The 144,179-nt window shown below is 42.0% G+C and overlaps 4 protein-coding genes and 1 long non-coding RNA gene across 6 annotated transcripts; 3 read left to right on the forward strand and 2 right to left on the reverse strand.

The window, feature by feature from the left end:
- Positions 1 to 739: 739 nt before the first annotated feature.
- Positions 740 to 5,848, forward strand: rps19 (ribosomal protein S19). The gene is made up of 6 exons (XM_061675625.1): positions 740 to 777; positions 1,442 to 1,512; positions 1,985 to 2,085; positions 4,264 to 4,447; positions 4,613 to 4,667; positions 5,796 to 5,848. The coding sequence occupies exons 2-6, from the start codon at positions 1,442 to 1,444 to the stop codon at positions 5,823 to 5,825; spliced, it is 441 nt and encodes a 146-aa protein (XP_061531609.1). The 5' UTR covers positions 740 to 777; the 3' UTR covers positions 5,826 to 5,848.
- An 11,901-nt stretch (positions 5,849 to 17,749) lies between these two features.
- LOC133402056 (uncharacterized) lies at positions 17,750 to 27,431 on the forward strand. The gene is made up of 3 exons (XR_009768490.1): positions 17,750 to 17,805; positions 21,039 to 21,136; positions 24,971 to 27,431. It is a non-coding gene; the product is annotated as an uncharacterized LOC133402056 (long non-coding RNA).
- Positions 27,432 to 43,521: 16,090 nt separating this feature from the next.
- Positions 43,522 to 119,269, forward strand: bcam (basal cell adhesion molecule (Lutheran blood group)). 2 transcript variants are annotated; one of them, XM_061674260.1, is made up of 16 exons: positions 43,522 to 43,771; positions 92,292 to 92,419; positions 92,782 to 92,995; positions 97,820 to 97,893; positions 100,537 to 100,633; positions 100,712 to 100,894; positions 102,595 to 102,716; positions 104,112 to 104,253; positions 105,013 to 105,128; positions 106,732 to 106,873; positions 107,297 to 107,421; positions 109,120 to 109,261; positions 112,319 to 112,342; positions 114,767 to 114,908; positions 115,721 to 115,820; positions 116,618 to 119,269. In XM_061674260.1, the coding sequence occupies exons 1-16, from the start codon at positions 43,708 to 43,710 to the stop codon at positions 116,618 to 116,620; spliced, it is 1,818 nt and encodes a 605-aa protein (XP_061530244.1). In that variant the 5' UTR covers positions 43,522 to 43,707; the 3' UTR covers positions 116,621 to 119,269. The 2 variants fall into 2 exon arrangements, with proteins under 2 accessions (XP_061530244.1, XP_061530245.1); XM_061674261.1 differs by lacking the exon at positions 112,319 to 112,342 and having other exon boundaries at positions 116,618 to 119,268.
- Positions 119,270 to 132,388: 13,119 nt separating this feature from the next.
- Positions 132,389 to 138,833, reverse strand: LOC133401927 (trypsinogen-like protein 3). Its single transcript, XM_061675458.1, has 5 exons — positions 138,794 to 138,833; positions 138,574 to 138,715; positions 137,430 to 137,683; positions 134,281 to 134,417; positions 132,389 to 132,586 (listed from the first exon to the last, which is right to left on the reverse strand). The coding sequence occupies exons 1-5, from the start codon at positions 138,831 to 138,833 to the stop codon at positions 132,389 to 132,391; spliced, it is 771 nt and encodes a 256-aa protein (XP_061531442.1).
- Positions 138,834 to 142,216: 3,383 nt separating this feature from the next.
- Positions 142,217 to 143,828, reverse strand: apoc2 (apolipoprotein C-II). Its single transcript, XM_061675626.1, has 4 exons — positions 143,681 to 143,828; positions 143,465 to 143,523; positions 142,617 to 142,776; positions 142,217 to 142,537 (listed from the first exon to the last, which is right to left on the reverse strand). The coding sequence occupies exons 2-4, from the start codon at positions 143,508 to 143,510 to the stop codon at positions 142,447 to 142,449; spliced, it is 297 nt and encodes a 98-aa protein (XP_061531610.1). The 5' UTR covers positions 143,511 to 143,523; positions 143,681 to 143,828; the 3' UTR covers positions 142,217 to 142,446.
- Positions 143,829 to 144,179: the final 351 nt, after the last annotated feature.

Genomic DNA, 144,179 nt, shown 5'->3' on the forward strand with positions numbered 1-144,179 from the left:
TGAATTATTATTGTCAATACTGAAATGAAAAACAGTAAAATTATAAACATTTTACATACAGTATAGATTTCACACATTTTAGGTTTATTACATAATTATTTAATTTATTTATTGTAAATAATACTAAAATAAATGCTAGTTAAAAATCAACCTTTTATATTAATTACAATTATTTTTATATTTACATTTCATAATTGCTTAATTGATTAATTGTAGATAACAAAACTGTTGGTCAAATAAATTATTTTAGAAACACATTGAGCAATTTGTTTAGTAAAGTCTTTTAAATAATGTATTCATTAATTTTTATTATATTAATTAGTACGATTTAAAGAAAATGAGAATTGATTATTTTACTTTTAAAATAAATGATTTTACTTTTCCTAAATACACATTTTCGATTTTTTCCTTCTGTCTCCCTCTCTTTTTTTTTTAAACTTCAACTATGAATGAGAGCGTGCTACACCATATCAGGTGTAGGTAATTTGTTAATTTTCCCAGGACATATTTTTAAATGCACATTAGTTAATTTACTTTATATTATTTTCTGCTTTATGTGTATTGTATAATACTTGGATGATATTAATCTAATAAAAATTGTTTATGAATGTTGATAGGGGTCGCTGCAGAACTTTTTCTTACTGTATTTGAATCCTCTCCTCTGGTTGTGACGAAAACCCACGCGTGTGTTCTCGCGTTACTCGGCGAGATTTGCCCGTTTTAACACGGGGCGGAAACCCCGTTCCACCCTCTTTTCCTTCGCTGTCCACTAGCACGGTAAAGCGCCGCTTTATTTCCCAGACTACTTTACGTGTATTTCAGTCAAAAATAACGCGCTAAGCTTCTCAGCGTTGATATGGTCATCCGAAGGAAACCAATTTATAAAATTCCAGGGTCTATGTATGATCGCAGGAGTGAATGAGTTTTAAGAGGTTTGTAAGCCTGTGAGCGTCCCGCAGCCAGAAATGGCTGCCCCCATGCCGCCTCGTTATGGCCTGCTCGCGGTTCTCCATTTGACAACAAACTAGTGTCCACGTACTTCTTTCATTTTGTGTGTGTGTGTGTGTGTGTGTGTGTGTGTTTAAGAGCTTGATATTGCCAACTCCTGTGTTGTGGACGAACAAGCAGGCTGTCGTTTTGCGACGCGTAGCTAAATTCGAGGTACATATGAAGCTCACGCCAGCTCATTCTATGAGGTGAAAATATGCACGTGTAGCATGTATGTATATGCATGCACTATGCAAGTAGACCGTGTCATTACCGTAAGTGGGACTACAAATACAACGAATGAAACGTACATCTTGAGCATAAATTAATAGTTAGCCGTGGCTAATAGACTGTCAACCGCCTGAGTCTCACATGCTCGCTATAAGTTGACCGTGTAGACTGTGCCGTTTCCTGTCTAACACTGGAGGTTAAATACAGTGTTTTGTTTTACAAGATGCCAGGTGTCACGGTGAAAGACGTCAACCAGCAGGAGTTCGTCACTGCACTGGCTGCCTTCTTGAAGAAGTAAGCAACTCGTTTACCCCCAAAAACGAAAATGTCAAATAACCTTAAGTAGTAGCTTTGGTCCATGGTTAAGTTTTGCTGCAGATGACCTGTAGGACAGTGGAATCTCGGTTCACAAACAGTCACCACATCCACGTGGAACACTTAGTTGTACTTTCTCTCACACAGCGTAAATGTCATTTGCTCCATGCGTCACGTAATTCGGCTACAGTATGTTTGTGCCGAGTGCCCCATTGGGAATATTTCCTCAATTCGCCAACATTTCAGTTCTCAAGGAATGGTGGAGCAAATTAGACTCGTTGGTGTCACTCAACGGGAAATTAAACTCCTTCAACCCAACTCTGATGTATACTTTAAGTTTACAAGTTTGCGAAAAGAAGGTTGACTGTAGTGCCCCCACCAATGTAGTGCCAGCAAATGGCAGTGTATTGTGTTCAAGCTACATGTGATTTACCTTGGATTTTCTTTTTAGGTCAGGAAAGCTGAAGGTGCCTGACTGGGTGGACCTTGTCAAGCTGGGCAAACACAAGGAGTTGGCTCCCTGTGATGAGAACTGGTTCTACATCAGAGCCGGTAGGTGAAGTGCATCACGAGTATGTTAACTTGCTGTTCCTGGATGTGGAGGTTAAATTATTTAAATGTTTACAATTGGTTGGTGGTTGCATAGTTGGTTCCGAAGTCCACTCATACAGTGAACGCTTGGGTAGAGGAAAAACGGACCTATCATGTACTAGGGTTGACCATCGTTTGAATTTCAGCGATTCCGGTTCTTCATTTAAATTCCGATTCTTTTAGGGGGCGGGGTCAAAAAAATATGCATGGTTGAAATAATGGGTGTCCAAATTATGAACATCCATTTTCTTAGGATCCCACAGCATAGACTAAAATGAACATGTGAATCGGGGTTCTTTGTAACCCGTATCAATATCGCGGTGTAGGATGAGGCTCGGCGCGGGAGGGAGCACGTTAGACTTCTACACAGCATGAAAGCCTCCTTTGCACAGTATAATCTTATTCCAAGTGTTGCACTGAGGCGACTGGTCATGTAGGCATCGAAACTAGGAACTGCAATTTATAAATTTGAACGATTCCGGGGTAACCTGTTTTAATAATTTAAAGCATGAATATACCACAAACTATGGCTTAAAAAAATCTGTAGTGGCATTTCAAATGCAAACTTCTTCAAACCTTGATGTACTGTTAAAAAGTACAGTAAACAGATGACTGCTAAGCATGCACATATACAATGTAAGGTATCTACGTACACATAAACAACTCTGATGTTGATAAAGAATTTTTGTAGCGGAGCAGTCAGTGTAAAACAAGCATCTGACCGCACAGCAAAGCTTTGCAGTAACATCGATATTACTGATGCTCCTGGGGAGGCCGGTCTTGGAGGCACTGTCTGCTGCTTTGCAGGCTGCTGGGCCGACAGAGGCGACCATGTGAGTGGCTGTTAACGCACGCTCCCTCCCACTCCCACAGAGGTTGATGCTACTCCCTCCAAATCTAGTGTTAATAAAAAAATTAAACAAATTCCCACCAAATCCTGTTTGTTTTTTAAAAAAAATACACCTAATCCCAAATTTTGGAAAGGAAAACAAAAACACCACTCCCACAGAGTGATCAGAGTAAAATATTTTACAGAAATCCCCTTTTTTTGTTTTTACTCCCAGTCAGTCCTACTTCGTTTTTCTTCCTCGGCATAAAATATCCAGTATGTTTTAGTTTAACAAATGCCATATTAGTCCCTTAAAGCAGTGTTTAGCTCGATGCCGACGGAAAATGTTCAAATCGACTAATAATTGCATTTGCAACCTGTTGAGTGCTGGTTAGCCAAAGAGAATCCAGAACAGAATTTTTGTTTTTTTTACAATTTTGAGTTTTCCGATGTCCTACTGAAATGTCAGACTTTCTTTGGTCAAGAAATACAATAAAATGTTGACATTGTGCTTTTAAGTCATGGCTTTTGTTACCATGAGAACCAGTGGTGGGCTACAGCATTTTTGCTGTCTTAACAATATTTCTAACCCCTGTGATGATTTGTAAAAAAAAAAATAGTGATGTGGAACAACTCTAGCAATTTTTTGGGGTATTATTGGAGATTCCAAGATTCCGGCCTGGATAGATTTTCACCCCTCTGTGTCCAGACTGTAAATGAATGGTGCACGTGCTAAGCAACCACTGGCTTATTCAACCATATGTTCATATGAAAGCTGAGACATGAAAAGGCACAAGCCAGAAATACTGTTTTCAGCATCCACACACAGTGAAAATGGAGTTTTCCTTAAAATGTTCATGTGAGCAGAAGACCAAAAATAATTAAGAACATATCTTCAAAGTAAGCTGTACCTTAAATTGTGTGACTATGGCCTTATTGTGCTTGCATAGATCTACTTTTACTAGAAATATTCAATTGCTCATGCTGTTCGTTCAAATAGCCTGTCTCGTTGCATTTAAGTCTTCATTATAGATCCAACCGTGATATTCCCATGGCCCTGTCATGACCTTTTTCTTATCTCCCACTGTTGCTCAAATGATTTTTCCGTATCCTATGGGACTGTTTGCTTTGAATGTTAGTTATGCCATTTCAACTAACTCATAAAGCCCAATGCTGTTACATGAGACAAACTGTTCAGTACTTCAGTGTTCAAAAGTATCTCATCTGCGTTCTTTTGGGTCCACACGCTGCCATTGTCTTAAAGGAGAAAAAGATGCTGCTGTTTTCTTACTTTGCCTCTGCCCACATAGCCTCCACAGTTCGCCACCTGTACCTCCGTGGTAAAGCTGGCGTGGGGTCCATGACCAAGATCTATGGAGGCCGCAATAGGAACGGTGTGTCCCCCGCCCACTACAGCGTCGGATCCAAGAACGTGGCACGCAAAGTGCTGCAAGCCCTCGAGCTTCTCAAGATGATTGAGAAGGACCCCAATGGGTAAGTGTGTCAGTCTGTTGTAGCCACTGGATCTTTTTTTTCTGTGTGTGTGGGTGGGGTGGGCATAATTGTCAGCTAATCTGTCTGTAGTTAAATGTCTTTGTTGAGCTTCATGTTTGCAATTGAGGTATGTCATTTTAGGCTTTTTTTTTTCTCCCCCTCCAGTGGTCGCAGACTTACTTCCCAGGGAACCAGAGACCTGGATAGAATTGCCGGCCAGGTGAGCAACCATTTTTTTCTTTGAGCAAAAAAAAAAAAAAAAAAGCATCCCAATGCATTTGCTTTATTCGTTAGTGTCTGAATTGTTTCTCCCTGCTTTTGAGTCACCTTATACTACCAGCACAAATCAAGGAAACTGAACAAAACAACCATTAATCCTTGTTGTAGTTTGATAATGGCACTAAGTGGCTATAAACAGTAAAGGTTGCGACAAGGTTATTTTCTATAAGTGCTTCAAACGTTGTTCTGCAACATCTTCAGTTTGAGTCTTGTTTCTACTGGTGTGTCTGTGCCTCCCTCTTTAAGATACCACAAGTAGGATTGATTACCCATGCAGATATGTGCTATTATTGTGGACCAGAATCTCTTATCAGCCTCCTTGCCTTCTAAATATACCCTCACTTGAGTTTAGAAATGCGTCCTACTCAATGAATCTCATTTTAGATTTGATGTAACTCTTTTATTAGAGCCCTTGTCCTTGGGCAAATGTTACCTGTCAGCCAAGTGAGTTGTCGCGCATCTAGCTTGCATTCCCCGAAACGGCTCACCCTTGGTTCTTGTCAAGAATCGGGAGGGGGAAACAGCAAGTGGCGCTGTAATATTCCAAGGGTAAAAGGGGTAAACATTGGGAGCGAATTTCATGCTTGGCGTGACGTCCGTATGGCGTGTTCTCCTTGTTTACCCATGCTAATGAGCAGTAAGCAGACGAGCACCACACGCCACGCGCACACCCTGCTCGGCGCTCAAATTGGCAGGAAACATGTTGCGGCCCCCCCATGAACCACTCCCCATGTGTATTGTACTCTGCGATGCCTTTTCACTTTTCTGTCAGTACACTAGACGCTGCGTTTGGCAGCAAGTACTCACGCTCCCGTGGCATTGTTTTCCTGACATTCCTTGTTTGTAATGCACTATTGCACTCGGTCATCAAGTGAGATAAATGTGTAAATAGAAAATAAGAGTTGGGAGGCTTAATTTGATCAGTTCAATAAAGCCGTTAAGGCACTTCCCGCAGCAAGTCAATGCATTTTAATTTGCAGGCGAGACATTTAACATGCACAACCACCGCCTCCTGCTGTAGGCGTCATCTTGCAAAGATTTTTGATGCTTTGGTTTCTCTTCCCAACAGGTTGCAGCAGCAAACAAGAAAACTGTTTAAATAAATCTTTTGGAGAAATTAAATGTTGTCGTCTGCCTTTGTTTTTCTCGTGTGAGAATCCAACAAGCACAATGCTATATTTAAACTGTTGTTGCCTCAACATCTTGCTTTATCGGGTTTGTCATTTGCAACTTGACCAGCGGTTCTGCTTAGTTGGTGGTTGTCATGGAACATGATGCAAAGGATCAAAACCAACTTGGATTCTAGTGTTCCCTAATTGAACAAGTTGTGTACACTTTCTAATTAGTTTTGGAGGGTCAAAAGTAGCTGTCAGTGATCAAACTGGCAACGTCTTCCTGAACAAATCCATCTGACTGTTATTTTAACACTATTGATCTGTCTTGTACTTTGCAACATGACTGCCACCTGTAGAACAGAAAACCTACTGCAGCGGTTACCTTTACTGTGGTGGGGGCTTAGAGCATCATTCACCCAAAGTTGTTTTTTTGTTTTTTTATAAATATATAAACTTTACAGTGAATTGCAATCTTGTCATTGGCAAAGTTTCAATTCAGTGAATATTCTGCACTTATCCCAGTAAGGCTTTACCTGAGTGTGATTAAGAATGGAAAAAGCATACATTTCCTATTGCTTATCACAATGATTCTCAGTGTAGTATGAGGGGGAAAAAATTAATTTCAAAGTTAAGGATAGTGGTTTAAGCCTTTTAGCACAGTACATTTCAGTTGTAAGTTCAATACATTTGCGTCAAACTTTCCAGAACTTAAAAGTATTTAGGCATTTCCATTTCACTCGTGCTATTCAGTTTGTCGCTCATTTTTTAAATTTATTTTCCCTAAAATTATTTTTGAGGGCAGCGTTGATGTTCGAACTGCATTGTTAGTGATTTAGAATAGTATTGCATATACTTTTTATGAATAAAACCACTGCCTCGTTTTAAAAAAAAATAAAAAATTATAATCACTTAGGCCTACGATACTAGTGTTTTGTTAGTCACTGTGGTACTTGGAAACCTTTTTTCTTTTTTGGGGTGCTGCTTGGTTTAAAAAGTAACAACCACTGGCCCTTACTGTTAGTCCAGTGGAGTCTCACATGCATGAAAAGCCGGTGCTTCAAAACGCCCTGCAGGGGGCGCCAAATGACCGAATATCGTTCGAAATGACTTGGAATCTTTCCATCCATTGGAAAGCAATTCTAAAACCCTTTATTTAAAGTACAGTTTTATTTTTATCGCAATCTCCTGGCATCCTCCAACACCCCACACTGTGGTTCTATTGTGTGTGTGCTTCGGGGATGTTCCAGAGAAATGAAATGTTCAGCTCTAATTGGCTATAAAAGATATAGATATTGTGCTCATCTTAGATTTAATAATGAATGATTTTCACCCCTCGGTGTGAACAAACAGCAACAGTGATGGTGTAAGCGCGTCTCCATTGACATTATCCAATTTGGTTAGCGTTGCGGGTGTACTTATAGGATAGTTGGCGCACATTTTGACTCGCTCCTGTGGTTTAAATATGAGAGATGATTCTTTTCTCTTTTTTCTTTTAACCATCAAGCACTCAACCATTTTCCACCCATCTTACCTGTAAACAACCTCTCTTGGGCTTTGACCCCTGCCTGTCTGTCCCACCCACTTCCTCTTATTTAGTGGCGACCAGCTGTTTTGTTATATCTGAACCCATCTCCTCAAAGCCATCCTTTTGCCCTCACCCTGTAATTTACCAGCAAGAACGATAAACGTCCTTGAGTGTTGAAGAGAAATGTGTGCCGCCACTCAAGGTGTTAGTTTGGTTGTGCTTGTCTGTGCAGGCTTCACAAGAACAAGTTCCACTTTAAAAAGTACAGAGGCACGTCGGTGTGTTTTGCTTGTGCCTTTTTTATTCTCGGCTTAAACAAGTTGCGAATGGAATGGATGCAGACCTGCTTCGCACCTCCTCCAGGCTGCAAACAGGAGATAGCAAAGAAATGCCTCCACTGCTCAAGTCGCTTGAAAATAGAACTCGTATCAGGGGAGCTCCTACACCTACACACACTTTTCGTTGCCCTGTGGCATATCATCCATTTGGGACGAGGTGTACCTTTCCAAAGTTTTCCCAGCCTTCCCCATTTCAAACTGCTTCCCCTGAATCCAGAAATTGAATAACAGATAGTTTCCCTTGCCAGAGAACACACGCTCTGCATATCAATTGTTTCCCAACCAAACATTTATACAGTTGAAAGGCAAAGGCTTAAATCAGTGGTTAAACTAACAGATGTGTCGCCACTCGCCATCTGTCTCGGTGCCAATGCGCTGATAAAAATAAATAAATGCACATATTAGGGTTAACGTGACTGTGCTATTGCTGAAATGAAAATATCTTCTCCTTTTACAGTTCTGCGTTTTTATGGCAATTTAACAAAGCGGCATCTGCAAAAGTGATTCCGATAAGAGGCCAGTATTGATAAAGATGCGACGATCAAATTTCAGATGAGCTTCATTATGATGAAGGTTATTTTGTAACACTTCGTGTCTGAAACAAGTGGCAGCCATTTTGCTGTTGAAGAAAGGTCGTGAAGTTCCATAATGGTTCTGTGAGAATTTATTGTAATCCATGTCTTGAAATCCTCTTAAATTGATTCAAAGACTTTTTGCCTCTCTGGCAAGTGATAGTTTTACATAGTTATAATGCAGTTGTTAGCATTTTCTCCCCAGTGAGGAGAATGGACCATCGCCAGAGCCATATTGTCTTGAGAAAATGGATATTAGCAGTGGCGGTTTCTGGCATGTGCAGTATGTGGGGCCGCAAAGGCCAGCATTGCTAGGGGGGATGCAAAGCAGCCCTGAAGCAATTCAAAAAAAAATTGCTTCATAGAATGTTTTTCTATTGCATGATGGCCTTTCCCTCGTTGGCATTTGTGTGGGGAATTTGCGCCCCCTGCCGGATTCACTCGAGATGCTGGGTGGGGAGCAGAAATAGATTAATAGCTATCGTACAATCATAGATGACTTTTTATCAAGGCCAGAAGGGCAAATTTTTGTGCAATGCAAGATTTGTGTTATTTCAAATTCACTGTTTCTTTAATTCAAATTATTCCTTCCATGTTTATATTTGTGTATTGGTGGTGGGGTGGGTTTTGCCAATGGGTGAGGGGGGGGTCTCCAACAGGGATTCAAGCTAGGACTGCCTTGGCTATTGGGTATGATACAAAATATATATTATCTGGATTCTTTAGTTGGTTTGCCTACAGTTAATTACAGAGCAACTTTTTGGTATGAACTTTTGATGACATTCATAATTCAGGGAGGAAAAAAATATATAAAAATTGCATACAAAGTATTTAGAGGTACTGTATTTTGTACAGTATCTAGTAGTCTGTGTAATCCTAAATCTAATTTGGCCATAGCACACTTGTAATTGTGTAAATGTTCCCTTTAGATCTTGTTCTCTCTGTTACGACCAACAGCTCGTGACCAAAGGTGAGGGTAGGACCGTAGATCGACCTCTAAATCGAGAACTTCGTCTTTCAGCTTTGCTCCATTTCCACAACGGATCGATACAAAGTCCGCATCACTGCAGACGCTGCAACGATCCGCCTGTCGATCTCCCGTTCCATTCTTCTCTCACTCGTGAACAAGACCCCAAGATACTTGAACTCCTCCACTTGGGTCAGGATCTCATCCCCGACCTGGAGAGGGTACGCCACCCTTTTCAGACTAAGGACCATGGTCTCAGATTTGGAGGTGCTGATTCTCATCCCAGCCGCTTCACGCTCGGCTGCGAACTGCTCCAGTGCGAGTTGGAGGTCACATCTTGATGAAGCCAACAGAACCACATCATCTGCAAAAAGCAGAGATGCAATACTAATTTATATTACAATATTTCAATTATTGCACAATTTCTGTGTCGGATACTATTGTTATCAAAATCTTGGTTCCGGATGGAATGGTATCGTAAATTACTCGGACAAAATTACCTTTGTATGTTACCATTTGTTAAAAACTACCTGCAGGATATTCCTGAAATACTTTTGAGGGGCGTGGCATGTACCAAAGGAGCAAGCATTACAATTTGGTGAAAATCTTCTCTGTTGCAAAAGCTGCTTTTCTTTTAGTTGGTCACCACCCACTGGGTTTAAATACATTTTACTGCAATCGAGAGGTCTGGAGTGGAAAACCTGACTGTAATTCCAATTCACAACTGTTTCGTTAACAGCACATCTACAGTTTTACATTGGCAACTCAACTAAAGTACTGAATCTAATGCTATCTGGCTTTATCTTTTGACCTTGGTGGAGGTCCATCAAGCTTGTTTTTGATTATGTTAAAAGAAACATATTGTTCTTGAAGAACTGCGGGATATGTAGAAGAATGTACACTATTTACGGTGTCTGTTGCCTCTCTTCTGTCCGTTTTCTCTAATCCTTCATCCTGCGTTTGGCCTGGAAGCAGGTGGTGTCGACATGCAACATGCGGCTTGCGTTGGCCTGGCACCACAGTGTGCTGCAGAACTGCCACACAGCGGGTGTGTGTGTGTGTGGGGGGGGGGGGGGCAATATTAACCATGTGTCAGTGACTTTAAGGCTTTATGTGCGTGTGTCTCCCTTGATTCCAAATCCCCTCCACCTGTCAAGAGGAGGAGGGTGACAGGGCACAAAACAGATGCTGCCCTCAACCATACTGCACATTGTGTATATGTGTGTGTATTTACGCACAAACGGCATTATTTCTACGGCGTGGCACGCACATGCACACTCAGATCAGGGCTTTCAAGTCGTTCCGACTTTGATGCGGCGGCCTGAACCTTTTTTTGAACGCATAACAAAAGGGGTGACAAAGACGTTTGTTCATCATTGTGGTGGTGGAGGTGGTTGACAGAAAGTGATTTCATATTCAATTTCCAGCATTGTTCCTTGATACTTTTTCCGTGCGTAATGATGGACATCTCCACCGAATTTTGTTTCGATAAGTGAAACAAGTGTCAAGAATAACTCGTCGCCACAAGTCAGTGGATGAGGTGCAAATTTTGACTAATTTTCCAGGGGGGCCTACTGAATTTTCGAATTGAAGTTTTACGGGGTTGTGTTCAGGTCAAATAAATCACCATTTGAGAACTTTTCCCATACTCAAAATAGATACATATGCCTGGGTCGCAGGTGTGACTTGCAAAACGAGTAAAATAGAAAATGGAATTGAGCAAAAAATTAAACACCTCACAGAAGAATATGCAATTAATCCCACAGATACGCTGAGAAACCAACTTCAAAAGGCTAAACATCAATTATTATCAAAAAGAACCAATTTTCTACAACAGTTAAGATACACTTACTTTGACTACTGTAATAAATCGGGAAATTTTCTTGCGAACCAACTTCAGTGCAATAAAGAAAAGTAATTAATTACAGCCATTCAAGATTCAAATGGCAACTGTACACAGTCACCGCTAGAAATAAATGAAATATTTTACAATTATTATTGCAGTTTATACGCATCTTCGAATAAGCCAGACCAAAAAGAAATTTAAACTTTTATTGACGATCTAAACATTCCTCAATTAAATACACAAATTAAATACAGCCTTGATGTTCCTTTAACCATCACAGAATTACATAATGCATTAAAAAAATATGCAATCGGGATGAGTGCCTGGCCCGGACGGAATCTGTGTTGAATTCATTAAACATTTCTGGCCAATGCTCGCGCCTCTATTCTTCAGAACAGTCAAGGAGATAAACAATAAAGGTCAAATAAGTAGCCATATGAACACAGCTTCAATTTAATTATTAATAAAGTCAGGCAAAGACCCCACTCTCCTGGAAAATTATCGGCCCTTATCACTGATTAATGTAGATATCAAGATTATCTCTCGTCGATAATCCACTATGACCAGACAGGCTTCATTAAAGGTAGAAGTTCCACAAATAATGTCAGACGTCTGTTAAATTTAATAAGCAGGTCACAGCGGAAGACCAGCGGCTCTACTCCGAGCCCCTCCCGGATGACCAAGCTTCTCACCCTATCTCTAAGGGAGAGCCCTGACACCCTGCAGAGGAAACTCATTTCGGCCACTTGTATCCGGGATCTTGTTCATTCGGTCATGCACCTCAGCTCGTGACCATAGGTGAGGGTCGGAACGTATATCGACCGGTAAATCGAGAGCTTCGCCTTTCGGCTTAGCTACTGCTTCACCACATAGGACTGATACAAAGTCTGCATCACTGCAGACGCTGCACCGATCTGCCTGTCGAGCTCCCATTCCATTCTTCCCTCACTCGTGAACAAGACCCCAAGATATTTGAACTCCTCCACTTGGGGCAGGATCTCATCCCCGACCTGGAGAGGGCACTCCACCCTTTTCTGACTGAGGACCATGGTCTCAGATTTGGAGGTGCTAATTTTCATCCATTTTCATCATCCCAGCCGCCGAACCTGCACCAGTGAGAGTTGATGAAGCCAACAGAACCACATCATCTGTAAAAAGCAGAGATGCGATGCTGAGGTCATCAAACCGGACCTCTTCTACGCCTCGGCTGCCCCTAGAAATTCTGCCCATAGAAGTTATAAACAGAATTGGTGACAAAGGGCAGCCTTGGCGGAGTCCAACTCTCACCGGAAACGAGTCCGACTTACACCGGTCGTACAGGGACCGAACAGACCGTACCAGGGGGTTCGGTACCCCATACTCCCGAAGCACCCCCCAGAGGACTCCCCGAGGGACACGGTCGAACGCCTTCTCCAAGTCCACAAAACACATGTAGACTGGTTGGGCGAACTCCCATGCACCCTCGAGGACCCTGCCGAGGGTGAAGAGCTGGTCCACGGCCAGGACGAAAAGCACACTGCTCCTCCTGAATCTGTGATTCGACTTCCCGACGGACCCTCCTCTCTAGCACCCCTGAATAGACCGTACCAGGGAGGCTGAGGAGTGTGATCCCCCTGTAGTTGCAACACACCCTCCGGTCCCCCTTCTTAAAAAGGTGGACCACCACCCCACTCTGCCAATCCGGAGGCACTGTCCCCAATGTCCACGCGATGTTGCATAGGCATGTCAACCAGGACAGCCCACAACATTCAGAGCCTTTAGGAACTCTAGGCGTATTTCATCCACCCCCGGGGCCTTGCCACCAAGGAGCTTTTTAACCACCTCGGTGACCTCAACCCCAGAGACTCAGCAGTGCCCCATCCCCACTGTACAGAGTGTTGATGGTGCACTGCTTCCCCCTCCTGAGACGCCGGCTGGTGGACCACAATTTCCTCAAAGCCGTCCGGAAGTAGTCTCCATGGCCTCACCAAACTCCTCCCACGCCCGAGTTTCTGCCTCAGCGACCACCAAAGCTGCATTCCGCTTGGGGAGCCAGTAACCACCAGCTGCCTCAGGACTCCCACCGGCCAAAAAGGCCTGATAGGACTCCTTCTTCAGCTTGATGGCATCCCTCACCGTTGGTGTTCACTAACAGGTTCGGGGATTGCTACCACCACCTTACGGCCACAGCACTGGTCGGCTGCTTCAGCAATGGTGGGACGGAACATGGTCCACTTGGACTCAATGTCCCCTGCCTCCCCCGGGAGGTGGGTGAACTTCTGCCGGAGGTGGGAGTTGAAACTACTTCTGACAGGAGATTCTGCCAGACATTCCCAACAGACCCTCACAATACATTTGGGCCTGCTCGGTCGGACCGGTATCTTCCCCCACCATTGGAGCCAACTCACACCAGGTGGTGATCAGTTGACAGCTCCACCCCTCTCTTCACCAAGTGTCGAAGACATGCGGCCGCAAGTTCGATGACGCGACCACAAAGTCGAACTGCGACCTAGGGTGTCCTGGTGCCAAGTGCATGTATGGACACCTTTACCCTTGAACATGGTGTTTGTTATGGACAATCCGTGATGAGCACACAAGTCCAATAACAAAACACCACTCTGGTTCCTCCCAGTCACGCACTTCTAGGTCTCGCTGTCATTGCCCATGTGAGCATTGAAGTCCCCCAGCAGAACGATGAAGTCCCCAGCTGGAGCGCTCTCCCGCACCCTCTCCAAGGACTCCAAAAAGGGTGGGTACTCTGAACTGCTGTTTGGTGCATATGCACAAACAACAGCCAGGACCCATCCCCCCACCCAAAGGCGGAGGGAGGCTACCCTCTCGTCCTCCGGGGTGAACCCCAACGTACAGGCGCCAAGCAGGGGGGCAATAAGAATACCCACACCTGCTCGGAGCATCTCACCGTGGGCAACTCCAGAGTGGAAGAGAGTCCAACTCCTCTCAAGAGGACTGGTACTAGAGCCCAAGCCATGCGTGGAGGCAAGCCCGACTATCGCTAGTCTGAACTTCTCGACCTCACACACCAGCTCGGGCTCCTTCCCTGCCAGAGAGGTGACATTCCACGTCCCTAGAGCCAGCTTTCGTAGCTGGGGATCGGCTCTCCAAGGTCCCCGCCTCCGTCCACTGCCCAGCTCACATTGCACCTGACCCCTATGGCCCCTCCCACAGGTGGTGAGCCCATGGAAAGGGGGACCCACGTCACCCTTTCGGGCTGTGCCCACCCGAGCCCCATGGGTGCAGGCCCGCCCACCAGGCGCTAGACTTCGAGCCCCACCTCCAGGCCTGGCTCCAGAGGGGGGCTCCGGTGACCCGCGTCCAGACAAGGGAAAACGTCTTCCTGAATTATTTTCTCTTCATAGGGGTTTTTGGAGCTGTACTTTGTCTGGTCCCTCACCTAGGACCTGTTTGCCATGGGTGACCCTGCCAGAGGCATAAAGCCCCAGACAACTTAGCTCCTAGGATCATTGGGACACACAAACCCCTCCACCACGATAAGGTGACAGCTCAAGGAGGGGATAATCCATATTTTTAAATGAATTATATACCCCTTCTTTTTAGCACATGGGAACAACATGGAATTGACCACCTCCAACAACTATTTAACAATGTTTTTAGGACACGTGATGAACTGTTCCAAAAATTCCAAATAACAGGTGGATATTCTTCAATACAATTATTCTACCAACACTCCGGAGTACCCTCGAACTGCTGCAGTTTGTCAAACAAATAGTGAAGCTTCTTCCGCAAAGTAAAAGAAATCTCTCAAAAGTTTATAAACTAATTTCATGCACTAAATCAATGCACTTACCAATCACTAAATGGGAAGAATACCTTTCCATGTCCGCTGACCGTAACTACTGGATACAGATATGTAACAATACGTTTAGAATGACAAAAAGCACAAATTTACTGCTTGTACAATATAAAGTGCTCCATTGAGCACACTTTACGCAGTACACTATGCATAAAGCAGGCTTCTGTCCATCTGATATATGCGTGCAATGCACCAAAATTACCCCAGACACCTATTTTCATGCTATATGGGAATGCACACCAGTTCAATGCGTTTGGTCTTCGGTTAAACTCTTATATTTTAAATTTCAGGATTCCACTTTCCCCAATATTGTGCATACTTGGCAATTTAAGCATAATCAACCTCCCTAATAAATATCACAATCATTACTTGTCGCGTTAGCTACCGCTAAGAAAACAATTCTATTAAACTGGAAAAAAAAAAAAACTATTAACATCAATCACTGGCTAAATATCCTCATAGAATATATTGCGTTCGAAAAAATATCAGCAGAACGAAAAAATCAATTACATAAATGCGTAGATAGCTGGTCACCCTTCCTCAACATGTTAAATCTAGGCTCTTGATTGCTTTGCCTGGGTAGTGTGCCATCTGACAATAACGACTATTTTGTAAGTGTAAAAGTAAACTTCAGACTTCTGTATTCTTTGTTGTCGAGGTTGTTGTTGTTTTATTATTATATTTTTCATTCTCTTTCTGGGTCCACCTCCCACACTCCTGCATGCTTCTTCTCCTATCCTTGTCCTGTCCTATCTTGTCCTGTCCTTCCCTCACAAGTTGTAGCACTACTGCCCCATACAACATATCTAATGTTTCATTGTTCTAGATATGTAATGATTTACTTTTCTCATCTTGTTTACAATTAGTGCTTTGTCTTCTGTCTTCGTCTCACACTCCCCTCTAGAAACTTTGTTCTGTTCGACTGATCGACTCTGATTCTCAATAAATATCAATAACAATTCTAAGAGACCACAGCGACAGCTTAAAAACTCCACTGTGACACAGTAAAACTGTTCCGGCATAAAAGGGAAACAGATCCTCCATTCTGCTTGACCTAACAGCCGAACAGGACAAAATAAAACCCCAAAAACCTGGTCAAAGAAAAAACAATTCAGCTCCCGATGGCAGAGTAACTAACTGTAAGTTTGTTAGTTATTTGTATCATGAGTTGACCCTTAAAAAAAATCTCAAGAACCCATGCATGAAAAGACAGGAAGTCTGCCATTTTGGTTTGAAGAGGCCATTTTAGGTCCATTTTGACAATTTCCAGGTTTCCTTCGAAAACCAACCTTTGTCCAATAGGCAGTGTATCTAATATAGCGCATATCATCAGTCATTACCCGAGCATCCCCGGCCATACAGTAGAAATTAGATGGGCTTCATGCATGAATTAGCGAGTTAAGTTGTGAAGCGATTCTGTGCTCGACTATTGGCACTCACAAATGATGATGGACTTTTGCAAGATCCTCACACTTTCCACTCTTTATCCAGCAAATCAACTTAAATCTTTCCACCTTTGCATTGTACTCTGTGTGCCCACTTTTCTGCGTCTTCGTACAAGTATTACCCTTGTTCGTTCTTCAGCCTTTGCAACCATTACACTCTTTATCCCATCTGCAAGACTGTGCAGCTCATCAAAACTAAAAGCCCTCGGCTCTCTTTTCCTCTGCTGCAAAGCTTCCATGTCATCAATAAAACATCATAGACAAGTTCAGTTGTTTTATCCTGACTGCCGTTTTTTTTTTTTTTCGTGTTATCAAGAGATTCACATCAATGTAGCATGACACTTTGGCTGAATTTGTTGAAAATGACCATGATCAGCAAAATGTGCTTCAATGAATGTGGAGATTTAGAGCGGTCTTTTGATGACTGACCACAAGCCCCACATTGAGATCTGGGAATACTGTGACATCGTTTACATGAACTGACAGGTTGCAAAGAGTTTAAAATGTAAGACTACAAGTAAAGAACCTTTAATTTATTACGATTTTGATGATTATATATTTTTTCTGAAAGCAAGGTTTTCAAAATCAAACAATCTTTGAGCCATTTGACTATGCAGCAGAGCACAATCCATTCATGGTTGCTCGTCAACCTCCATTTTGTCTGCTTTCCCATAGAAAATAATAAACAGAAATACTGGTACTCTGTCAGCTCAAACACTCATCACTATTATAAAACATTTATTAACTGTACAGGCCATGTTTAAGTAAATAAGAAGTTACCGCTGTAAAATGTAACAAAACACTTGAAAATTGATGTGGCAGCATTGGGTTCTTACGTAACTGTTACGAAAAAGTGAACTGAAGTCTTGTGATGTATGAATGCTGAGGTCTATCATGATATTTTGCAGAACAACTTTCATATTTTGTCGAGCTTGTGAACGACTGCCCATTGCTAGAGCTCTACAAGATTTCATATCCTTTTGAGGAATCCATTATTTTAATGTTCAAAAATGAAGTTTCACCCGGGCTTGTTTTAAATGTACCCTTATTGCTTAAAGTGAACATGGCAGCTCTATTGATTGAATCAAAGGCCTTCTGGATGTCAACAACAGATAGTACACTCCTTATTCATCCTATTAATTTCCTCTATGATGCAGTGAAGAGATACCAGTTGTATTTGCTGATTAAGCACTCCTGAAGCCATTTTGGTTGTGAGCAATTGGGGGTCCACTGCTGGCAAAAGGTTGTAAATTTGAGCAGAAATTGGCATGAGAGAGATTCCTCCATAATTTTGAGGGAGAGTCTAATTTCTTGGTGTGATACCAGATTGCTGCCACATTAATGGCAGCAATAAAATTTGAAAGAAAAAAAACAAACTCAAATGTCTTTTCTTTCCAGGTTTCGAGACACTTCAAGCTCTTCTGGCCTGGGTTGGGAGTCTCCATTCACAGCATCAGCCTGTGAGTGTACAGTTAAGCTTCAGTGTGATTATCTTGTGACCTCCTAACATGCTTCTTAATTGCGTTTAGCTACCGTTGGTAAGGGGGGAGGGGTGCACTAGATTCAACGTTTTTCCTCCCTTGCAATGTATTCTATTTGCTGCAGGGAACGTGTGGGTACCTGACCCAGTTGTGGTGCTCATTGACTCACTCACTGCAGCTCACTATTGTGTCTTATTCAAACAACCATCTCGCACAAAACTTGCCTTTTTTTGCAAGTGCTTGTATCTTGGTGAAAATTTACATTTGTACATATCTGGGTTCTTTAGACCTCTTGCTGTACTCATGATAGACATTCATACCACATTTAGTGTCACCAGTGGGGGTTTCTGGGACGTGCAATATGTGCGGCCACACGGGGCGGCATTTCCGGGGGCAGCAACACCCCCCAACAACAACAAAAAAAAGGTACCTGAAATGGTTTTCCATGGGCATCATGACATGTAAATCATTGGCGTCTGTATGGGGAGTTTGCACCGCCTCACCTGGACATTGTCAGGGATTTTCAAGGATTTTGCTTATAAATCATTAAATGGGAGGTTATCGATGGCAAGGAAGTATGACATCTTCTCTGAATGCCAAAGGGAGGGTCTCGCACAGGGTGCCATTCAGGCGAGGGTGGATATTTTTTTTTACAATTCAGGGTAATACTACCAAGACAATTTTTTTTTGTAAGTCACGTCTACAACGCTATCAAATGTAAATTTTAACCATTATCGTGCCTACATAGTTGGATGACTTTTCACTATGGGAAAGCCCTCAAAATGATTTATTTGGCCTAAACATGGCCGCCCTTATTCAGTAGCACCCCAGGGTCAGCAATAAACATGAAATACGGTGGCCATGTCCATCATAGCAGGACTTACCAAAAAGTCTCGTCTACCTGTCAGTTTTCAACAGCCCATTCAAATTTTGAGGGACTTGTACTCTGCCAAAATGAGAACCCGGTTGATTTTTAGCTGTAGTAGTAGACTATAGGTGGCCAAGCGAGCTGGAGGAAAAATGCATTTGGGATAAGCAGGAACCCGGTGTTATTGTCATGCAGGACTGTACCACACATAATTTCATACCGATCTTGAAAACAGGTACAGTATTTCAGGTACCGTATTTTCACGACCATAGGGTGCACCGCATTAAAAGGCGCAGTGTCAGTTACCGGGTCTATTTCTGTATTTAACACATACATAAGGCGCACCGTATTATTGGGCGCAGGCATGGTAAAACATACGCTAGCTTAAAACATACGGTAGCATGCATGCACGTGAAAACAATGTTTTTAAAAAGGCAGCGGGAGCAAAACTGAGTTCGGTTGTACTTTATTGAAGTATTTAACAACGCACTCACGTTATTTTTTTGATCAATCCTCATCCAACAAACACGCCGGGTTCCCTCTCGTCATTATCTGAGTCAGTCTCGTTGCCGGGGGGCTGTACAGCAATGATGCCGGCTTTCGCGAAAGCTCGGACAACAGTCAAAGCAGATACATTTAGCCCAAGCATCCACAATCAAAAACAAAAAAAACCAACATCCGGTCTCTTTACGTACACCTCACCCAGCCACTCTACAACATAAGGCGCGCTGCATTATAAGGCGCCCCGTCCATTTTGGAGAAAATGTAAGACTTTTAAGTGCGACTTATGGTCGTGAAAATACCGTATTTAAACGTTTGCCCCTTCAAGAACCCAATGAGTTCCTCAATGTCTTAAGTTTTCACACTTCTAGTCTCGTATTTTTCCCTTTGATATTCATTCAACCAGGTGACCTTGGACTTTTTCAATGGGCTTTTGTATGTATAGAGATATGCTATCTGTTATCGTTCACTGTTTCAATGGGTTACTGTTTGTGCGTGTGTCAAAGAGAAAGCAAAGCTGGACAGCAGCCGTGTTTCTGTGGGGGTTAAAACGGTGGACATTTCCTGTTGGCGCCTATCTGCAAGCACAATGAGACAGAGGTGAGGCTGTGTTGGGGAAATCTAATTAAGGACCACTGTTTTCAAAGCTTCCTGCTTCAAAACAGACATCAACGTCACGTCTCTCCTCTGTCGGCTCATTTAAAGAATAAACAGGATGTGGTTTCAAATGCACGTCTCTCAGATGTTGGGTTTTACTGTCTATTTTGATGTTGTCAAGACCACCATATGATGGGAAAACGACGACTACTGATTCCATAAAGGTGTCTTTGGGTGCTCGCACATAAAAGCACCTCACCTGAGGAAAAAAAACAAGCACAGAAGGTGTAAATTACGAGGTGTCAATTGTTTTTCGCACACTCGCAGGCACACCCCTGCGGCCGTCCATAAGATTAAACCTCAAACTGATAACATTTCGTGTTATAGTAACACTCCATTACGAACAAGGTGCTTTTCTGGGTTAAGAAGGTAACGGGGTCAGCGCGGGGAAGCGACCTCAGAGTGTGCGACAAATGATTGACACGTTGCAAGACACGACTTCTGTCTCTGATTGGTTGTTTTTTTTCCTCGGGCGAGGTGATTTCTTGTATATCAAATTAAAGGCCAGAGATGGCTGATTTAAAAAAAAAAAAAAAAAGAAATTCCCACAGATCATCTTTTCCATGTTCTACTGTAAAGTCATGATGATTATTTTAACAAATATGACCAAAAAGTGTTGTTGTTGTTTTAAATTGCAACCCTCCCCTTTAATGACTAGACTTCCAACTTTTGGCAAGCAAGAGCAAGAACACTAGTGATATTGAATCTTTTGTATCATTCACCAAACTGGAAAAGTCACGTTGGTGCACATATTTTTAGAGCTCTTATAATTGCAACTTTGAAGGCTTTCAGCACAAGCAGACGATAGCGTGGTTTCAACAACATAGTTTTCGAGTTGATGCCGTTTCTGTTTATTGCCTGCATGGGACATGTTTGATCAACCACTTTGGAGTGGGTAGACCAATTGTCTTGAAGAAAATGTTCTGTCCCTTCACAGGAATAATTCTCGTGAGGCCTGTTTTAGCAAGCTGCGGCTGAGGTTTGGTTCGCTCCATCAGATAGCGTTACACTCTGGCCTCAGGGCCCGGTAGATGCACATGGATGCGCTTGTGTGGTTTCCAGATAGAGAAATTGGTCCCCCTGTCTCTCTCTGTCTCCTTTTCTCTTCTCATTATTATCTCATATTTCTCATTTTCCGTTGTACAGATTTTGTTCAACCTCTGCCTCCCGCCCTTGTCGTTCGCAGCTGTCTGCCGCAGCTGAAGGGTCAACAGCCACCCATCTCCACGCGCACATCTCATGAATAGAAATGTCTCATACTGCCAGACAAAATGGACTGCAAAAGTGAAGTTCATTTCAATATTTTGATTGCCTTGTATTCAGATCTGACCTAGAGTATATGTTTCCCCCCCCCCCCCATCTTTGCAGTGGCAACTATGCAGGGTATCCATTTTGAATTAGATTTCCCATCATTATTTTCCTAAATATACTTAAGTTCACTGTTCAAGAGGTCTTTAATCAAATGACACACAGCTTAAAGTGGATATAAAGTCTACAAACCCCTGTTCAAATGCCAGGTTTTTGTGGTATAAAAATGAGAGCTATACAACTCAATTGAATCTTTAAAAAACAAAAATGAAATCAATTTAAATAAAATGTATGTCTTTTTAAAAAAATCTTTTTCGAGAGGGAAAGTTAAAGAAAACTGAAATACTGTGGTTGAACAAGTATATACACCTCTCTTACAAATGGAATGTGGCTAGCTTCAGAATTAACTAATCACATTCAAACTTGTTAAATGGGATTTAGCAACTGCCTGCCACAACTTAAAGTGCCTCCGATTAAGTTCAGATGTTCCAGTAGGCTTTTCCTGCCATGAGTTTTGCTTTCTAGCAGAAGCCTGAAAGTTTTGCGCTGACGCTGACTGTTATTTAGACTATATACATAATTCCTTGCCCCTTGTCTAAAACTCCATTTCCAACTGAAGAACAGCCCCAAAGCATGATTCTGCCACCACCATGCTTCACTGTGGGTATGGTGTTCTTTTGGTGATGAGCGGTATTGCTAGCACCATGCATACCTTTTAGAATGAGGACCAAAAGGTTCAGCTTTGGCTTCATTGGACTATCACGCATTTTCTGGCGTGTGTGGGAAATGATCTTCTCAAATTGTTATATTTTTGCATAGTTTCCCCCACTTTAATGTTTAAGATGATCAAATTTTTTTTATATCAGACAAAATAACCCAAGTTAACTTAAAATGCTGTTTTTAAATGGTGATTTCATTTATTAAGGGAAAAACAATTCAAAGTTACCTGGCCCTGTGTGAAAAGTAATGGCCCCCAAAACCTAATAACTTGTTGGGCCGTCCTCTGCAGCAACAGCATTTTCTATACCTGCCAATGAGTCTTTCACATATCTGTCGAGATATTTTGGCCCACTCATCCTTGCAGAATTGTTTGAATTATGCAAAAATTCAGGTTTTCTTTGTTCAGCCATCAGTCACAAACTGATGGCTGAACATTCTCCTTCAGGATTTTCTAGTTGATACCATTTCTGTTTCTGTTTCTAACATTCTCCTTCAGGATTTTCTGTTAAAGAGGAGAATTCATGGTTTATCAATTACAGCCAGTTGTCCAGGTCCTGAAGGAGAAAAGCAGCCCAGTACATCACACTGGCGCCACCATGTTTGACTGTTGGTGTGATGTTCTTTTTCTGAAATGCTGTGCTACATTTACACCAAATGTAACGAGACGCACACCTTCCAAAAACCTCAACGTTCGTCTTGTCAGTCCATATAATATTCTCCCAAAAATATTGTGAATCATTCAATGTTTTTTGAAAAAGTAAGACAAGCCTTTATGTTGTTTTTGGCCAGCCGTGGTTTTCGCCTTTGAACTCTGCCATTTTTGCCCAGTCTTTTTCTTATTGTCGCGTCATGAACCCTGACCTCAACTGAGGCAAGGGAAACCTGCAGCTCTTTAGAAGTTGAGTTTCTTTGTGGCCTCCTGGATGAGTCAATGCTGTTCTCTTGGGATAATCTTTGTATGCCTGCCACTCCTGTGAAGTCGCCACTGTTCCATGTTTTCTCCATGTGAGGATAATGGCTCTCCCTATGGTTTGCTGGAATCCTAAAGCTTTAGAAATGAAAAATGTTTTCTTGACTGTTCGGGTATTTCTTTGGATCGTGTCATTTTGTTGCAGCTTTTTTAGATCTTTTGTCCGATTTTGTCTGGACAGATTCTGTTTAAGTGATTTCTTGATTGAACAGGTTTGGAGGTAATCAAGCCTGGGTGTGATCAGTGAAAATTAACCAAATGTTGTGATTAAGCACAATTAGTTCATGATTTAACAAGGGAGGTAATTACTTTTTCACACAGGGCCAGGTAACTGAAAAGTTGTTTCCTTAATCTATGAAATCACCATTTAAAAACAGCATTTTCAGTTCCCTTCAGTTATATTTGTTTGATGATCTTGAGCATTAAAGTGGGGAAAAATCGAAGAATTTGAGAAGGGGGCCAATACCTTTTCACGGCACTGTACTGTATGTACCGTATATTGGCCACATTCAAGGTGGGAAAAGTGTTGAAATGATTTATCTTGAGCTCATTTTACTATATTGCAAAAAAAAAAAAACTGACAGTTGATCAGGGGTGTGAAGAGTTTTTCCATTCACTGTATGTTTCATTGTGTTGAGTGTGGAGTGTAAGGTAGATTTAGGTAGTTTGCATTAATACATGCTGCTAGCTTGGAGCTGCAATCATTCTAAAAATATCAAAATAGTTATTTTTGTGATATAATTTTAAGGCCTCATAGACCACTGCTTAATTTTGATATTGATCCAAAAAAGAGTTACCTTATACAAAGTGAAATTAAAGTCTTGCATTTCCCTTCCTTGAAGATGCAGATTCCGTATCTATAATAAATTTATGCTTTCACATTCCCATTAAATAGAATTAATGTATCTGCCTTTTTCCATGTCATCATCTTGAATATCACTGTAGCTACAATGCAGTCAGTGTCCCTTAACCTTGCTGTTCTCGCGCCCTAGAGCCTTGTGTGTTATCATGTGTGGCAGTCTCCACTTGTTTGTCGCACACTGTAAAATCTTACACAGTTAATCATCTCTGTCGCTGTCTGTCAACCTGACAGCCTGTCTGACTTTTTCCCAAAACAGTCAACCAATTTCGAGGTTGCACTATCAAGCGGGTAGGTCACATGGATGGATGTGTGTATGTGTTTTTGCGTCTTCCCTATTAAGAATTTAATTCACACTAGATCTTACATAATTTGTGCGAAATTCGAGTAAATAAAATAACTAGAATGTATGCAAACTTTGAAGGAAAAATCTAAAATTGTGCCAAATTTATAATATACCTGAGCATAACATTTTATTCTTACTACCTTGATAAGTGAAAGATGAATGGAAGGCTACATTTGAGTAAAATAACTAAAGTTATGAAAAATGGTTAATTCATACTAAATCCATGCATAAAACGATTTATACTAGATTTGGAGAGAAAAAAACAAAAATTGGAAAAAATAATTAGTCCTTTTAAAGTGAAAACAAATACAGAATGTTGTCTAAATTTGACACACTAGAGAACAGTGTTGTTAATGACCTGCCAAATTTGAACGACTTCAAAAAAAAAAAAAAAAAAAAAATCACCAAGTGTATAAAATGATGAGACTGAATTTGAGCAAAAATACTGTAAATTAAATTTGAAGAGGGCTACTATCCTTCGCTCCTGTACTCGCTGTGCATAGTTTTGGGAGACTGTTTTTGACGTGCTCTCAACAAACAATTGTCTATTCCGTTGTTCTCTTTTTGGGTGATGTTCCTATTTGATTGTTCAATCTGCAGAAAAAAACATAACTTGAATACATGAAAAACTTAAATTGTGATGCTTATAGATGCTGTAGCTTCACTGCCAGCCCTCCCAGTTAAAATGGATATTGCACTTCTATAGCCGCCAATGGAGGTGAAGAAGTTTTAACGTTGATTGCGAGTCATTTTCATTTCCTCTAAAAGATGACAGAGAAATTAAGCCTGACTATAAAGGGTAGACTTAAATAGATGACTTCCCTTCTTTCTCCTCCTCATTCTTCCCCACTTTGAGTCTCCCTCTCCTCACTTTGTTGCTTTCTAATTCTGCTTTCTGCTTTCTCCCCCTTTTAGCGCCCATCAACCATCAGCCATTTTGCTTTTCACCCGCCTCTCTGTCTCTCCTTGGCTGGTGGGCCAGCCAGGAGGCCGTGCACGATTCAGGCGCGTAATCTGTTCTTCCTCCCCTTTTTGGATTTCCATTTCAATCACACGTTCACAGCTGGAACCGAGGCTGCTGCGCATGCAGATGAGCACGGGCCACTTTTTTCTCCCCGAAAGCGACAGGCAGGAGAAGACCGGGAGGCTGGGGAGTGACAGATTATGCTGTGATGCAAAGCAACTGTTGCTAACGGGTGCAAATCGTTCGATTCCACTTCATTATCCTTCAGCCTCACACGGAGTCCACAGAGAACGACTGAAAATGTTGTTTTGGGTCAGCGCATTTGACACGAGAAGCAAATCAGACTGACAATATGAGGAAAAAGCAGTAGCTCAAACAAAAAAAAGTCTAGATAGCAAGAAGTAGCAATGGAATGCTGGAATGCTGAGGTTTTGTGGGACTCACTTTGATTTCCACTGTAAATGGCAGCTTTACAGATGTCATGTCCACCCTGCTGGAAGTGTGTGTTGCGGTAAAGACTGAATTCTTTCAAGCTGGCTGAAATGAGGTCTCACACGATGGTGGTTCCAACTTGGAAGTTCCACACAACTTTCCTTTAAACTGCAATGGAAACATGGGCTTTACAGATGCCATGTCTGCGCTGCACGGTGGCGGTTTAAACTCTGACTTTAATGTGACCTGCTCTTTAAACTCTACCGTAAGTTGACAACTTTACAGATGCCGCATCTTCACCAAAAACGGATAAATGATAGTGTCAAAGTGGCATCACCCAGAAAAAAATCGCTAGATTAGAAAATTCTGAAAATCGTAGTCAGTTTAATCGTACAAACTCTGAGCTATTTCCACGTTAGAGGGATGATTAGCGTATTTATCGAGACAATTAAACAGCCACAATTTTGCAAGTAACTGAAATCCATCAGAGGATAGAAAGCATCACTAATGACCTGAAGATTCCTTGTGCAATTTGGTTCCAAATCCTTGCCTTATGCTCCATGACTCAGGCGGAGCATAGGTGGTCTCTGTTCTTCTTTGGCTGCAGTCCAACACTTTCCCACATTTTCTCAAGTTCACTCTGATGACAAAGCTGGAGTTCTTCAGAGAGCGCGTGACTTTAGCGGCCTGACTCGTATTTGTGGTGTCAGAGTTCTGCGAAGCGGTCGCGACTGAGTCACGTTCTGCCAGTGAATACTAAGGATTGTTTTTCGGGGCTTCGGGAAGTTGTATACTCGAGCTTCAGCCCGCTGCCTCCATTATACGCAGCGTAGATACAAACACACTCACACTAATTGATGTTATTGTGGTGGGAGGCCCTTAATGCACTTCGCCATGCAGCCAGGCACTCATGTTGCAAGCGCATCCCATTTATGGCAAAAAAAAAAAAAAAGAAAAATCTGTTGCCAATTGATTATAATAACAGATATTGATTTAAATGGACGAGCGCAGCAGCAGAAGTAATTTGCTCACAGTGAAGCAATGAGGTGGGATCAAATGTGTTGGCCATTTAATCTGCTTATTAAATCTTTAATGCCATTGTCACCAGACACTCCGGGGGCTCCTTTTGTTTGGGGGTTTTCAACATTTTACAGTAATACAGAATGTGATTTACCAACAAGTACAGTAGCTGATACAAGATGTACCTCTAGAAGCGAAGTATGCTTTTATTCACATTTAATAGGCTCGCATAATAATTTATTAATGCTTAAATCACTCTGTTTACCAATATTTGGATTACAAACAAGTCTAATTTGGAGCCGCATCATCAAATTACATTACAGTGAACCACTGCATATTTGCATATCTCCCTAAAAAGAGCATTAAACGGCTCCAGCTCATTGAGAATGCTGCAGCTCGGGTTCTGACCAGAACAAAGAGGTCAGAGCATATTACTCCAATTCTAAAGTCTTTACACTGGCTTCCAGTCCGCTTTAGAATAGATTTTAAAGTTCTTCTACTGGTCTATAAATGACTAAACGGTTTAGATCCTGAATACATGAATGAAATGCTAATGGAATAGAAACCCAGTGGGGCTCTGAGATCAACAGACTCCGGTCAAATAGTGGAGCACGGAGTCCAGAGCAAACATGGTGAAGCAGCATTTAGCTATTTGTGCTGCACACAAATGGAATAAGTTGCCAACAGAAGTGACGTCGGCCTCAAGTGTGTATGTTTTTAAGTCCAAGTTAAAAACTCTTCTTTCCCCTCCCATGCTTATTAGAGCATTTCCACTTTTAAATTATATTTCTTGCACCGCACGCTGTTTTACTTGTATTTTCCCCCCTCTCTTTGTTTTAAATGTTTATAAGCTGTTTTTTTTCTTTGTTTTTAAATGATCTTAATCATGTAAAGCACATTGAGTCATCTTGTGTATAAAATGCGCTATATAAATAAATTTGCTTTGTGCAAGCTGCTTGATTGACTCTCCACAACGCATCTCTCATTTCATTTTTTTTTTTTATATCCTTACTCTATGTTTCTATCCTTTCTACCTCCAGCTCTGCCCCCTGCAAAGTCACAGAGGAGGGTATTGATGGCAGCACTTGAACGTGGCCGCATAAGCGTGTGTCACGCTTCCCTGGACTCCCTGCTGCACTGCCAATGTGGCTCTGATGCTGTAATTACCCTACCCCATTATGGCTCCAAAGACCATAGAGAAAGAGATGTGTGGGAGGAGAGGTGAAGGTCCAGCTTGTTGGCCAAGAGAGGCAAGCCAGGAGGACAACGTAACAGAATGAGGGCTAACTTCTGCAGATAACTTTATGGCCGAGTCAACGTGGGGCAGGTGGGGGGAGGGAGAAAGTAAAAGCAGAATAAGAATGAATAAACGCTCCGTTCTGGTTTGGTTAACCAGATGCCAGGCTATCGCTGGTGCTGATTCAGTAGCATGGAGCTGTCATTAGTGTTAACATTTCCACCTGTGCTTTGACAAGTGAAAAGGGCCTATTAGCATATTGCAGCAAGTGTGTGTCTGTGTGTGAGGGGCAGACTGGGAGTGGGTGTCCCAGGGGATGCCCTTCGCCTGGCTCCTGTCATGTGGGCCCCTGCATTAGTAAAGAGGTAATGGTTCAGGCTTCATCAGCCACACACAGATGGGTCCCTCAATTTATGTACTGTACAGTGGACACGCACACACACAGGTGGGGAGAACAGATATGGCAGCAGTGAAGAGAAAGACAGTCAAATGCAGGCAGCGCTACTACATCCATTGTGTAGTTGTCACAAGGCGGAATAGATTGTTACAGTTTGTTTTTGCATTCAGCATCACTTTCTCTTCCGCGGTAAACATGAGCTTAAAGATGCGACATCTGCTGTTCAGGCAGTGCTAGACGTCTACTGCAATACTTTGTGGTATTGGTACTACTATTACTACTACTTATAATCTTAGGTGGCTTGGTTGCTTATTTTAAATGAAGTAACATTAGTGTAATAACTAGTGAGTAGCAAAAACAGTACCAGTAATTTTAGTAATAGCTTGTTCTTTCAGTTGAGTCTCTAACAAATTGTACTAGTCATTATTTCATCTTATACATATAAACTGTTATGCCAATTGGATGGACGAAATAAAACAATAATGAAGAGAGAAATAATATAATAAAAAACCTATTGTTAGAGGAATAACTTTCTGACAGTGTTTCTGGAAGCACGGTGCACGACCGGTTAGCACATCTGCCTCACAGTACTGAGGATCCGGGTTCGAATCCGGCCTCGCCTGTGTGGAGTTTGCATGTTCTTCCCGTACCTGCGTGGGTTTTCTCCGGGTACTCCGGTTTCCTCCCACATCCCAAAAACAGGCATGGTACGTTAATTGAAGACTCTAAATTGCCCGTAGGTGTGACTGTGAGTGTGAATGATAAGCGGTACGGAAAATGGATGGATGGATGTTTTCTTTATACTCGTGCGGGCGGCGACCGTGCTGACGTCACTGCGGCTATCCCGCGCGCAGTTTGCCTTTATACTTGAGCGCAACCCACGCACACCGTTTTGAAAATGCTGATTTGAAAGTGCTGCAGTTCACCTCCAAGTCGGGGGTGTCGCTACGGTTGGTAGGGTTAGGACACCACAGGGTGGAGTTTCCTCTGCATTTTATGGCCAATTCCGTTAGCCGTTTTTACTTTCCGGAACAAGGAACAAAGCAACAACAATGGCGACCGTGGAACAGTGCCCGCTAGAACAAATGCACCTAGATGATCCAATGATGTTGAATTATATTGCAAAATCGATCAAGAAGGTGGCGGCGTGGGTTGTACGTGCGGCTGAGTAGCTAAGTACATCATCACAGCACGTGACTAAAACGGACCAATCACGAGATTAGGTCTTGGCATTCTGTGTGCAGCGACAATTTGTGCCCCCTATGCCACACTTGATGCGCACGCGGCCCAATGCGTTGTTCACGTCATGCAACGCGGCCAGTCTCGCTCGCGGGAGTGTAAAGAGGCCTTGAGTCAACATTGACCATAATCAACAAAGGCTCGATTGAGATACCGCCTTCCGAGTTTTTCGAGATACGGGCTGTTGTTCTGTAAGTTTTTTTTTTTTGCTTTCACTTGCGAGCAAAAATGTGAGTTAAGAGCGCTACATGGTGTCTGTGAATGCAACTCAACACGTGTAGACAGATAATATAACAATACTCACAGGTATATATTCTTTATCTTCTGTGAGGAATGACTAATATCACTGCGGCTTCGCAATTGTGACCATGACCTTCATGTACAGTGGGTACGGAAAATATTCAGACCACCTTAACTTTTTCACTCTTTGTTATGTAGCAGCCATTTTCTAAGATCATTAAGTTATTTTTTTCCTCATTAATGTACACACATCACCCCATATTGACAGATAAAAAACGGAATTGTTGAAATTTTTGCTGATTTATTAAAAAAGAAAAACTGAAAAATCACACAGCCATAAGTATTCAGACCCTTTGCTGAGTATTTAGTAGAAGCACCCTTTTGAGCTAATACAGCTATGAGTCTTTTGGGGAAAACAAGTTTTTCACACATGGATTTGGGGATCCTCTGCCATTCCTTTTTGCAGATCCTCTCCAGTTCTGTCAGGTTGGATGGTGAACAGCAACTTTCAGGTCTCTCCAGAGATGCTCAACTGGGTTTAAGTCAGGGCTCTGGCTGGGCCATTCAAGAACAGTCACGGAGTTGTTCTGAAGCCACTCCTTCGTTATTTTAGCTGTGTGCTTCGGGTCATTGTCTTGTTGGAAGGTGAACCTTCGGCCCAGTCTGTGGTCCTGAGCACTCTGGAGCAGGTTTTCATCCAGGATATTCCTGTACTTGGCCGCATTCATCTTTCCTTTGATTGCAACCAGTCGTCCTGTCCCTGCAGCTGAAAAACACATCCACAGCATGATGCTGCCACCATGCTTCATTGTTGGGACTGTATTGGACAGGTGATGAGCAGTGCCGGTTTTCTCCACACATACCGCTTAGAATTAAGGCCAAAAAGTTCTATCTTGGTCTCATCAGACCAGAGAATCTTATTTCTCACCATCTTGGATTCCTTCAGGTGTTTTTTTTTTTTTTTTTTTTAGCAAATTCCATGCGGGCTTTCATGTGTTCCGTTAGGCCAGTCTGCCATAAAAGCCCTGACAGGTGGAGGGCTGCAGTGATGGTTGACCTTCTAGAACTTTCTCCCATCTCCCGACTGCATCTCAGGAGCTCAGCCACAGTGATCTTTGGGTTCTTCTTTACCTTTCTCACCAAGGCTCTTCTCCCCCAATTGCTCAGCTTGGCCGGACGGCCAGCTCTGGGAAGGGTTCTGGTCGTCCCAAACGTCTTCCATTGAAGGATTATGGAGGCCACTGTGCTCTTAGGAACCTTAAGTGCAGCAGAAATGCTTTTGCAAACTTGGCAAGATCTGTGCCTTGCCACAATTCTGTTTCTGAGCTCTTCAGGCAGTTCCTTTGACCTCATGATTCTCATTTGCTCTGACATGCACTGTGAGCTGTAAGGTCTTACATATCGACAGGTGTGTGGCTTTCCTAATCAAGTCCAATTAGTATAATCAAACACACCTGGACTCCAATGAAAGTGTAGAACCATCTCAAGGATGATCAGAGGAAATGGACAGCACCTGAGTTAAAAATATGTGTCACAGCAAAGGGTCTGAATACTTATGGCTGTGTGATATTTCAGTTTTTCTTTTTCAATAAATCTACAAAAATTTCAACAATTCATTTTTTTTCTGTCAATATGGGGTGCTGTGTTTAGATTAATGAGGGGGAAAAAATGAACTTAAATGATCTTAGCAAATTGCTGAAATATAACAGAGTGAAAAATTTCAGGGGGTCTGAATACTTTCCGTACCCACTGTTTGTCTGTATTACACTCCCCCCAAGTCGCCAAAGTGCGCACAACAGAAGGAGTAGCACAATGTCCACTGACATTAATTAATTAAATAGTGAAAAACTTCATTTACATTCTTTTTAATGATGTCAATAATGTATGTTCTTAGGGCGGCACAGTGGGCGACTGGTTAGCACATCTGCCTCGCATTTCTGAGAACTGGGGTTCAAATCCCGGCCCCGCCTGTGTGGAGTTTGCATGTTCTCCCCGTCCCTGCGTGTGTTTTCTTCGGGAACTCCGGTTCAAAAAAACATGCATGGTAGGTTAATTGACAATTCTAAGTTGCCCGTAGGTGTGAATGTGAGTGCGAATGCTTGTTTGTTTATATGTGCCCTGCGATTGGCAGGGGACCAGTTCAGAGTGTACCCCGCCTCTCGCCCGAAGATAGCTGGGATAGGCGCCAGCAGGCCCGTGACCCAAGTGAGGATAAGCAGTACAGAAAATGGATGGATGGATGTTCTTATAAAGTACAATATTAATAATGACCATTTTTGCAACAAAAACATATCATTTTTTTAAATTTGTTTCTGGGGATCAGTCTGAAATGGATAAATGGCATTTTCATTCAAAGATTAAATGCCAGTTATGATGGAAGATGATTTGAGATATGAACATTTTTGAGTTACCAACATGGTCACGTAAGGAATTAAACTCGTATCGTAAATGTGTGCTGAACGAAAGAAGGAGCGCACCATTTGCTTTTCCGCGGTGGTGATGTTTCAATCTCTCGCGTGGACACAGAAAAAAACTTTAAAAGGCTTGCCGAAAGTTGATTAATATTCTACAAAACTGTTTATGTATTCTCATTCCAAGCCTGGTGTGTGTATGTGTGTATGTGCGTGTGTGTTGATGCATGAGTGCAGAGACAACGCTAACCTTGAGTTGCGTAGGCATGATGGAGTCCACGCACGCACACGGACATGCGCACGCACACAAATGCACACAACCACACACACGTTTACACCCGGCAGGCAACAGGAGGCAGCGAGCGGGTTTGTTTGCGAGAAAGTGCTGAGCGCAGGCGTTAAGACTTTGAAGGCAAAGAGCTGACTCCTAATTAATTAGTCTTCGAATCCTGCATTTACATGCATTGCACAAGACATCGTTTCTGAACGGGAGCCAAGCGGGGTTCAAGAGGAGTAAAGACGGCGACTGACTGAAATGAATAACAGTAAAATAAATTGTATTTGTATCTTTTCACACCCTCATTAAATAGCTTATTATTACAACCTGACCTCTTGACTATAGTTACATTTCCATTTGCATCCTTGTATGAAATGATTACATCCATTGTCTTACTTTGCATTACAGGAGGCTCATTTTGTTCCACTGTGTCACACACACACACAACCACCACACACCACGCTCATAACCGCTGGTTATAAGCGGTTGACTTCAGTAGGTGTCTGTTTACTATGATAGGGGGCTTAACAGTATTAAGATATTTAAGAAGACTTAAAGACTTTAAGAAAACATGCATTAATTGGAGACTCTAAATTGCCCATAGGTGTGAATGTGAGTGCGAATGGTTGTTTGTTTGTATGTGCCCTGCGATTTGCTGGCAACCAATCCAGGGTGGACCCCGCCTCCTGCCCGATGACAGCTGGGATAGGCCCCAGCGCGCCCGCGACCCTCGGGAGGAGACGCGGCTCAGAAAATGGATGAATGGATGTCTCATGTCCAAAAAACTACCTCAAAAAATAGTTCTTGCCCCTGAAAATGGACAGATGGCAGCCACTGAAATTGAACTGATTTTAACATTAGACCTGAGCTACTTGAGCGATTTTGTCTCATATTCAAAATCAGTGAAATTCTTGCTTTGAGAATGCAACCACAGACAGTTTACATATATTATGCAGAGAATTGCAAGCTCAACAGCAAAGTAACTAACGCCGATTCATCGGTTATCGACTGTCATGTCACCGATAAAATCAACGTTGGTCATTATGCAACTAATGTATTAACTTTTTTGCTGCATGTAAATGTTTTCGCGCTCCTGTGTGTCTTTGCTGCACTCTGCCCGAGTGCCTGGCCCTTCCCCCCCACACACAAACACACAGACCAGCGAAATGCAGCACATTTCTGCCCCCACTCACACTCACTCGGCTGATTAAGCGATTAAGAGAAAGTTTTTTTTTTTTTTTTTTTTTTTTTTTTACTTTAAGGTAAGCTGTGATGTTGTAAAACAATATACGTAACACCCCACGTTAGTGCCCCATGACAATAACATCCTTGAGGAATCATACTGTTTGGTCACGTCAAGGAAAGCATTTTTTTCATCCAGGTTTTGGAGTGAGTATCGTGTTTTAACGTCAAGTAAGTTGCATCTTAGTGAACTCAACAACACAACAATACAACCATAAGCAACTGTTAGTTCGCATGGCCACCATTATCTACTGTAATTAATGTCTACCCGTCCATCCAGTTTCCGTACCGCTTATCCTCACTAGGGTCGCGGGCGTGGTGGAGCCTATCCCAGCTATCTTCGGGCAGCCAATCGCAGGGCACATACAAACAAACAACCCTTCGCACTCACATTCACACCTATGGGCAATTTAAAGTCTTCAATCCAACCTACCCCGCATGTTTTTGGGATGTGGGAGGAAACCGGAGTGCCCGGAGAAAACCCACGCAGGCACGGGAGAACATGCAAACTCCACACAGGCGGGGCCGGGGATTGAACCCCGGCCCTCAGAGCTGTGAGGCAGATGTGCGAACCAGTCTTTCACCGTGCCGCCCATGATCTAATATGAGACTATTTATTTAACTTACAATTTACAGTTTAGGGTTAGCACCTGGCTTTAGATCAGCCTTTATCCATCTTCGAGTTGGGACTAAACCAGTGTCCTTTATTAATTGTGGTACTTATTTAATAAAGTAAATAGCAATAAGTTATTGAATGTTTAGCAGACTGCCATCTCTTGACAAAGGGCTTTTTGGTTCATATTAATCAATACTGTCAATGTTGTGGCAGTCCTCCTGGCAAGGAACCAATGTTGAGCTCAACGTTTGGGTTATCTTCCAAAAAAAAAAAAAAAAAGCAACAGCTCAGTTTGCTCTCTCATAACCGACATCCCGAATTATTTGTAAACATCTATCATCCGAGCACGTGATGCTGTCGTGGTTCCATGAAGCAGTGAGAATGGAAAGAGATCCACAAGAAAAATGTCATATTGAGATGAATCACAATGACTGAATCATTTTACCGACACAGTTGTTTGCTCTATTGATCATCTGCCCATGATAAGCGAGGCATTCCTCGAGATTTCACTGCGAGCTGACTCATAATAGGCTGGCACAACAGCTGCATAATTATGATGGAGAACAGAGCTGGAGAGGAGTTGATAAAGCGTTAGAGCCCAGTCACAGAGAAATGATGACCATACACATACAGTGGGTGTTATAAGTCTACACACCCCAGTTCTAATGCCAGGCTTTTGTGATTAAAAAAAAAAAACGAGACCGAGATGAATCGTAAAAAAAAGAAATCCATCATTAATGTGATCTGTGACCTGTAGAACTGAATTAGTGTTTTCTTTTAGAGAGAGGAAGTAAAACTAAGCAACTGAGAAGACTGTGTTCAGAATTAATCAATAACCTTCCTAGTCATGTTAAATGGGAGTCAGTCAGCACTGACCTGCCACCATTTAAAGTGGCTCTGATCAACCCAAAAATAAAGTTGAATTATTCTAGAAGGAATTAAAACAGCTTTCAAAGTCATGTTAAATGATAGTCAGCACACACCTGCCACCATGTTCTAGTAGGCTTTTCCTGAGATTTAATTTGCTGTGTACACTATTTCGAACCGTTCATAATTCCCTCCACCTTGTCTAAGGCCCCAGTTCCAGCTGGAGAAAAAGAAAGCATGATGCTCCTACCATCATGGTTCACTGCAGGTATGGTGCTCTTTTGGTGATAAGCAGTGCTGTGTTTAAAGATAAACTACCTTTTGGAATTATGGCCAAAAAGTTCAACCTTGATTTCATATGACCAGATCAAAATCTCCCAAACATGTGGGAAAATGTGTTATGGTCTTCGTGTCTGTCTTTCATCCTTCTCTGCAATGTGACATCCTATCAGATTATTTCTACCTTTAGTTGAAATCTTCCCCTTCTTTTTACCCCCTATTCCCTTGTAGTTGTTCCTTAGGGCTACATATTACTCATCCCCTTACTTTTGGAATTAAAGTTCTCCCACCTCCTTTCTCCACGTTTAATCTGCTCTCTTCATTATTCTTTCATCACACGTCTACTGCCTTTGTAGTGCCTCTGCGTCTGTTTGACTGTAACTCTGTGTTGCAGGCTGATGTGTTAAATATTCTCTCTACGGTTTGTGACATCGAGGATAGGAGGTTGATGCGGGGGTGTAGCATAAAATAGTGATTTTTAACGTGACGCCAGATCGTTCGTTTTTTTGCAAGGTCTGCCAGTTTTACTTTTGTGTACCTTTTATCAAGTGACACATCGCTGGATGCTTGTGTCACTTTTGAAATGTAAAAAATGCTGACGAGTCTCTTGCTTGGTTTGCTCATTTCATGCATGCGTTTTTTTTTGTTTTATGTTATAATTTTACAAGAGTAGATTGATCATAATCGCAATGTGTTCATTCGAGATGGCGCCTAACTGTGTGGCCGTTTCGGTTATGTGCTCTCTAGTGCTGACTATGTTTGTGTTTTTCGTTCGTCTTTAGAAACATTTCGCGACTCACTTACACAAGGGAAGAATTGCTAAACATTGGGGGGTCTACCCCGGACTTTCTTCCACCAACTTTCACAAATACGCTCAGTTTTTTTCTCGGAGTTACTCACTGGAGCGCCGGCCGCAGTCTACGAAGCATAGAGATGAAGGCGACGCCAGAGAGGGAAGCGAGTCGGAGTGCAGGTCACGCTCCATAAAAGAAGATTCCGAATGCCGCTCCCATCGATTCACTTCGCAAACCTACGCTCCCTACCCAACAAAATGGATGAGCTTCTTCTCACAAAGACCAGTAAAGACTTTGGACGTTCCGCCGCCCTGTGCTTCACAGAGACATGGCTTTGTGAACGCAACCCTGATGGCGCCATAATGCTTCCGGGCTTCCAACTACACCGGGCAGACCGGGTCACGGAGTTATCAGGGAAAACAAAAGGCGGGGGATATGCTTTTATATAAATGAAAAATGGTGTATCGAGGTCACAGAGCTCAGCACACAATGCAGCCCGGACTTGGAGTCGCTGTTTTTGAACTGTAAGCCATTCTACTCGCCGCGCGAGTTCGCCTCTTTCATCCTCGTCAATGTCTACATCTCTCATCATAGTAATTCACTTCATACCGACATACAGGCAAAAACTTAATTGTGCGAAGCCTCTCTTGAAAACAGTGAAGAAGTGGACCTATGGAGCAAAGTTAGAACTTCAAGACTGCACAGATTGGAGTGTCTTTGAAACTTCAACTGGCAGCCTGGATGAATATGGGGACACTGTTACATCCTATATCAGATTCTGTGAAGATGTGTGTGTCTACCAACTGACATTTCGAACGTTCAATAACAACAAGCTGTGGTTCACTACCAAACTAAGCAACTTCGGCAGGTTAAAGAGGGCGCCTGGCGAAGTGGGGATAGATCCCTGTATAATTGCGCTAGAAACCAGCTGACTAAAGAAATTAACATCACAAAGAGAAATTATGCAGGATAGCTAGAAAAATAGTTTACCGCTAACGACTCTAAATCAGTCTGGTGTGGATTACAATCGCTTATCAAGTACAAGCGACCATCCCACCAAGCAGAGAACAATAAAGGATTAGCTGACAACTTGAATACCTTGTACTGCAGATTTGAAAAGGACGCTTTCACACCCCACACCCACCCAGCCGCACCATCGACCACCATTACACCTCTGACTCCCCCTCCTGCGTTGACCATCTAAGAACAGGATGTGAGATGCATCTTCAAACAACAAAAGTTCAACAAAGCGGTCGGCCCAGACCTCCTGTCCTCATCCTGCCTCAAAGTTTGCGCGGACCAGCTTGCTCCAGTCTTCACACAGATCTTCAATAGAGCTCTGGAACTGTGTGAAGTACCGCCCTGTTTCAAACGCTCCACTATGAACCCAGGCCACAAGAAACCTGCAATCTCTGGTCTGAATGACTACTGACCTGTTGCCCTGACATCTGTGGTCATGAAGTCCTTTGAACGCCTCGTGCTGGACCACCTCAAGAGCGTCACAGGTCCTCTGTTGAACCCCCTGCAATTTGGTCTGTGGATGACGCAGTCAACATGGAACTGTACTTCATCCTAGAACACCTCGACAATTGTGTGGTAATGAAAATTTCATAAATAACACAGCAATCCCCAAGATCAAACATTTTTTGTTCGGGTGTGTGTGTGGAAATATTTTCCCAAAAATATGAGTCGTAGCACAGTCACTTGCAAAATATGCCAGTCTATCTTTAAATAAAATCAAAGAAAAAGTTAAATAAAATCAGTGAAACAGAGAAATGCTTAATTATTTGAGACTGGCTAATATGTCCTGCTTTACAACACGTGGAACACAAGGTGAGACCGGCCAGCTTGTTTCAGACAAAAATGCGCAAAACTCCTACTATACAACCGCTACATTCAGCCTAATGGTGAGTTGTATTTTCAGTCATTTGTTTTTATGTTTCCATGCCAGTCCCACGAAGTATGTCTACGTGAAACCGATCTGTGGCTCAGATAACGTTGGGGACCGCTGTACTGTGTTTCAGTCCGATTCTACCTTTGAAGGCGGAACATTTCAGGTTTGAATTTGTCCCCTCATTTCATGTTGGTGGGAACAAAACAGGGAAAATGTTGGCTTTTACAGAGTGTGAAAGGCATTAATAGGAAATCGGAATAGGTAGGCCTCCTGACAGATGGAAGTTCATCGTCCTTAAAAAATCAGGGGGGACCAGATTGTGAGCACCTATTACTGGGGTATCCCATTTGCTCATCAGGAATTCTGATTAGAGGGATGCGCCTCAGTGTCAAAAAATTGTTCAATGGCAGCAGAAGCAGTCAGTTTACATGTATTTTGTAGACGTGAACATGTCTGGCTAGACCATGTAGGAATTGTAATCCATGTTCCAGTGTTTTTTGGACATTGTACTCTGGCTGAGACATATTATATGCGGCAGCTGATTTGGGGGATGGTGTTCAAGAGTTGAAACATCTGGATGGTTCATTTTTAAAGCAGTCTATGGCAATGATTAGTCCACTCGACCTGTCAAGGTATTCTAAGCGCATCCATCTCAGTGGCGAAGCCGAGGCACAGGGGATCAAATTTCTGACCTAAACTGCAGGCATTCCCAGGTGAGAGCGGATATTTAAGCTTAGCTCAGCCAGGCTTCCTGGCTAAGGTGGGATCCTAAAGGCAAGGTTTGGGTCATACAATGTTGAGACAATGGAACACAATCCAGGAATGTCATTTTGGACGAACAGATCTACAGTCAGTGTTCGGGCGCATGGGGTTGCCTCTGGAACATTAACGTTTTTGCTGCACATTAAAAGTAGGCCATGAGACTGTAATCACTCTCCTCTGTCGTGCCGGGAATCCATGTTAATCCAAATCAGCCACATCTACAGTAGAAACAGTCGCCTTTTTCACTTAGAGATCCCGCCAAATAGAGCCATAACAGAAGATTTGGCAATAAGCTGCCATTGTCTTTTACACAGCACCCAGCAAAGGTGGCATATTTCCGTAAACACATGCTTTTACTGGGCATACCGCACTCAGATAATTCATCACGTGACAACTTCAGCGCTATCATTTGGTATGACATACGGTATGTCGGACAGGGGCAACTGTTTTCAACAAAAGAGGGCGAGAGAAGTGCGTGTCGTGTGAAACCTCACACCCCTGTCCTGGCATTTTGAGCATTCCCTGTTTCTGTTCTGTTGTGAAAAAAATATTACTAGCCTAATAGCATAATTGCCCACGTAATTTTTATTGTACTATCACAATATTAATAAAAAATACCAATGCGCTTGCTCAACTAAAAATGTTTTTTCTTTGTCTGTGTAGACCAGAGATATTCAACCTCTATTGGGCCAAGGCACATATTTCATATTTGAAAAATCTCACGGCACACCTACAAATTAAAACGCTACAAAAAATGGATACACCTGTCAATTATGTACTTTCTACGATCTTTTTTTTTTCTCGTTTCCAAAAAGTACACAGGCAATTATGCTATGAGGCTGACGAAATTTGTAGTGGTACACTCGCCTGACTTTGGTGCAGGCAGCGTGGGTTCAGTTCCCACTCAGTGACGGTGTGAAAGTGAGTGCGAATGGTTGTCCGTGTCTATATGTGCCCTGCGACTGACTAGCGACCAGTTCAGGGTGTAGTCCGCCTTTCGCCCAAAGTCAGCTGGGATAGGCTCCAGCGCCCCGCGACCCTAACCGGGATAAGTGGTGTTGGAAATGGATGGATGGGTGACGAAATAAAAATTTAAATACTGCAGTTGATAATGTTCTACTCCAGTCCAGTTGATGGTGGTAATACACATGGCTTTTTACACAGAACTCTGCCAATCAAGATACAAGATACGGATGTCAGCGCAAGTGTATGGTGCTGCATGTAAAAATATCATGTAAGACAGAAGCATTGCTTTCAATACAACAGGGCAGTAGAAGTATGTGTTGTTCAATTTCACACGCCCCATCAAAACTGTCATTTTTTAAACACTTTTTCCTTTATCGTTCTGTGTGAAAAATACCAATATATAATGCGGGGTTGAAGTCGACTCAAATGTCCAGGGTTCTGACGAAGTATCAGATGTGTAACATTAGTGGGACAGCTTTCACTGATATGTGAATCTTGTGGAAACTGTGTGAAAGGGGCTACAGGCACGCACGATCAACGATGATTCTGCCTCCATCCATATTCTCCGTCTACTCTGCTTTTCTCATTACCGGTCACCTCTGTTATTCATCCTCTTCCATCCTCCCCTTTACTGCTCTCTTCTGCAGCTCCATTAGGTAATGAACCAATACGGTAAATCACACTTTGTATGACTACAGTCCTTACGTAAGAACGCCCTTGCTCGGCCACATCAGCATATACTGTAAAACGAGGCTATGCGGTAAGACGCTGGGCTTATGTAAGGAAATACCAAGGTTACACCAAACCGAGTAAGGACTTAGATCATCTGTCTCAACAAAAAATCCATGACTTTTACAGAGTCAATACTAGGGATGAGTGGACATATTGATGTTAGCTCAGTGGAACCCAACTCCATTCTCCTGCTGAAAAGTTCTCGAATAGAAAGCGCCAAAAGAGACATTTGGAAAGTTCAAGAGTAAACTGGTGCCCTCAGTAGCATGAATACACTGCTGCCAGTGTTCTTATAGCAGACAGGCTATGTATAGAACAGCTGTGGGTTGATATCAGAGTTCTACACAAAATGGGTGGGGGGGTGCAGAAGAGCAGGTTTCAAGTGTCGCCTCACCTCTTCCAACGGGCCTGAAAAAATATTTGCCAGCTGTTTTGGGAGGCAAGCACGCTTGGAATGTGTGTCAACTGCTGCGGCAAGACGCGCCCATTCCTCGGCCGCCATCTACACCAACGTTTCCCAAACTTGGCTGAACCAAGGTCAAGGAAAAATCTCATGGCACGTCACCAAACAAAAATGTCACAAAAAGTGTAAACAGCGCTACCTTGACTTAAGAGTGACCAGGCTCACCGCTTGGCCATTTTCGTTGCTTGAGTTGCTAGCAAAATGTGGGAAATGAGTGCTAAATGCTAAATTTGCATCTTGTATCTGAAGGCAATTAGAAACCATTCGGGCAAGGCTGGGTCACTATCACCACGAATAGCAAGGGAACACTGTATTTTTACACTTTTATGACATTACAAAATGGCCAGTACTGTTAGTAAAAAAATTTGCGATGGCAACGGTTTAACCTTGCAATGGACTGTTCATATTTCCACTCTACTACGCCAACATTTATTCAAAATACGAACAAATTGTGGACCACCTCGTTCCAATGCGTTTGTGTTTCCAACAGTGTCTTAAAGGTGATCAACACTCAACAACTCTAGAGGAGGGGGGGGGGGGGGGGGGGGGTACAAGAGCAAAATAATCCTCATTGTTTATCCGATTCCTCCTGATTTTAAGTGATTTTCCCAAGTCAAATTCGTAGATTAACATTAGACCAACTAAACTCACAGACCACTTTAGTCAAAAGACACTTTACCCCGCTCCACAACAACAGTATGCCTGCAGCATGGCCTGTAAATACCCAAACAGATTGTGAGGAGATTTCGTGTCTCGGAATGAATGGTATGTCTGGTAGTAACAGACAGCTTAACCCACTCCCAACAAATTGGTACCTTTTGGTTTGAAAATGAAAAGCATGTTAGCATGCTGGATGACTGTGAGGGTCTACGACGCAAGGCGGGAACCTCTGCATACGTCACGAGGCAGCTGGAGGATGTATGTGTTCACACCAAAATGTACATTTCCTACATAGAGACTGATGCTTGCTTTGATTCTTCCTCCAAATTCATATGTTCCATTCCACCGAATCAGTGTAAATACACAATAAAATTAACTGTGAAATAAAAAAATTTTAATGAGCAAAGAGTCCTGCACAATGATCTGATTGCATATTAAAAAAAATACAATTCAAAAGATTAATTTACAGTACGCTACCATGAACATTTGTACACAACTTCCTAAAATTTGAATTTACCATGAAATGTAATAATATACTGTAAAGCCTTTAGAAATGTTATACCAGTATTTTTTTTAGATATTTGTGTTACTCCTTATCCTAACTATACTTAAGTTTATTTTCTTCCTCTTTTTTTTTTTAAATTGTCAATTTGAATACACTCTTTAGTCATGTCCCAGAGTTTACACTCAGTCCCGTTACCCTAACATATTACCCCCTCTGAAAAAAAGGTCACATGAGCCACAGGAGGTTGCATCATTCCAATGTGCCAAGTCAGAATACCAGGAAAAAGTCACTTTATCTCATGAAAAATAATTTTCCATCGTCTTACAATAATGTTTTACATTGGGACTCTTTTGTTCCCCCCATAAATATAACTTTTTCCATGCAATGTTATTGTTTTTTCTTTTTCAATGTTGCCCTAATGCCTCTTTGCAGTTCACCAAGTACATTTCTGGCTCTATTGTTATCATCAGGACGGCACAGTGATGACTGGTTAGCACATCTGCCTCACAGTTCTGAGGACGCGGGTTCAAATCCGCCCTCGCCTGTGTTGAGTTTGCATGTTCTCGCCTCGCCTGCCTCTGCTTTCCTCCGAGTACTCCGATTTCCTCCCACATTCCAAAAAGCATGTTTGGTAGGTTAATTGACGTCTCCAAATTGCCCATTGGTGTGAGTGATTGTTTGTCTGTGTTCCCTGCGATTGGCTTGCGACCAGTTCAGGGTGTACCCTGCCTTTACCCAGAGTCAACTGAGCTGGGCACCAGCATGCCTGCGACCCCAGTGAGTCTAAGTGGTACGGAAAACGGATGGCTGGATGGATGGTTATCATCACACTTTGCTTCTTTGCCATCACTGGCACCCTTGCTGTAGATCACCAATATATATATATATATTTTTTTTTTTTAAACCCCACAATTGTGGAGTCAACCCTTTAGATGAGGGGTAGGTAATCTGTTTATTTGTGAGTGAGCAGGACCGTACCTGGCTATGTACTGAAAAAAGTCATTTGAATTGACTTAATTCAAACATGCACATCAGTTGCACATGATTACAATGTGTTAAACTCACATATTTTACTTTTGAGTAAAAGAGGGGGAAATTACATCAGTTCAAGGCATTTTAATCATGTGCAACCGATTGTTTTCATTGTTTTTCAATTTCCTGCCCTCCGTGGCTCTTGGTGCACTTTTTCTTCTTCTTCCATTTCGCCATTAAGTGCTAACGAAAAGCATAAACAGGGTTGTCCATACTTTTTAGTTTTGTTTTCACATTCATGTGATTCTTGATAAAAATCACTCTTATTTACTTCCGTTTCCGGAAAGTTCAGTCAAGCAGATATTTTTTCTTCTTCTTTACTCTGCCAGTGAGTGAAGTGTGGGGTGAGTTGAGAGAGAGAGAGAGAGAGAGAGAGAGAGAGAGAGAGAGAGAGAGAGATAGATAGAGAGAGGGCGGGGAGATGAGGGTGTCGGGCACCTTTTGTGCAAATATATCAAGAGTACCACCCGCGTCAGATTACTGCGTGCGCATGAGAGCGAGAGATTTAGAGTTCCCAAAAGGAGACCCAAGGCTCATAGAAGCTTCTCGCTTGCTTGAAAGAACACAACCCGAAAGGCGCACAGTTTTGAAGTGAAGGACTAGAAAAGAAAAAGGCTGTCATCATGGACGGGATCAAGTTCGGACACGCGTGGCTTGTGTGCACCTTGCTGCTCTGCGCATTGCAACGTAAGTCCTCTCTTTATTTCTGCAGCCTTTTTCGCTGTGCGTAATTACGCCTCGCACTCCCTCAACCTGTGTGTGTGTGTTGTTATTTTTGATTTATTATTTTTGGAAGTTTGAAGCGAACTTTTTGGTGGCGTGTCACACTTTCCCCGATCATCTTGTGGTGGTTTGGCGAAAGAAACCGTGATGGGTCGATTCCGACATGTGTCCAACAAGTGCAAACTTGCATGTGAGGTTGTGGCGGTCCGGTCCTGCCGCCGACTTTAAGCTAGGTGGCGGTGCTTTGAAGTCGTGTGGGGAAGCCCCCTCCCCTTGTCCACACTTGATTGCACTTGTTGGCGCGCACCAGCACCACCTAGAGACCCCCTTTCACCCACATTGGGACACCGGTGCAGGTTCATTCTATCTCAACACAGTGCTTTGATGCCAAAGGGTAATCATAATTGTATAGTTGTAAAAAAAAATACCATCAAGAAACAGTGAGAGCGACGAGCCATTTTGCTAATAACTCATTCGGACGAGCTCATGTTTAGATTGCCTCCGTAATGAGCCAAAACAAACAGCAACCAAATGACTCGCCCTCAATGGGGATGTCCAAAGTCAATCCCATGATGCTCTTAATACAGTCACAGTCGTATTTTTTAAATGCCCAAAGCTTCATTTAAACGTGTTTCGGTTAAGTATTATTCAGAAGTTATTCTCATAATTATTGGCTTGAAGTGGTCCAAAATGGTGGGCGGGGCCCACTCCTCCAGTAGAATACTGTGTGTGTGAGTGCGGAGGGGTGGGGGGTGGATTTTGAGCAGCTTCTATTCAAAAGAAGAGCATGATGTCGTCCTGGTCATCTTGAAAATAAATCAGGAAATGAATAGATGCCAAATTTGTCATAGGCTACGCTACCTGGTAAGAGTCCCTGTCCATTAAACCAGTTTTCTGTTGTTTCCAATGTCGTATGGGGGAAGGATCGAGGAGGGCGTGAAATTTAGGTAGCGTAGCTTCTCAAAAGAAGAAAATAAAAAGTTCTCATTCCAGGCACCCATCCTGACCTGTTTAGAGAGTATCTCTCCGTCATGACCGCACCCATCTATGTGGTCTCTGAAATAGCATAGAGGGTGGCGGGAGGGACGGGGGGTGGGGGTCGCGGGGTCTGCCTCGCTCCGGGGGTTCAAAGTTTTCGGGAGTGTAACATTTCAAAGGAAAGAAAAATTCAGTAGCAGTAGACGTCGTCGTCATTGGGGGGAAAAAAAAAAAAAAAAAAAGAGATTTACAACGGTCACCTCGCTCCACCTGTAAAGTAGCCTCGCTTCTCCTTCCAGTACCCGTAAAAGAGTCCCAGTCTGTCAAGCAAAGTGGTGTCTGGCATAGCGTGTGGTAGTGTGAAGGGATTGTGGTTTCCCTGGGGTGCCAAATTTTGGGGCCTTTTAAAGGTCCCGTATTTTGGCTATTAAGACCTCAAAGAGTGACATGGACTTAGTATAAAAGTGTCAATTTCATTTTAACAAAAACAAACCACCTTGGTTTTGTCATACGAGTGTCCAGTAAAGGCCCCTCTGACATCTACTTCTGTTTGTCCCAGTTTTGTATCCGCTTTGTCCAGATTTAGCTAAGAGCTTATTTCCTCTGATTGGCGGCCTCCATATCGAAGACCCACTTGTGAGAGCACACGTGTTATGTTGACAGCGCTGGCTCAGGAGTGGAAAGGGAAGGCGGAGTTCTTCGCTAGTGATGTAGATAAGCTTGAGAAATTCGAAAGACCTGATTTCAGGCCTCTCGGAAGAAACACGTCTGGAACTCAGGAATGCGTGAACGATTTGAATTCAGATTTCACGTTTACTGAGGCACCATCGATACAATATTACATCCCAAATACTAAAAAAAAGGTTGGTTTGGCTACATGTTTGGCAAAACACAGCTTGAGGGAATGCAAAGGTCCTTAGAGTCTCTCAATCTGGATTCTCATGTCATTATGTCGAATGAATGATTGAATATTGCAATCTATTGTTAATGCATTTCCTGAGTACCTGCTTTTAGCAGCTCCTCTTGTCCCACCCTTTTTTGGTGTTTACTTTACTGTCTGCTTCCCATCCGTAGAGCATTTTAACAGGTGCCTTAAACTAAAACTTGGTGCCGTCTAATTGAAGGATGCAGTGCAGATCACACATCTCGCTGCTCTGTGTCAACAGTGCTGCATTGATTTAAAGGCTACGCAGAACCCTGCCCCTTCCCTCCCTGAAGTTGTGTTCTGCATGTCTCAGTTGTGGGAAAGAGCGTCATCTTTTCACCTTTTCCATAAAAGATTGTTTACCAAATCTCTCTCGTTTTTTTCCCCATCTGCATCTAACATGATTCTGTGCTAATAATAGCAACACTTGTAGGGTCTATGTGGGACCCACATTCTCAGTTACTGCTCTCTCTCACACACACACACACACACACACACACACACACACACACACACACACACACACACACACAATCACTGTCAATGCACTAAACACCATCATGGGACTCATAACACGGCTGCGCGGCATACTTGCTATCTCATGGGCATTTATTGCATGTTCCCATGCTTTTGCCCTGTGACCCGCTCCACTCATGTTGGTGAAGGGTTCCCCATTCCATCCGTGACAGGGATGCTCTTGCACGAAAACATCACAGATGGAAGGGCCTTGCTGTCTTCAATGGGTTAAGACCAAAGTGTGGTTCAGGGAAACAGTCACAGAAGTGATAGTCAAACTGTAGTTGATTCCAAAATAGTCGTAAGAAGTGGAGAGAATCGCAGTGACAAGCATCGACAAGTTAAAAGTGTCACTTCTTTGTCTGTGGCCGCTTTCAAACCCGCAGTCATTTCCTCACCTTAATTTCTACACCCCCTGCCTTACCCTGGCAGGAACAACCCCCTGCAGCCATTTGTAATTATTATGGTATTAGGCCAGAAAAAGGGTCATTTAACCTTAAGGCGATAAAAGCCAGCAGGAACCCCCACTTTAAAAATGTCTTGGCTTTGACGTTGAGCAGGAATCTTTGGCTTGTATAGCGCTGAGTGACAGATACTTTGAGAAGAGCAAGTCCATGTTTGCCCCCCTTGTCACGGAGGCATCTGTAGGCCTTGGAACATTGGGGCTGTAATTATTGAGGTGATTCATACCCCTCAGTGGGCTGACGGGTGGGTGAGTGTATGTTTTCCTGACAGTCACAGAGTCCTGAGATGGAATTAGTGGCATTCCCCAGGACGTGTCGTAGCGTGCTCTGTAAAGTTTGTGTTTGCTGGTTGTTTCTTTGCATTCTGCAGAAAAAGGACTTCATTTCTTTCTCTTAAGCCCCCCCTCTCACCGTCAATAATCCGTTTACAAACAAAGAGGCTAACAATGCATTGGCAGAGGTGCGAAGTTAGCTCACAACCAGGGTGCATTTATTGTTTTGTAACTGGGTTCTGCTCCGCCGAGCATCCAGGAGCTACTCAAAATCTATTAGACGTTTGTGAAGAACGGGTTTGGGTTTCTCTTGCAAGGAAGTCCTTGGAGCTCGGAAATGGAATTCCAGTTACCCACCCTTTCAAAAACCCACTTGTGCTGTTTACGTTTGTGACAAACGACACGTGAAACTCAATTACTGCACCGGGATTCAGGCCTTGATGAGCTGGCAGTCGGCACAGCCGGGGCATCTGGGCTCTCAATCCTAGTTTGGCAAGAATGATGCGAATTATTGGTGGGACTTTATTCCTCTTGCATTCTCTTCGTGCATCCCTTTAACACTCTTATGTTCAATTTTGTTTTTTTTAACTTGACTGGATTTGATTGACAACAATGAAATATAATAAGTGGTCCCCCCCACACCCCCTCCCTGACCTGAAGGCCGTCTGATTGGCAAGCATCTTCTTGGCAGTTCAGAATTACCCTAAAGCAAAGTGTAAACTAACAGCTTCGTCCCATTGTTCCCAAAAAGGACTCTGGTTTAGTAATTTGTGTCCATCCTTTGTAGGTTAGACCTTTCCTTTTTTGGGAGTTGTATAGTGGAAACAACCCAAAAACAGACTATACAAATGCACTTTTTATGACATTTTTATTTCATATACTATGTCCCCCTGGGACCGGGGTTCAAATCCCGGCCTCGCCTGTGTGGAGTTTGCATGTTCTCCCCGTGCCTGCGTGGGTTTTCTCCAGGCTCTCCGGTTTCCTCCCACATCCCAAAAACATGCATGGTAGGTTGATTGAAGACTCTAAATTGCCCGTAGGTGTGAATTTGAGTGCGAATGGTTGTTTGTGTCTATGTGCCCTACGATTGGCTGGCGACCAGTGTAGGGTGAAGATAGCTGGGATAGGCTCCAGCACGCCCGCGACCCTAGTGAGGGGAAGCGGTACAGAAAATTATCAGATGGATATGTCCCCCTTATTCTCTCCAATCTTCCCTTATCGTCTACCTTATCCATCCCAATCTTCTGTTTGAAACTCCTGCCCCCTCGTGTGCATTTGCTAGCCGTGATTTACCACGCTTTCCTGGCTTCTGTGCTTTTGTGTACGATTTTCAGTTAAAATGACCCCGCCTAGCATCAGGAAGATTGGCCTGTGTTTTAGTGCAGCGCTATGTTTGCTTTTTAAGTCCATCCTTGTAACCTGACTGCTGAAGATTTATGGCAGCTACTGACAATTTTTAAAACCTCCCCACTTGGCATCGATATCAACTATCCAAAGCACTAATGGCGTCTTATCTCCTCCACTGTCTGTGTTACCCATCCAAGGCACTTCACTGGCAGCAAAGTTCCTTATCAGCAAAATCATAATAGCCTACCATATAGTCTAATCGTGTAGGAAGACTAAGGGGAAGAGAGAAGGAGCTGGTTAAATCTTTTGATTTGGTTAACCTGCTGTTCCCTTATGGATGAGCTTCCTTGTCATCAGTGGGCGTTGAAATGAGGAAGGAAGGGAGGAAAGAAGGAAGGAAGGATAGGCCAGATGAAGGCACAGAGTGAGAGATGATTAAAGCTGACTATTGTGTTGCCACTATGGAGTCTTGTTATTTCTGTCCCACGGGAGGAAGATGATGGCGATGAGAAATCTCAAATGTGGCCTTGAAATGAAAAGAGGCTCCGTCGGTCTGCATGTGTGTCCTTGTGTCTCTACATTTGATGCCGGTAGCCGTGGCGATGGAGAGGGGGTTTTCAATTCACAAGATGGAGCAATATTGAAAATTCACAAAGCTCGCTCATGCAGGGAACGGAGGTTAAAGTGCAGCCAATCTTTTAGCTGGAGAGTGCTGCAGCAAGATACGAAGAATAGACTTTATTTGAAAATGTATTTGGTATTGTCATGAGTTTGAAAAACAAAATTTGTTTTGGCTCTTACAACTGCAGAATATACCCAACTGAACAGTCCGTCTGAGAACCAAGAAGGGCTACTCGTGTCTAGTCAAGTTGTGTTTTTAATAGTTCGGGTTCAGATGAAGCGAGCACACGAGATGGTGGCAGTAAAGAAAAGACAGACCGAGTATGTGTCAGCAGTTAAGCATACCAATTAAAATGGGGAATGTCATAAAAAAGCGTGAAACTGTGGACGAGGAGATCATCTTCTTGGCAGCACAGAGGAAATCCTAACCTCTCCAAGCCCCAAAACCACCATCTGACTGTTGGCTGGCAGCGCATCCTCTGGGAGCCCCGCAAGCTGTTGCTTTTTCAGACATCAACAGTTGCCTCAGCAGCAGTTGTCTAATGCACCCCTTCCAAGAAGACCCCCCATCCCCCTTTCCCTCACCTCACACCCTGGGTTCAATTACCACCTCGTGGTGATCCACCCCGCTAGTTTGGTGGCACAGTTGTGCAGCTTGCATGATATCCACGTCTCTGTGTGGTTCTTCCCTAAGAATAATAGCATGATATAAGCCCCAGAATAAGAGAAACCAAGTGGTCCAGTTAAGTTGATCTGCAGCATAGCGATAGCTGCGTAATTAGTGCATCATAGCAAGAGACAGCATGCAACTTGCCAACGTTCATTAGTACAGTGCTATTTGGTGACTTTAGCCATAAGCAAGCACCCAAACACCATAAATTCCTTCCTCCATCATAATCCACGGTTCTGATTTACTTCCCATTCCATTCTTACATTCCATAGCAGCACCGACGGTTTTCTGTTGGACAGCAGCATGTATAACTACACCCTCAACAAGCATATTGAAAGTTACTGCTGCATGCCTAGATTACGCATCAAGCGTTACAGGTTGGATATTTTGGGTTCAATTACAGTGTTATGCTGGAAAATGCATACCCAACTCAACCAAACTGTTTTTTTTGTTTTTTTTTGTGGAAACGAGGTTTACTGTATGTGTCAACTATGTCACCTTCTCAAGATGAGCGTCACCCCTAAGCAGTTTGCTCTAGGCGTCACATGACCTCACAAAGGTGAGCTGGATTGCTAATGTTGAACCTGGTATAAAGACAGCAGCAGACTGTCAACTTGCTTGTACATTCTTAGCCCAGTCTCCATTTAAGAAGGAAAAATTAAAGGACTTCGACTCACTCATTCATTGGTCAAGCGTGATAGAGAACGACACTGCCATATCTTTAGAAAATATTTGGGTAATGTATTGGGTGATCAGATAAGAAAACTTGTTTGCCGCTTCACTTGCTTACATTTTTGGTCTCTGACTCTGCTTTGCTAGAGCTAATCGGACAATCAAACTTATTCCATGTTTGGTTGAAAAACCTCCAATTAAGGGTAAACTACTCTTGGCTGTTGACACAGAGTATACATATTTGAAGGAGTGGTCAAAGAATTATGACAATGGGTCTCAGAGGAATTCTCGTTTCCGCTTATCTCTGTGGTATATTGATAACCACAAGGGTGACTGAAAGTTCACTGTGCTTCATAAGGTTTTGGATTAGCGAGGAGCATACTGTGTGTGTGCATATACATGTGTGCGAAATTACTAAGCCGCCGTGACAAAAGCCAAGGCCAAGACCGCAGAGATCACACTATTGCTTGAGCCACTTCTCATGTCCTATCTCTGTCTCGCATCGCCACGACGACATTCCTGCGGTCCTGTGAATTTAATCTAGTTAATGGTTAAGCAGCTGTGTTTAACCTCTCCAGTGAGGCTGGTCACTGTTTGACAATGAGATCTTATTGCTTTAACTGGGCCGCGGGGACCTGCGAGACAGGAGTGCAGACATGAATCGTTGGAGGAGCGCAAGATTCAGAAGCGGTGGAGTGTCCATGGAGGTTGTTGGTGAGAAACAGCCAGTGTTGGTGTTTAGGGTCTTTTGCACGCTTCCGCCACTGGTTTTGCTGTGGTGTTGTTACGTGTGCCAAAAAAATTTTATCGCCATGTGTTGGCTCAAAACTGATTTCCATGAATATTTGTGGAAAGGCGGGGCAAGGGCCAAGAAAGGGGAAAAAAAAAAGTTCCTTCTTTTCCCAGGCATGTAAGCCAGATACAAGGGTGGGTATACAAGACAGGGCTGTCTGGCCTCGGTGGAGGGTAGACCAAGGGTTTAGGGCATACTGACAAAATTCAGGCAGATTCACGTCCAATGTGATCCAAATTAGTATTGCTAGGGCTTGGCGGAAGTCAGAAATTCTAGTTGCCAACCGTGACTTCATGTCTCCATGTATGGGAAAGGGGGATGTCACCTGAGTACTGAGTAGCAAACAGGTGTCGGTTTTCATGGTGTTGCAGTCATACAGTCAGGCAGCTGCCTCAAGGACATAGCTTGTCTTTTTATTGAGGTTTCTGCTTACAGGGAGTCCCTGTGAAGAAACTACCATGGGACTACTGAAGTTCTCTTTGCTGCTTTCTGCTTGTGTGAACTTGACTTTGTGAGGAAAGAGTACATTTAGCATGCGCTGATTGCTAATGCTGCGCAAGTCTCATCCTGTCCTTTACCTAAATTATTCCCTGCCGGTTCCGTTTTTCCTTTTAATTTTCAGATTTTTCTGACTCATCTATTGGCTGAAAACTTCTCCAACCCAATGTTTCAATTTTATTATCAAGATGCGTATCACGAGGAGCTAACAAGAGAGCTTCCTCTTGCAGATCTTGTTTACGGCTTGCCTGCATATGTTGCGGTAAACAGGCGCTCTCAAGTTTCATTGTTTTGATTTATCACCAGCAGCAAAAGGCAACGAGGCCGCCCCTGCTTTTGTCAGAATATTTGATCGCAAATCAATAGCGTCCAATTGGGTTATAGCTCTATCAGGCAAAATGATTCCCAATTCTGCATCTGTACATTGTGCAGAGCCGCAACAGTGAGGGATCGTTATTATCGGGGTAATGTCAGACTCACAGAGTGGTTAACCAATTTAGCCTGTTGTTGTTAAAGGGGCTAAAGTAATTACGACCCCGCCGTCTTGCCTTGAGAGTCTGTCTCTTGTGTTTTCAAATTAGTTGACAATGATTTAAACTGAATGATGTCGGTGGTCCCCGCTGTCGTCCGGCGAGCACAGACGTCCGAGACAAGCAGTGTGGAGGACGCACACCCCCACATTCATGCACCCCACCCATGCCCAGCCCCTTTTGATCCCATTCCCCACTCCCATCACACAATTCAAGATTTGTCTCCGTGGACAATGATGAAAGATGTGCCGGCTCCCCACATGTCAATTAGCGGTCAAGGAGTGTGCACTTCACATGGTGTGCGTGTGTGCGTCGGTGTGTGTGTCCGTGTGTCTATTGAAAGCAGTGTGTAACGGTGGTGTATGAGTTTGGTTAATGGCCGGGGCAGAGAGGACACATGTTCAATAATAAGGCCTGACAAAGGAGAACAGGCGGAGCGTGGCATACAGGGAGGATGATGGGCTATTTAAGTGTGTTACTCCTTTTCATCCCTGTATGGCCTTTAAATCCAGAACCAAAAAATACCTTATTATTCCTCTTCTAGTGGCCGTGGCCATTTATAAACTGCAGAGAGGACCAGGCATCTATTAGGGGGAATTATTATGTTTTTTTCTGGAAGGCTTTTTTTTTTTTTTTCATAATAACGATAATGTGTTTTAATTAATGGCACCTTTCAGAGCACACAAAGATAACCTGCAATCAAACAGTAAAATCAAGGTTAAAAATGTATTTAAAAAAATTAAATTAAATTAAAAAATCAGAATTTGTAATATAGTTTTTATAAAATCTGAAATACATACGTTGAATATTCCTTACATCAAATCGGGCGCTTAAAACATCAACTGATAGGTGCTGTTGTTTTGGTTAGCGAAGGCATTCGTTTGTCTACGAACTGACGTACTGAACTCGAAGTGTAATTGTATGTAAAGGTAATTGCAGTTAGCTCCTGGGAGGGGGAAGGCGGTGACTCTTTCGGGTGAGGATCTGATTTATTTCAAGCAAGTAATGCTTCTAGCAATTGAGGTAGGGCGTCTATTAGAGTGGAGGCCACTATTACGGTGTGAGTTTGACTGTTCTGAGTATTTTTATTATCTATATAGATGATTTTTGACCTATGGTGACTTAAACCTTGCTTTTTCAATGTCCTGCTGAATGTATCCATCCAATCGAACTGAAGAAGTTTGTTTACGTCCTCCAGAGTTGACCCACCAACAGAGGGCGGGGGGGAGACTTGAGCTTGAAAAACAAAATCCTTGTGCACAAGCTCAGAACCCACAGTATGTGTTACATTACCAGTTATACTAGCTCTTCTTTTTCATAAGTAATCAAGTTCTAGCCAGAGTTACATGGGATTTAAAAACAGGTGAAGCAGTGTGCACTGTGTTTTCATGCCTTTTTTTTAGTGGGGTACCTGAACAAGGCCACATTGTTAAGACATTCCTTCAGGCTGTTGGAATTCAGGTATTAATAGAGAGCACACACACACACACACACACACACACACAGAGACAAAGGAATGAGAAGGAGGCAGAGGGCGACAATGCATCTGTACTCTCCCGTAGGAAACATTTTCACCTGAAGTCTGAGCCTGTCATGTGCGACGAGTGTTTCCCTTCAACTGCACTCACGCCACCGTGCGTGTCAGCGATGTGGGGGACATGACTTTACCATGTGTGTGGGCTTCCGTCACTTGGAGCTAATCAGTGCATGTGAAAGTTACTAAGATTTAAGTGAGGTTATGAATAGGCGTGTGTGTGTGCGCGTGTGCGTGCGTCCACATGGATAGCAGTACCAGCTGGCGATTGGACCCTAAGCTCTGCATTGGCCCCACATTTCTTCGACCATTTTTTTCTCCGTTTTCCACCATCATGATCCTCAATGCATCGATTAGTTCTCGCCCTCTTTGCATTGTGCGGTATATGTCTTGCTAGTTGGGGGAAGTGTTCCATCCAAGCTGTCACAGTTAGACCTTGTGTCTCCTTGGCAGAGAACTCGGACTCCTGTGTCCTCTTCTGAAAAGCCCCTCACCCACACAATACCGAACTAGGCCCATCTGTTTGTTTATGTGTCCGAGGGCGGTTCAGGGCACTTGGCATGACGATGCGCTGGTGAGCTTCAAATAGTGTAGATCTGGCAAAACAAGTCCAATTCACTGGAACTAGTTTGAGGACTCTAATGCAGGGGTGGGAAACCTTTTTCCTGTAAGGGGGCATTTTGCATTTTTCTAGGGCCATACCAAATTTATTTACATATACGATGCAATATGATTGTATATATAACGGTTCCTCTCAGGTTTTTTAGGGCCTGAGCTTGCTGTGCAAAGGCACTCTTGAAGTTGTTTACTTTCTTCCTTGTTATTATTCCTAAGCAAGATAAATTGCCATTTGAGGGCTTTTCTATACTAAAAGAGTCAACATATTTTGCAGGTGTGTTCAGCCTGGTAATCATGTACATTTGATTGGGGTCATGGATGTGTTTGAGTGCTGGGCGATATGGCCTGAAATCATATCACGGTATAATTTCTTCACGGTAATGGATAATGTTATCATTTTGTTGATCATATCATCTATTGTGATATAAACTTAAGTGTAAAAAAATATAATGGAAGTATTTCTGAATGGGTTGTATAGTCCTTCAGCAAATCTTGATCGATTAAAAAAAGAGGACATCAACAACAAAAAATTAAGATATAATTTTGAGAACATTTATTTTACAGATGAAAAAACTCAAAATTGAAAATGGATGGATGGACTATATAGTGCAAACTAACAAATACAATTGCTGATATTCTTCTGCGATTGGCTGGCAACCAGTTCAGGGTGTACCCCGCCTCCTGCCCGATGACAGCTGGGATAGGCTCCATCACGCCCGCGACCCTAGTGAGGAGAAGCGGCTCAGAAAATGGATGGATGGACTATATAGTGCAAACTAACAAATACAATTTCTGATATTGTTAATATTCAATATGCTAAATCAATACTGTAGGCCAAATTTATACTATCTACCTCATATACCGTAGATACTGCCTTCCCATAGTGGGACCTCCCAAAAGTGGCCATGTAGCATCCTTAGACTATTTGTTTAAAAATTCAGCCCCGAAGCCAGTTTAATTTTGCAACATGACATTTGGTAGGCATGTCTGTAATAGATAGACCCACATAAGTCTAAAAAAATCCATGCTCTAAAAGACACAGAAAGTCTGCCAATTTGTTTTAAAGTGGATATTTTCAGCTCATTATGGCCATTTCCAGGGGTCCTTCAACAGGGATATGTTATAGGCATTTTCTTCGAATATTGGCAAATATGACAACCGTCTATATCACTTTTGGTAGGTCTGTCGTCTATGACTGGGGCCACAAAAAAGTCTGAAGAACCCATCCCCCAAAAGACACAGGAAGTCTCCCATGTTGGTTTGAAGCAACCGATTTAGGGTCCCTTTGTTGATTACCAGGGATCCTTCCATAGGGGACTTTTGTCCGTTTACTATCAAATTTAAAGAACGCTATGAATGTTGAATGTTGGTAGGTATGGCGGTCATGAGCAGACCTACAAAAAAGTCTCTAGAACCCATAGCCCAAAAAGACAGAGGTAGTCTGCCATGCTGGTTTGAAGCGGTTAGTTCGGGGTGATTTCTAGGGGTACCTAAATCTGGGACTTGTCCTAGAAATTGTGATTCATTTTGCCATATTGCTACCAAATTTGAACCACGTATTCCAGACTGATAGGTAACGCTGAGTTACGAACAACCTTAGTTTTCATCACGGCGTGAGAGCCGAGCATAGCGGCGAAGTTTGACAACTCGCTGTAAAACATGAAACTCGAAAAACTCCACTCCACAAGGTCAAAGCATGAGCTTTTGGTGTTTTGTGTTATGAAAGTTCTGCCCTTGATTCATAGGCAACCCCTTTTGGCAGAATGCCTCTGTGTTCACCAAACATGCTCTAATGTTGTATGGCGAAGCAAGCTGTAGGTTTAGTTGAAGAACACTAAAGTGATCAGAGCCCACGTGGTCAGTGGATTGCCAAGCTGTTGAACCTAAAGAGGGGGCGGCCAGAGCCTCCTGTACAAATATTAGACGCTTTCCAAATGATTGGCACATTGTAGAAACAAGCGCACATATCAGACTAAGCCAGGTCGGTCATAAACACGCCGAGGAAGCTTGTGTTTGTGCGCAAACTGAATTATCAGATAAATACAGAAGTTGCGCTGTCACACGATATTGCAGTTTTGTTTGTTTGCAGAGCATGCCGGTCGTCTGAGTTGATTACAATTCGTTACAGTGGAACCTCTAAAGTCAAATGTCGCTCCGCACATGCAGTTTGAAATTTGACAAAAGAAAGTCTGGGAAAAAAACAGTATTCTCGAGACATTTGTGGTCTCAAAAGACCTCAAAAGATTTAATTGCACTTTTTTTTCCTTTTCTTTGACTTTGCTTTTTTTCTGCCTTCGTCATTTGTGCCTCACATGAGGTGCATTTTTATATCATAATATTAAATGTGGTCAACTTAATTTTACACTTGCATGACAGTTAAGAATGTTAAAATGTTTCTTGTGCAGTTTTTGTGCTCTTTATGAAACACCCTAAAATGCCAAAAGATATTCCCAAAGCCCTGTCTAAATAAGAATTGGTGTGAAGGAATTATGTTAATGTGATAAATCCCGACTGAGACTCAAGCTTTGAATGTTTAGGAATAAGTTTAGGCCTGGGCTGTAGTCACAGACTCTTTGTTGCGTTTGCATGTACATGCGCTCTTTTGGTGCCTTTTTTTTCTAAATTAAATCATCTGTAAGTCATTTTATTCTTCAGGGGTTATGCTGTTAGACGAGTTCAAAATGATATTAAAATGTGTGAGATAATAATTGGTTATGTATTTACAATTTAAACTATTAGTATAGGCAATTATAAACATTTTAGAGAGGTATTACTGTATTCCAATTTCCACAAAACCTGATTAAACCCGAGTTCCCACTGTATTACACCAAACTCAATCAAACAAGAAATACATTTTATTGTATCCAGTGAGTGACAAATTCACAGTGTCACCAACAACAAAAACATTGTTGGAAACCCCTAAAGGAAGACGAATCGGTTTGCCAGACGCGTGGCAGTTGGCAAAGGCGGCGAGGCAACAGGAATGGGAAGCTGATATCACTCTTTGCTCAGCTGCTGCTCCTATCATCATATGGTGGAGGGGTTCAGAAAATACACCGTGTAAATCAATCATACCTAAGGGAGAAATGAATGAAATTGAAATTTGAACTTCTAAAACAGCAAAAAAAAAAAAAAAAAAGTATTAATATGATTGTATGGTTTTGTCATGTACTTTTTGTCAAGACTACGAATCGTAAACGTTATAAACAGACAATAACAATGTCCTAGCCAACACAATTATGTTTAGTGTTTTGTTTTGGTTGTCTATGCTGCAAGTGAGGTTTTCCTTCCAATAGAAAATGTGTGGGTCCATATGTGACAGAGTGTTATGAATGGAGCAAACAGCTGGTGGGATATATGCCTCTGTGTGTGTTTGTGTGCGTGGTGAAGGGTGAGCATCCATCTGGGTGCGAGTTTGCTAATTAAAGATTCTTTTGTCTCAATCTACCCTCTCTCGTGCGTGACTCAGAACTCAAACTGTAGTGACCTCATTGATTTTTAATCAATCAGGAGTTGTGCTAGACCTCTCAGTTGTCACTGGATCAAAGTTAATCTTTTCAAGATCCATCCATCCATTTTCTGAGCCGCTTCTCCTCACTAGGGTCGCGGGCGTGCTGGAGCCTATCCCAGCTGTCATCGGGCAGGAGGCGAGGTACACCCTGAACTGGTTGCCAGCCAATCGCAGGGCACATAGAAACAAACAACCATTCGCACTCACAGTCATGCCGACGGGCAATTTAGAGTCTCCAATTAATGCATGTTTTTGGGATGTGGGAGGAAACCGGAGTGCCCGGAGAAAACCCACGCAGGCACGGAGAGATCATGCAAACTCCATACAGGTGTGACCGGGGATTGAACCCCGCTCCTCAGAACTGTGAGGCTGACGCTCTAACCAGTCGGCAACCGTGCCGCCATCTTTTCAAGATATTTTGGACAATTGTTTAGGGAAAGCCAATTTCTGTTAAAAGTGCACAAAGCAAGGTCCATATAGGCATACTCGTATAGGAGTTTGCACATGTGGAAGAACTCGTCCGACACGTTCCAGCATCTTGTCAAAAGTCTTTCCAGAAGAGTGCACTATAGTATAGTCTCTGTCCATATTGTGTGTGCGTGGGCGTGTGCGTGGAGTTCCTCAGGGAAATGTATAAAGCATAAACCCTCTATGTCCTAATACAAACTTCATATGTTCTTCTATTTCCACGTAATGTAAGTTCCCAAATAGTTTTGCCCATATATTGGCTGTGTGGAGGTTGTGTCAAGGATGAACCCTATATATTCTTATAGTAACTCCATATTTTCTTCCATTTCCAATATAGTGTTGCATTGAGATACAATTTGTGTTCGTTTCATGACCATGCTCATAATTAAAAAAAAATCTCATACCTTAATCATCTTTCCCCATTGAAATGAATGGAAATGTTCCAACCCCCCCTAATGTGGATGGGGGTCGCCCGATATGGCGTGCTGTTGTATTGTCTATCTACATGTGTTGATACACCATTTCTGTTCAAATATCCTTTGCGTAAAGGGATCTAAAACCACAACTATCAATGCTAACTATTAGCACGTCAACGGCATTAAGCGAAGAGGACTTCAAGCAAAGCTATGTGGTTGTTTCAAGTACACAAAGTGTAATCATCTTTCTTTTATGTTTAGTTCCAGTGTAAACGTCAACTGGGAGTGACAATAGACAGCTTGAAGCCTCTTTTATGAACAATTGTTTCTTATCTGCCAAACTGCTGCTTGTTGTGAAGTGAGTTAAGTTGAGTTCATTGACACCAGACAGCGCTTGTACCTCTAATTATTTCTTGCAAGTCGAAGAAAAAAATCCTTGGAATGATGGCTCGTCCTCTGAAAAGCTCAAAAGTTAGGTTGCTCTTATCTAAAGGCACCACTGTACTTTTGTCTATATTCTGTATATTGTAAGTGTGTCCCTTAGGGAAACGTCCTTTTATTTTTGTAAAGCCTGAATACTCTAATAGCAACTTTCTATTTCATCCATTTCCATTTCCAATAGGTGTCCCAATACGTTTGCCTATATATTGTGTATCTGGAGTTCCTCAGGAAATTGGCCTAAGTCCCTTTACGTTCAATGACTAAATTCACCCTCTATATCCATGTCGCAACCCCATATTTTCTTCCATTTCTCCTTTCTGTAGGTGACCCCATACTTAGTAGTTGAATCATCTCCCTCCCATTGTCGCTCCATAACAGACGACTACAGTCATGGAACATTTCAGAGCAGCACTGATGACTGACAGCCTCCACATCTCCTGTCCGAGAACCCCTCGCACCCCTAAACCCCCTTAACATTCTTTTGTTCACAGTAGTTCTCAACTCATCCTGCATTCGACAGCTTCCCCCTTCCCCAGGGGTGTTGGGGGGGGGGATGCCCCACCTCACCAAACAAAGCGTCCCTCGCTTTTTCTTCGCAGGCCACTTCCACCTGCAACGACAAGCTTTCGCGCCTGCATCTCACCATAAATGTCAAAATGTGCCCTGGGGCATCCAATCTAAAAGTGGAATGTGTGTAATTCAAACCTCTACATTTTCAAATGCGGAGTGTTCTCTGATGACATTTCCCAACTTATGCTTTTGCGACATTCATGGGGTGTTGGGGGGGGATGGGTCAAACATAGGTGACACATCGAAGCAATGACAGCAATGTATTAATAGAAAAGAATAGCCCTCTCGCTGTGACTTGTGCTTAAACAAACCGTCAATGATTGATCAAGGAGGATGTTATTGCGAATGAATGGCACTCAGTTAAGCACAGATTCAAGCGTTATTCCCTGAGAAATTAAGGAAAACGTTCAGAGAATGACTCAAAAAAATTGGTGAAAGGAAAATATCCCAGAACCATACTTTTTTTCCCCCTACGTATCACTAAATTTAGAGATTTCAGAACATTGAGAACACGATTCTTCCATCCCATTAAGGGTCCCGTATTTTGACAAAGTATCTCTAGTATTTGGGATGTAATATTGTCTCTATGGTGCCTCAGTAAACATGTAAAATATGAATTAAAATCTTCCACGCATTCCTGAATTCCAGACATTTTTCTGCCGAGAGCCCTGAAATCAGGTTTTTCAATGTGCTCAAGCTTATTTACGTCACTAGCGAAGATCTCCGTCTACTTCTCCGCTCCTGAGCCAGCCCTGCCAACATAACAAACACTTGTACTTGTGTTATTCCTGGTCCAGTCCTCCACCCCTCCAAGTTTCTTCTCACTGCTTTTGTACTTTCTGCTTAATCCTGCTAACATAAAATGCTGATGAAAACATAGCGTAACTGTGGCGGAGATAGTGAAGGATGCAGATTTGGAGCTTTTGAGGTTCTCCCCTCATTGAAATGAGTTCAAAAGAGTCACAACAGCTTTCATCTCCGTCTCCTATTCCTTTTCGGTCTCCCACACTCACTTTCTGAATTAACATCACATGTTTTATAACACATGATGTGTTCTATTGCGCCTCTCCTTTTTTTGTATTCATGGTTTTCAAGTTGTCAAGCTCAAATAAAGCTTTTGGTTTGAGCCATTGCCCTAAAAAGCAGATGTCTCTTTTTGTGGTTAAAATGATATCTACTATGCCAGATAACTTCTTTTGAACCCCACCAATCTTTCTTCACCTTCATACCAAAGCCTTCCTCCTTCACCTCCCTGCTTTCATTTGCTCAAGATGCCTGGCAATGGTGAAGGAGGAGGAAGAAGCGGAGGAGGGGGTGATGGTGCCAGGTCAGTCAAGGCGCTCATGATTCAGCGTCAACACCCCTTACATACGTTTTCAAAGTAGCCTCCCTGCTCTTACCTCTAACCTTTTATATAAAAAATATATATATTTTCTACCATTAAAACAACAACCCATACCCAAATATTTTACATTAAAAAGAGATAAAATTCAGAACTAATTACATAGCTTAGTAACAGCATACATAGCTTTGATTTTTATTTTCTAAATATCTCAATTATTATTTTTTTAATCTTTCTGCAAATGTTTCTGTTTTTTCCAAGCCACTGTTCTATTTAGCCGAATAATGCTGCTCAAGTCTGTTTGGAACTTCCCAAAGTAAAGGCATCACGTTCTGCTTCTTTAGACAGCCAACTAGTTGAGAAGGAATCAACAGCACCCCTGCCAGCCTTTGACATGTAGTGCACTCCATTTTGTCTCCGTTGCTTCAAAATGCGCCTAATCAGCAATCAATGTTTCAATAATAATGAATAATCAATGAAAGTCCAGCTTAACTCCAAAAGGTGACAGGTGCGCAGCTTGAGGAAGGTGCTGGAAAGAGAGAGGGGAGGGGAGCGAAAGGGCGAGAGGGCGCAAAGCGCGACCCAGGCTCCAACAATAGTACTGCAGGGCAGTTCATGACGCATACTTTACCTCCACCAAGGCACCACATTTGTGTTTTTTAGTCAGCAGCATACTTTCAGGTTCAGAGATGATGTACAAATATCACCAATGAACAAACTCAAATGCAAAAAATCTGTCTGCCTGTATACTGCTGTAAAAAAAAAAGGTCATCAAACCAACTTTTATTGGGCACTGTACACATGGGGAATTTCTTTCCATTCTTTTCCTGACCTGTGTCAAATATCCAAGTGCTCTTTCAAAAATAAAAAATACTGAATTTGGCAAACCTGCAAAGAAGACGCAACGGTTGGAGGATCAAAAGAGGACCAAAGCATACGAAGGGAGCGTGTCCTTATATCACTTGAATGACGGCATGCGAAAAGGGCTTACAAGGGCTAGAGATTTAGTTGCCCTTCTTTATTAATAGATTTTATCTTGAAGAAAAAATACCTTCTGTAAAGACTTATTTTTGTCACTTTCCGGCAAGAGGAATGTTCTTCCCTGAGAACTTTGCACAGTAAAATGCCGTATAGTGAAAGTGGATGCATTATTCTGCTCAGTACAAAAACTGGCTTGGAAACAGGAGTTTAGTACATTCAGAGCAAGATTCTCCAGTTCTATTAAAAGTATTAAAATCGTTTCTAAAAAATATTTTTCAATTAAATATAATTTTAAGGTTTTAAATTGTATTATTTTATTACAATGTAATTAACTAGAATAATAAAAAAAAATTCAAAAAAAGCTGAAGTTATTCTGATTAATGCAACAGTGGTATGGAGACAGGAATTAAAACCATTCGTCCATCCAACTAAAAGTGTGAAAGTGTTTTTTTTTTTCTAAAAAGGATGCATTCTATTTGAATGTGTAATTATTTTATTTTATTTAAATTGAATTTATTTAATTGAGATTTTATTTAAAAGGTGACAGACAGGAGGAGAGAAGAGTTCAAAACATTCAGAGGGAGATTCTCATTTTACTGAAAAAAAGATTTGATTTGATGTACAGTCATTATAATATTATTTTTATTACAGGTTTATTTCCTCTTTCATGTTTGATTTGGATTTTCTTTAAAGGTGAACACACAATTATGCCTAATTACAAATATTTTTTAAAAAATTAAATAAATATATATATAACAATGCAAATAAATATTATTTTATAATCCAAATAATGGTTAGCACATCTGCCTCACAGTTCTGAGCACCGGGGTTCAAATCCTGGCCCCGCCTGTGTGGAGTTTGCATGTTCTCCCCGTGCCTGCGTGGGTTTTCTCCGGGCACTCCGGTTTCCTCCCACGTCCCAAAAACATGCATGGTAGGTTAATTGAAGACTCTGAATTGCCCGTAAGTATGAATGTGAGTGCGACTGGTTGTTTGTTTATATATGCCCTGTGATTTGGCTGGCGACCGGTTCAGGGTGTACCCCACCTCTCGTCCAAAGATAGCTTTGATAGGCTCCAGCATACCCGCGACCCTAGTGAGGAGAACCGGAAAGGGAAATGAATGAATGAGTCCAACTAATGTAATTATTAATTTTTTAAAGTTTTATTTACATTTTAAAATCCAAATTAAAATATTTAATTCTTCCATCCCATTAAAAATAATAATAATACATTTTCCGCATTGTCGAAGTGAATTTAGCCTAACCTTATTCTGTATAATAATTGTGTTCATGTTTTGGGCCTTTTTCAAAAGCTAATTATTAGCTTTGCTGTTCATTATTTCGCACCGAAATGAACAGATCTTCACACTGGACCCAATTTGTTTATTGAACAGCTCATGACAATGCATTGCCTTTTGTTTACAGTTACTGACAAATCGAGAGCTCAGAATAGCGTACATGTCATTCAATATGGGTCACATCTTGCTCTCAGATCTCGTGGGAAGCGGATGCAAATGGGGGAAGTCGTGACACCAGTTGATTTCGCTGCTGCTTCTTCTGTTTCCGACGCAGCCGCCATTTATCTGCGCGATCTGTATCAGCCATCAACCTCAAGGCGCGGCCGCGTGCAGGTCGAGACAAGTCATTGTTTTGTCTCGCTCAGCTTCTACACATTCCGCAATGTTATCAGCTGGCACCGGCTCGCTTTAGCTGACAGCCATCTGGGAGTTATATCAGAATCAGAATCATCTTTATTTGCCAAGTATGTCCAAAACACACAAGGAATTTGTCTCCGGTAGTTGGAGCCGCTCTAGTACAACAGACAGTCAATTTACAGAACACTTTGGGGACATAAAGACATTGACAAAAAACAATTGTGCAAAAAGATGCAGAGTCCTCTAGCACTTAGAGCAGTTCGAACGACTAATATTGCAATAGTCCGGTGCAATGACCATTGTGCAGAGGGCGCTGAGACTTCAAGGAGTGTATGCGGTTTAAAGTGACGAGTAGTGCGATCATCTGGGACAATGTTGGTTGTGCAAATGTTACAGATACTCCTCAATCAGTGTGCAAATGGAACTGATGCTACTCTGGCATGAGTGGCCAGTATATGCAAATAGTGCAGCATGGCGAGACAACTACAGTGAGTGCACGAGTAATACATAATTGGCCCCACAGAAATGTGACAACGAACTCAAGTCAAAAAATTGCCAGCTGTTGTAATGGAATTATAGGTTAGGTGTTTAAGAAGTTGATCGCAAGAGGGAAGAAGCTGTTGGAATGTCTACTAGTTCTAGTTTGCGTTGATCGATAGCACCTACCTGAGGGAAGGAGCTGGAAGAGCTGGTGACCGGGGTGCAGACGGTCCGAGAGGATTTTGCACGCCCTTGTCTTAGTTCTGGCAGCGTGCAAGTCCTCAATGGTGGGTAGGGGGGTACCGACAATCCTTTCAGCAGTTTTGATTGTCCGTTGCAGTCGGAGTTTGTCCTTTTTTGTAGCAGCACCAAACCAGACTGTGATGGAAGAACACAGGACTGATTCGATGACCGCTGTGTAGAACTGTCTCAGCAGCTCCGGTGGCAGGCCGTGCTTTCTCAGAAGCCGCAGGAAGTACATCCTCTGCTGGGCCTTTTTGAGAGCGGAGTTGATGTTGTTCGCCCACTTCAGGTCCTGAGAGATTGTAATTCCCAGGAACTTGAAGGTCTCGACGGTTGACACAAGGGAGCTGGACAACGTGAGGGGCAGCTGTGGCGAAGGATTCCTCCTGAAGTCCACGATCATCTCTACCGTCTTGAGCGTGTTCAGCTCCAGGTTGTGTCGGCCGCACCACAGCTCCAGCCGCTCCGCTTCCTGTCGATATGCAGACTCGTCACCGTCCTTGATGAGGCCGATGACAGTGGTGTCATCTGCAAACTTCAGGAGCTTGACAGTCGGGTTCGCTGAGGTGCAGTCGTTCGTGTAAAGAGAGAAGAGCAGCGGAGAGAGGACACAACCTTGGGGCGCCCCAGTGCTGATGCTGCGTGTGGATGAGGTGGCCTCCCCCAGCCTGACCTGCTGTGTCCTGCCCGTCAGAAAGCTGTAAATCCACTGGCAGATGGCAGGTGAGACGGTGAGCTGGAGAAGCTTGGTTGAAAGGAGTTCAGGGATGATGGTGTTGAACGCTGAGCTGAAGTCCACGAACAGGATCCTCGCGTAGGTCCCTGCACTGTCGAGGTGTTCTAGGATGAAGTGCAGTCCCATGTTGACTGCATCATCCGCAGACCTGTTCGCTTGGTAGGCAAACTGCAGGGGGTCCAGCAGGGGACCTGTGACACTCTTGAGGTGGTCCAGCACGAGATGTTCAAAGGACTTCATGACCACAGATGTCAAAGCGACAGGCCTGTAGTCATTCAGACCAGAGATTGCAGGTTTCTTGGGGACTGGAATGATGGTGGAGCGTTTGAAACAGGATGGAACTTCGCACATTTCCAAAGATCTGTTAAAGATCTGAGTGAAGACTGGAGCGAGCTGGTCCGCGCAGACTTTGAGGCAGAATGGGGACACATGGTCCGGTCCTGTCGCTTTGTTAATCTTCTGTTGTTTGAAGATGCGTCTCACATCCTGTTCATGGATGGTTAACGCAGAAGTCAGAGGTGTGGTTGTGGTCGCGGGTGCGGCCGGGTGGGTGTGTGGAGTGAAACTGTCCTTTTCAAATCTGCAATAGAAGGTATTCAAGTCGTTGGCTAGTGTGCTATTGTTCTCAGCTTGGGGGGATCGTCGCTTGTAATTAGTCAGCGATTGGAATGCACGCCAGACTGATTTTGAGTCGTTCGCGCTAAACTGTTTTTCCAACTTTGCTGCATAGATCCTCTTTGCAATGTTAATTTCTTTAGTAAGCTGGTTTCTAGCTCGATTATACAGGGCCCTGTCCCCGCTCTGATATGCATCTTCCTTAGCTTGGCGAAGCTGCTTAAGTTTAGCAGTGAACCACGGCTTGTTGTTGTTGAATGTCCAAAATGATTTTGTTGGTACACAAACCTCTTCACAGAAACTGATATAGGATGTGACAGTGTCCGTATATTCATCCAGGCTGCCAGCTGAATTTTCAAAGACACTCCAGTCTGTGCAGTCTAAACAGCTTTGAAGTTCCATCTTTGCTTCATTGGTCCACTTTTTTACTGTTTTCACTGTAGGCTTCGCACATTTAAGTTCTTGCTTGTACGTCGGTATTAAGTGAATTAAGCAGTGATCAGACGAGCCCAGGGCTGCACGAGGTATAGCACGGTATGCGTTTTTTACCGTAGTGTAGCAGTGGTCTAAAGTATTATTTTCCCTGGTAGGACAGTCGATGTGCTGCTTGTATTTAGGGAGTTCGTGGTTGAGTTTAGCTTTGTTAAAGTCCCCGAGAATAATGAGGGGTGAGTCCGGGTGTTTTTTTTCAATTTCGTTGACTTGTTCGGCGAGCGTTAGCAATGCGGCGTTCGTGTTAGCTTGCGGTGTAATATAGACTCCAGCCAGTATAAACGATGCAAACTCACGTGGCGAGTAGAATGGTTTACAGTTCAAAAACAGCGACTCCAAATGCGGGCTGCAGTGTGTGCTGAGCACCGTGACGTCCGTACACCATTTTTCGTTTATATGGAGGCATATCCCGCCGCCCTTCGTTTTCCCCGATGATTCCATGTCGCGGTCTGCTCGATGAATGTTGAAGCCGGGAAGCGTGACGGCGCCATCGGGTACAGCGTCGCAAAGCCAGGTCTCCGTGAAGCACATGGCCGCGGAACGTCCGAAGTCTTTACTGGTCTTTAACAGAAGATGAAGCTCGTCCATTTTGTTGGGTAGGGAGCGTACATTCGCGAGGTGGATCGACGGGAACGCCAATCTGTGTCCTCTCTTGCGGAGTTTCACCTGAATGCCGGCTCGTTTTCCTCTGTGGCGCCGCTTCCGCATCCATGCGCCGAAAACCGCGGACGCCGCTCCGGTGAGTAACTCGAGGAAAAAACTGAGCGGATTTTCGAAAGTTGGTGACAGAAAGTCCGGAGTAGCCTCCTTGATGGTTAGCAGGTCTCCCCTTGTGTAAGTGAGTCGTGTAAGGTCTCCAAAGACGGACGAAAAACACAAAACAAAGACAATACTAGAGAGCGCGTTACCGAGGCGACCACACTGGTAGGCGCCATCTTGGATTGATTTGGCGTGACTTTGACCGATGGCGTTCAATACATCAGGCTCGTCAATTTGTCTTTATTTTTTTATAATTTTGATTTGCAGATGTATGGAATCCTACACAATGTTAATGGATATTGAAATCGTAATTCCGTTATGGAATCTCGTGTCCAATTTCATAGCTAATCACTTAATCATCCAAGATATGAATATTGATTTAAAAACTCAATCTAGCTTGGTATTTTTTTTATGAATTGGATTTTTGCTCTTCGAACTCCCTAAAAATTATGTTGGTTTAAAATATATATATATATTTTTTACATAATTGTACAGTGGTGCATAAAGATAAGAGTTTAATCCTTTCCATGACCATGGTTGTAACTCATAATCCTTGTATCTCAAATCATCTTTCCGCATTAACATGAATGGTAATGTTATTTAATCTGTTCTAGCTTCACGCCCCCCCCCCCACCCACCCCCCACTTCCAAAATAAATAAATTAATACATTTAAATGTGTTTTTCAATGGGGAAAATGGCACTTACTTTATCTATACATCCATTCATTTTCTGTACCGCTTATCCTCGCTAGGGTCGTGGGCGTGCTGGAGCCTATCCCAGCTATCATCGCGTGAGAGGCGAGGGTACACCCCAAACTGGTCGCCAGCCAATCGCAGGCACATATAAACAAACAACCATTCACACTCGGATTCACACCTACGGGCAATTTAAACCCTTCAATTAACCTGCCATGCATGGTTTTGGGAAGTGGGAGGAAACCGGAGTACCCGGAGAAAACCCACGCAGGGACGGGGAGAACAGGCAAACTCCACACAGGGGAAGCTAGATTTGAACCCAGGTCCTCAAAACTGTGAGGCCGATGTGCTAACCACTCGGTAGATGTGCTAAGCAGTTGGTCACCGTGCCGCATAGCACTTTATAATATTGTAATTTATAAACATATAAGAATAACGTAATTAAATAGAAGTTAAGACAAACAGTTTGTGCTTCATGATTAATTTGTTGCGACTCCCTCTGGTGTGTGTGACTTGGCCACCAGAGGACAGTTTAATACAGTCATGAAGGCACAAATGAAGAAAACTTTTGTAACTACTGTAAGTGACTCAGTAACTGCAATAATGCAAGTTGTTTTTCGCAGAGAATAAAGAATTCATGCCTGTTAACATGAACATCGTGTTGATGGCCCGCTTGTGTTCAAATATCCATTGCTTAAAGAGTTATAAGGCCACAACTAACAATGCTATTCGTCAGCCAGTCTATTGCGTTTTGCCTTTAGTGTTTGATTTAGGGTAGTGAAAGGCGAAGATATGTGGTTGTTGTAAATACACAACTTGTAATTGTCTTTGTTTGATGTTTAGTTTGAAAGTATAGTTCATCTGAGTGGCAATAAACAGCTTGAAGCCTCATTTTTGAAGAATTATTCACTAGCCGGCAAACTAACAAACTGCCGTGATGGGAAGAGAGTTAAGTTCACTGCCACCATACAGCGCTCGTATCTCAAATATTTGCTCTCAAGTCGAAGCAAAAAATAAAAGAAAAGGCTGAGCAACAATTTGTGTATCGAATTGAAAGTCAGGTCACTTGTATCTCAAGGCACCACTGTATTTTATTACATACACACACAAATAAGTTAAAAGACTGAAACACTGATTTGAAACCCTAACTTGAAACTCTAACCTTTTATTTAAACAATAACTTGAAATCCTAACTTTTGTTTGAAACAATAACCCAATCTTGAAACCTTACTTTTTAATGCTAACCTCTGTTTTGAACCTTATTATGAAAGCCCTAACTAGTTTGAAACCTTATTTTCAAACCATAATCCTTGCTTCAAACCCTAATTTGAAAGCCATAAACCTTGATTGAAACACGAACCCTGACTTGAAACGATCACTTTAAACTCTAACCTTTGCTTTAAACCATCATTTGAAACGATCTTTTGTTTGAAACCTTACTTTTAAACCAAAATCCTTGTTTTAAACCCTATTTTGGAACTTTAATCCTGGCTTTAAACTCAGATTTTTTTACGTCAGACCCTAATTTGAAACCCTCACCCTTGTTTGAAACCCCACGCAGCATACGTACCCGTGCAACTGAGCAGCTCTCAATTTGAGCCAAGAAAACCCGTTCCCTTATCGCTGACGTCATTTTGACCTTTTTGAGTGTTCCTTTAGTTTTATTGTGTTTTCACACTACATCATCACTTAATGGAGGTCAGTGTGTTTGTTTGGGCTCTCTATCCACGCCCGCTCTGTAATCCAGCCTTCAGCGTCTCGTGTCCCCCGCAGGCTCCATGTCAGTAGCCTCACTTTGATGTGTTGCTACAAAGTATTCGTCCCGTCTCTGTTTACTCCAACCCCCGCCACCGTCCACATAATGTCTGCCAATCAATAATCATATGACCTCCCCATCCACTCGGGCCCTGCCTGCTGCGTTTCCCTATTCACCCCCCAGACTGCGTTGCTCCGGTGTGTGACCCCTTGTCTGCTTCTTACCAATAACGGCTGTCTTTCTGTGATAAAACAGCCCGTATGCCTGTTACCGCGGCAACATATAGCCCCCCCCAAAAGCAAATCTCTTGCTTGAGGAAAATATGCATTTATGGTAGAAGATAGAAGAAGAGAGGAATATTAAATGAAAAGGGAGTGAATTAAAAAGCGAGGATGGATCAGCTGTTTGTTCATGATTATGGTGTGTGAAGGTCCTCCCCCTCTTTTGTCCGACCCAGTGTATCCCTGTGGAGATGATGGGAGAGGACAGGTGGGCTACTATTCTGCAGACAAGCTGGCATTTCAGGAAGGTTAATATGCGCACAATCAAGCTAACTTTGTTTATGTGGCCAAAGGTATTGGGACGCCTGGTTGGTACACCTACAGGAAGTGAAAACATGGAATTCAGGAAGACCTTCTTTGAGATTTGGGTGGTGTGAATGTGGGAATTTGTGTCCCGTCCATCCATTCATTCTCAACACCGCTTAACCTGGTTAGGGTCGCAGGGCGCTGGAGCGTATCCCAGCTGACTTTGGGCGAAAGGTGGACTACACCCTGAACTGGTCACCAGTCAGTCGCAGGACACCATTCATCCACTGGAGCATTTATATGAGAGGAGAGTAAGACATGCTGCAACAAAGTGGAGACTGTGGCATATAATACAGTAGAAAATAGTTGGATGTGTGGAGACTAAGGGCCCACGGGAAGCAAAAAAACGTGGTTCAGGAAGACCTTATTCAATTATTGGTAGTGTGATGGTGGAATTTGTATCCATTCATCTAATAGAACCTTTATCCGAAAGGAGAGTAAGAGCCGCTGTGTTTAATTTGTATACATTTGTGAGACCTGCTGGCCACGTTAAGGAGACTGTTTTTATCTGAGAAGAGACTAAGGGCCTGCGATTGGCTGGCCACCAGTCCAGGGTGTACCCCACCTCTCGCCCAAAGTCAGCTGGGATAGGCTCCAGCTCACTCGAGACCCTTACGAGGACAAGTGCTGTAGAAAAGTGAAATTAAAATAGCTGAAGACTAAGGAGCAATGAGAATACGGAGTTCAGGAAAGTTTATGGGAAAGATTTTGGAAGAGATTTGTGTCTATTCATCCAGTAGAACATTTATCCAAGGGGAGACTAAGACCTACTGCAGCTAAGTAGAGACTGTGGAGTATAATAATGCAGTGTTCAGTTTGTGTTCATTTGTGTTACTTCTAGCTGTGTGTACATTTGTGAGGCCAGTTGGCCACATTAAGGAGATTTTACCCGAGAGGGCACTAAGGGCCTGCAATCGGCCGGCAAACAGTCCAGGGTGTTTCCTGCCTCTCACCCAAAGTCAGCTCCAGCCAGCTGCCCCGAGACCCTTAAGAGGACAAGCACAAAAAAAGGCAGACACAAATCCATCCATCCAGTAGAACATTTATTCAAGAGGAGACTAAGGGTCACTGCAGCTATGTGGAGACTGTGGTGTATTATCTTGCAGTCTTTCTTTTGTGTGTTCGTTTTTATCATATGTGAGACTTGCTGGCCACGTTAGGGAGACTCATTTTATTCTTGAGGAGACTAAGGGAAGCTGCACCAATGTGGACTGTGTTATTTTTGTCATTTCTAGCTGTGTATAATCAAATGTTACAGTACTCCAGGGCACATGCCACAACTCAAAATCCACTTTTCCCCTACACAGTTCTGGCTTGGGTCTGTCTACCCTACAGGGAAGCCCTTTTTCATATAAATGTTTATTTTAATGATGACTTAACTATTCCAATAGCGTGGATTAGTGAACCAAGGACCCGCTGTAGTCCATTATATTTGTAGTGCACCTGTCTCTTACATTCTCATCTTCCTCGTGGCCGATAGCCGCATACTGTATGGTCCATGTATATATGCATGAGCAGACACTCGCTATCTCCTTGTCTGCCGGCTTATCTTGCAGCCTGTCTTGAAGTGTTGCTGCAAAAATAGAACTTTGTGCCAATGCCTTGTGTCAAATATGCACTTGAGCAACGCAGGCACACAAGATATGGCGGTGCCACGTAAGGCGCGACGAAGGACGCGTTTCAGCAAAGGCCTGCTTTTATCTCCTTTTAATGAGTCTATCTGCGTGAGAGCTGGCATCAGTTTGGAGACTGGAAGGAGATAGTCAAGGCGTCGACGTGCATGCTACTGTACCGACACGGTTGTTAGTGAGCCTCTCGCACTGTCGTCGCACAACAGCCAGCCAGTCAGTCAGCCATGCGGCCTCGCTCTCTCCCCACTCTTATTACGCTCACCCCGCTCCCTAAACTTTGACGGCAGACTGCGCCGTGTCTGCGACTGCCGTTGTATGCAGACACTCATAACCATGTTTGCCTCTCCTTTAACGCCGAATCTCTGGAGCGTATGTGGAGAAGCAGACAAAGAAGTGCAACATATTCCACTGGGTGCATGGCAACGCTTTCACGGATTTACAAATCACCTGGAAGAAAGTGAAGAATGCCGGAGAATAGTAATTAAATCTGAATTATTATATCTCAGTGGGATTAATAAGGGGATTTCCCACTTTGTGGGAAACTGCGAAAAGCATGCCGCATCGAACATATTAGTAGCAGACACTCTGACAAAAAACAATAGAGGAGAACGAGGGTCTTCTGCATTTATGGTCAAGAGCCTAATTTCATCTGAGAGGAGACTAAGGGCTGCGGCAGCAAAGTGGAGACTGTGGAGTGTAATACCTCAGTTTGGTTTGTGTGTTTGTTTTTTGTCACTTCTCGGTGGGTATACATTTGTGAGACTTGTTGGCCATGTTAGGGAGACTCATTATCCGAGGGGAGACAAAGCGGAAACTGTGGAGTGTAATACTGCAGTGTTTAGTTTGTGTGTTTAGGTTTGTCCTTTCCATCTGGGTTTTCTAGACTATATTGTGAGACATTTTGGCCTTGTAAAGGAGACTTCATTTTATCCAAGAGGAGACTAAGGGCCGCTGCAGCAAAGTGGAGACTGGAGTAATATACCGCCGTGTTTAGTTGTGTAATTATTTTGTCACTTCTTGCTGGGTATGCATTTCTGGGACTCGTTGGCCAGGTTAAGGCAAGGCAAGGCAAATTTATTGATATAGTCCATTTCATACTCAAGGCAACTCAATGTGCTTCTAAGTATTTTAAAACAAATTGAGCAAAAGACATTTCAAAACAAAGTACAGAAAAATAAAAGACAGTTTACTAGGAAAGATTCATTTTATCTGAGAGGAGAGTAAGGAACCCTGAAGCAAAGTAGGGATTGTTTGTTTTTTAAGCTGTTTATTTTTGTTGAACAAAAACAATGGAGGAGCTTGAGTGTGGGGCAAAGCAGGACTTTAGCAGATTTACAAATCAACGGAAAGAATGCAGGAGAAGAGTAATTAACTGAATGATTCAATCTCGCAGGGATAAAGTGGGATTAATAGGGGGCCTTTGGTCAGGATTCCGCGCCCCTTGCTCAGATGCATCATGGGGGTCTGCCTCATGGATCTCGCTTCATGTGTCTGCGCCAGCGGGCTTGTGACCATATCTCCCTGCCAGCCAGCCAGCCAGAGATTGCCAGTGTACTGATGTGTGACTCTGTACCCCCCACTTACTGGAGTTCATCCAAGCATTAGAAAGTTAATCCACCATAATAGGCAAAAAAGGCCCAAAAGTGAGCGAAAGTGGTGGGAGTAGAGGTAGGCCGGGGGGGTGGGCTTAGAGGGTAGGCGGGGCATGAATGTGTGTGTGTTAGGTATGACACGCAAAAGGCTTATTATATGGGGTGAGATGAAATCAAAGGCTTATGCTGTGTTTGGGGACAGCAGGTGTTGATAAAATCACAGCCCATGTGACTATTATTCCACACAAATACAATCATACGAAATTCAGACATGCAGTACAGTAGTTAAGAGGATCACTGAGGAACTGGCTTGCTAATTGGCTTTTCTGTTACTCAGAATACTGGTACAGACATTTATTTTCCTCAGCCAAAGGTTCCGTTGGATTTAGTTTTTTAAGGAAATAAAAAAAAAAATTCACATGATTTTCTGACATTATCTGCAGTAGTTTTACCAATCGCGTTGGTTCTGACGTTTGCACCTCCACTAGACTAGGGATTGAAGCGATTAGTCGAATATTCGACTTTACTGCTCTGCATCAACATTTAAAGCTTAATTTAAAGTCGACTAATCGCGTGTTTTTGGCATCCCGTCCTTCAATCAGCAACTTTACACAGGACTTTCAATTCACCTGTCCTTGGCGAAAAGTAATCCGCCGTACGGTTAGCCTCGCACGCTTGAGTTACAGTCGTCCCTCAAAATGTCGTGGTTCACTTTTTGTGATATCATCGATTAAACGACTTCGACCTAACTTTCATTACGTTATAGTCGAATACGAAAAGATCTTCAGTCGCTCAACCCCCGTACGAGACTAGACAGTCTCACAGTATTCTCTCTGCTGTTACATGGCAAGGTGTGAAAGACAAGTCGGCATGCGGAGGACAATCGGAGGTCATTTAGAGGTCGTGCGTCAGCAAGAGTTTTCCCGGTACAATGCTGGACGTCACGCTTCAGCGGGGCTTCCCTGCATCTCCTTGCCTACCTTCTAAGCGTTGCCTTTGTTGCGACTGTATAACGCTGTTTGTCCGACTCGGAGGAGGTGGACAGGAGAGCGGGGGCGCGGGGGTCAGGTGCGGGGCTAATTTGAGCGATGTATGAGGGAGTGTGGAGGTAAGCCAGTGAACCGTATTGTGCTCTACACCCTCTCTCTCTCCTGCCTTTCATTATACCAGGCCCTCCCTGTCTCTTTCTTTTCCCTTTCTCCTTCGCCCTATCAGGCGTGCAGCATGTTTACGCCTCAGTCTCTATCACTGCTGCACACTCTGGGGGGAGAGCTTAGCCACTCTATTGAGCATGCTGGATGTATCGTGGGTGGAAGAGTGATGAGGAGAACGGAAAGAAAGGACGAGTAATCCAAAAACGTGCACTCCAATGGCCTGTTATCTCATTACAGCAAGGCTGGCTTGTCACGACCCCCCTTCTCCGTCCATATTTCTGTATTTGAAATCCTTTCCTGCCATAATTCTGTCATTTGATATTACAGTGAAGCTCATTTATCGTGGAGGAAATGTTTCAGACCCACCCGCAATAGGTGAAATTTCACAATATAAAGAAACCATTGAGAACCTTTTTTTAAAATATATTTTTACACCTCCCACCCGCTTTAAACATGTTTAAGTGTTAAAACACACTTAAACATATTAAACATACTTTTAAAACACACTGTAAACATATTTGAACAAAAAAGAACCCAAATTACAAGCATAAAATGGATTGAAAATACTGTATGTATCATATTGTCTGTACATGCATGTGCCTTTAAGAGGTGGGGCCTGGTGGGGTGGCTTGTGACATCAGATTGTTTGCGTGTGAGTGTCTGGGTGAGAGCAGTCATCGACAACTTCTGCATGAACGTGTTTGTGGTTTACAACCGATTCACACCATTACAACTCCAACATTTTCACAAAATTCAGAATATGCGGGCTATTATTTTTCACATTGCAAAACTTTCCACTTTCCCAAGAATTCCACATTTTCCGCCCAAATAAAACCTATTCATTTCTAATGACAAATATTTCCTAATCTAAATCCAACATGTCCAGGCCCTTCAAATCACAGAAGGAACTATTTTCAACATTCCAAGAATACTGTCATTCCCAAACTTCCACCCTTTTTATGCTAAAATTCTAGATTTTTCAAAATAAAAGCAGAAAATTAAGACATTTTTATACATTTACCTCCAATTTCCATATATACTGACCGATTCAACCCATTCCAACTTCACAATGTTCAGGTCATTCCCATTTAACAAAAAAAAAATAAATAAAATTTCAAAATGAAAGCTCCAAATGAAGGCCTTCAGCCATCTTTACCTCTGTTTTCCACATGGACCCATTCAAACCATTCCTAGTAATTAAGTACAGTATACTGTCAAAACCCATTTAAAAAATGATCACATGACATTGGCGCTATCAGTGACCCCTGTGCCAGAAGGTATAACTGAAACACAATTTGCAGTACAGTGGAATAATCCATGCTGACTGAGATAGTGAAATCCTTCAATTTGTAATTTAAAAAGAATATTTCAGTATGGAAAAAAAAACAGGGATTATAAAACCTATCGTGATGCAATTTTGCTTGCTATAATCACATCCGCTACAGATTAGGTAGAGGTGCAGATTAGGTTGCTACGATATTAATGAGCGTTAACCCCACATTACAGCCAATCGGTAGTGCTGCTATAATGATTCACCCCCTGCGAGAAGGACACAGGAGTCACAGTGCAGTGGAAGGATACGTATATTCTTGTTACTAATAGCGAGAGAGGCTATCCATTTGTTCCACCATTTCCCACTGCCCCTTATTCGCGTCCCGCGTGGGCATTAGAGGAGGGTTTTTGGAGAGGGTGAAGCTGAAGGCTGAAGTGGCGGAGATGTACACGCTACTCATGCCAAAATGAAGGCTCATTAAAGAGTGAAGGCATGGGTCTTTGTAATGAAGAGTGCTACTCGGTGCTCCCTCAGAGAGACAATGAAGGAGGCTGGAGGCACTTGGAAAAATAGACTGTTTGCGTTAGTGCCAGGCCCGAATCAATGCTACATATTTCTTATCAAAGACATTTGACTTCTAAGTTCAAAGTGATTTTTTTTTCACATTCATATCAATTGGATTGTTTTTTAGGCCATATGCACCCATACCACTGTACAGTACAAAATTGTTTTTCAGGTTTTTTCGTGGCCTAAAACACCCAGTACAATACAAAGTTATTGTAAATAAATATTAAAAAAAAAAAAAAAAGCTTGAAAATATTTGAAAGTTTAAAATTGTATCCAAACTTACCACGCCGGTGTGCTTGTTCATGGTGACATTGTTGACGTACAGTACTCATCATAGGCGAGTCGCTTTCATGAGCCATGAAGAATTAGTGTGCTTCCTAGTTCTTGGAAGCACAAAGGGGAACGGCTTTACAAAACATTTTTTACTGTACCAAAAGTAGCATGTTACAGACTCCAGAGACTTGTATTTTGTATTCCTCAGAGTTAACACTGCCGCCATGCTGCTTTCTCTCTCTCTCTCTCTCTCTCTCTCTCTCTCTCTCTCTCTCTCTCTCTCTCTCTCTCTCTCTCTCTCTCTCTCTCTCTCTCTCTCTCTCTCTCTCTCTCTCCCAGCTATAAGTCTATGTACAATAGATAATAGATATATCCATCATGACACGTTAATGCCCACATTCAACAGGGCCGCCACGTAGGCACGGGAGGCACGTCTTTTGGAATTGGATCTGTGAGCCGGAAATACGTCAGTCCCATTCTCTGCCTGCCTTGCGCCACAGCGCCAGTAAACAACAGTGGCGATTCTGAAACTAACAGACTTTGTCTACAGACTTTGTCTACAGCAGTTTAAGTGACAAATGGAAACATTTGTCACTTAAACTGCTGTAGCCCATAGCAGAAATTTCTTTCTGCCATGGGCGAGAAATAAAAAAACTAAATAACAGGAAATGTTTGAAGAATGTAGTTGTTGACTAATGAAGAGCAGGCAGGTGTGTTTGTAAACAACGTACTGTAAATTGTTTTACAATGTTACCATATACAGTTTTTGTGTGTACTTACTTTAAATCTCACTTCCCCTTTGGCTGGGCTAAACCTGTGTGTCTTCCTAACGCCACACGCATACATACGCAGAATTGCTTTACAGTAAATGGGCCGAGTATTTGCACGATGCTTGGAAATGACTTTGAGGATGAATTGATTCAAGGGGAAGTGACAGACAGCAAGAGACGAAACAGCACAGGCGGCAGCACTTTATGCCGATCCTTTTAGTGAGATTAGCTGCTGCCTTAATGTCTTTCCTTTTTTATTTATACCGAGTCAGCCTCCCTCGTCCCTCCTGTCTCACTTTGACAGAATACAAATTGTTTTCTTTTGCTTCTGAAAAGATACATACAGTGACCAAAAGTCACTTTATTCTCAGAAGGAAAACTAAACCTAGGAGTGAGTGAAGGGCCCACCAATGTGAAAAAGTAATATTAGTTTGTGATGTGACAAACAATTGACACATGAAACCGAGCAATGGTTTCATGAACAGCGACTACACCTGTGGATAAAATTGTGTTGTGTCCTGTTTCTTTGCTCGTTAGCAGGCTACCTCCAGACAAAGGCCTGTACCATTATAATTGTTGGGGAGGGCGATTCCAGAGTTTATCATAGTTCTGTATATTAAATATATACAGTATGATGTATATAATGACACACTCACCATGCACATGAGACAGGAACATGAATCGCAGCACAGTGGAAGAATACATGCAGACTGAGATCATTAAATGCTTGAATGTGTTATTGAAAATTATTTATAAGAGGAAATAAACATTTTAAAAAGTTCTCTTCATCCCCCAAAATGTTATATTTTATTCATTGAAAAATTCATATTCTTATATTCCTTTAGAAAAGTGATTATTTATTTATTTCTTCTTGTATACTGTATTTCCGAATGTTTTTCATATTTTAGAAAAAAGTGTATATTTTTGAAAATAAGTTGTATATTTATCCCCAAAGTAGTTTATTTTATATGTAACAAAAAGTATTTTTTCCCCAAAAATGTCATATAGTTCCTAAAAATGTATATATTTTTTCTCAGCTTTGACATAATTTTCTGTGGCTTTTGACCGTGTCTGAACTTGTACATTATAACCGCATGTCCCTTATGTATTTACAGTGATGAAACTGTAGTGAAACAAAACCATTATTCCTTACTGCTGCTTTAAGAAAGCCTGACTACGAGAAATGCATCACTCTCGCCTGGCACATTGCTCTCTTCACTGAATGAGCCTCATTAGGAGAAGCCATTACGAACGGTGGCATATGCAGGCAGATTGCCTCTCCCAACCACGTTCTGCATATCATTCCTATCCATTAAGTAATTTACTCTCATAAATAGGTGGAAAAGACAGGGGACTCCATTATCCTGTCACTTCATCTTACTTCATGTGCTCACATTTTAACTCCTGCTTGTTCGTTTTTGCCACCTCTTCCCCATTTTCATATTTGGCCAGCGGCTGTAGAGAAGGGAATAGCGAGGCTGCAAGGAGAAGAAAAGGACAGCATTGTGTTAATTGGAGGCCCTGCAAGGCAAGAGGAGGTCAATATATATATATATATATATATATATATATATATATATATATATATATATATATATATATATATATAATTATTTTTCTTTTTATGGGGTGGCGCCCCAAAACATTAAATATTAACATCCTCTCTCATCTCTGGCACCTCGGTGACACCCCACTGATTGCCTATTCTTTCTCTCTCTCAGTCCATCTCTGGCTTCATTTTAAATTGAGTTTCAAATGAAAAGAGCCCACGCAGGGTAAGGGGGGTGAGATCTAGCCTAGCGCGCGAACTAGCCGCTGTGCTCTTCATTATGTGTGATTTGATTTGAAAAGTCATGAGATTCTACTTCCTATTTTCATGCATCAGTATTCAATATTGAAACATTTCCTACGACACGAGCAAGAGGTTAAGCTATTGTAATGCTAACCAATCTTAGCAGAAGAATTAGCCCACAGTGCTGTGAACCCCCACCTATTCACAGTTCATGATTCAAGAAATTGGGTATTCCTTTCCCATACACGGCCATTTGCTGAAAAACTCTATTCTAGTTCTATTAAAACTTTGCAGTTTTTGTGCTCTTTCTGAAATCTCCTCAGTTGCCACAAAATGGCACCTAAGTTCTGGCTAATAAGAAAACAGTGATTTACTTACATATGTATTATTTAGACGGCACGGTGGACGACTGGTTAGAGCATCTGCCTCAAAGTTCTGAGGTCGGGGTTCAATCCCCGGCCCCGCCTGTGTGGAGTTTGCATGTTCTCCCCGTGCCTGCGTGGGTTTTCTCCGGGCACTCCGGTTTCCTCCCACATCTCAAAAACATGCATGGTAGGTTGATTGACGACTCTAAATTCCCCATAGGTGTGAATGTGAGTGCGAATGGTTGTTTGTTTCTATGCGGCCTGCGATTGGCTGGCAACCAGTTCAGGGTGTACCCCGCCACCTGCCCGATGATAGCTGGGATAAGCTCCAGCGCTCCCGCGACCCTTGTGAGGAGAAGCGGCTCAGATAATGAATGGATGTTTTTAAAAAATTAATTTTACATTGCAAATGAACAAAATTAAAGGCTATGAAACAAAGTTATTGTTGACATGTATTTCTCGATACTGTAACAATTCATTCATTCATTCATTCATCATCCGTCCCGCTTCTCCCCACTAGGGTCGCGGGCGTGCTGGAGCCTATCCCAGCTATCTCAGGATATACCCTGAACTGGTTGCCAGCCAATCGCATGCCGCATATAAACAAACAACCATTCTTTTTTTTCCACACTCACATTCATACCTACGGGCAATTTAGAGTCTTCATTTAACCTACACTGCATGTTTTTGGGATGTGGGAGGTAACCGGAGTGCCCGGAGAAAACCCACGCAGGCACGGGGAGAACATGCAAACTCCACACAGGCGGGGGCGGGATTTGAACCACGGTCCTCAGAACTGGGAGGCAGATGTGCTAACCAGTCTTTCACCGTGCCACAATCAATTCATCCATTTAATTTGTTTTATTGGATGGGAACGTCTCTCTCTGGCTGTTCTAAACTGCTGTTTCTTTTATTTTAACTGAATAATTCTACCATAGAAGAGATTTGCATAGATATATCTCAACTTCCCAAAGCTGACGTCATGTCATCTTCAGCAACCGAGTTGAGAGTAACTCAGCAGAGCCTCTGCTGGTTTCAAGTCAACTACCGGTAGTAAACTTTGCATTGTCGTGTCTGTTTTTCTCTTCTTGTATCGCTTTCTAAATTTATCCTCATTGTCCTCTTGTCAGACAAAAATCACTTGTTGACCGCCCGCCTTAATATCCGGCCTTTGAATGGACTCGACTTTTATCACCCACGACGTTGCCAGGACAACAGGCCCAGCGAGGGTGAATCTCGCATCGGACAAAAGAGTGCGTGAGAGATGGACCTTGTTGCCCACTTCAACGCTGTTTGTCCTCCCTAAAAAAGGGTCACGCGGGATGACACAACGAACACACACACACACAGACAAGGAAGAGTGTGATTTATTCATTACAACTGCGCTTGCTGCTACTTTAACGCCATGTGTGCGCCACTGAGGAATTTGCACATGCAGCTCGGCAGGCAGACAACACCTGCTGAGTTGCTGCAGTGATGATTTGTGTGTCGAATGCTTGTGTACCGTGGTGTGCAAAAGTATGATACACTTTAAAGGAGTGATATTATTCATTTTTTTTTCACAATTTAAAACAATTGATAAATGCTTCAGTAATGTCTGCAACATGCTTTCATCAAAATACTACAAGGAATTATAGCTAATTTTACTCAACAACTTGAAACCTCTTTTTTGGTCAAATGTTTACCATTAGTCAAACTGCTGCTTTGTTCCTTGTGAATTGAGTTGAATTGAGTTTACTGCCACTATAAAGTGCTCGTATCTCAAATTTACACTCGCAAAAAATAGGCCAAATGGCAGCTCGTATCTCATTTGTGTCTTAATCTCCACTTGTGTAGAAAACGAAAATGTGTACTAGAGCGGCTCCAATTACCGAAGACAAATTCCTTGTATGTTTTTTGGACATACTTGGCAAATAAAGATGATTCTGAACAAGAACCACATTTGTTGATTCACTTTTCAGCCTTTTGCTGAATGCTGCTAGAACAGTAAAACACAATGAGCACACTCAAGCAGAAGCTGCTGTCGGCCACAGCTCACGCCCAGACACTCAAAAGCAGGCAGTCAAAGTTGTAGAAAACAAAAGTCTGCACTCTTTAACCTCACCGCACTGCTCTTTCATTGGTTAAATCCATGTCTCACTGTTTATGGATGACATGTTATCGCCATTCCCGGCATTGCTTTGCGGTAGCATTGGTCAGTTTTTGCCGTTTTGTATGTAGATTTTTTTTTTTTTAGCATTTTTTGGCGAAATGGTTTGTTGGCTGTAAGCTGTTCCACTTATCCCGGAGAAGGTGTGTGGACTCATTGTTTGCTGTAATAACCCAAAAAGACGTCGCCTGTGAGAGATCCACCGTGCACTCCTCTGTGTGAAAAGCAATTGTCACTGTCGCGGACGCTTAGGTTGACATTGCCTCACATCTAATTATCTGAATGCGTGAAACTGCAATGGCCCAGCACTGTCCTCTTATGTCACACTAAACATACACATATACAATAGTCACAAAAAGTTAGGGTGAAATTTCAGGATGAACCTAAAATGCGCTATAACCTTTTACAGATTAACTTAATTTGACCTTCTCAACTTTTAAATGCACATATACAACTATTTGCTCTTAAGTACTTCTTGCACAACTTGCCGTTCTCTAACAAGGAGCTGAATGGCAGTGGTTGTGTATTACATGACAAAACGTCAACCAGATCAGACGATAAATTGCATCCCCCTCACATCACTGTGTACTTATAGACGATGCCAATCAACTGTAATATCTTAGTGGTAAAGCAATCAAACCATGCATGTAAATGTACCAATATTGTTATATTTATGGACCTGCGAGGCGCGGATGACATTTCGGAAGCATAAAGTCCGTGGGAACATCAGACAAACTCGTCCTTCATCGCGTCCTCCTGATGTCCTCTGCTTCTCCTTCTTGAGTGCTGCTGAATCTCAGTGAAGGCATGTCTCAAGTGCAAAAAATGTGCTTTGCAGAGCAGACAAATAATAGAGATGAAGTAAAATGATAAGGAATCAAACGGTGCAGAATATCGGATGAAAACAAAGCTTGCAGATCTTTTTGCCGTATCTGTTTAAAGCCAGTAAACAAACAGAAGAATGAAGATTTTGACCACCAGCTGTGACTCCAGCATGTGTTTGAGTGTGTTTATGTGTAGCCACAGGGGATCCAGGTGTGACTTTTGCTTGCCGAGGTGGACGGCCTTTACAAGCCCAGACACAGTGGACTAAAGGCTCCTATGTCGAGTAAATTCGGCGCAGTGACTCAGTAATATTGGCGTATCCGCTTTGAGCCCAATCTTGCCTTTAATCAGAAGCCTGCTCTGCTAGATGCACAGGAAATCATGTCACACAACAATAGCGGAAATCTCATAAAATGGTGGGTGTCTGCGTGTTCTAATCAAGATGTGAAGGATGTGCCAATTAAAGGCTCAGATCATCTTCACACATTGGAGCTGTTCCTCTTAGAAGTTACATTAAAATTGAACTTTTGCTGACGTGTCCTGGCTGCTCAGTAGTCGTGATGAACCACGGAAGGGTACCAGTGATGGGAAAGAAGAAAACATTTATGATGACAATATTGTGACCTGTCCTGGCTAATCAATACATTACAGGATTGCACAATTTTTCTATTTTGTTTCTGGTATCGTTCAGACAGACGTGAAGCTATCAGGATTCAACAACTTAGTTTCTGTCAGCGTATCATTCTCTTTTCCTAACTCTCTTCCCCTGGGAAAACCACTTAATTTTGGGCATCATCACAACCATATGATTGACATACATTTGAAAATGATTGCATAAGTGTGCCACCACTGTATAAAAGTATTATTTATGATTATTGACACTATTTTGCAAATTATTTAATCGAAAAACAAACCACTTTACCTATTTAAAATCATAGTCCCAAAGAGAACGTGGATAAATCATTACTACTGCAGTTATTGCACTTTATTGTCATGATAGTTTGTTTTCCTATACAATCCTCTTTAAAAGAGTCTGGCCTTTTCAACGTTGCACATACAGTAGCTTCATATGTCTATGGTAAAAACAGGGTTTAGATAGATATGTCTATGGTTTAAACAGGGTTTAGAGAGAGATAGATAGATAGATAGATAAATTTGTTAGCTTGGCTAGATTCATAACAAAGTTATTAAAAACCTTTGCTCGACTGTGTTTGTAATAATGATTGAAATGAAAGCGAGAGACAAATTAAGCCGGTAATCTTTGCAGTTAGCGGTATAGGCCGCCCCATACACACACACGCGCACACAGTTCAGTATGTGGTGGGCACTGGCCAGACACAACCGCGTACCAGTCTGTCTGTGGCGCGCATATGTGGTGCCCATGTATGCAACGTGTCCTATCTGGAAGAAGCAGTCAATTATGTTGCAGCAGGCCACTAATCTTCTTAATATTGCAGCGAGTCACTTTTAACTCAAATGGAATTCGTAACAATGACTGACACAGCGTGCTGACGAGGAGGTGATTGTAGTGGAAAAAAAGGCAACTTTCAACCATAGCAACATACGCAAAAGCTGAAAAAGAGGACGCAAATGCACCAATTTGGTTGCAGTCTCAAGCCCTGATAGAGTAAAGTGTACGTGTCGGAGTAGTTTGATAAACCTCCATAAACTTCTCAAACTAGCGCTGTGACAATCTGAGATTCACCCCATAATCTTTATCTTTTGTGCTGATCTCAAATCCAAAGCGATGCAACACTGGCATTTACAACAATCTGTTAGTCATTACAGTGGTTTTCAAACCCAAATTTCACAGGCTCGGTGGGCGAAACCCCCTTTTATGCCTACCCGTTAAAAAACACATTTGACAAAAATAACAGTCAATGACATCATTGATCGGATCGGCGAATTATGACATTAAACCCGATCAGCATAAAATGCTAAATACCGGCCGATACCGATCAGGCTGATCAGATCGGTGTCGTTACTTTACTTGCCCTATTTCTTGTATTGCTGAAATTAGCCTACAAGTGAGCTAACCCTCATCCTTCTTAATATACTGTTGGGCCAATGGCGAATTCATCTTTTGTTTCCATGTTGGCCACGATTGCGACGAGAGAGGTTTCTTCAACTGCCTCTCGTAGCCGGCAAGTGTGCGCAGCTGCTACGTGCTTTTAATTGAGCAAGTAAAAAACTGTGTTTTGTAAGTTTAAATGTATTTCAAGCGTGTGAGAGGGGTAAAACTACATTTAAAAAACAACAACCTTTTTTATATGTTTTCTCTGTATCGTGGATTTTTACCGACTGCAGGTGAGTCTGTAATAAGGGTAGTCATAGGGTGGAAGTGCAGAATGGCTTGCTCACATACAGTCCCCTCCAAAAGTATTGGAATGGCAAGGTCAATTCCTTTGTTTTTGTTGTATACTGAAGACATTTGGGTTTCAGATCAAAAGATGAATATGTGACAAAAGTTCAGAATTCCACCTTTTATTTCATGGTATTTGCATCGAGATGTGTTAAACCACTCAGGACACAGCACCTTTTGTTTGTTTGTATGTTTTTTGAAAGGGTCCCTCTATATTGTGGATTTTCACCTGTCTTGGGTGTGTCTGGACTGTAATTAAAAAGTCACTTTTCCATGTCTCCTTTCATGTCAACATTAGAACTATCCAGAGCACCACTTTTTTGTTTCCTTTTTTGCAGTAGCTCCTCCACAGTCAACTTCCTCTCCCCCAGCCCAATCCCAGCTGTGTGACACCACGCTCGCCTTTCACACTCACTTTTTGACCACCATTGTTGGCCTCTGACTGCATGAGTGTGTGTGTGCGTGCGTGCATGTGTGTGTGTCTGTCTCTGTGTGTGTGTGTGTGTGTGTGTGTGTGTGTGTGGCTGCAGCTAGCCTGCACCTGTTCTGCTTTCATCAAACCACCGTTGATAGACTCCTGGGCTTTACATGAGGTCCCCCCTCCTCTTCCCCCCGAGACTGATCCCACCCCCTCTCCCACACATACACATTTATTCTACCGCACAATAGAGAACTGTACAGCAGGCGAATAAGCTCCACTATTTCATTAATTGGGCTAACCAGAGGGCAACACAGTCTTAGTGGTTAGCACACCTGCCTTACAGTTCTGAAGATCTGGGTTTGAACCTCGACACCTTCCTGAGGGGGCGGGGGGGTTGCATGTTCTTCCTATGCCTGCATGGGTTTTTCTCCTGGTACTCTGGCTTTCTCATCCTAAAACATGCACGTTACGTTCATTGAAGACTCCAAATTGTCCAAAGGTGTGAATGTGAGCGTGAATGGTCATTCGTCTATATGTGCCATGCAACTGATTGGTGACGAGTTCAGGGTGTACGTAGCCTCTTAGTTAACTGGCGTAGACTCCAGCCCACCTTCTACACTAATGAGGACAAGGTCTATGGAAAGCTGAAGGATGAGCCACCCAGTCGACACATGAATTTCCCCAGCCATGCAAAAAGCAGGTCTTTGGCTCAAAGTGACAATTGCGAAAAACAACAACATGATTCTTTTTTCTCCTCTCAGGATGACTTTTGGCGATGGGACTTAGTTTTGAAAATTCAAACCCGTTTATCACAGATTTCCTGCAGCTTTGTCATATCTTTGAGTGACTATAAAAAAGGGGCGCCCGATATGTGATTTTTAAATTAGTGATCCATTATGCTGTATTATCACAACGTTAAAAGTGGCTCATCCTGTGCGTGTGTATGTGTGTATACTTGCACACAAAGATTTTGTGATGCTAATACAGTAAAGCAGACATCAGATGAACCCAAATGCACTCTCTCTACGTGAAAGGTTGTGAAGAGAATAGACTAGAATACAGCTTTATTAGTCCCACGATGGGGAAATTCAAGTTTTAAAGTAGCAAAGTGAATCTCTGTGTGCATAATATTTCCAGCATCAGGCAATGAGACGGAGTAGAATGAGAGCAGAAGTGTCTGCGTCAACTGTACATGAATAATAAATATATTTGCAGATATGAGTGGCAAACTGTACAAACTGTACATGAATAATGAAATACTATTTGTAGAGAAGTAAATGTGAACAGCAGCAACAATAGTCAGAAGCATTATGCAAAATATAGCAAAACACCTCTTCCAGGCCAACTAAAAGCTATGTAATGTCCAATATTTGTATTATTTATAGGGTAGGCACTGGGTCATGAAACCTCTTAGCCAATGCGGCTAAACAATAGAAAAATCTCCGAGCCACAACATCACGCGTGTTTATGTGGCAAAACCTTTAGCCTCACTTAGCCAGTCCTCGTCATTGTGAAGCCAATAAGCTTTAACAATGTGTGCCCAATTAAAACGATCTAGTCAGCAATCCGGAGTCTGGCTGAACAATATGGGAAAATACTTTTAATTGCGAGGGCGTTTTTTTCATTTGTTTCTTTCTTTCTTTCTTTTAAACAAATATTGCAATTGCGATTTAGCATGCAATTTTTTAAGGAGGAAGTTTATCTTCAGCATTTTTCACTTGACACAACAAATAAATTATTTTATAGTATGACCAACACAATCGTGGATATAGCCAACAAATAAGCTACACTTTCCTGTACGCCAGGTCTAAATGTTATGGTGAATTGATATGAAGAACAAATCTTTATTTTCTAGTGAATTGTAAAAAGAAAAACCATCAAGCACAGTAGAATATACGTTTATTGATTTAACTTCATGTCTTGGAAAAATTGAATACTGTATAATGATGCTCTTGTCAGTAGCAATAGCACCGCTGTCAGTGTCAGCCAAGTACAGAGATAAAGTGGAGTGACACGAGTGACGTTTTTCAACACCAAGATGTGCGTATAAAAGCAGTTGAAATGGTAAACTATAAATGTTGAATAATGCTCTTATCAATTAAAGTAAAAGTTTTAAATTGTTTCACTTATTTGATAATCCTCAAGAAGGATCTTAAGGATACTTAATTTGATCAAATTCAAACTTTTTAGTGGAAGATAAACAGTCATTCATTCATTCATTCTTCCGTTCCGCTTATCCTCATTTGGGTCACGGGCGTGCTGGAGCCTATCCCAGCGCTCTCCGGGCGAGAGGCGGGGTACACCCTGAACTGGTCACCAGCCAATCGCAGGGCACATATAAACAAACAACCATTTGCACTCACAAGATAAACATGAATATTCAAAATCATTGGTGGTAAATATTAGTAGACTAATTTTATCTGTCAGATTGTAACAGATTTCAAAAGCATGACAAAGTGGTCTAAATTACATAAGGGATATGGGGCTTGTGACTATGCTTGCTTCAATTCGGCGCCAAACAGCATCAGGTCTTTCCTGATGCGTCGCTCCCAACAGCTGGGAAAGCCTGTGAGGCTGACTGCTTAGCCAGCAGCGACCGGACGGTGGATTGAAGGATTTTACGAAGTGGGTAAAAACTAAACCGTTATCCCGTTCACACACGCGAGAATGTGCGCGCCCACTTGAACTTTTATCAGGAAAGGATTTTGAGTTTTGACGCAAGCAATCTTGATATGCCAGCATGGCGAATGTGGGCAATATTTGCTTCGCCGCATCCTGTTTCAGTTAGCCATTAGCGATGTGGCGAACAGGCAGCGCAACCCCTGGTTTATGACTTATTGTTAACTTCTGGGGCAGCTGTGGATCAGTTGGTAGAGTGGGTCGCCCATTGAACGAAGCATTGTCAATTTAAATCCCGGTCTGCAGGCGAAGTGTCCTTGGGCAAGACACTGAAGCCTAAATTGCTCCCATTGGGCCTGGCAGAACCTTGCTTGGCAGCAGCTGCTTTTTGGTGTATGAATGTGTACGTGAATGGGCTAATTGTCAAGCGATTTGGTTACCGTGATTAGATATGTCTACTCCATTTACCATTTTTCTGTTATCACTGGCTGGTGTTGATGCCTGTGGAGGTATTCCTGTGCTATTTGGGCATTGTTTTTGTGTGTGTTCTGATAGTATAAACGCAGCCACATTGGATGTGTTAAATGAAATGTACATAGAAATTAGAATAGAAAAAAATCAGATAGCCCATAGGCATTAAATTGGGAATTAAATCTGCATTGTAATCCAGTCTTGAGTGACCTTCTGCTCTAGGTGACTCAGTCCTTATGTCTCGCTCCTGCACCAGACCTCTGTTTGCTTTGCCAACAGTCCAACACAAAATAATCCACTTAGTCACCAAGGTTGTTTTGGACCACACACACTGATACAGGTACACGCACAGAGGGGGACAATGATGCATGCAACAGCTCCTTTTTGTAGCCATACAGTCAGCCGCCCTCATGAGCAATGTTTGGGTTAGTCAGAAGACAAACGGGTGCTGTCTCTCTCTTTTTGTCTTACTTTTTTGGTACTCTTCTAGCCGGTGGCTGTGTACACTCTGTATTAAACAATGCTCTTTGAGAGGGGCGCATGAAACAAGTCCTGGTTTTGATGTCCGGAATACAGCAAGAGGTGAAAGAGAAAAGAGAGGATCCAGTTGGCTTCTTTTGCTAATGAGCAGCGCGTGTACGTGTGTGTGTGTGTGTGTGTGTGTGTGTGTGTGTGCGTGTTTGTGTGCGTGTGCGTGCGTGTGCTTCTGCAAAGAGGAGTTGAAGCAAAGTGCATAACAGACGAGAGCGAGAGCATTGAAGACGGCTCTGCATTAACTTTTCAAGAGACGCAGGACGCTTCACTCTGCCGCCATGCTTTCACTCTTTTGACAGTGTCTCACACACACGAAAACATATGCACCCACACACACGTCTGCACGCGTACTGTACTTAACTGTAGCTTTTTGCCATTTTTCGGCTGCTCATAAATATAAACCTTAATAATAGATCAAATGTTAGTGTGTGTGTGCGCGTGTGTGTGTGTGTGTGTGGGTGGGTGTCCGCATTACAGTCTGATCGTCTCATTCCCATCTGTCTCACTACACGGTCATGCACCTCATCACACGTACACACAACCACACGCGCGCGCACACAAACACACACGCACACACACTTTCCCTCTCTTTGGGTAAATCGGATTATCTGGTCTGTATCAGCTAATGAGACCCCCATGTACCAGGTGCCCCCATCTCCCCCCAAGCCCCACAACCACACCCATTCTGCACTCACGCTGTCCACTCCACACACACACACACACACACACACACACACACACACACTCGCAAACACTTGGCTCCAGTCTCACACTGGACTGAGGACTCCCTAATTATGCTCTAATTGCCCAGCTCTGTCTGTCCAGCTGCCTGATGTAATGTATAAAGCAGATTGATCACTCCAGGACTAAACATTGGGAATTAATTTGTGTGTGTGTGTGTGCGTGTTATGAGACACTAACAAGAAGTTCAGCGGGATGACAGCCTGTTTAGAAAATGTCTACAGCAAGTTTCAAACCAGCTACAGTGGTGCCTTAAGATAGGAGTTAGCTGACTTACGATTTTTTGTAGATACTGTATGAGCCATCGTTCAACCGATTTTTGGCTTTGGCTTGTGAGCATACACTTGAGATACGAGCGCTATATGGTGGCAGTGAATTCAACTCAACTTGCTTCACAACAAGCAGCAGTTTGGCAGATAGTTACCCATTCTTCAAAAAAGAGGCTTCAACCTGTTTGTCACTCCCAGTTGAAGTTTACTGTCAAACTAAACATAAGACAAAGAATTGCATGTTGTATTTAAAATCAACCCAAAAACTTTGATGTAAGAATGCCCCTGCTAGGTTAATGCTAAGATATAATGGAAAACGCCAATTGTTCCCCAATTTTCATGGTCTCCAAAGCCGTACATGGCAAAAGAACACAGGCGTGTTTCAGGCTTGAAAAACGTATACTCGAATTCTTATTCCTTGACGTATTTTGACAAAGGAATGTGGAAAACATATTTAGATGTCTCCTTTAGCCTTGTTAGTCATACAAATGTAAAAAAAGTAGAGTTTTTGTATATTTTTCCACATTTTAATTTTTCTTAAAACTATATGACATTGGGTGCATTCATTTTTCGAGGTTCTTTAAGTGCAAAAAAAGACATTAGCATTCATAAATAATTAGTTTTTTCTCCATCTATTAGTTTTAACATCAAACATCCGCACATGCTGCGAGATCCCACAGACTCTCAACTAGCAGAAAATTGAGTTTGCATGTTTTCCAAAAGATCAAATATGTAGACTAAGTGTGTTAAATCTAAACTCTTTCTACATGTGCCAGTGAGTCAATTGATCTAATATGCTAAGTGTCAGTGTGTGTGTATATTTGTGTGTTTCCCAAGCACCACTTACTGTATAGCAAGTGGCTCTCAAATCCTGATGAATGTGCAGCGTTTCATTCATTCTTGGATGCTTTGCTGCTTTTTGGCTGGCCATTTGCGTTGGCAACCGGATCACATGAGGATCCTCCTTGCAAACTGAGAACATGAGACTTAAGTTGTTGTAATCGGATGGGTAGAGTGAGTCAATTGGTGGGGTGGGGGGGGGGGGGGGGGGGGGAGTAAATGATTGATGCATACAAAAGTGATTTGCACTAAGGTACATCGAGATACAGTAAATGTGAGCACTGGACTGACCTTCGACTCCTTCCCGCTTTTAGGGTCATGGTGAATTGTTAAGTCTGACCCATGTGGAATGTCTCACATTTTTCCCATCACACTTTGGTGTGTTTGGGGCGTTTCTTATTGCATCCCAACAAGGGGATCTTTGGATTCATCGCAAGAATTCTTACAATGCTAATCTGTAGCATGCTAACAACAACTTCGGTTAACCTATAATGATAATTTGGATCCATCTGACAGATAAGATAGAAGTAGTAATGCCTAATGAAACTGGATAAAATGCTAACATGCTAACAATCAATATGGGAATGCTTAGCAGGATAGCATTCTGAGTACCAAAAGATTGATGAGGATTTTATATCAGCCCCGTAGTAGGTACTATTTCAAAAGGCTAATAAGACTGTATAAAATACAAACATGCTAATAGTTGATAGGATGTACATATGCAGAACGTGCCACAACAAATAAATACGTTTTTTACATCATGTCATGTAGTCAGGTAAATGAGACTGGATAAAATATTACCATGCTAAGAGATGGCTTGTTAACATATAGATAGCATTGTTACTAAAGAATTTGCCACAGCAGATCAACAAGAATTTTACATCATGTGCTGCAGTCGGGTAAATGAGACTGGATAAAATGCTAACATGCTAGCAATTAGTATGCTAACATACAGTATAGCAAGATAGCATTTTGACTACAGAATTTGCCACAGCAGATTGATAAGAATTGTTCATCATTTCATATCGTCAGGCACTATTTCAAAAGGCTAATGTGACCAGATAAGATACTAACATGCTAACACATAGTAAGCTTGCAACCTGAGTAAATGGTCAGTGCCACATTATATTGATAAGGATTTTACATCCTGTCCTGTTGTCAGGTACTATTTCAACTGTATGCAGTAATGAGAAAATGCTAACAATATACTAAGAGACTATGGTACAGGGTCCTACATAAAGTACATACAGAAGACTTTTAGATAAATTGATGCTGATTTTTACATCACGTTCTGTTTACCTCCTCCTGGTGACCCCTATGTTACCTTCCCTCCTTGTTTCCTTGTGCCCTTCCTTCCAGGTTGTCCACTCATCTCTTATCCCACTGCAGACAGAAAACACTCTTTCATCTGTCTTCGCCCCGTTATTAGGACGAGACCCAAACCCAGACATGGTCCTCGCCCTTTCCTTCTCTTCCCACTCTCTCTAGCTTTCTCACAATTCATCAATTATTCACATGTGGATTTTGTAGCGAAGAAATTGACGACATGGTTCATTTATTATTCACGCGCTGTGCTGCTCGGTTAGGGGGATACTTGTGTAAACTTACTTGCGCTAAGTATGCTCAGCTCTGTGTCTTTGTCTCTGCAGTGTGCCTAGCCTCAGTGATGGTCAACGTTGCTCCAAAAGTGGAAGTGTTGAAGGACGAGACTGCCAAGCTGCCCTGCAAGTACACCGTGTCGCCATCATCCAGCAACACCATTGTAGAGTGGCACATTGTAAGTAACTACTTGACCTTCGACTTAAGTGTTGTCCTATAAATTAACATAACAACTTGTTATCATTTCATCCCATCTCATTGGTCTTTTGCCATACTACCTGACCACAGGGCATGACATTAAATCCTTATCGATTGACTATGGCGCTTTCTGTACACTAGTTCCGATTTGCTATATGTTGGCATATCAACTTTTAGCATGTTAGCATTTGATCTTCTCTCATTAGGCTTTTGAAATAGCACCTGACCACAGGTCATGACACTAAATCCTTATTGATCGACTGTGGCGCTTTCAGTACTGAAGTTGCTATCTTGCTATATGTTGGCAAAGCATCATTTTCACCCTTTTCTTCGCCTGTTCAGGAGGCGCTGGGAAACAGGAAGCGCGTGGCTTACCGCACGCAGGACGGCGAGGCTACAAGTGACAAGGGCACCCCCCTGACCGGCCGCGTCAGCATCGGCGAGGACTTCACCTTGACCATCACGTCGGTCCAACCCTCTGATGGCCTCGTCTTCATCTGCTCGGTCACCGGATCTGCTGGCAACGGAGAAGCAGCCACTATGCTCAAAGTTTTCTGTGAGTCCACCTTAGACGCTTCAATTCTAAAGTGATAAGTTGAATGCGAACTTTATAATGGTTGGTGTTCTAACATTACGTTACAGAAAGTGCTTCAGCAGATTGATGAGGATTTTTCATCATTCTCTGTAGTTGGGTAAATGGATATTTGACTTCTAAAGCCGTCAATGGCAGTGAATGTGTTAAGAGGTGTCATAATTAATTGATTATTGATAAATAATCAATCATTAAATTAATCAACAACTATTTTGATAATTGATCAATTGTTTTGGGCCTTTGTTTAACTTAAAATTTTCCAGTACATTTGATTTCAGCATCTCAACAGTAAATATTCTCTGATTTCTGAAGTTCTTCATGAAAGCAGATTGATTAACTTTTGTGTTTAATCAGTATGGGACATTTACAAACATCTGCATTTCATTTGGAAAACAATGATCAACATTTTCCCCTATTTTCTGACATGTTACCAAACCAGTAACTGAATCATAATCAATTTATGGGACAAATAAGAGTCCGTTTAATCTATTACGGCACTGGGGTCAAACAGGTGGCCCGGGGGCCAGATCCGGCCTGCCATGTCATTTTATGTGGCCCGCGAGAGTTTGCATCGACATTGTGTTTCTGGCTAAAATACAAAAATTGCAAATTGGCTTCACTTTTAAAAATATTGAGATATTTGCAAGCATTTTTTTGTTACCAACCCCCCTTTTTAAAATAAAATGGATTCATAATGTAGTTGAACAAACAGTTTTTACTGGCTTCTGATTTAAAAAAAATAATTACCCATTAATTTGTGTATATGTAATAATATGAGGCAATCATATGGGTTTGCAGCCATAACGGCCCTCCGAGTGGAACCATAACTGCAATGTGGCCCGTGACAAAAATGAGTTTGACACCCCTGTATTACGGGAAAAAAATGGTTGGTGAACACATCACTCCCTCTCATGTGATATTGCTTAATTGTTTTTTTAACACGATAATAATATGTTAATAAACAGTAATCAGGGAAAAAAATATGATGCAATAAACTTTAATGGAATTCTTTTTCATCTCATTATTCGATTAATCCATGGAATAATTGATAGAATAATTGATTCGACAAATATTCAATAGTGACCGTCCTAGTACTATTTAAAAATGTCTAATGAGACTGGATAAAATGCTAACGATGCTCACATATGATATGACAGCACACAGCAAGATTAGCATGACACTCTTACAATGCAAGTATGCTGACAATGTCGATCAACTTTGATACAAAATACACTTTGGTAGATTGATAGGGATTTTCCATCATGCTCTGTAGTAAGGTTAATGTGACTAGTTTAATGCTAACATGATGTGCCTGAAAACTCAAGCAAGCATGTGTATGACTTCTACTTATTCTGGGGCGATGCATGTAAAAGTATTAAGGGTGTCTCATCAGCGGTGGCTGTGGGTGGTCCAAGGACACACATGGAGTTGGGGGGAGAGGGCGGGGGAGTCAGCCCTATGAGTGTTTTTTAGGTGAGATGTATGAGACATGACAGGTGTGATTGAACTTTTTATCAATTGTGTCAAGAACGATTAGCTTGAGTTTAATTGACCCTCGTTGAACTTATTAAAGGAAATTGCTGTGCGTGTACAGGGGGACGATGTTTGTCACGAGGAGATATCTGTGGAACTTTGACAAATAAAAGCTCCTGCCATATTTTATTTAAAAAAAAAAAAAAAAAAAACAGCCTGCATCATTATTCAACATAATACTTGACTACAGGGCATTATGTAAAATCCTTATCAGTCTGCCTAGGCATGTTTTGTATAAGTCGCTATCTGACTGTGTTAGCATACCATATTTTAGCATTTTATCCAATATCATTAGCCTTTTACAATAGTACCCCACTACAGGGCATAATAATAATACCACTTATATCGTACTTTTCAAGGCACGCAAAGACACTTTACAATTGCACACGATATTCATTCACTCCACATTCACACCCTGACCACCACCCAGGGTATGACTGTGGAGTGAATGAATATTGTTCATTGGGTAGCCACAGGGCGGCACGGTGGCCGACTGGTTAGAGCGTCAGCCTCACAGTTCTGAGGACCCGGGTTCAATCCCCGGCCCCGCCTGTGTGGAGTTTGCATGTTCTCCCTGTGCCTGCGTGGGTTTTCTCCGGGCACTCCGGTTTCCTCCCACATCCCAAAAACATGCATTATTTGGAGACTCTAAATTGCCCGTCGGCATGACTGTGAGTGCGAATGGTTGTTTGTTCCTATGTGCCCTGCGATTGGCTGGCAACCAGTTCAGGGTGTACCCCGCCTCCTGCCCGATGACAGCTGGGATAGGCTCCAGCACCCCCGCGACCCTTGTGAGGAGAAGCGGCTCAGAAAATGGATGGATGGATGGGTAGCCACAGCTGACCTGAGGCAGTCTGGCGGAAGCATGGCTGCCATTCTGTGCCTATTGCCCCTCCAACTACTAACAACCATCCAACCAATGACGTACCTTATCCTTATCAAACTGCCTATGCTCATTCTGTATCATAGTAGCGTTCTTTATAATACTATATGATGGCATAGCAATGTTAGCATTTTAGCTAGTCTCATGTTTGACAACTAAAACTGCTGTTAAAGATAGAAAGAATAACAAAATAAAGGATTTAGTAATCCAGCTTGTACTCAAAAACTGTGCTACCATGTTATCCATTAACTGTGATTAAAAAAAAAAAAAAAGAAGTTGGGTGAGTGGGCGAATTTATTAACAGTGTTGGACAATACCGCAATGAAGCGCTGTTTGACCATTTAGATTCAAGCACTTAGTGGAAGAAACCAGTTATTCATTGGTCACATTTGGCTGCTGGAATCTACAAGAGGGGAGAATGAATTATGTCTGTCGTGTTTTTATGGTCTCGTGAAAGCTGAGCTGTGCTAGTTTATGAGTTTTGCAATAGGGAGTAAACGACTGCTAAGAGAAAAACATCATTAAAGACCCTGTTAAGTGAATTCAGAGATTTGTTTCTACATGTATGAAGATAATTGCTGAAAGCCACTGTATGTCATCCTCATATAGCATTAAACAGTAATCTTCCATTGCAGTTTTCTTGAGGTTTGGGGCGTGGCTAAAACAGGGCCAAGTGACGTGCCCCGGCATGAGTCGCCCCTCACCAACTAACTATATAAGAACTTTATTTGCATGTGCGGTCATCCAGTGTAGCTACGCTGTGTAATCAGGAAGCTAGCTATGCCAAAAGTGCATCTACCTTTCGAATAGTGCACTGACGTGGCCACTTTAGAGAGCCTCGCTGTCAGCCGTGAGTGCTCGCTTGTCATGCAAAGAAAGGCGCAAAAAATAAATTAAAAAAAGTCTGACAGCCAGCTTGTGGACAGGCGATTCACGCTGGCATGGCTACTTTAGAGTGCCTTGTTGCTGTGGTGTGGAAAAGCCCCACAATGACATGGTGGGATATATTCCATCAACCGGAGGCTTTAAGTGGATACTGTATATTTTCACGGCTCAAACATGTAGGAATACGAAAGATGCTAGCTGAAGTAACAACAATTTTTCCAGGTCATTGTGCTGGTTTTTGATTGACAGTTGAGCAGGGCGTGGTTTCAGCGCATTCAGCGGAGACGCCCAAATGTTTTGAGAGCGGAGAGAAGATCTTTTTTCGCGATTTTGAAGTATGATTTTATATACATTACTTTGCAATTATTTCATTCATTCATCTTCCGTACCGCTTATCCTCACACGGGTCGCGTGCGTGCCGGAGCCTATCCCCGCTGTCCCTGGACGAGAGGCGGGTACACCCTGAACTGATCGCCAGCCAATCGCAATGCACATATAAACAAACAACCATTCGCACTCACATTCACGCCTATGGGCAATTTAGAGTCTTCAATTAACCTACCATGCATGTTTTTGGGATGTGGAAGGAAACCAGAGTACCTGGAGAAAACCCACGCAGGCACGGGGAGAAAATGCAAACTCCGCACAGGCGAGACGGGATTTGAACCCGGTCCTCAGAATTGTGAGGCAGACATGCTAACCAGTCGTCCACCATTCCGCCGGCAATGATTTTAAGCATTCAAATTTGGCAAGGTTGGTAACAACACTCTTCCTGGTGTGTCAAATTTGGAAGGCATTTGTTTTCACTTTACGGGGAATTTAAAGAAGAAGAATGGATGCTGCAGATTTACAGTCCATATTCTCCACTTTGCAGCAACGGCCCTTAGTCTCCTCTTGGATATAATGTCTACTACCATGGCCCAAAACTGTATCTGAGTTGACCCTGTTGCTGTGCCTTACTGTAGCTCTGGATTGTGGAGTTTTATCTGCCATTTCTACTCTGATGCTTCTGACACTTTTTCACTTCATATAGTATATATAGATATTAGTTGTTTTTTTAAGAGAGAGGTTTTTTTTTCTAAACATTGGAATGATGCTGATGATAAATTGACCTTGCATGTCCACAGAAGAAAGAACTGGGGAAATACAGGAGGATCCTGCACCTGTGCTATTGTTTTTACAAGCTCGGGAGAGTGCTTTTTTTCTCTGTGTGTGTGTGTGTGTGTGTGTGTTTGTGTGTGTGTGTGCGTGCGTGCGTGATTTGACCCTTATCAGCTCATGTGAAGCGGGTCATGGTTAGAATAACGCTGAGCAGAATATTTACTACTCAACTGAATTAACAAGGTCAGGAGCCAGCGTGGGATGGTCGTGCTGTTTAATGTTTGTGTCTCGAGGTTAAAGGTGCGGGTGTTGCTTCCTCTGAATCATAATGATATGATCATTTATCGTCACACTCATCTTCCTCCCTCTTTTTTTCCCTCCCTCAGTTGCTCCAGAGAAGCCCACCCTCACACAGGCATCAACGCAAGCTATTTCTGTTGGACAGCCCGCCAGCTCGGAGGTGTGTTTATAATGTAATGTCGTGTGTATGCTGTGTATGTTTGTGTGTCTGTGGGTTTACAGACAAAAACTGGAGACTTCATTAGGTACACCTGCACAATCTAATTATATACAGTCCCCTAAAAATACCATTAAAAAGATAATGCACATAAGTGGCAAGGTTGCGTGCCAAAGTATGGGTGCAAAAGAAATGTTTTTTTTTCATTCAGCCCCCAAAGCCAGTTTCACTTAGTAACTTGACCAGTTCAGGCTGTACCCTGCCTCAGTTGGGTTCAATATGGGGAAGATTGCAGACTTGACAACTGGCCAGAAGACCATCATTGATACCCTCCATAGGATGGGTAAGCCACAAATATTCATAGCTAAGGAGGCTGGCTGTTCACAGAGTGCTGTGTCCAAGCATATCAATGGAGGGACAAAGTGTGGCTGGAGAAGGTGCAACAGCAAAAGAGATGACTGTGGGCTTCAGTCGATTATCAAACAGAGAAGAGTCAAGAATCTAGCAGACATCCAGAAAGAGTGGAATTCGGCGGGAGTCACAGCTTCAAAAACCACCACATTCAGATGCATCCGGGAGATGGGCTACAACTGTCGGGTTCCTCGGGTCAAGCCGCTTCTGAGCCTGTGCCAACGTAGGAGGCGTCTCAACTGAGCCAAGGAGACTGGACTGTTGGCCAGTTGTCCAAGGTCCTCTTTTCTGATGAAAGTAAAGTGTGCCTTTCATTCGGGAATCAAGGTCCAAGGATTTTGAGGAACACGGGTGGAGAACTGTCATGGTCTGTGTTTTGGTTTGGGTTGTGTTTAGTTTTGTTCCATGTTTTCCTGTGTTCCATGTTTGTCGTGTGCTCATTAGGTTGTTGTGTCCACCTGTTCTTGTCTACTTTGTGTCGAACAATCAGCTCTCTCCAGCCACTCGTGTCTTGTCCAGGTGTTCCTCGTTGTCTCGTCAATCTGTTTGTATTTAGTTCCCTGGTTTCTTTCAGTTCTTGTCGGTTCATTGTCGTTGTCACATGTCTTTGCCATGTCATAGTCGCCAGTTGTCTTTATCATTGTGGTATGTCATTGTCAGGTGTCATTTTTCCTTTCTATTCCACGTCTTACTCACAGGTCATAGTTTGTTTCCAGTTTTAGATATTCGAGTGTTTCTTTGTTACTTTGATTTGATTGGTATCTTTTGTGGGACTTTGTTCAGTTTTCCCTTTTTGAAGATTAAATATTATTATTTTGAGACTCCAGCACTCCTGCCTTGCCTCCCTGCTTCCCTGCAATTGGGTCCACCATGTTCTTGCCTTGCGTTACTCGCCCTCGCCCTAACCACGTACGTGACAAGAACAAAATCACAGCTGCTTGAGGTCCAGTGGGAAATATCCACAGTCAATAATGATTTTGGGTGCAATGTCCAGTGCAGGTGTTGGTAAACTGCTTTCTTAAATCCAAGGTCACCGCAACAGTCTACCAGAATGTTTTAGAGGGCTTCATGATTCCTTCTGCTGAGGATCTGTATGGAGATCCAGATTTCATCTTCCAGCAGGACCTGGCCCCTGCCCATACCATGCCAGAAGCACCAAAACCTGGTTTGATGCCCATGCTAACACAGTGCTTGACTGGCCAGCCAACTCGCCGGATCTAAACCCCATTGAGAATCTATGGGGTATTATCAAGAGGAAAATGAGGGGCACCAGACCCAAAAACAAAGAACAACTGACAGCAAGCATCAAGGAAATCTGGGCTTCCATAACTCCCAGGCAATGCCACAGGCTGATGGCCTCAATGCCACGACGGATCAAGGCAGTGACTAAAGCAAAGGGATTCCCAACCAAGTACTGAAGATTAACATATCATTTTGAAAGTACCATATTTTGATTGATTTAATGTGACCCTAATTATTATTTTTTTTCCTACAAAAACTGAGAGGTAAATGGTGATTTGGTGACTATAAGGTAAATGGTGACTATAAGCTCACTAGCACTAGTCATTAAACAACTTTTGGCATTTACACACAATAATGAAGGTTTGTTAATGCAGGCCAATTGTAATGGCAAAGTAGCCTACATGGGCTATAAGTAGGTTTTTACTTTTGACTGTGCAAGCGGTGAATTCAAGGACCGCAAACAAAGCAGTACATTGCAAATGCAGATGTAAAAACACTCAATGAATGAAACCTAACAATAACACCAAGATTCCACCAGATGGTACCAAATTAGAACATGTATCGCTTTGGGTTGAGCATAAAATAGTGAATAAACTAGATTTTCAGTGAATAATGTAGGACAGGCTCCCCCGAAAGAATCTGTGAATTTGCGAATGCTGAACCACAAATATACTGGGGTTTACTGTTCTATGTACAGTAATTGCACTTTAAAATTCCTGTTTCTCTTTTATTATGTTTTTATAGAATGCAGGACTATTTTTCTTTATCAAATACACAACAAAAAATGTAGTGTGTTTTTTGGTTAGCTGAATGGATGAATGAAATTTCAATTCATTTCAATAAGGAAAATGTATTGGATATACAGTATGAGTAACGTGAGTAGCGAGCATGGTCCTGGAACATATTAATCTCATAAATCAAGGTCCCGCTTTATTGTGTAAGTGTACCAAGAAGTTTATAACAAAATGGTCATTCTTTGGTCCTGTCAATCAGATCGGTACCTGCGTGACAATGAATGGACACCCGCAGCCAAGGATCATTTGGTTTAAAGATGGCCAGCCCCTTGCCGAGGTCAAGGACAGGAAAGAAAGTATGTTGATATATATAATTTTATCATTTTTAAAGTCACTTTGCACATCAACTGACATTGTCACTCTTGTTCGCAAAGAGACCTACATGGTTCCATCTCAGGTGAAGGAGGCATCGGGCCTGTTCACCATCAAGAGCACACTGTACATGCAGCCAAGCAAGACCGACAAGGATTCGGTGTTCCACTGCATGGTAGAGTACAGCATGCCGGGAGACCAGATCAAGCAGAAGAAGTCCGACACCATCAACCTCAACCTCAACTGTGAGCGCACGAATTGACAGGCCTTCCTTCTAAAATGTCTGTGATTAGCTCAACTCTTGTTTTGTTGTTTATCTTGCTATCTTACGTTCTTTACTATACACGACTCGTGTTATCTAATCAACTATATGTGTCCCCATCTCCCACCACCGAGAGTGAAGGTGAGCCACGCCAGAACAAAGTAGAATGGAAAACAAAAATAGTTAATTATAGCAGCAAGATAGTAATGTGCTAGCATGCTAGGTCCAGATGCTATGTAGGTTGCATCGTCTTCTGTACTACCGTGTAAATTTATCTGTACACTTTCATACTTTCAAATGATTAAAAATGAGTTCATCTTTTACATTTTGACCCACTTATTAATGTGTTGTCAAGTTAGCTTGAGCTCCTATGCTTAGCATGCATGTGGAATGCTACATAGCGGCTTGTGGTTCTTTTAGTGGAGTCAAATAAAATGAACACAAATAAAATAACTAAAATATAAATAAAATAATTACAATTATTAACATTTTGACCCTATCATTAAAGTAGTTTTGTCACATTAGCTCGAGATGGTTATTAGGATTTCCACATAGTTTCCAGGCAGGGCATGCCCCGCTGCAAAATGATTAGCTCCTGCGTCACGGAAGTGCACGTAGATGTAACAAGATGACCATCCCAAACAGGCATAATATTTGTATGAAATAAAAACAAATAAGTTTGTTATGGTTAGGTTTAGGGCTAGGTTTGGGGCTGAAGGCGGTTTAGGATAGGTTAGGATTAGGATGGGTTAGGGTTAGTGGGAAACATATTAACGCCGCCAAACTTAGAGTAAATCACATATTTCTTTACCTGTCTAGAAGCAGTAGGGCGTGTTCTACTGGGATACAACAGCCAATCATAGTGCAAGCGCGCATGTCCAAGAGCCAGTAATATTCGAGTAGGGCGTGTCCTGCCTGGAAACTATGTGGGAATCCTAAAAACACCTTTTAAAATGCTACATAACGGCTTGTAGCTCTTTTAGTGGAATTAAATAAAACATAACACAAATTAAAATAACTAAAATGGGAATAAAAACTAATCAAATTAACATTTTTATCCTACAACTAAAATAGTCTCATCAAGTTAGTTCAAGAGGGTATGTTTAGCATGTTTCTGGATTGCAGGCTAGCAGCTTGTGACTATTTTTGTGGAATCAAATAAAAGTAACACAAATCAATGGGTAAAATGTGAATAAAATGAATACAATTATTTTCATCCTGTTCTTAAAGTAGTCTCATTATGTTAGCTCAAGATGCTATGCGTAGCATGTTTGAGGAATACTACCTAACAGCTTGTGGCTCTTTTTGGGAATCAAATGGAAATATAGAATAGAATAAAGAATAACTCTTTAACCTGTACTATATAGTTTTATATAGTTTTTTTCCCAATGTCAGTACTAGCTATTTTAAGCCACATGTTGTTATTAGGGTTTTGGTTTTAAGTAAATTTTCTTCCAGCTCCTAAATGTCATTTAGCCGATTCTTTGGTGGCGTCACGGTCAGTACTCCACCACAGAAGACGAAAAATGCTGAGCATTAGATGAGGAAAGAGGAGTCACTGGGAAAGTGCTTGTGGAATGCTTTGTACGTCTCCCATTGATGACATACAGTCTGGCAGTGGAAACTCACCCAATATAGGAATTCTCACCTGTTCCCTCCCAATGTCTGTCCTTGTCCATCTAGACCCTTCGGAGTCGGCGACATTTACCCTTCTCAATGCCGGAGCTGTCAAAGAGGGCGACAACGTCACCATGAAGTGCGAGACGGACGGAAACCCTCAGCCAGAGTTTGACTTCTTCAAAGACGTATGTTGAAAAAAGTTGTGTTGAATAAACATCAAACGGGAACACGTTTTTGTTGTTATTGCTCAAAACAATTTGTAAATTCATGCTTTTTGTTATGATAGCAACGCATCAACTCGTGTTCCCTTGGTGCTATACAGAATTTATGCACAATTATGCCAGCCCCAATGAAGAAAATTCACATATTGTTGCTTTTCAACAAAAAATACATCTTCAAATTTTGAGTTTGTTTTATTTTGAGTTTATTTGTTTGTTTATTTATTTATTTATTTTAGTAATCTATTTAAAAAAAACAAAGACAAGTATTTTTGTTTTTTTTATTTGGATCCAATACACCCAGAAAATGTGTCTTTGGTGTGTTTTTAGGTAAAATGACTCCTAAGAGTGTGAAGAGGCATGCTTTTTTTGTTAGATGTGTCGTGTAGCAGGAATGGCAACACAGGAACTTTTTGTTCGAGAGAATTTGTGGGGCACAATTACAGCTGCCAAATGTCCTATGAAAAAAATTCACATATGGTTGCTGTCCAACAAAAGGCTCATCTTCAGATTTTGAGACTTTGTTTTTCAAATTTTATCTGGGAAAAAAAAGTATTTGTTTTTTAAAATACAAAAAAAAAGTTTTTTTTTTTTCAGATACAAAATAACCTCCCTAGAATTTAAAGATAGAGTACATGATTTTTGTTTACCGGCAATGTGTCATGTAGCAGGCATAGCAATGTATCAACTTGTGTATGTACTTGTTGCAAGGCAGAATTACAAGTGCACCTGCCCCAGTGCCCTATAAAGTCAAATCAGATCTGGTTGCTGTCCAACAAAAAAATATTATTCTTTTTTTTTTTTCCTGTGTGTTGCAAGCCAATTTTTTTGTTACAAGCAAGCTTCAGATACACTGATGCTAAAGTGAAGTGAATACCCTGGCCTGTGGGGAAGGTAGAGCCACAGTCGCAATGATTAATACAAAATGAGAACACTTGTTAGGAGCTGCTGTGGGCCACAACTCACGCTCGGACGCACACACGCAGACTAACTCACCACCAACCCAACTCCAGCTCCTGACATCACTCACTACACTAGGTACTAAGCCACACCCCTTAAGCCACACAAATACTCTATGTACATAATTGCACTGTTTATTTCTTTACATTTAATTTTATTATATTCTATACAATACAGTCCTTTTTTCTTAATTAAAAACTGAAAAAAATTAAAATGTTAAAATGTTGGTGAGCTGGAACGGATTAATGGCATTTCACTTCATTTTAATGGGTTAAATTGATTTGGTACACAAGTAAATTGATTTATAAGCTTGGTCGTGGAGCAAATTAAACTTGTAAGTCAAGGTACACCTGTATAATTAGATTTGTCATCCACACAAATGTATAATTTCTCCCTCTCCAGGGCAAGGCCATCGCTGGCCAGGGCGGCCTCCTGATGTTGAAATCCACCAAGCGCACCGACGCCGGTATGTACAAATGCAGGGCCATCGACTTCGACAACCTCGACGCCGACCTGACAGGCGAGATCAACCTCAGCGTACACTGTGAGTGAACCGCTAAAGCAGGGTAGACACAGGGGAAAAACACTCTTAACACAACTCCCACCACAGGATAATCTTCCAGAGGCATTCGATGATAGGGCCTTTGCTGACTTTGCTTGGAAGTCATAGAAAATGCTAAAATTTGGTACAATAATCTGCTTGTGTGTACTCCACTTGATTGGCTATCTTTCTGTTTCGTGTCACCATAACAGAGTCTGACTTGGCCCAATTCAGTTTTGATCACACTAACGAGGATTTGCAATTGTAAATATTGAACTACAAGTAGATTAACATTTGTGATTATCTACCTCGACTATTTACTGAGAAGATCAGGGAGGAAAATTCTTTATTAACATACCCCACACTGAAGGATAATCGCTCAGGATAATCTTACAGACACATCTGATAATCGAGCCTTTGCTGACTTTGATAGGGAGGAAAAAGGCTCAAATTCGGCCAAATTATTGGTATGTGTGTACCGCGCTTTATGCATGGAAAGGACTAAAGAGTCTGACCGTCCGGTCGGATTGTTCACGGTTCAGGCGTCACTTTAAAGTCATCCTAATTTGTGCCTATCAAACACATTAAGGGGAGATAACCTCCAAATTGTGCGGAACGGCCTCAGCACAAAATGGTCTAAACTTCAGAGAAAGGGCATTAGCTTTGTACTTCGAAATATTCCTCTTTGTGTAACCCTCTTAAGAGCTTTATTACTTGCTCGCCAAAGTTCTTAATTGATTTTTTTCTCTCTCTCCATGTCAGACATTGATCCAATGAGTGTGACTCCAGCGAAGCCTCAGGTTGTCATGCTTGGAGACAGTGTGGAGTGGCAGTGTAAGACCAAAGCCTCTGCACCACATACGGTGCAATGGAAAAAGGTGAGATGAGTGTTTTTTCCTTGCATTGTCCCTTTACCAGGACTTGTTATTTGAGGACTCTCACCCCCTATTACCAGGGAAGTCATAATTTGACATTTGGAGTAGTATTTTATGTGAAATTTCATTTTGGGAACCCAGCACCAGGTGCAAAGCAGGAGTGACCCTTGCGCTTTGGAAATTTAGCCCCCGAAGCCAGTAATATATAGCAACATTAAATTTGGTGAACATGTCTATCACAACTAAGACTCGCAAAAAAGTCTCAAGAGCCCAAGCCTGAAAAGACACAGAAAGACATTTTGGTTTGAAGAGACAATTTAGAAAAAGAGGTTTTATCCTAAAAATATAAGACTATTCTCATGGACTGTGATTTCCTTTCTTGCTGAAAAGGTTTTTCCATTTGAAAAACATTTGAATCACTTCATTCTCATCCTATCAGTCCCATTTTAGCACTCACTCACAGTTGCAGTTTTGTTGCAGTAATAAAGACAAGCGCTATAAAAACGGACAGACATTCCTTTAAGATTTAAGAGATTTATTTTCTTGAGAAATTATCAAACAATTCTTAAAATATATGTTTTTGCTTTAATCTGAGAAAATAAAACTATTTTCCTATATGACGATTTTTTTTCTCAAAAAATAGATACAAAATGTTTTCTTTTAAACAAGATTCTTTATTTTTTTTAATTCTGAAAAAATATCAAATATGTATTTTCTTGAAATAAAATGTTTAAGAAAAATTAATCATGATCCAAAAAAGACATTCCACTTAAAATAATCATAGCAACTTTATTCTTATCCTGTCAATCTCATCTCAGCGCTTATTGCGATTTGCTGACACAAAGCTGCGCTTGTGTCGTTTGATACCTTCCACTTGTCATGCAAAGAATGTTTCTCCGTTGTTGTCGAGCCTTTTGAATATTCTGTTGTGTCTTCCTGGCATGAGCGACTGCTTTATAGGAAGAAAACCCTCCTATTGTTGTTTCTTATGCGGCGCAATTTCCATGAGAAAATTGTGCGTTCGCAACGGCCAAGTGACTGTCATTTGTTATCACTGTTTGTGTGTGTGAAAGCTGCACTTTTGCTTTCTCATATCCTGACGGCCTACGACATTAGGTACACGTGCACAGTCAACTGAGATTCAATATAGGGGGCGTGTGATGAATAACCAAAATATTACAAAGAACTTTATATGATGCAGTGCAAACTACAACCACAATATTAAACATATTGCTAATACCTCAATCAAACTTTTATTTTAGTTGTACCTAATCAGGGGAACACGATGGACTAGTGGTTACCATGGCAGTTCTCGAATTTGAGTTTCAAATATTGGCGAAGGCGCTCGCCTAGCATCTGGAATAGGCTCCAGCTCCCCCATGCCCTAAATAGGAAAAGCTCTACAGAAAACAAAAGGATGTTTTTCCCCTTTAATTATTTAATTTTTTTTAAATATGATTTGTTTTCCTGGGGAAAATATCATTTTATTCAGCTGTCCCTATACTGAGGACAAATGCTATAGAAACTGGATGGATGGATGTACCTCATGAAGTGTCCTCCTGAATGCAATGTACGGCTTACATTATCGGTGTTATCATCTCCGCAGGGTTCCGAGGTTCTCTCTCAGGATGGGACGCTCTCAATAAAAGCCGACTCCTACGAGAAAGGCGGCGAGTACATGTGCGTTGGAGCCGTGCCGTCAGTCCCGGGACTGACAGACCAGGCTAGCACAGCCCTCACCATCAAAGGTACAACAGTACACTGACACTGGCATGACTTCATAACATAAAGATACCAAAAGACCTATTGGACACACTGTATACACATGCAAGTTAGGTTCATTGAAGTCTGTAATTGTCCATAGGTGTGAATGTGTGTGTGTGTGTGTGTGTGTGGTTGTTTGTCTGTACATGCACCCTACTATTGACTGGTGCATCTGCCTCTCACCCACAATCAGCTATCTTTAAAAAGCTATTTTTCCCCAATTTTTCCCGGCTTCTGCACGGCAACAGGATGCTAACAATGCATGTTAGCTGGCTCTGACTTTGTTCAGGAAGGACACAGCACAGTTGGAGGAAACGGCAAAGCGAGGGTGTTGCTTTCCACCTTGTTGGTTTACGCCCAACGCGGGATGGAATCATTTTGTTTATGCCCTCTTCCTTCCTCCACAGGAAAGCCAATGATCGATACGCCAGTCGGCGGGGAGGTGTCCAAGGAAGGAGATGTGGTATCCCTGAGGTGCTCCGCCTATGGCTCCCCTGCCCCTCAGTTCACCTGGAAGCCCTCAGGAAAAGAGGTAAAAGTGTCAGACATTGGTACTTAGCCAGCTCGTTCGTGAATGATAATTGTAGCAGTCTACATCTTTACTCAGTGTTCCTTCAAGTCAAATTGCATAAACAGATGGAACCAAATTCACGACAGCAGTCACTGAAGCTCCAAATTGAAGTCCTTTGTTCACACAAAGTTGGTCAATGGCCCATGAGAGCGACACTCTGCTCCTTTGATAGCTTTCTTCACTTCCCTGTATACAATTATGACTTTATTCTCAAATCACAGGTTATTTTTTCTGAAAAATATGAGTTGAAAAAGAAATTTTTCTCCCCTGAGATTGAATGCTGAGCAGTCAGGGTGTACTCCACCTCTTGCCCAAAGTCAGTTGGGCTAGGCTCCAGCTCATCAGCGACCTCATTTACCGCCAGCCTTTCCAGTTAACATGGATATTTGACTTCTAAATTCGTCAATGGCAGTGATTGTAATTAATGAGAACAAGCGCTAAAGAAAGTGTTATCCTCCTGAGATTGCAAATTTTCTTCTCAAACAATATTTATTTTATTGACAAATATGTAGGGGGTGGGGGATTGGTTGAAAAATATAAAAAGTAAAAAATTACCACAAATAAAACTTTTATCTTAAAATAAAATTAAGAATATATTATTTTTAAAAAATATACTTCTTTATCAAAAATATGACTTTGTTGTAAAAATAAATACTTTTTGTTCTTAAAAATATATTTTATTTTTAAAAATAAATTTTTATTCTTGTAAGGATCCGATTTCTTTTCTTGAAAAAATACTTTTAAAATCTGTTTTTTTGTCTTCGTTTTTTTAAATCTGGGGATTTTCTTGGAAAATAAATCTATAAAATATATATACTTTTTTTCCCTCAAAGAAATATATGTCTGTGTAAATTCTCAGTCATCTAGGTCATAATCATCTGCAAAGTTTGAATCAAGGTAAATGGACTGTTCTTCCTACACTATAAAACAAGTCAGTTTATTGCCATTCTTTTTTAATGTTTTATTATGTTACATTATGATATTGTATTATACAATACAATTTTATTTGTATTCATTAAAAACAAAAAAGTGTTTTTTTGGGGGGTGGGGGTGGGGGGAGAGAAATGGCGTTTCAGTTAATTTCAAAGGGGAAGATGGATTTGGTTAAATTAAATTATGAGCTTGGTCATGGAACAGATTAAACCAAAAAGTTAAGGCACCTCTGTATTGGTAGAACTAAAAAATGTACAAGGTTCGAATTTCAAGCAAGCACTGTAAAATTGTGATGATAACAATAACAAAATTATTATTAGCCATTGCAGAAGTAAACCTATTAAAACAGATCCATAGAACATCAGAGAGGTTCGGTGTGCTCGCACAGGGAAGGAAATTTGTGTTTTACTTGCACTATTTAGCTATTAATGCACTGCAGTTAAAAACAAAAGCCCCCGTAGGCGGGAGGCAGCTTGGCGTGACATCAAGTGAAATAATAAAACTATAATGAAACCTCCTTTATGCTCCACCGTTTCATCTGCAAATGCTGATGGCTGCACTATTAAAACATGAAAAGAGTTTTTGGATTTGAGTTTTCAATTAAAAAAGAAATGGAAAAACTAATAATTACTTTCACTAGTGCAACAACATAGTGTGTCAAAACGTTTGTCATTTCGAGGCGACGTTTGCTTGTATGTGACATAGTTGTGTATGTCCATCCCTCAGTCGGTGATGGTGGAGGGTAACAAGGTGGTGAACACCGTCACCCTGCCGGCCACCGCCGCTGTCATGAAGGACGGCGTGACCTGTGAGGTGGCCAACGAGCACGGCACCGACAGCAAGACCTTCGCTGTATCTCTCAAAAGAGGTCGGTCACAATTTTTAAAAAATCTCTATTTCAAAAGTGACCACGCCTTCTGTCTTGCAGAAAGAATGTCTTCATCACACATTTTTTTGTTGTTGTTTTTTTTTTTTTTCAATGTGGACTGGTTTCACACAATTCCGTTTTATTAAATTAACACAAAAGTATGATGTTGGTCCAGCATTAATGTGCATTTTGCCCATTTCATTAGTTCAGCACAAAATACTGGACTGATGCAGCTTTTTTTTTTCTTTTTTTTTTTCGCTCCGCTAATACAATGCAATATGAAGTAGCTGACATTAAAATTGAGCAAAGTCAACTTTTGGGGGGGGGGGTAACACAACTTACAAACGTTTTACTCTCCTCATAAGTTGTGGGTCAAATTCAGCAAATTTAAAGTTTAAAACGTAGGAAATATGTGTTCAAAAAGTTGTAATTGTAAATGTTATTTTTATTCTATATTTGTAATTGTTTTTGAATTTGCAAACACCTCTCCTTAGCAAGTGTATTAAATATACAGTAATAACACCGCAGCGACATAACAGGCAAATACTATACAGCGGATAGGGACCAGGACCGACCGCAAATAGCGAAAATCCTCCAATAATTGACGAAAATTAAAATTGCATTGAGAAAAAAATCTCACTAGTTATTTTCTTTTTAACCAAAAAAAATATTGAATGAGCGGGAATATACTGCCAATAAGCGTTTTGCACGAAAAACGGGGGTTGGTTCCCTGCCATCGGGGGAAGAAAAAAATAGGTAAATCTGTGAGTGCCGAACCATGACTATAGGGGTCCGCTGTACACTCGTTTCCACTTTTTATATACAGTATGTCATACTCACCCACACATCTTATTTCAACTAATTTTAGCACACAAACATGAAGTATGGTTAAGTGATGACTTTCATCTCTAGTTTACATAACGCAACATTTGCAATATTTTTTTATGGACAACACAAAAAATCAATAGGAAATAGTTTATATTCATAAGTAATAAAATGACTTGAACTATTTTATGTAAGGCCAAAATGTGTCACAATGCATAAGTTTAAGAGCAAAACCTCCCTGAAGTCTCGCGGGGGAAAACAACAACTTTAGACCTAATTACGGTTGGGCATCGTTTGAAATTGGAGCGAATCTGGTCCCGATTCCGGATCCTTAGTTCGATTCCGGTTCCAAACGATTCTCGGTTCCGGTTCTTTCAGAGGGACAGGTCAAAAAATATTACATGGTTTAAATAAAGGGTGTACAAATTATGAACATCTATTTTCTTAACAGCCCGCTGCATAGACTAAAATGAACATTTGACTCGGGGTTCTTTATTACCATTATCAATATCAAACCTGTGAACTAAAAGGCAATGTGTGTGGAACTAACCCTCTTGACTTAATATTTATTAATTAATGTTTCAGCTAATAGTTAAATATAGCATTGTTAAAATTGTTATTTGGGACTGTTTTATTACCTCAAATGGTTTATATGTGCAAGTTTTAACTTGACTTCGTGTTTTAAGCTTGTAGCCTTTTATTTTGAAGGGTACGCACCGGAACTCAGCATTTTGGCACAAAAAGTAACTTTATACGGCATGGGAGATTTTGACAGAGTTGACTTCACTGATGCTGCGCGCGGTGTAGGCTGAGACTTGGAGTCCGTCAGACGCTACACATCGTGAAACCCTCCTTGCACAATATGATCTTATTCCAAGTGTTACACTGAGGAGACTGGTCAATCATTTTAACAAAGACACACTTTTGTTCGCCGCCGTTGGGCACAAGCATGACTTTGTGCATGTTCTTGTTCATTGGTTTTCGCCGGTTCTTCGCTGGTTTTCGCCATCAAAACTGGGAACCGCAAATTTTAAATTTAAAGGATTCCGAGAGAACTGGAACGTTAGTCCCGGTTCCAATCGGTTCTTGACTCTCGATGCCCAACCCTAGACCTAATACATCCTTGTTGATTTGCTACTCATTTCAGTGCATTAACTTTCATACAAAATCCGGATTAGAGTTTCCACCTTTTCTAGAACTAAAATAAAATAAATGGTGCAACACATGCTACAAACATGGCAGAAGCACTGCACAATAAATAGCTGAAAGGTTTTTTCAGAAAGGCCCACTATTTTTCATGTTTCTACTAATTAAAGTACATTATCTTTGGTCAAAATCAGAATGAATTCTTGTGAGGATTTCCACTTTTTCAAAATAAATTGTGAAAAATTAAACAGTCCAACGGATTTTTTCAGAATGATATATAATGCGCTTGAACTGCTTTTAATTATTATATCATGATAACAAACCCGCCTGTAGTTCACTTTCCACAAATTTCACTTAATTACTTTTCATACAGAATGTCAAAAAAAATAAATCAGGCATGTTATTTTCATTAATAGGATTTTCATTCATTCATTCATTTAATTTTTTGTTTGTCAAAATTGCTGACTTTCTATTAAGTTCAGCGCATTACTTTTTTTTATAAAAAAGAAAAAGAAATAATCCTATTTGTGATGAAAACACAATCCTGACCTTTTTGCAGTTGTTTATAAAAACAAGCTTTTTCAGCAAAAAACAATTGACTAAATTCAGTGCATTAGTTTTAATATAAAATCCACCTTACTTAAAAAAAATAATGCAATTCTCATGCAATTTATTTTTGAATGAATTAAGAAAATTAAGATTCTTCCTCCTAATTTCAGCATATTGCGTTACATTTTTCACCACTAAATTCTAAGGAAAGCACACGATCCTGTTTTTGTTTTTTCCTGCACCACCATCACTCATTTTTTTTCTCCTTTTTGCATTTACAATTAAAAGAAATATGCAAAGGAAGGAATGAGTTAACATTGTACTTTTCATGCAAAATTTGCCTTTTTGAAAGCAGACCATGCAGTTTATTTTCAGAAATATGAATGTAAAAACAAATGCTGACCTTCTATTAATTTCAGCGCATTACATTTATGGGTAAAAAAACAAAAATCAACTAAATCCAGATGGAGCCACACAATCCTGATGATTTTTTCATTTTTTTTTCACTAGTCTCTTCTTCTTTTCCTGCTTTTGCAGCTATTGACAACTCCGCCAACAGAGGTAGAGCCTTCTCCCTCCTCCTCCTCTTGTCCCTCCTGCTCTCAGGACTCTTTGTTGTACAGACCATGTCATTTTAGTACACCCTCCCAAACGCCTTCCTTCTTCACCCACCTGTCCCCTTCCCTTCATCATACACACACACAGACACACACACACACACCACTGCACTGCAATCTTGTACATTAGCCCTCTTGCTACCAAACACTGTGGATATTGTATATTGTTCTTCTTCTTTTCTTGTCACCTTTGTAATGTCTGTCAGATATTTTGTTGATGCTGCGACACGTTTTTTGTGGCCCTCAGGGGACAATAAAGGATTCTATTCTATTCTATCCCTTCCTTTCCACTCTCTGTGTGTCTCCTTTCGGCCTGTATTTGCACGCTCGTTCTCTTTTTTTCTCGCCGTTTGTGTGTGCGTTGCGGTGCTTGCTTTGCTAAGCTACTGGACTGAGCAACTTTCTTTCTCTCAAAGTGCTGCTCTCTGGAAACCCTGTGCTTAAGTCAGGTCTGTAACCGCTAACTTCACTCACGGGCTGTTTGTCCACGTGTGTGTGTGCGTGTGTGTGTGTTTGTGTGTGTGTTTTAACCGTGTCTCTGTGCACATACGATTTAGTGTAGTCGTGTTTTGACAAAAGCTGTTTGTGTACGCATGCTTGTATTACTGCTGCTGTGGGGACAGACGTCTTGCGTAGAGATCCATAACATCATCTGACTTTTACGTCTTTTAGATTTCCATCTTTAAGTTTGTGCGACATAATTTTTTTTTTTAGATGGTAGTTCCTGGAATGAGCATAAAGTCACTGTCCAATAAAAAGCATGAGTAAATCCATGCTGTGCAATGGTGATATGGACCGAGACCTGCCACAAGTAATTGACACCCCGACTAAATAATTTCCCATACTAATAGTTTAAACCATTAATATACCAAAAACTATGATCGCAAAACAATTAATATCATTTTAAACTCATCTTACAACATTACCCTTAAAAAAATAATGGCTTAAAGATGATTAGATTTGAGAAAAAATTAACTGCAAATGCACGTGTACATTCGATGTAGACTCACCGTAACCTCCACTAACAACTCAGGCTAAATTTAGCTCCTCCCTGACATACAAAGATGTTAGTCTCTTAGTCGAGATGTATCACTTCAACATACGTCTTTGACACCAATTACCATTTTCCTTTTAGCTGGGGTTTTGGGGCAACCTTGTGGAAAGAGCACAAAAAACGCAAATTGGTGAATTTGTAAATCGTGAACCACGAATAGGCAGATGTTCACTGTATCTCCAATTTTATTACATTTTTATTTTTATTTTTTTGCCATTGTTACTTTTTCAGATAAAAACAAAAATGCAAACTAAAAAAAAATTGGAGAAACGGGATCCTCAGTTTACAACAGTCCTACATATGACTTTTTGTGGTTGCAAACGGCGAGCAATGAACTAGCAGTATAAGAATACGTGGTCACGAGCACACAAAAAATAACTTACTGTAATTATGACTTTACTACTGCTGTTAGCTTGAGTTAGGGATAGACTGTGCCACATTCCGACTTCTGTCCAAATTCAGGTTTAGTTGTGTTTTACGAACACAACCCCATCCTACTCTCAGGACCCCTTGTACATGCCTTTCATTGGACAGTGACAAAATAGCGATTCAGACTATTCACATACATGCTGACAAACACAAAAATCCACTGACATTGCGGTAATATGCATGCCAGTGTCGGTTAGTCAGAGACTATGGCAAGTTCTGACTCAAGAACAAGTTCAGCTTACATCGCCATCGTAGGAACGGAACTCGGTTGTGAATCAAAGACTTCCCCAGACTTATTCTTTATCTCGAAATAAAATCCTTGATGACAAAATTTTGCAACGTGGTTGGTAACTCACCGCAAAAAATAAAATGTTATAATTGTTAATAGTATTGTAACGTCATGTCTCCACAAGTCCAGTAATAAAAACATGGGTGACGTCGGGGTCGGTGATGTCGTTATTGCGCCGTGGCTGGTCAGCAGCTTCATTGTTGTGAATATGCCGGTCCCGTTTATTTGGGTCCCATCACATTTCAGTCTTTTGCATTTAAGACTAACTCCACATCCCACTTACCCCCGCTCTCTCTCCTACTCCCCCACCCACCCGCATTTGGATCCCCATCTGTCCTCCATCCCTTCCCTCTTCCCATCCTCATTTTCATCTGCCCTACCCTCCTACAAAACAAAATCATCATCCTCCCCCGCTCCCCATGTGAATGAAACGCCTCATGATTCCCCCCTTCCAAAATCAATAAAACGCTCCCATCCCCTCCAAATTCTTCCTCCACTATGACAAATTTCCACCTCCATCCATCCCCATAACCTCTTCCTGAACCTCCACCTCTTCCATCCCCATCCTCACCCACCCCGTCATTGCGGCGCTGTAGCTGACCAGCAGCAGGGAGGTTCCAGCGGGGTGGTGATAGCCGTGGTGGTGTGTGTGCTGCTGCTCCTGCTGCTGGTGGCCCTCATCTACTTCCTGAACAAGAAGAGCAAGCTGCCCTGTGGCAAGAAGGACAAGAAGGAAGTGTGAGTATCTGGTAGAGTGCTTCTCAAACCCACGCGCGATACCTTGGGGGTCCGGCCCTTTGAAATACGCCCGAACCAAAACAGCAGCACCCAACTGGGGCACGTAAAACATCCATCCATCTATTTTCTGAATAGCGTGCTGGTTCCTATCCCAGTAGACTCTGGGCGAGAGGTGGGGTACACCCTGATGGGTCGCCAGCCAATCGCAGGGCACATATAAATAAACAACCATTCGCACTCACATTTACACCTACGGGCAATTTAGAGTCTTCAATCAACCTACCACGCATGTTTTGGGGATGTGGAAGGAAACAGTAATACCCGGAGAAAGCCCACGCAGGCACGGGCAGAACATGCAAACTCCACACGGGGCCGGGATTTGAACCCCGGTCATCAGAACTTTAAGGCAGATGTGCTAACCGGTCGTCCATCGTGCCGCCCGGCACGTAAACAGTCTCCGATAAATTGAAGTATGAAGCGTAACTTAGAAAAGTGATCTCACAACGAACGTAACAACAAATAGCGTTCCAGTATATCCTGAAATGTGGTTGCTCCACAATGTACGCAACTTATGTTCTGCTCAAATTACAGTACCCCTTGTTTTGTATGCACGAGTGCTAGTCATTAGCTTCTGACTCGTCTTTGGCTTGAAAAAAAAGGTATTTATATATATATATATATTACCACTGCTCATAGTTACGACAGTATAAAGGTTCATATTGTTGTTTCAGAGGATGTTTTCTGTATAATCTGGTTGTTTTTAATGTCTAGATTTTTAATGTAAAGTATTTTCTCTCCTGCTCCCCCTACAGGGCAGACACAGAAGTGAACAATGACATTGTCGTGGAGATGAAGACAGACAAGGCCAACGAAGAAGCCGGTCTCCTCAACAAGAGACCGCCCGCAGAGCAGGTGGGCTAACAGACACAGGCTAATATGCTAAGAAGCTCCTAAAGGCGTAGTAGCCTAGGTTTAAGTCATCGTTTGATACCAGGTGAAAACAGTTTGGCAAATTTTGGGGGATTTTTCCTTTTGTTTTTCACGGGGAGAACATGCAAATTCCACACAAGCGGGGCCGGGGATTGAACCCCAGATTGAACTGTGAGGCAGACGCTCTAACCCGTCGCCCACCGGGCCGCCCTTTTTAAATAAATGTTTTGAATTGTAGATAGAATTTGTCAACTATGTAATTGTCACCTATTCCTCAATATTTGAAGAAAAACTCACCTGTTCTTGGTGGCAAGGACCTTTGTTGAAGCTTCATTTAGTCAGGCCATGGAAAAAAAGTGGGTGGTCGTCAATTACTCGCGGATAGAAGAGGAACACTTTAATGAGCTGTGGTCAGGGCGGAAACATCCACCGATATCATATCAGTTTCGCAAACTGTCTTGTCAGTCAACTGTCTCTCAGACAGATTGAGAACGTTGTCCCCACGGTTTAGCGGTTGCGACAGCTCGCTTCCAAAATGCCATCGCGCAAGTAAGACGTCTTGTCAAACCCTCGATAGCTGGTCTTTTGTGATTGGCAGCCACCTGACACGCTCCCTTTGGCATCTTGTCTTGAATCCGAGCAGCTTGTTTTTTTCAAGAAAATAAGAAAATAACATCACCACGTCCACCTCGATGCCGTCACACTGTTACTTTGGAGACATTTGTGTTGCTTTTTGACATTGACGCCGCGCTCTCTCTTTCTTCTGTGTTCTCTTGCAGTGATGAATGAAGACTGACAGAGGGACCAAGGGAAGAAGCTCAACAGTTATGAAGAAAAAACTGGACCGATTTGTATTCGCTAAACTTTTTTTTTTTTTGAGGGGTGGGGTGGGGGGGTGTCAGCTCTCCTTGACCCCCCCCTTGAAAAATGCTACACTATGGCATCACTGAATGATGCTTTACTGAACCAATCACAGCTTTTGGGTGCTCCCTGGCAGAGTAGTGCAATAGTGTGCTTTCAAAAATACTTTAAATTACAAAAAAAAAATTCAACTGTGGCAAACTCATATAGTGCCACCATGCCCCTGTGCGTTTGTGTATTGTTCAAGTTTCACACTACGACTACTCTGCCTTGGAGTCTGCACTTAAATTCAAATCACTGTAGTGTGGGTGTGAAATTTGCCGACGGTCTTTCTTTACCCACTTCCATAATCATGACTGTCTGCTTCTAAATCAAGCGCACTGTGTTACATTTCTGCTCTGCTTTAGCAATGTTTGATGGCGTCATACATATATGTACACACTACATGTTCAAATGTATTGGGACACCTGACTATGGCTGGATTCACACTGCAAATCCAAGTATGCAGTTCTGATTTAATGCCGATATTCACTTTGTCTTTACTGTCTGTTTCCATGTTCATTTCAGACAGATGCCCAAATTGCACAAGAATAACCCCACAAATGACAACGCGAAAGAATAATACATAAATTATACAAATATGAAACATTCATAGTATTTAGTTGTCCTTGACTAACTCTTCCCACCATTGATTACTGTAAATGAGGCTAACCTTAGCCCCACTGGCCGTCATCTGTAATTATTTTCCTAATTTAATGATGGACACACTTCTAATCTTGCATATTTGGACCATGTTTAGTTGTCTCGGCTTTTGCTGTAGTTTGGATGTTCAGTGGGTTTTTTTTGTTGTTGTTTTTTTCTGTGTGTCATTTGGGTAGACGCGGGTGTGTATACATCAACGATGTATTTATCTTGATGTCAAGCTTGTATTGATGAGTTGTATCCATCTGCACGCACACAGGGTGATATCCAATACGTATTGGATTTTTATCCACATAATTGGAAGGGGCCTGATTCCAAGCTGAAGATATCCGATTCCATGCATTTGTTTTATATATATAAACGCTGCCGAATCCCAATTGTGCTACTTCACAGCAAAAAATTATAATTCTGTCACTTGAACCATTAAGTGTAAATCCAGCCTAATACTCCTACAAGGAAGTGAGAAGGGGAAGAAAATATTTTTTTGCAGCATCGATCTTTTTAGTCAGACTTTCTACAACAGGGTTGGGGAATTTGGGCCATGTGTGCTGACACAAGAGATATTTAATCTAGCCCCCATGAAAATCTAAAATCTAACTATATGTTGGTGACCATGTGGAGTCAAATTTGCTGTCTTGCTCGACCCAAACCTAGGACAGAAAAACAGTTTTGGCATTTTAGTGCCAGTTCTGTCTCATTTTCATAGTATAGGCCTTCAAAATGATTGATTTGGCCTAATATGCCCTTCGTAGGACTTTATAAAATACTTCCCCAACCTTATTCTTATTATTCTAAGATTTTTAGGGCCAGTCAAGCCATTTCCAGCATACACATTTATAGATATAGTATATAATTTTGGTACGTCCACTTTTTTCCCTTGACTTCTTTCCTCTCTTTTTTATTTTTTAAGATTATTTTTAGAACTGCAAGTTCGAAACTGATTGCTTAAGTGTCTGAGCTGACTTTTTTTTCAAGGATTAAACCATTCAAAAGCCCAATTTCAGTGAAAATGATGTGAAACTGCAGAGGCAAGGGGTGGGAGGATGCTGGTACAATCACTTGTCTGAGCAGAATTTGAAGGCGCTCGGGCCCAGCAGTTAGATGAAGGGAAGTGAGTGAATTTTTTTTCTTTTTTTCTGGGGGTTTCTTTATTAATCATTTGAAAATGTCACAGCAGAAAGTCAGGGAGGTTGTATTGTTGAGAGCTGATTTTTTTTTGGGGGGGGGGGGGGGGGGGGGGTCTTATGATCTTGTGTGCGCGCCAATAGCGGCTTGACGTGGCTTTTGACTTTTGTTGTACACTGGAACTAATGACCTTGAATTACCGTAAAAATACAAAGGGTCACCTCAAACCACTATCTGATGTGTGTCTACTGTTCTTGACTGTTAGCAAACCTGTCACGGCAGGCTTAAACTTGGAGCATCTGTTTTTTGTTTTAGTCACTGTTTTATATAAAATGATGTGCTTGTTGCCTTTTTATTTGTGAAATTTGGGACTACTGAGTTGTCTTTTCTTTTGTTTCCTCTTTGAGGATTATTATTTGGATGAGATTCTCCATGCTTTACTTCTCTCTTCTGTAAACTGTATATTTTGTGGTACGCTCTTGTGGGGTTTTGATGTATCTTTTTGTATTTTGTTCCAGCTGTTTAGAATTTATAATGGAAAAAAAAAACACTTATTCGTTTTCTGTTTTTATTCAAAAGCAAAGAAAAAAAACATGTCACGGGTGATTCATAACTTTTAGTCAGTTTCTGAATTTGGCCTGGACAGTGAACCCCCGTTTATCACAGGGGATACGTCACAAACCAACCAATGATATAGAGACCATGTGTAGAAGAAGAAAAAAAAAAGGTGTTCCTGCTCCTACACACTTGAATTGATTTTAAACTTGTTTTTTTGTTGTTTTTTTTTAACTTTTTTAAGTATTCCTTTATGCCTGCTCTCGGTCGCATGGTTTTCCCAATGAGAAAAAAGCATTTGTTCAACATTACTCGCAGGCATAAATTCTCTTGCATTGTGGTGGAGTTAGTTGAGGACATTTTCTGCCTCTTCCTTTTGCTGTTAACTACGCTGCATCTTTTCCAGTAGACCTCAGTGTTTCTTGCCATGTTGTGTCACGTATTTATAGGTCCAAAAACTAATTGATTAATCAACAACTATTTGATTATCAAATTAATCAACTTTTTCTGATCATCGGTTTATTGTTTAGAGACATTGGTTAACGTGAAATTGTCCAAATCATTGGATTTTCAGCCACTCAAGAGTAAATATTCTCTGATTTCTGTAGTCCTCCATGAAAGCAGACTGACTTTGTGTTTAATCGAAAGAAAACATTTGCAAACATCTGCTTTTACTTTGAAAAACAATGATCAACATTTTTTTCTGACATGTTATGGACCGAGGCGGCACGGCGGACGTTCAAATACAGCCTCGCCTGTATGGAGTTTGCATGTTCTCCCTGTGCCTGGGTGGGTTTTCTCCGGGTCCTCAGGTTTCCTCCTACATCCCAAAAACATGCATGGTAGGTTAATTGAAGACTCTAAATTGCCCGTAGGTGTGAATGTGAGTACGAAGGCTTGTTTGTTAATATGTGCCCTGCAATTGGTTGGCGACTAGTTCAGGGTGTACCCCGCCTCTCGCCCAGAGTCAGCTGGGATGGGCTCCAGCACGCCTGCGACCCTAGTGAGGATAAGCACTACGGAAAATGGATGGATGGCTGTTATGGACCAAAATAGTAACTGAATCATAATCAATATTTGTAAATTTTCTGCACTTACAATTTTTAATAATTTCCTATTTTAAACGGATGAACTTTTTTTTTTTTATCTGATTCATTAATTAATCAAAAATATAATTGAATCGATTATTAAAATAACTGTTAGTTGCAGCCCTAACCGTGGTACTACACTAAAGGCACACAACTCGAAATTCGGATTGGCCTCTATATATGTTATTGTAAAAACCCTCCTCTCCTGATTTGTTATGACAAGAAAGAAAATTACTTTCGAACTATTTCAACTGAGCCATCAATTACCACCAGACAGCTTCACACAGATCACTTGCAGTAACCAGGATGACTCATTACAATTGATCCAATTGAGATTGAAAACTGGGCATTAATCAAGCATGCTGTTTATGCCACGCTTGGCAGAATCATCAGCGTCCTCGCCCTCAGACGCCTTCGGCTAGCCGTCCATTAGCAGATTAAAAGTGTCTCCCATCAGAGCAGTTATCAATCAGTGGCTCCCAGCAATGCAAAGCAGCAAAGACACAGTTAGGGAAAGCTGTGATTGGATCAATTTGAAAGGATTTCCTGCAGGCCTCGACTCATCGGGAAAAAAACTGAAAAAGATTCCTGTGAAATATTATTTCCATCACTAGATGCAATTCCTCTGCCATTATGATTCGACTTGCATTGGTTTGTGTTTGCCTGTTTGGGTGTTGAACCGAGATGCAAGTCTAATCCTTGTAGTCAAGCTTTAATCGATTGAGAGGGGGAAAAAACAAAAGGACTTCTTGATTTCCTGTATACTAGTTTGGTCTGTGTAGAGCCTTCCCATTCATCATGTGTGGAATTACAAAACCAAGTAAATCTTTTGTTAGCTGTGTACTTCTGAAAATGTATCCGTGAGCAAGCTATGCTAATTTATATTATATATATATATCTCCACCTCTGCACTGATTTTCTCCACCGATGACATGGCAGGTAGGCTGGGCGAAGATCTGCCATTTTCAGGCAACTCCACAGAAGCACTGTCATTGAAAATTCAACAGGTAAGGAGCTCTGCAATGTTAACGCAGATTAGCATTAGCTAACTGCATCACAAGGTTAACCTCTGATACGTGGTACACAGTCGAATGTTCAGCAAATGTGTCAATGTGGGCAGTATTTGTGTTTGCTGGTGAATCCACTCCATGCACCACATGCCCAGAGCGACACTAAAGCAGTGATTCTCGACCACTGTGCCACGGAACGTTAGTGTCCTGTGAGAGATCATTAGGTGTGCCGCAGGATCCAATCAATCTACCCAGTTTCACTTAATTGGTCCAGAACAGAACTATATTCACTAAATTAATGCATTTTAAAATCATTGCTGTCCACTTTGGTGAGGAATGACAACAATTGTCTCAGAAACGGCGGGCATCCAAGTCAATACCTGCGAGCCCAGCTCATCTTGCAAACAGATTGTGATGTTGCAAGTGTGTGTGTGTGTGTGTGCCATCATTCATCTTAACCAGCATGCACACGAAAGAGCAACACAACAAATAAAACCAGAGCAGCGAGATTAACGGTCTGGCAGGAAGCAAAGTAAAGACGATAATCGACGGATGGATGCAAAAACTGCAGAGCGGAAAAGGAGCCGCAGTCACAGTGGGATAAAGGAAGCATGTCTTATGATGTCATAAATCTGGATTTTGCCCTCTGATTGATACAAATGTGAGCTCTGAGGAAATAAAGGCGAGAAGAAGAATGAGGAAGAGCTTGGTTTATAAATGTCTTTATCTCCCTCAGTCCTACACTTTCATATCCTGTGCGTGTCTGTGTGTATTGTTGTGTCTCTTATATCCTGGTGGATCTGTATCGTTGATTGTATCGATAACTGTAGTGAGCTACTGTAATCGGCAGCCAAATGCAATGTTTGTGTTTGAATTTTACATTGCTGACCAAAAGTCAAATGTGTTTTGCTTGTTCAGTGGTGTTCTTTGTGTGGTGGCAAAAAGGAAAAGTGTTATTTTGTGTTGTGTGTGCCACGATGACGTGCTGTTCAGCCATTATTTTACCTCATCTTCGCTTCATTCATTTCAGAACTTCTCTTTCCACGCATATGATATGACAGCCCACTAAAATTAACTTTTCTGCTCAAATGTGCTTACCTATTTATGTGGAATTGGATTTTCAAGGAGGTTTCATGGCGAATTAGTGGTTCAAACATCTGGCTTGCAGTTCTGTGTTTCTGGGTTTGAACCTAGCTTCCTCCTGTGTGGTGTTTCCATGTTCACACATTCCAAATTTCAAAAGCATGCATGTTAGGTTTATTCAAGACTTTAAATTGTCCATAGTTGAGAATGTGATTATGTGCCCTGCGATTAACTGGCGACTCGTCCATAGTGTACCCTGCCTTTCAATGAGCTGGTTTCACATATACTGTATAATATTTCTGTGATTGTTTATCTTAACCCTATGGCAGGAGCACCTGTAGAAATATTAACGTCAAGTCAAGTGTATTTGAATAGCCCTTGATGACAAATGAGTTTCAAAGGGCTTCAGTTGACAAAGATTAATGACATCCCCTGATATAAACCCCCAATTCGGCAAGGAAAAACAGACTACAGATGGAGGGATTCCCCTTTCAGGATGACCAGGCTGAAATGGATGTCAAGTGGGCAACATTTATCACATAGCGTGGTGCTGTACAATGTTAACGTACGACCTGCAGAGGAGTCCATTTGTGGTTCTGCCTCTGGACCTGGCCTGATCCTCCACAGCAACGCCTCCGGGGGAAGTGGTCCACTTCAGATCTTGTCCCAGTTGGTTGGTGCGGAATCCTTATGTGTACTCTCAACTTCTTTAATTAAAAAATAATAATAATACAATTATTATTATTAAAAAATTAAATAATAAAATAATTAATAAACCGGAAACCGGCAGTAAGTGAGTCGAGTGCATTGGTCACAGATATCGTAAATACAACACTCCCCTTTGAGTTGCGTGCCTATGCGACGCTAAGCTAGTGGGGGCAAAGTGTCGGCGCAGTCCATGTTTGTGGACGGCACGGTCAGAAAGCAAAAATAACAAGGATGTCTGCACATTGTTGCTCACAGTCGTACAATCACAACAAGGGAATCACGAACTGGGAATAACCTTTCAGATGTAAGAATATATATTTTTTATCTCTTTCAAAAGTGCCGCAATGCTTTGGGTGAACCAGGTTAGTTTTTTTTATAAAGCTAGCTTGTTGAAGTGTAGCTCACTGGTGGTAAATTGTCAAGTCTGAGCATTAACATATTTTCCCCACAAAATGGCGTCCATTTTCTCATTTTTACTTTGTGACACACTAGAGTTGATAATCCACTGTGCTCGCCAACCATGGGAGGTGCGCCATCCGTAATAATCCCCGTGATTTTATTCCACTTTAATTTTATGTCATGTACGGTGGAACAAACAGAAGCAAATAAATATTTCCCTCTTGTTTGGTCCTTAAGGCTCTGGAGGTCAAGTAGCTCTTCACGCATGTTCATTTCACTGTCCACTCCTCTAAAAGAAATCAGTAACTGAGCGCTGTCGGATGCATCCGTGCTTTCGTCACAGGCTCACGAAAAAAATTCAATCTCCACTCCTTTTGTGTCCAACTGTCTCTTAATATCAGAAGAAACTTCTTCGATCCTTCGTGACACAGTGCTACGAGCCAGGAAAACATTGGCGAACTGTTGCTTTTTCTCATGACAAATGTTCTCCACCATTTTCATCACGCAGTCTTTAATAAATTCACCCTCAGTAAAAGGTTTGCAGTGCTTGGCAATCAGCGTTGCCACCTCATAGCTTGCCTTTGTTGTATTTTCATTCGACTCACTGGCCCTTGTGAAAAAGTGTTGCTGTGCCGTTAAACCAGCTTCCAGTTGCTTCAATTTTTCACTGCGTTCGTTCCCAGTTAACTTGTCGTAATTAGCATGTTCCGTCTGGTCGTGCCTCTTTATATTGAACTCCTTGAACACAGCCACAGTCTCTTTATTTAGGCAGACGCAGTTGTTTCTAAACTCAGTGAAAAAAATATTCAGACTTCCATTTGTCCTGGAAACATCGGCCCTCGCTATCAACTTTCCTTTTCTTACTTCCAGTTGCCATTTTAGAAATGGGCAAAACACAGATCATGCGCAAAACGGCCCCGCGAGAGTTCAGCCACAAGTTTACTGCCATCCTGTGGTGAAATATAAAATTCCGCGTGTATTTTGTACTGCCGGGCCACATATTATTGGTTTTATGACAGAGGCTTCGGGCCAGTGGAAATATGAACACGGGCCGGATTTGGCCCGGGGGCCGGACTTTGGGCATGTCTGCCTTAGACAAAGCAATTAGAGTGACCAGATCCCTTTTTTTTTTGTTTTAAACTGAGATGAAAAACTCATTTTTGCTGTTTTTGTGCATACACCAAAGCCATGTGTAAAAGAAAAGTAGTAGGGATGAACCTTTGAAAAAACAATTATATTACTGAATTATGTTTTTCTGCAATATTATATTCAATGGAATGGGAAAATCACTCTTTGTGTGTTCTGTACTCTTACTTCGATGCCAGTGTCATACTGAGCCCAGTAATGTTGCCAAGATTGTGTGGATGAAACGCAACTTCCCAAAGCTGACGTCATGTTGACTTCTTAAGATGGAAAACGAGCTGAGATTGATTGGTTGCATGTCAGGTCAGGTCAGTTCATTGAAATACTTTCAGAGTCAAAGATTTCCAGTTCATTCGTCTTGACCTCTGCTCTGATTTACAGCACGAGGGCCAGAGTGAGCGGTTGTGCCCCCCTTCCTTCATAGTGCATGCGTCTGTGTAAAAATACTTGAGATCTTAACGTGGGGTCAAAAGTTAGATCCTGGGGTCAAAAGTTAGATCCTGATTATTTTCTTGGATGGTACAAGCCATTGGAAGATTCCCAGTGGGGATACCCGATGGTACAAGGCTGCATTTTTGGATTCAGTTGAAAATTGTTACATTTAGAGACGTTCAATCCGACATTGGTCCTACACATTGACCGAATTCCATTGTAGGACATTGATTATATTGTCACTTAAGTCGGGTCAATTTGTATAATACCTTTCTTCACACGACTTTGACTGACAGCTGGGCGATGATCCGCCATTTTTTTTTCTCACAAGTAGAGGTGCAACAATTAATCACAGAACTAATACATTACCAAATTAATCAACAGCTATTTTGATAATGGATTCATCATTTACAGACCTTGATTGAATTTAAATTGTGCTAATGCTCGGACTTTCATCCTCCGAACAGTAAATATTCTCTGATTTCTGTAGTACTTCTGTATTGCTTTTTATCCGATTCATCAATGAATTGAAAAACATTATTGACAGATTAATCAATTATTAAAATCGTTAGTTGTAGCTCTACTCACAAGGAGCGACACATTAGCAATGTCTAGCAGTATTATCAGTGTTGTCTCATAAACGCACTATATAAAATCCTAGCTGTCACTAGAATTTCCACCACAGCCCCAGAGTAAAAAAAAAAAAAAAAAAAAAAGTTTCAAAGTTTAACTATTCAGTTACATCCTGTTGTGTCTGACTCTTGTTTGCAAGTCTCCTTTTACTTTGTGTCTGATTGTGGTTAAAACATAGTATAACTGTGCCGCTGTCCTTCGACCGTACGTATGTTTCTCCCAGGTTTCATGGCACGCTCAGTATTGGCCAGCCAATCGGTCTCATTTAACTTGCCTAGAAGTAACATTATCTGTTGTGCATGTTCCGGCCGGCGGGGAGTTTCCAGGTGACACAAGAGGTGACCTTACTTTAGCCATGTTACAGAAGTAGCAAGAGGCCCTATACGCTCCATGATGCCTCTTCATTGAAGTCAAAAGCATGACACACTGGGTTATTTGTTGGTTGGATCAGAGAAAGGGTTTCCCCCCCTCGGGTGAAGCTTTTTTACCGCGTTCCACACACTGACACAACCTTCCATACGCAAAACAACATGCATTGGTATGTAGCCAGCGCTTTAACCAACCCGTGGGGCTTTGCATGAGTGAAAAACAAGAGAAAATGACACAGTTGTAAGGGAGGATTGAAGCGGTATGTCGCCATAGAAACAGATCTTTTTTTCTGAGATGTGTGTTTAGAGTGTTTGTGAAAGCAAATTGATTCCCTGTGGAGTTGACCTCTAACTTCGGCCCTTTTTTGAAAAAAAAAAAAAAAAAAAAACAATCACGCCGTATTCACCTGCTCCCATCGATAGAAATGCATTATCAGACTGCATGTGCTCCTTTGCCCCAGCAGTTCAGTTCATGTGGCACCATTACTGTATGCCTTGTGATAGCAGTCACGTGTGTATACATGGTCAAAAGAAAACATGATGCTGTGTTTATTGCTTTTGGAACACGAACAGATCCACTAGTTTTTTAAATTTTTTATTTATGTTTTTATTTTTTTGTCCCATACAGTTTTACTGTGTTTTAAGTTTTTAAGCTGCCGCTGTGTTTTTATGCTGCCGCTGTGGTTTCTTAGTATTATAATGGATATTTACTGAGAATCAGAATCAATCAGTCGAACAGAACAAAGTTTCTAGAGGGGAGTGAGAAAAGAAGACAAAGGACAAAGCACTAATTATAAACAAGATGAGAAAAGTAAATCATTATATATCTAGAATAATGAAACATTAGATATGAGTGTGTCACGTTGGAAGACTGGTTAGCATGTCTGCCTCAGAGGTCTGAGGAACAGGGTTCAAATCCGGTCCCGCCTGTGTGGAGTTTGCATGTTCTTCCCGTGCCTGCGTCGGTTTTCTCCGGGTACTCCGGTTTCCTCCCACATGCCCAAAACCATCCATGGAAGGTTGATTGAATGTGAGTGCGAATGATTGCTTGTTTCTATGTGCCCTGCGATTGGCTGGCAACCAGTTCAGGGTGTACCCCGCCTCTCGCCTGGAGATAGCTGGGATAGGCTCCAGCACGTCCGCGACCCTAGTGAGGATAAGCGGTAAAGAAAATGGATAGATGGATAGATGAGTGATATACATAGTATTGTATATATGCAATATATACATATTACATAGTCACTCCCACCACACTTAATTTGTATAGCCGCTCTGATTTATAAAAAGATGAAACGAGTCATTCTTTGGTATTTTTTTCATTGAGTACTTTACTTACTCAAGTAAATATTTGGATGACTACTTTTTACTTTTACTGGAGTCATATTATTCTAAGGTAACAGTACTCTTACTTGATTACAATATTTGGCTACTCGACCAATCTCAGTTGATGACCAACATTACACTAACATGGAGCCTTAGAAGGAGCCGGGCGTTTGGGTGGCTTCTAAGGGTACTACAGAAAGGTGCAAGTAGGTGGCAGTTTTAGCAAATAATATAATGTATGTTCTACAGAGTGTGGTGTGTAGTGATTCACGAACTGGTAGGGTTTGCTGCGCACCAAAGGTGTTAGAAAATGATTGATTTAAACACAAAGACTTCTGGTTGTGTTGGTATAGCTTGAGCACACAACATCCATACAATTTGCATGCTCTCTTGTGTCCACTGCTTTCTAATTTGAAATTTAATACATTAGTTTATGTGAATGCATTCATCACATCTGTATTCATTACCCTATAAGCTTTCACATTATCCTTATCCAGACTCTGGGGCCTCTCCATGCGCTCTTGTAGCTATTAGGCCACTGTCATAAAAGCTCTTTAGGCTAATTATCTCGTCCTGATGAGCCGCAGGTCTCGGTGGGACAGCGTGGGAGAGACTCAGCGTGATTGACGTGGCCCAGGCTGATCTCGCAGAGCCATTAGCCCAGCGTTGCCATACACTCGCTAACAATGGCTGCCTTCCTGTGTACATCACAGTGAAAAGAGCTGTAAACTGTGATGGAAAGTGGTGTGTTTGTGAAGGCTGGTTTGATTGCGTGTTAGCCATTCAATGCTCTTGGGAGTCGGGTGTCACAGGGGAATGCTGGGAATGTGCAAGATGGTGATGAGTGATGGAAGCAGGGAGGAATACAGTAAATCTTTCATCCTCCTGATAAACCAATAACAGAGACACGCTTCCTTCTATGGAGCATTTTGCAGGACACGTGTGCTGTAGACAAACAAGCATTGACACTCACCCGCGCAAGCACAAAAGAACATACAAACTACACACAGGAAGTTGGTACTCCAGATTAAAACTCCCAACCTCAGAATTGTAAAGCAGACATGTTAACCCCTAGAAACCCTGTTATGCCCTCATACCTTAACTTGAAACCTTAATTTGAATCATCAACCCTACTTTGAAACCCCAATTTGAACTGGTAATTTCAACCCTTACTTGAAACCTTTACTTGTAAAGTAACACTTCTCATACTATAACGACATGATTGCTAAAAGCTCAAATATTGATCCATAATTTCTTCTAGAGACAATTTCTTCCATAGAGCCAATGGAACTACATAAACATGAAAAATTTCCACCAAAATGTCATGGAAACTTTCTTAGAAGGTTACCTAGCCAGTGTACAAACATTCAGACAAATTACAATCATTACTGGATACCAAGAACTGAGCGACATTACCGTATTTTCACGACCATAAGGCGCACCGTATAAAAAGGCACAGTCTCAGTTACGGGGTCTATTTCTGTATTTAACACATACATAAGGCATACTAGGCATTACGGTAATAGGTCGCCAACTTGCGGCGAAAGCCACCTTCAAAATAAAAGCTTCCCAATAATACGGACGCGCGCTCATTACACAACAACATTTATAGATTTTGGAACTCGGTGCACATATAAGGCGTGCCGCGTTATAAGGCGCCCCGTCCATTTTGGAGAAAATGTACGACTTTTAAGTGCGCCTTACGGTCGTGAAAATACGCTACACATAAATGGGGTGGTAACAGACAACAAATTTATATTTTGTCCAAGATGTGATTGGAAGTGTGAAGGACAGAAAGAAGGGTTGCACTGAGTGGGAGTCAGACTTGTCTCTTGAATTGTATCGCGCCGTTGAAATCCCTCTGGCCACCAAGGTCATCTTATCTTTGCGGCTTGTTATTGTGGCGCCCCATTAAAGTGGGAGTGGGAGCTCAGGAGGGTCATCAGCTGCCGAGCCAAATCGGAGGAAAGTTCCGCCGCCTCCGCCCACAATGGTCCTGTCCTTTATCCTATTGAAATAAATCACCTCCTTATTTGGCACAAACAATAAATCCTTGCAAGATGGATCATCGCTTAGGAAAACCAAAACTTGTTTTTGCCTCTAAATTGCTTTGCACGCAAAACCCTAGACTGAGGTCGAGACTTGGTTCCAGCCATGCGTCAGATTTTGTTATTATGAAGTAGAACTTTCAAAATTGAATACAATCCAGTCTGTGGGCATGGTTGCCTTCCAAATTGTTCTAATCTACCCAGGCACGTGCAGAGACATTTTGGGGACAGGTGCTCTAGCAAAAAAAGGGCAAAAATGATTCATCACTTTCCATCAGAATCCATTTTTTTTCTATTGTTTTTTGAATAACATAGGTCAAAATGAGTCTGTGACATGGTTTAAGGTTGGCATCTGAATGCGAAATCCTTTGAACACCAAAACTACTTGCAAATGACAGGATTTGAAATCGCCGACAGTGTGATGTAGTTTTGGTAATTACATACATTCATATATTATACCTGACCATGTTGTGGCTGTTATTCCGTATTTTAATCGACCGGTGGTGGCTGAAATAGCGAAGCCTGCATTCATGGTCATTGCGGCTACTTCCATTCACACGAATGAAAGCGTTTGACGAGCTCAAAATCGCCCCCTCTCTTTTGTCACCCACACGTCCAATCTCCTTTTATAATCCAATGCTTGGTGAACTGTGCTTCACAATGATTTCGACACACTCTGTGTGCCACAAATGAAGCGAATGCGGTCCTCTCCAGTGGGTCGGCGGAGGTTGGCGGCCGAGAGGATGCTCCACCGCTCTCGCCGTGCTCTGAGAAGCGGCGGGGGATGGGCGTCGCTGTGACCACTCAGCGCGGTCACTCGTGGGCGTGCACGAGCCAGCGGCCTGCTGCGATGGAAGGTGGAAGCGTGTCCTGCCTTTTTAGTTTTTTTTTGGTTTTTTTTGTTTTTTTTCTGGCGAGGAAGCGTTTTTTTTAGCACCAAAAAAAAAGAAACCATTCACTCAAAACCCCGCGATATGGCAAATTATACACGATAGGAACCTGAAAGTAAAAATCTGGAATGTACTGAATCCGCAATAGGTGAACCGTGATAGAGCGAGGGAACACTATATAAAATGAGGTTTCAAAATCATGAGGAATCAGCATGTTGTGTCTGCTCTCAAACGCTGTTGGCATGACTGCTGAAAGGGTGAACCCACTCCCTGCTAAGAAAAAAAAAAAAAAAAAAAAAAGGATGCTACTTCATCTAGCATCTTTCTTATGCGTACACATCCCTACATGTTTGAGCTGCGAAAATATATCCACTTAAAGCCTGCTTTCCACACCCCATCGAGACGCGCTAGCCACCAGCTAGCACGTTTGCAAACAGCAACTATTGCATTAAATGAGTGCCAGTCAAAATGATCGATCGTGCCTGAGAGACCATCAAACACAGGCGGCGCTTGTGACAACACGGCAATTAACATCACACTGGCTTTCTAAAGTGCCGTCTGCAACGTCGCCATCGCCCGCTTTGCTTTTGGGCTTCCCGCCGTGGAGAAGGAGCGCGGGAGGGTGGCGGTGCTGACAACAGATGGCACAGTGGCCTCCTCCTTCCACAGTCTTGGCTGATTATGGACACAGCTGTTACTCACTCTGCACGTAGGTCTGCACGCGGGTGTGTGTGCGCCTTTGTACTCGATATTGCAATACGATATCCACGTCTTTATGGCACGAGTGTATTTCTGTCAATGCACAAAGCTCTGATCTCACATCACATTCTGTACCCAGGATTGTGAAGTATTTAAACGTCGTGTCACTTGCTCACAAGCAGCTTGAGTTTCATGCTTGCGTGTTTTGAGAGAACTTCAAACAGGATTAGCGCACCCTCTAGTGGCGCTCATGGGCAGCACTCATTTTTCATCCATCCATCCATTTTCTGAGCGTGCTGGAGCCTATCGAGAGGCGGGCTACACCCTGAACTGGTCGCCAGCCAATCACAGGGCACACATAGACAAACGGCCATTCACACTCACATTCACACTTACGGGCAATTTAGTCTTCAATTAACCTACCCTGCATGTTTTGGGGTTGTGGGAGGAAACCGGAGTACCCGGAGAAAACCCACACAGGCACGGGGAGAACGTGCAAACTCCACAAAGGGGACGCCGGATTTGAACCCACGTCCACAGAACCGTGAGGCAGATGTGCTAACCAGTCGTCCACCGTGCTTTCCTCATTTTTCATAAAGATGTGATATGATCCATGCAGGGTGTGCACCCCCTCCAAAAATGATGATGATGATAATCAGATTGGTTTCAAGTACTCGGTGGTTAGCAAAGTTGTTAATCACACTGCATTTGTGGAGGTCGATTTCAGGTACTCTTTTGATGAAATAGGTTGATGAAATAGGTTCTGTTAAACCCCTAAAACATGGCTTCGCCTCCAGAAAAGGCACAGTGTATCGTTGTTTATTAGAACAAAATTAGAGATGCAGACTGAGCGAAGATACAGTATTAAGTTTAAAATATAAGGAAGACAATTTGTGCACTGCACAAAAAAAATTATGGGGATGGACAGTGTTGGATAAAAGGTAAAACTAATAGTATTTTTTCTTATAGTTGTATTAAATGACACCCTCCCCCCTCCAAAAAAAATAAAAAATTAAAATTTAAATCCCAATTGTGGATCTACATCTAAACGACCCAGCCATATTGTTAAAAAAAATCTATAAATAAAAAGAAGCTAATTAGCATATTTATTTGAATGCAAACACAGAAACGGTGCAACTGTAAACAGTCAGGGGCACGTATAAAAAGGAGAAGACATTTAATTTGAAAGGTTCTGTCCAATTAAACTTAACGTTTTTATCTGTTTGTTTTTACAAGGAGAATGCCATAAATACTTTTGATGTTTAAAAAAGTGAAACATCTTGTTCAAGCCTGATCATGATCACTTGAAATGACAGATTTTCATGTTAATTTAGTAGGTACACATGAATGAATGCTCTCTGAGTTGCAGTTTGAGGTCTGTTAAAATTGTTGATTAATCAGTGATTGTTCACGTGCCGCGAGGCAGCTGTTGAAGCTAACGAGCAGTAACAATGTTTTGTTTTTCTATGCGTTTCCCGTCCCCTCACAGCCCCTTTGTCGAGCTCATCACACGTGCAGTGGTGGTGGTCGGCGTGTAGTTGTCCATCACTGTGCGCATCCAGTTGTCGTACATGCACAGCTTGGTAAAGACGCTGGGGTGTTCCTCATTCTGACAGCCATGACTGAACCACTGAATGCCCTGCAGCTGCCCGCCGCACACCAGCACTGCGCCTTTGTCGTTCTACACAGGTGGCATAGGATTACGTTAAAAAAATGAATAATAATAGTTAAACAAAGTTAAAGGGAATGTACAGTGGGGAAAAATGTCTTACCACACCACAGAGAAGAGAAAAAATCACCAAGTATACTGTATAAAATAAGGCTCCAAAATCATGTAAAACAGACACTTCCTCCCAGCTTTCGGACACTATCGGTGGACCCGCTCAATGTGCTTGAATCATGTCCTACTCGACTTTCACCTGTCAATCAAAGATGTTGGTTCGTACAATACAGTATGTGCTCAAGTGTGTGTATTAAGCTACAGGGTGAATAATGTGTCCCACTGTGTTGAATAAACAGTTAACGTTCCCTTAAAGGTTAGAGGAAGATGTTCAAAATGTTCTTGATAACTTTTGAACCCCTTTAGGAACCACATCTGCCATTTCGAAGTGATTATATAGCAGATATACAGCAGTTAAATCGATAAATATGATGCAGAATGCGCCTTTTGCTTTTTGCATCCAGTGCCTTCCGGTCTTCGGCTCCATCCGGCGCTGTGATGTCACACAAGCCAAACAGCCTGTTCCTTCTGCGTTGTGTGCTATTGTTCCATGCTGTTGTTCCCGTCCTTGTATATTTGTCGTATGATTTAGCAATGTCACGATGGTTTATTGTGTGGCATTTGGTTGTGCAAATGGTTCAGGCAGTGGCAATAGTTTTTTTTGGCTTTCCAAAAAAGAAATAGAAAAAGAAATACGTGACCAGTAGATAGGGAAAGTCAATCGACAGGGGAAGAGAGTAATGACACCCCGGTGTCTTGAGTTTCGGTACGTTCGGGGAGTGCTCAATACGTGTAATAAAAACCTCATTTTTAGCTAAACTACAGTTGACAACTTGCTGGAAGTTAGGTGGGTGTATTACATAACATATAAACAATGCAAATATGAATGTTAACTGACCCCATAACAATTTTATCATCTGACCTTTAAGTATCTCTGTTGTTTGGGTACACACTCAACAACACTGGGTGGGGTGCTGACGTATTGAACAACCCCGTCGTTAGCTCTGTGACATAGTAAAACATTGACTTGTCTCTGTTGTGTGGATCGCTGCGCAACGCATGGAGCGAGGCTGTGGAGTACTGAATGGACCCAACGGCGGTCCACGAGCACACTACTAGCTACTAACTACTTGCTGCTAGTAGCGGGCCAACCCGCAGTGGAGCCATCCAAATTGCCATTGGCTCGCTGCGCGTGGCATAACACTTCAGGGAAGATGCATTTTTTTCGGGTTGTTGGCATAGGTTTCTTGCTAAATGGACACGAGAGTGGTAGAAATGTGCCAAGGTTTTATTACTAAGTAACTCGCAATCGTGACTGATAGCCACCGATGAAATTATGGCGCTCAGTACTTACTTTATATAGTGGAGGAGGGCCGACTCACCCCAATAAGTCTACGCGCCAGCCCACTTGTGTTATTGGGCTATTTTATAGCCCCGCCCAAGAAAATCCAGAGAACTGAGAAGGTGAAAAAGAGTTTAACGCTATACTGTATCTCAACAATTCAGTGCTAAAATGTTCTCAGTCTTTGCACGTTTTCGGCACTTCCAACATATTTAATGTATTTAGAAACAAAACGCGTAAATGACTTTAAAGTCCCTTTTAAATAAAAAACAAAAGTGGCTTAGTCAATAAACTGTAGGACATTTGGGCTCACCAAGCAGTTGATCTTGTTGTCCCCTCCAGCGCACACCATGCCCACGCTCCAGAACAGGTAGTCGGGGAAAGTGTTGATACAAGTTTGATCTTCCACAACAGGCACAGTCAAACACTTCAGCTGCTTCAGAGACTCATCTGTTTAAAGAAGGAGAACGAGAGAGTGAGTTTCCCTTCAATATGAGGTATTTATTCGAGAGGAAGCATTTACAGTATTGGAACACGTGGTTGGCCCTCGGTGCAATTGTTATGGCACCTGAAGCCACTTTTGAGTGCATATGTAGCTGCCTTTGAGTTTTATGATGCGGGATACTGCCGCAACTGTCCGTTTCCACACGGCAGCACAGCATCCAGAAGCATTAGATGCATGCAAAGATGCCCCTAGTGTTCAGACTAAGTCACCACAGTCATGTAAACCTTCAGAACAAGCTGATAAAGTAGTGTTCCTAAAACTCAGCCTCTGAAACCGTTCATTTTCTTACACTTTCCTGGTTACATGGTAGACATACTTGAATGTCGTTCTTTCATACTAGGTTGTACTACCAGATAATTTGAATGGTATTATTTGGCCAGCAGAATTGTTTTGTTTTATTTTATTTGTGCTAATATTTTATTAATTTTGTTGCATTTTATATATAAAATGTGTTGTATAAAATCAATGGAGAAAAGATAACTGAAATTTCTGATTATCCATCCATCCATTTTCTGAGCCGCTTCTCCTCACTAGGGTCACGGGCGTGCTGGAGCCCATCCCAGCTGTCATTGGGCAGGTGGCGGGGTACACCCTGAACTGGTTGCCAGCCAATCGCAGGGCACATAAAAACAATCAACCATTCGCACTCACAGTCACGCCTACGGGCAATTTAGAGTCTCCAATTAACGCATGATTTTGGGATGTGGGAGGAAACCGGAGTGCCCGGAGAAAACCCACGCAGGCACGGGGAGAACATGCAAACTCCACACAGGCGGGGCCGGGGATTGAACCCGGGTCCTCAGAACTGTGAGGCTGACGCTCTAACCAGTCGGCCACCGTGCCGCCAATTTCTGATTAATTTCATGCAATTTAAAAAAAAATTACATTGTTACCTTCAGATATGAGTGAACCGACTTACACGTTTTTTTTAGATACGACCCGTCGGCGGCTAAGTTTTTGCTTTGACTTACGAGCAATAATTAGAGAGGCAAGTGCTGTATGGTGGCAGTGATCTTCACTGAACTCCCTTCACAACAAACAGCAGTTTGGCAGATAGTGAAGAATTCTTAAAAAAAAAAAAAAAAAGCTGGCAGTGGTCAAACTAAACATGGTGGTATGTCAAGCTAAATTTAAAAAAATAAATAAACAAAGAATTACGGTGGACGACTGGTTAGCACGTTAGCATGTTCTCCCTGTGCCTGCGTGGGTTTTCTCCGGGTACTCTAGTTTCCTCCCCCATCTGAAAAACATGCACGGTAGGTTAATTGAAGACTCTAAATTGTCCGTAGGTATGAATGTGAGTGCGAATGGTTGTTTATTTACATGTATGTGCCCTGCGATTGGCTGGAGACCAATTCAGGGTGTACCCTGCCTCCTGCCCGCAGTTAGCTAGGATAGGCTCCAGCATACCCGCAACCCTAGTGAGGACAAGCGGCACAGAAAATGGATGGATGGACAAAGAATTACACATGTATTTAAAACCACACGGCTTTTCTTTAGAATTGTCCACTAGCTTAAGGCTTACAAACAAAGCAAAACGCAATTGACGTGCGAAAAAATAGCATCTGTGGTATGTGGATGTGTTCTAACGCTTCAAGCGATGGATATTTGAACACAAACGGTGGAGGAACACATGTAGACTAATAATATAACAATACACGCAGGCATTTATCCTCTGCAAAGAAAGACTAATATTACTGTATCTTAATGAGGAGATGACTGTCTTCATGTATATCCGTGGGCCTGTAATGTACAGCCCACAGGTGGCCATGTGCTCACCAGAAGGAACAGAACAATAGCAATTATATTGGAGCAAAAAATGTGGAAAAAACTGTTTCATTCTTTACATTTTGTTTAATTATGTCAAGACTTTAATCCATCGCTATGTGGCAGGTCACCTTTTGATTTTTTGATTGATGATAAGTCGCCATATCACGGCATTTATTTTTTTAAATTGGTGAGGTAAAATAAGCATTTTCCAACCTAAACATTAAAAAACACAAAATGACAATTCATTAAAACACATTTCACAAGGAATAAAATACCTTTTCACAGTGTACAGTTCTGCACAAGAGTTCTGTCGTGCGGAGGGATGAGATTTTATTTTTCTTTGAAGGCATCGCTTTGTGCGGCGATGGGAGAGTTGACTGCTTTGTTTTGGCATCACTTATAACTGTGTTTCGTTACTTAATCCATAAATGTGACATAGTGCAAATAGTCGTCGTGTTTCATTGGAATACTTTGCCAAGTCTTGCGAGGCTGCGCAAAGATTCTGTGCCTTCTATAGGTAAGCAGTTAACGGCAGAGGGAGGTGGTAGCAGTTAACTAGCTGAACAGACGCAACTTCTCGACATGTTGAAGGAAGGGGGTACGTTTGCAGCTGTCGACAGCCATTGAGGCATAAATGGATTTTTGGTCTGGTACAAAGTATATAAGGGTGACAGTTGTAATGCTCTTCCTGGCTGTGCAGTACTTTCAAACTTCAAGCATCATCTTCAACTTCAATTGTGAGTACCTTTTACAGAATTTTATATGTTGTTAATATTATACATGTTTAAGAGTATAAACAGTGTTTAAGAGTATAGGAACTGTTTATAAGAGTATGACAGAGGTTAATAAGAGTGTGGGAAAGATTAATAAGTGTGGGACTAGGGAGATTTATAAAGCTTTAAAGTGTCTTTTAAAAATATACCGCCACTTTGCAGATTTCACCTATTGCGGGGTGTTCCGGAGTCTAACCCCACGATAAATGAGGGGTTACTGTAGAGTATGTTTTTATGCCGTAGAGCAAAATACTGTATTGCGCCTGTTTGAAATCCTATGTATCCTGTGTGACCTTTGTTTGCATTAAGATGATATAAAAGCAAGAAACTCTAAAACTTGTGTGTGAAAGACTGGAAACCCCTTCTGCAATCATACTAAAACCTCAAGTGTGGCAGTGAATAACATCTGCTTACATTGATTTGGGACGGTGGAGCCCCAACCGCTGACACTGCAGCTCTCTCCAGGCTGAGGGCAGCGACCCGGCAGGCCAATGGGTCGGACGTGCGGAGTGAGGCGGGCCGGCTCGGCCAGACGCACCATGGCCAGGCTGTGGAGGGGCGAGCGGTACGGGCTGTGGCGGATCACGTCCGCCACAGGGATGTGCTGCTCGGTGCTCTCGTCCACCGTCACGTCGTGTTCCCCGAGCGACGCGATGACGCTGGTCGATCTAAAGCGGTTGGAAGGGGAGTGAGCAGTTTTATTTAGGTTAGAATAAAACAACCAGTCGCTGTGTCGTCATTTAAGAGTCCCAGCCCTGCCGCAGATTCACCCCAGCGGTACCTCCGATAGTTTCGTCAACCCATGTTAAATCGGACATACAGCGGTACATTGACACAAGTCCAATGTGTTCCAGGACCAAACTTGTAACTCAGTTTATCTGTATTTCAAATCAATATTCCCCATTGAAATGAATTAAAATCCTATTAATCCTTTCCAACCCCCCAAAAAATCCAAACCCTTTTTAAAAAAATGTTTTAATAAAGAAAAAAAACACATTGTATTGTATAAAAGCATATAAATAGAGTATAAATACATAAACTGGCTTTAAAAAGTGTAATTACTGTACATTGGGACGATTGCTTTTATGTCGAATTCTTGGCGGCTCCCTTTTCTCTTCAGACTGTCCTGCTTGAGGATAGGTCGGCACTTGCCTAATCACAGCGCCCTTGCCCTGCCCGTGATTGTAACATTAATGAAAGCGTACTTTACATTTCTCCCACAGTACAGGTGAGAAGTGGCTCATTTCTTTCAGACAAATAAGTTTTTTTATAGTGAAGAGAAAATTCAATTTGAGTACAGATTTTTTGCCAAAATGCAAATTTAAGTTTCATGAATTAGCAAAACACATGAAGTAGATGCCATTTTTTTTACTTTTGTAGGTCGCAAAACGATGTGGCTGGCCGGGTCTGGCCCCAGAAACTTGAGTTTGATACCCGTGGTCCAGTCTTTTTATGTCACGTGAAAACATTTACGTCACCAATGACAAAAAGGATGAGGCACATTCTTAAAAAGTTGCAATGATCGATAGAGCTGATTTGGGTTTTAAGTCTCGCTTACCTGGGCGCACAGGCGGCAGACGTCACCAGCCACCACTTGTTTATGAGGGCGCCGCTGCACCTCGTCCCTCGTTCGTGAAGAGACACCTGCCAAGGTCTGGAGTGAGGCTGGCACAGATCGTGGTCCTCCAACGGTGATGCTCCTGTTAATAATAATTATTATATCGTCATTAAAGCCCAATGGGGCGAAACTTCACGCATTTACTTCAGCAATCGTGTACCCGTGAGGCCCAAAGCGAACAGCAGAATGAGGAGCTCCATGTTGTTCTTCTTTACGGGTATTATTTCTGAGGTCACGCAGCCTCCTCCTTATATAAGGAGGGAAGTAGGAACTTTATTTCCCATCACGTCGTGTCCCAACTTGACCTTTGTAATGCCGCTTACAGTTGGAGGATCACACCTTGTTTCCCGTCATCTTCTGCCCTTTCTAAAACAATGAGGACACATTCTTTATTGTCCAGTGTTTCCCAACGGTTATTGAGCCAAAGCACCCATTTTACATCAGAAAAATCTCACGGCACACCACCAAACAAAAATGTCACACAAAGATTGAATACTGAAATAATAATTATCTCGTTTCGATTTACTCACAAATTTACTTTCACTGTGTCAATTATGGGCCTATTTAGTTGAACAGAGATATTTGCAGGAAGCCATTAGTTATTCTGATGCATAAATGCCAACAGGTGGATATACAGGTGAATTGTGCTTTCTGCCATCAAGTAGAAGAGCGTATAGTTGTTCTGCCTGTCACTATACGCCGCTGGCATAGATAGATGAACAAACATACGTACTTGTATTTAATAAACAATAATTTCAGGACAGATTAAGTCAAATTGGACAATTTCCCAAGGCACTCCTTATGATCGCTCACGGCATACTAACGTGCCACAACACTGGTTGGGAAGCGTTGCTTTATACAGCACATAGAACATGCTGTATCAGTGAAACGACTTTCTAATCCATTTTCGCCATTTCGGAATCATCTCATAATTTGGTGGGCACGCTTTTGTGCTCAAGGCTCACGTGATTTTTAAATATGGACAGATGGGCAAGGTCATTCAAAGATGAGGTAAAAATAAAAAAGGTAAAATGTGTATGTAAAATGGTTCATATAAATACATTTGTCATTTTAATTTTATTGTTTATAAATAATGTAATTATTTTTAAAAAACAATTCTAATAATTAAATAGATAACTTGTTAAAATTGTTTTTATCCATCCTTCCATTTTCTGTACTGCTTATCCTCACGAGGGTTGCGGGCGAGCTGGTTATCCCAGCTGACTCTGGGCAAGAGGCGGTGTACACCTTGAACTGGTCGCCAGCCAATCGCAGGGCACATAGAAACAGACAACCATTTGCACTCACATTCACACCTACGGGCAATTTAGAGTCTTCATGCATGTTTTTGGAATGTGGGCGGAAACTGGTGAAAACCCATGCAGGCACAGGGGAGTACATGCAAACTCCACACAGGCGAGGCTGAATTTGAACCCGGTCCTCAGAACTGTGAGGCAGATGTGCTAACAAGTCGGTCAACGTGCTGCCCTAATTATTATTATTATTTCAAATTTATTTACAATAAATCAATGAAATGAAAAACTATGAACAAGTCCAGTGCACCATTGACATTGTGAACAAAGCATTTGTTGCATAAGAACAAATTGAGGAAATAAGTTTAGCTGATTCTGTTAATAAAGTTAATATTTTACCATCGCACCTTTCCCCCATATATTATTTCATGAATTATCCTCCTTGATTGCACAAATAGAGTCGGGCTTTGAAGGCCAAAATATTTGCTCGTCTCTATGCTGCATTAAAGTCCTGTTGTTGTTGTTTTTTTCCTATGGGCCCACCGAATTTATTGGCTGCAAAACAAATTAAGGCACTCGGAAAACGGCAAATACATGTTTGCACCAGAGAATGTTGGTCAAAGTGAACATGGGAAGTCTGTTTCTCCTAACGAATGTCCTGATGTCTCTATAATCACACGCCCACTTAGGAATGGCACTGAGCAGACTTGAAACTGGACCTGGCAAATCACTGTGAATTCTGGGAGATGCTGAAATGCCAATGAAAGCAATAATCTGAGGATTATAATGGTGATTCATATATATCATAGTCTATAATAGAGATCACCATGTACCATGAAATACAATGTACAAGCAGCAGATTTTTCTTTGTCGGGTCTAAATCCGTCAAGAAAATATGATTCTATTAGTTTATGGAGTTTCATGGAATACAACCAGACATTCTCAGCATTCGCACAAATGGCTTCATTAGCAGTCATTACAGCTCGTATAAAGGAAAATGGCAATGCCTTATCACCTGCCCTTGTGATCTGGCATCTTAGTGGACCAGCATGGACACTTTTGTGTCAGTACAAGAGATACAACAATTAATTGATTAATCAACAGCTAATCAATTGTCAAATTAATCAACAACTCCTTTGATAATAATAATTAACCGTTTAGAGACCTTATTTACTTTGAAAATCATCCAAATCCTCAGAATTTCAGCTTCTCAACAGTAAATACAGTAATATTCTCTGATTTCTGTAGTCCTCCATTAAAGGAGACTGATTATCTTTGTGTTTAATCAAAATAAGACATTTGCAAACATTTGAAAACAATGAACATTTTTCCATTTTTTTCTGACATTATGGCCCAAACCAGTAACTGAGTCATAATGAGTTTGTTTGTGCATTTTCTGTCCTGTCAATTTGAAATAATGTCCTGTTGAATAAAGGGATGGAAATTTTGTTTCATCCGATTCAGTGATTAATTGAAAAAAATAATCAGCAGAATAATCGATTATGAAAATAATTGTTAGTTGCAGTCAAGTCAGTACTAGTATCATTTATCTGCCTTGCATTAAAGTTTCACCTAGTGACAAGGAATTCCGAAAACGTGTCTGTCATTACAGGATAATGACAGACAGGCATGATATTCAGCAGGGAGTCAGCCATTTTGCTTTGAAGCAGCCATTTTGGGTGAATTCCAAGAGTCGTACTTTGACCGACTCCCACGGACCACTAATTCCTAACCACTGTGCTGCTGCACATGAGTGTGCAGTGAGAAATTATCCTGTAATTGGTATGAAAATTACCGTTTACTACAAATAATGTGCCTTTGTTCGTCTATCTATGCCAGCAACGTGTAGTGAGAGGCAGAACAATGAAATCTCGGTAAAGCTCTTCGACTCGATGGCAGATGGTACAATTTACAGTACCTGTGTAATCGCCTGTTGCCATTCTTTCAACAGAATATTAGCTTTATGTTCAACTAAACAGGCTCACAATTCACGTAGCGTAAATAAATGTGTATCATCATTATTTCAGTATTTCTTTGTGAGATTTTTCTCAGGTGATGTGCTGTGAGATTTTTCTAATGTAAACTATGTGGCTTGACTGAAGGTTGAGATAAACTGCCCTTGACAGATGGGTGACAGTAATTATTATTATTGTTATTATTCCATGACACCGTTTTAGGCGTACTTGGTGGAAAACAGCAGTTTTGATATACTGTACCACAACCTTTACATACCAAACATCAGGGTCATTGTTTTTTGCATTTATTATTGAATAAGGCTGTTCCTAAACACAGAATAATTTTTTAAACACGTTGCAGTTTGGTATAAATACATTTAATATTTCAAGACGTGAAATAGTCGAGGTCAGCACGTGTGGTGGCCACAATGGGGCAAAGTTTCACTTGACGATTTGCATGCGTATCTCATTTGAAGCCACTCTAAGGAATGTTTTCTTTGCTCTGTTTTTCCTGGCTGCGCGCTTTTTTTTCAAGCGGTTTAGTCCATTTTCATGTTGGCAATTGCTTTTCCCTGTGGATGTTTCGTCACATTAGTTCTTCTTGTTTACTGCTGAGCGTAAAACACGTGATAGAGCTGGTCATGAAAGATGCCGCTGTAGGTGCTGACAATGGTGCTGGTTTCCGTATAAAGATTCCTGCAGAAACATCGAAATGTTGTCATTTTCTTTTTATGGATTCCACTTGAAGCATTTTGACACCATCAAGACATCTTACTTGATTTTCTCCTCTATCTTCAGGCCCTTGACGGTGTCCACGTAGTCGTGGACTGTGTTGACCACGTCACTGTAGTAGGACTTGATTCCATTGGTGAACGTGGTGAGTAGGCCCTGCTCCTCCTCCTCGACCTGCCGTGGCATTCGGAAGCCTTCAGCACCTGCATGACAACAGGACAAGGGGTTACTAGGGATTTGGAGGGGAGTGGTCACAAGTATAAGTGGAACCTGACCAGTCAGATACCCCTGAAGTAGCGCAGTGTTGGAAAAATATGGCTACAAAAACTTCAGGGATGTAACCGTCATGCGTACCATCACCTACGGTGTCAGTTCAGTGAGCATCGACCTATCATCGCTATCTGTTTTGGTTTCCTTTTTCTGTGTTAAATTTCGCAAAACCTATTGCTAAAGAAGTAGTAGTCTTAAGGTTTTTTTAGAAGAAGAAAAAAGAACTACAAATCAAGCGGAAGAATATACATAGGGTCACCTTACGCATCAGCATTTGTCATCAACACTCAGGCTGGAGTTGCAACAACTCATCAATTAATCGACACATAATCGATTATCAAATCAATCGACAACTATTTTGATAGTTGATTCATTGTTTAGAGCCATTGTTTAACTCCAAATTGTCCGAATCCTCTGATTTCAGCCTCTCAACCTCTTTGATATCTGCAGTCCTCCATGAAAGCAGACTGATTATCTTTGTATTTAATAAAAATAATACATTTGCAAACATGTGCTTTTACATTGAAAAACAGTGAACCAGGAACAAATAGTGTTCAAGAGGTTCCACTGTACATTTTCTGGCTTTTTTCTTCTTCTCATGGGTATAGAGTGGGCACTTACTGACAACAAGGAGTCCAAGCAGCACAGTAACTACCAACAGCTTCATTATGATGGTGGATCTGCAAAAAACAGTGTAAACATTTATCCGTTCTATCCACTAGGGTGCAACATTGTCCCTCTTGTGTTGCCTTTGCGCTTAGGCATCCAGAATCACTTTCAGTTAGTGAGTTTAATATCAAACATATCATTTACTACAGCAAATGTCAAAGTACTCACTGTATTTCCTTCTGGAAGTGTGATGAGAACAACAGATCGGTTCCTCGGCCAGCCTGCTCCCTTTATATAGCGGTGGCAATGTGTTGACTTGTCGCTCCAGGAGCCAAAGTGCACCCTGGGGGAGATAAACCTGTGTTGTTGACGTCCCCCTCCACTGGTGTGTTTGTGAGTCTATGCGGTGTGGCATTGTGTGTTGATTGAAACACACTATCTGTGCAAATATGTGGAAGAGGGTGATGACGAGGAGCACCAAGGGGATTTTTGGAATGTTATCAGTTGGGAATTTGGTGTGATGATTATCTTTTTGTATACTTACCATTGAGTTTTTGAAGGCATCACACTTATGCGTGACTTCATACCAACTACTTCCATAATGCCTTACACTCAGCGGCACTAATCACAGGCCTCCTTCTCATGACTTACATAAAGGGCATGACGCCTCACGACGTGTCACGAAAAGTCCATTGAAGCTGGACCCTAGTCCAGAGGATGTTGAACA

This window comes from Phycodurus eques, chromosome 4 (genome assembly GCF_024500275.1).
Source record: "Phycodurus eques isolate BA_2022a chromosome 4, UOR_Pequ_1.1, whole genome shotgun sequence".
In the NCBI taxonomy this organism is placed as follows: domain Eukaryota; kingdom Metazoa; phylum Chordata; class Actinopteri; order Syngnathiformes; family Syngnathidae; genus Phycodurus; species Phycodurus eques.

Coding starts and splice junctions, on each gene's coding strand:
- rps19 (XM_061675625.1), top strand. CDS start 1,442: ATGCCAGGTGTCACGGTGAAAGACGTCAACCAGCAGGAGTTCGTCACT. Junction 1,513..1,984: donor CTGGCTGCCTTCTTGAAGAA/GTAAGCAACTCG, acceptor TTTTCTTTTTAG/GTCAGGAAAGCTGAAGGTGC. Junction 4,448..4,612: donor ATTGAGAAGGACCCCAATGG/GTAAGTGTGTCA, acceptor CTCCCCCTCCAG/TGGTCGCAGACTTACTTCCC.
- bcam (XM_061674260.1), top strand. CDS start 43,708: ATGGACGGGATCAAGTTCGGACACGCGTGGCTTGTGTGCACCTTGCTG. Junction 92,420..92,781: donor CCATTGTAGAGTGGCACATT/GTAAGTAACTAC, acceptor TCGCCTGTTCAG/GAGGCGCTGGGAAACAGGAA. Junction 104,254..105,012: donor GATCAACCTCAGCGTACACT/GTGAGTGAACCG, acceptor TCTCCATGTCAG/ACATTGATCCAATGAGTGTG.
- LOC133401927 (XM_061675458.1), bottom strand. CDS start 138,833: ATGGAGCTCCTCATTCTGCTGTTCGCTTTGGGCCTCACGG. Junction 137,684..138,573: donor TCTGCCGCCTGTGCGCCCAG/GTAAGCGAGACT, acceptor CAACCGCTTTAG/ATCGACCAGCGTCATCGCGT. Junction 134,418..137,429: donor CTCCACCGTCCCAAATCAAT/GTAAGCAGATGT, acceptor TTCTTTAAACAG/ATGAGTCTCTGAAGCAGCTG.
- apoc2 (XM_061675626.1), bottom strand. CDS start 143,510: ATGAAGCTGTTGGTAGTTACTGTGCTGCTTGGACTCCTTGTTGTCA. Junction 142,777..143,464: donor GCTTGGACTCCTTGTTGTCA/GTAAGTGCCCAC, acceptor GTTGTCATGCAG/GTGCTGAAGGCTTCCGAATG. Junction 142,538..142,616: donor AAGATAGAGGAGAAAATCAA/GTAAGATGTCTT, acceptor ATGTTTCTGCAG/GAATCTTTATACGGAAACCA.